Below are 117,659 nucleotides of genomic sequence, written 5' to 3'. Positions count from 1 at the left end.
TGACTGCAGCTCTTCCTTGGCATGTAAAGGTGTGACTTCCCGCACACAACGTTATTATCCATTTTTCCCCAGGTGTCAGCACGACTATGATTCACTGAAATCTTCATGTAATAAGCAACTTATGTGGGAATCGGAAAGACACTTGCAAGGAGTAATGGGAAAGGAGCAACAATAAAAAAAAAATGGTTCTTTGGCTCCACAGAGGAACCCTTTTTAGTTCTTTATGGAACCCTTTCACATGCAAAGTGTGATAACTCCCAGCTCTCAGAACCAGTTTGCCTGACAAAGAACCTTCAACCTTCAAAACTACATAGGGTTCTTCTTTGGAATCAGGGTTCCTTTTGGAGCCATGTTATTCTGAGAGCGTATTTTAGTCTTACTACAACCATTACACGGTTGCTACACTACATGACCACATGTTCCCACACACCTGCTTGGTGTTCTGTTCCTCATGTACCTTGTTATTGACATTATTCTGTGTTTTTTGGTTGGAAATATATTCTCTATACTGCCATCTGGTGGTGATCAGCCATTCAGTATAAATCTTGTGGCACTATTTTTGTATTCATATATTTTGGTGGGAAGTTTTGAACGCCTTTGAATGAAGAATACAGTGGTCAATACAAGAACACAAGATTCCAGTGAAAGTTGATTTGATTAGTTTTTTTTTTTTTTTTCCAAGCATTTCAATTCCATGGTTCTCAGAAAAAGTTGGGGATCATCTATAAATATTTTTTACACAAACAGGGCTAAGCATATTCACATACACTCAGTGAACACTTCATTAGGTCGACCTGTACACTAGCTTGTTAATGCAATTATTTAATCAGCCATTCATGTGGCAGCAACTAAACACATAAAAGCATGTAGATGTGGTTAAGAGTTTTTAAAAAAAATATATATAGTGGAATGATTGTTGGTGCCAGACAGGGTGGATTGAGTATCTCAGAAACTGCTGATCTCCTGGGATTTCCATGCACAACAGTCTCTAGAGTTTGCAGGGAATGGTGCGAAAACATCCAGTGAGCAGCAGTTCTGTAGGCAAAAACACATTGCTAATGAGAAAGGTCAGAGGAGAAGAGCCAGACTGGTCAAAGCTGACAGGAAGGTGAGAGTAATGCAAATAACCACACATTACAACAATGGTATGCAGAAGAGCATCTCTGTACACATAACGTGTATACAGAGCGTATACATGGATAGACTACAGCAGCAGAAGTGAAAGTGACCTATAAGTGAAAAGAAAAAAGGATAATATATACCTAATAAAATGCTCAGTGAGTGTATCTTGAGGCTCATAAATAAAATAGGTACATGGTTGATTCACAGAGGAATGTGTGTGTGTGTGTGTGTGTGTGTGTGTGTGTGTGTGTGTGTGTGTGTGTGTTGGAAGCAACGGATTTGCATTTCAACACAGAAATTTCAAAACACTGTTTGTCTTTTCTTATCTCTTAAGAATGTACAGTGTTGTGTAACGTAAGAGCACTCATATAATATGGATAATTATCTTTGTGCAACCGGGACTGTGTCTGGTAGACATTTTGGAGCCCATTCCTGAAAGGCAACTAGCAATCATAGCTCTCAGCAGGGTGTCCAGTACATGTTCTGAAATGGACCCCAGACAGGTTAGCATTACTGACACCGGTACTGTCAGACACAACAGTGTGTGTGCGGCAGACAGACAGACAGACCATTACATTTAGTGCTTTTCTAGACACTCAAAACACTTTACAGTGATGAAGGGAGAACTCGCCTCAACCACCACCAATGTGTAGCACTCGCATGGGTGATGCACAGCTGCTATTTTATGCCAGAATTCTCACCGCACATCAGCAGAGGTGGAGAGGGAGAGAACAATGTTTTGGCTAATTGCATCAGGGGATGATTAGGTGGCAGGTTGAAAAAGCCAGGGTTGGAAATGTAGCCAGGACATTGTGGAACCCCCTACTCTTTGCAAAGAGTGTCATGGGATCTTTAATGACCACAGTGAAGTTTCTCTCTACCTTTGCAGAAATTAGGGTCAGTTAAAACAAAAGGAGCCCATCATGTTCTGGAACATGCGTAATTACTGCTTAATGTTAGCAGCATTCCTTAGAAGCTTTTCTCCAGGGACAATATACCAAAAGTGAATAAGTGCATGAAGTATGTCAAAACCATGTCTCAGAAGCCCTGTTGATGCTGAGATAGACCAGTTTAGTCCGAGCAGTAAATTACAAACCAGGCACCTGTTCCACTAAGCAGGATTACTGAGGTTACTGAGTTAGCCGGATACCTGCACTGAGTAAAACCCAGAACTCTTCCCAATCTGGAACATGGACTGAAGTAAAAACAGCTGTTCCGTATTTCACATGAGATATCCGCCCTCCTTGTTCTTCCTTGTCCTCTTCCTCTCCTCTCATTCAGTAGTTCTTACTTCCAATTCTCAAAAAAATGTTTGTCCTTCCCCCATAGTGGGGGATGAGTGGAGGAAAGGAATTTGCAACAACATCAGCCATTATTATGTGTTAAAGCTCTAGTGTGGGTGCGTTCAATTAATATGAAGTGAAGTTCATCATTTTAGTCAACACAAGAGATTTACTTTATGGAAATACTGCTTTAAAATTAGATTGTGTTATAATGAGACTGAAATCTGTCAAAAAAAAGTTAAATGAGCTTATAGCTTTGAAGAAAAAAAGAAACGACATAAATGTAGTTTTGTAAATTGGATTCATAAAACCGGCTCTAGTGTGTAAACAATCGAGAAAAACTGTTAAAAAAAACATACAAAAAAACAATTCATACCTTTGCCGTTAAAACGTCATACTGTCATACTTAATCATACTGTATATTATCATAAACTGGTTTCTGTTGTCTGAACCTGAAACAATGCAAACATTTATCACTCAAGCCAAGGGGCTAAAGTGCAGTGTAAGATGATATCTTGAGGCGATAACCACTATTTAATGCTTAACGTTAGATCATGTACCTAACAGACAAATTACATTAAAATTAAACTACCACCTCTAAAAATAGATGAAGGTACACGGTTACAATTTTAATAGTATGATTTTCTAGTGGGAGGTTTTGCTATGGATACACATGGCAATTTTCCTCTTCAACAACAGACTTCCTGAGGCACACAGTTCAGAATAGCTAGCCTTGCAGGCTAACTAGTGTACAAGAGACGTGGGAATGGTGCTGTTTTGTTAGCCTACACTGCTTAAATTACAGAAAGAAAATAGGCTTTCGTCCAAATACGTTACAGCGACAGAAGCAATACAAAATACGCCAGTAGTGAGAATATACTCTTTTTTATTGTTACCCAGTCATGAAATAGGTAGGTATCGAAATAGGTGAGCTAGTTAACATTAGCTCAGGTTGCTAAAGTGGTTAGCAGGAACTGTCAGCCTTTGAGGCGTAAACAGAAACCCGTGACAGGAAGAGCCTGTAATATCTGCTCTGTCTTGCTGCTGTTTGAGCTTCGATCGACCCTCCCAGCTGAACCCCGTGATCAACAAAATAGCACAACAGAGTGGAGGAAAAATGGCGAGCGGGGAGGAGGTTGGACACCGCTCTGTTTCCTCCTCTTCGGTGGGCTTGGAGTCGCTGTTCCCAGCCGAGGAAGGCGAAGAGGCTGGCGTGGAAGGGAGCCCGGAGCTAGTACAACTGCGGGAGCGACTTCAGGGTTGGCTGTCCCAATACGAGCCTGTAATGTTGTGGGTGCAGCGGCTGTTGGTATGGGAGAGGCCGCTGCACAGCATCTTCGTTGCTTTCACTCTGAACACCGTCTTCTGGTAAATTGTCAATATTTATAACCTGAATTGGAATGACAGGCTAATGAACAAAGCACAAAGCACTAGCTAATGTATTCGTTATTACACACAGGGCAACTATCTAGTAGATGATCGGTCAGGGAAAATACAGCATTAAAAGCTAACGTTAGCTAAGCCTCCTAGCGAGCTAGGTATTGGAAGAAATGGTAGCGTTAGCTAGCTTGTTAACTAGGATTAGCTCTACTGTGAAACGCGTTTCACTGTTTTGACATTTCATCGTTTTTATTCTAGGCTTCTCTCGTCCACGTCACTGCGACCTGTTTTTCTCCTGAGTATGGCTCTTCTTGGACTCGTGCTACTGGACAGGTGGAAGCATAAGTTGCCCAGTCTCTCAGGTGGGCGTGATACAGCACTGCCTGCACCAATACCATCTGCATCCAGTACACATTAGGGACTTAACGTTGGTTCGTTTTATTGCCTGTGGTCATATTAACAACAACTTAATGCTCGGTGAGTTGAAAATGTAAGAAGATGTAAGAAGGTCGCTTCCTTAATACTATCGGGGGAGGACTTTTCCGTAATGCTTTAAGTATCCTACACTTCGCCGTTTTACATAAACCTTCTCCAAAACCGAATGGATCAGAACAGAGCTCCAACAGCCATGTTCTTGGAAATGTTCTCCTATGCTTAAAAACACCTGAAACCTAATTATGAATATTTCTCTCTCTCCCTCTCTATTTCATTGTTCTTTGTGTCTGGAATCGCAGTCCAGTTCCCAGAGGCGTCCATGAATCGAAGGTAAAATTCCTGTAGAATTTCTCTGGAATGCATCTGGAGCTGTAAATGGAAGGATGCATATTAAAGTAGTGTTTTGGGCACCGCTTTTCGTAAATTATATAACAAGTATAGTGCCGAATTTGGGTAGACATGCTAATGGTGAACTGTTATGGAAATTATTATGAGAACTGTACAAAGATTAAATTGGGCAATGCCACTAAAAATGAATGCAAACTACATTTTCTCGTTTTTGGCCCAGCACTTGCTCTTATGAGTGAGAATTTGTGTTTGATTTGCCTTCTGTTTTGCATTAGATGACATTTTTTCTGTCTGTCTGTACGTGTAACCCAGGGAGAGTGTGACGGTACAACCCAGGCTCCTCAGTGTGCCTGAACTCAGCCATCACGTGGCGGAGAGTTACCTCACCTGCTGCCTGTACATCCAGGAGGCGTTGCAGTACAAGCGCCTAAACCACGGCAAGGTGAATCCAGAAAATGTGCTTTACTGTCCTACATTGCCTTCATTCTTTGAAGAGTAGGGTTGAATGTTCTAAATTTTACATTCTTAGTCAGTGTTCTAGAACGCCCATTGCTTTCAATTACCAGCAGTGATTGTTGCATCAGCATTAGAATGTTCAGTTCAGAACATTCTAATCACATATTTGTGATTAGAACATTCAGTTAAGAACATTCTAGTCACATATTTGTGATCTTGCACCTCAAAGGGTTATCGATGTTAACATAAGAGTTTTACCTTTGGCTGTAGACTAAAGAACCACATTTTTGCCCATTAATGTGAAATATGGAAGGCTCGCTAATGTGCATGGCTGGAGCCTACCTTGTTTTCATGTTTGTTTTTTAACGGAAGGAATTCAGAATATTTTGTAGCCGGACATGTTTTGCGTCAGGGCTACCCAACCCTGTTCCTGCAGTTTTCCTGTCCTGTAGGCTTCCATTTAAACTGTATTGTGGCACACCTGATTCCACTAATTAGCAGGTAAACAAGATAACTTGCTGTTGAATGAAGTGTGCTTTGTTAGGGTTGGAGTGAAAACCGACAGGGAGGTAGATCTCCAGGAACAGGGTTGGTCACTCATACTGTCCTCCTCGTCTCTCCTAGTTCTGTGTGTTGGTGTGTGCTGGTTGCCTGGTTCTGGCTGGTGTGGGGCATTACATACCTGGAGTCATGATTTCCTACATTATCTGTAAGTGCATATGCATGGTCATCTGTACCATTTCATAAATGTGTAGTTTGTGAAATTGGAATAAGTTAGACCTGAAAGTCTCTTTAGTCAGTCTTATTTATGATTTTACAGTGGAATACTGTACACAGGACTATGGAGGCTGAAGTATGGAATAGAGTTTAGAAAGGAGGTAATGCTAATGCACACTTTAGCAATGCTAACGCTCGCTTTATTATGTATTTACAAATGGATGTGTACAAGTGGATAATGGCAAAATATGTCATGCATATCAATACATAATCTTTGATAGGGTCTGATAAGGAAATTGGCAATGCTATAAGGAATACTGCCTCCAGTTGTAAGGTATTTTGGCTGGGTACACACCTGTAGTCAGAGCGCAGTGCGGTGTAAGCAGTCCTCTCCCCCCAGTGCTGAGCGTGCTGCTTTGGCCTCTGGTGGTGTACCATGAGCTCATCCAGAAGATGTACACGGGGCTGGAGCCCATCCTGATGAAGCTGGACTACAGCATGAAGGGAGACACTCAGCCCCACAAGAAGAGTGAGTGCAGCTCTCTCCAGCTCTGCTCTGGAGCCAGGGCTATGTTACAGTGCATGCAACCTGAGCAGTGTTGGAGTAATGCAGGGATTAGTTAGTGTATGCGTGCAACCTGTGCAGTGTAGGAGTAATGCAGGGATTAGTTACAGTATTAATGTTACATTGTATGCTTGCTTTGCAGTGTATGAGTAATGTAGGGATTGGCTACAGTATTAATCTTACAATGCATGCATCTCCTGGGTGTGTGTGTAGAGGTAAATTAAGAATAATATGTCTCCTGTGTGTGTGTGTGTGTATGGTTGTTTGTGTGTGTGTGTGTGTGTGTGTGTATGGTTGTTTGTGTGTGTGTGCGTGTGTGTGTGTGTGTATGGTTGTTTGTTTGTGTGTGTGCGTGTGCGTGCAGAGGTGAAGAAGGAGTCAGAGGACGGGGACGAGCCGCTGGTGGAGACGGAGAGTGAGAGTGAAGAGGAGCTGTCCTGCTTTGCTCCCACGGTCAGTGTGCCTCCCTCGTGGCTGCGGCTCACTGGGTTCAGATGGCGGCCCTGTACGCATGTTTTTGTGCTTGTGTGAGCGTGAGTCTGAGATGTGAGTCTGAGATGCGTCCCTGCTCCGTCATCAGCCCACAGTGACCTGGGGTCTGCAGCGGCCAGCCGCAGCTCGCTTCTCCCTGCCTGGGTCCGGTGGGCTCCAGTCAGCCAAGTGTACCTGAATTCTTCTAATATTAGCGTGCTCCAGGAACCCACCTTCTGATTACTTGCAGTCAGCGCTCAATTTGGCCAGGGTTACTTGATTTACCAAAAATAAAATTATGACGAACATGCCATTCAGCCTGTCAATGCTCGCCTTTTCCAACCACGAAGGTGTACCTACTGCTTAGTTTGCCTAAAAGCAAAATGGTATCCAGCACCTTTGAATGTTAGGATAGCATGCTCCAGCAACCCTCCTGCCAGTTACTTACTGTCGGCTCGATTGGCCAGGGTTATTTGAATTACTGTTACGTTGGCATGCCCCAGCTACCCACCTGCTCGTTGTGAGTTGTGGCCACTGAGCAATGCAGCTGGCCTTCGTTGGGTGCTAGCTCTCCTGTAGCACAGGGGCTTGTAGAGAACGAGCTCAGGCTTTATCATTCTAAGCCTGCACTGTGGCACAAGAGCACAGCCCAGGTTCTGTCTGAAGGGAAGAAAATGTAAGAAAAAAAAAAGGTGGGGAGCTAAATTCTTAGACAAAAAGTTATTTATTGGAAAATAAAACTCTATTTGATTAACATTCCATTGTGTGGCATGTGACAACACTCCGAATTCAATTCAGTTTTTGTTGTATAGCATTGTTCATGGAAGACTGCCACTAAGACACTTTACAGAGTAACAGAAGGGGGGGGCAAACACCTGGCCTGAACCCCCAATTAGCACTGGAGACACTCTCCCCAGTGGGAGAAAACCCCTCAAGCAGTGGTACAGGGGAAGACATCTTGCGAGGAACCGAACTACCGAGGGGGGGGCCCATCCTCCACTGGCTCACATATTTCGCAAAATGTCCGCTGGGGTTTCGGAGAGCAGAGTGTACCGAGTTGAACTGCAGTCACGTTACTGATTGATGTGACCCCTTCAGTGATACCCTTGGCATTCTTCAGAGACCACGAGACGTGTTGCCACGGTAGCAGAGGGCGTTGGGTCATTGAGCATACCACTGGGTTGTTGATGGTTGTGAGCAGACCTGGGTAAAATGCATCATTATTTTGGATTCATATAGTTTTCTGTGCTTGAATGATCTGGCCTGGTGCAATTGAGCCAACCGTGAGGACCGGAAGGTTTGGTTTGCGCTTTCTGAGAGTATTTCATTGCTTCCAACACACCAGACAAGCTCAGTAAAGCGGAGAAAAGGCATGTGAATCCAAAGCGAGACATATTTGACCCAGGTCTGGTTGTAAGACGGCGTGTTTCGGGGAGGGAGCCGTCGGTCGGCTGATGACGGCGTCTTGCTTCCCGCTGGGCAGGTGGATGTCAGGACCACAGCCCTGGCCATGGCTATCACAGACTCTGAGCTCTCCGACGAAGAGGCCTCCATCCTGGAGAGCGGAGGGTTCTCTGTGTCCAGGGCCACCACGCCACAGCTCACCGACCTCTCTGAAGGTACGGCAGGTTTCCCTCGACCCTTTCAGCCCCAACAGTGCTATATGGCACTCCAGCGTAACTACTGTAAAATCCCAACCACCTTATACCTTTTCAGCCAATCAAAATGGCTGCTATAGTATTGTTTTGAACCCTATAAATTTTCTCAGCTGAAGCCAAAATCCCTTGGGATTTGGGTGGCGCTGCTTCATATTGGGCTGGGCAGTAAAAGGGTTAAGAAGCAGCATAATGATTATGCCTCTGTTGCGCATGCATCTCCAAAAGTCCTAACCATATACTGTGACCATTTTATTAGGTGGACCTGTACACCAGCTTGTTAATGCTTCTTAGCTTCTTAATTTTTAACAAAACAAAAAACATTCCAAGAACCCTTCAAACCCTGCTCTTCAAAGGGTTAAAGAGATACAGTCTTATGTTCCAGTTCTATTTCCAATACCCCATCACTCCTTTCATTCTCAGTCAGAAGGACCTCACAGGTCACAGGACCTCAATCCCACCCTTCCACCCTTGTCTAATGGCCAGTTCTTCTCTGTGTGGGGCTAAAGGTTAAAGTTTATCTCCCTGTGATCCTGCAGACCTGGATGTGCTGAGCGTGCATAGTGAGCATGAGGAGACCTTCTCCAGTGACCTGCCCGAGTTCCCCTCTGTGGAGGAGTTCTCCATCGAGCAGAACCTGCTGGCCTTCCCCCTGCAGTCAGGCTCCCCAGACCAGGGGGCTGCGGGGGACCCCCTCCCAGGGCAGGAGGCCCAGAGCCCCGCCAGCCTCCTGATCCAGCACCTGGCCTCCCCCCTGCACTTCGTCAACACGCACTTCAACGGGCACGGCCGGCCGGCGGGGGGGACGGGGAGCGGGGCGGGGCCCGGGGGCCCGCGGGGGGGCGTGAGCCCCTCCCTGGAGGCCCTGAGCGAGGAGATGGTGAGTACGGCCATCTCCAGCGTGGTGCAGAGCACCCTGTCCGCCCTGCTGCGCTCCAGCGAGGCCAGCGAGGGCCCGGCCATCGCCGAGTTCATCCCGGACGAGACCCCTCCGGCCCCGGAGGCCGACCCCGAGGACCCCGCCGAGAGGGCCGACCCGCCCCAGGACACGCCCACCGACACGCCCACGCCCACGCCCGCGGAGGAGGAGGAGGACTTTGAGCTGCTGGACCAGAGTGAACTGGAGCTGATGGACAGGGAGCTCGGTCTATGCCCTGAGGCACAGGAGACTGACGCAGCCCCGCCCACACAGACAGCCCCTCCCACCCAGCACACCGAGGAGTCCTAGCTTCCTCACTGCGTGTAGTTTCATTTATTTATAGTAATATATCTACACACACATATATGTAATATATATACACACACACACACACACACACACACACATACAGGCATGGCTCTACTCTTTCTCCTGCCCTAGGCAAGATTGTATACTATGGTTGGGGATGGAGGTGGGTATGGGTGGGTGCTGGAACCATTTGCCCCCCTCAAACAGATGGCGGCTTAGGCTATCACCTATGCCTACAACCAGTCCTACACACACACACACACACACACACACACACACACACACACACACACACACACACGCATACACGCACATACACACCAACAATTTACCAACATACTCACTTGACGTGTTTTTTTTTGTTTTTTTTTGACAAGTTTTAAGTTGACTACTACATGTTTTTTGTGGTGGGGGTGGGGAAAGAAAGTAAGGCCATTGATGTAATAGCCACATTTTCACAGTTGACTTTGAACTCGAGACTTGATGACGGCTTATGTTGGACGAGATCTAATCGTACATGTACAGTTGAAGGGTTTCAGTCCTATCCGAACTAGGTCATAGTTTGGGGCGTACCAAAGTAGGATAATTACTGATGCTCAAATGAAGACGGCCATTTTGTTATGACAACAACACTGATGGTATTATATATTTTTTAACATGCCTTTAGTTTGACATTTTTGACACAAATTTAAATTAATATTCAAGTTTCTATGTATAAAATAGTTCAGTATTTATCATATAGCCTGTTGAGCGTGTATATAGTGTACAGTTGCAGAGTTTTTGGGGTGCTAAGCTGACTAGATTTTGAGTAGTAGAAGTGTAGGAAGACAGACTCCTGTTTTGAGACGCCCCACATCTCTGGGGACGTTCAGCCTGGTCCACTGAAACCAATTGCTTAACCGGTGGGATCATGAGTTAGCTGACTGACTTTTAAAGGTAGGAATGGCACTACTTGTGAATGCCCTGGATGTTTTGGGATTAATGTAATGGGCTCGTGAAAACTGACAGAAATCAGCAGGTCCCAAATTTGCACGTTTGACATTTTATGCATACTTCGGATTTTCCCTTATCAGATGGCACACAACGGACTTTCTCATTGCATTTATGCATACTGGTCCTCTGGGGAAAAGCCAATGGGTTCTGTTAAACTGAAACCAAGAGCGGTTCTGTTATGACTGTCTCATGTATACAGAATAACCTGATATGGGTAAATATTTATGGATAAATATCTGACTCTAAGGTATTCCTAAGCTTAAAGCGCTATTGGCTATTTTCTGCGTATCTAGTCTGAAGATCAGTGTAGATTGTGTACAGAAATAAATTGTGATCGTTCAGCAGAGGAAATTGAAAAAAGTGAATCGGAAGCCAAACTGCCTCTTTTCCCTCTTCATCCTGTTTTTCTGTTACTGGAGTAAAAAATACAAATAAATAAGGGAACAATAAAATAGTTTGCAGTGGTTTCAACATGAAAAATGAAAGGTTATTCTTTCTTTTAAAAAAATAACTGATAAAGCAGTCAGTCTGCCGTCTGATGCTAATTCATTTCCCCTTTTGGTTGTGGTTGATGCCAACCTGTTTCAGGTGCATAAAGGGCCAGTTTAGCAGATGAAGTTCACGCCTAGTCCAAGACTAAATTATCTATACCAGAATTAGGCTTAATCTGTCTATGAAATCTGCCAATAATGTGAATAATTAGCACGAGTAATAATTGTAACATATTCCTCTGAGCCAGGGGTCGGGAGTGTACTGTATGCAGGAGAACCCTTTGCTAGTCCTCCCGGGTGTTTTAAGTGAAGCACCGGTGGTGCATGCGGGTGTGAAACGCTTTTTCACTGTCAGAGCTGTACTCTACTGCTGGGTGGCCTGACCAGGTGTTGGAACCACATTTTGGAATGGGTGATTCATTGGTTCAATGACTTGTGCGTAAAAAACATCTCTTACTTGTACAGTGCTATGCAGTTCTATACCTTCGGTAGTTTAACCAAGTCGTTGCTTTTACCCGGTCATCCAGGACGAGGTTTGGACTCCTGTTGTGATGTCTGTTTCTGGTTTCTAGACCATAGCTGCACATGTTCTCTGTAAAGTAGACCCATATGGTTAATGCACCCAGGTGCTTACTGTCCTGTTTGGCCTTCTGAAACGTCCCTCAAATGACAGCGCAGACCAGGCGTATACTGGAAAACAGCTTTATTAATCACACCGAACGAAGCGCACTGCGTCCTGAAATGTGCATGGTTAGCAACTATAATCATTTGGTTTGGAAAAAAAATAAAAAATGCTTGCTTACATCCTGTCTGCAACTCGAAGAAGCCATTTTAAACTATCTTAAAATGGTCATAGTTGCTATAATATCTTCCAAAAGTACTAACGTGGAATGAGGTGTCTCGGTCATATTGGTTTGTATTAATCTTAAAGAACGGATTTGGTTTTCCCTAACAATGTAATCTCATTAAGTATACAATGTGTCTAAAGGTTAGATTTAATAAGTTATTTAACGTCCTTTTGATACTTATGTATTGTAGAAATGTGCTTGTTTGCTTTTCTGCTTCTTAATATATAAAAAGCACTTGAACCAGATTTTCACTGAATGGAAAATGAGTATCTGTGATAAATATGTATTTTCTAATCTGTTTTGCCTGTCTGAGAATAATGAATATGCCTTCCTATCCATGAGGTTCTTCACATGAAATGCCCACTGGTTGCGTGGGTACAGATACAGTTAAAAGTGTAGTGTTAATTCAACTCTGAGTCTAATTAGGAGCATATGCACTCTATAGGAGTCGATCTAACACTGAACTGTGGGGGTAGACCTGGGTCAAATACAGTCGTTGTTTTGGATTCAAATACTGTTCTATGCTTTATTGAGCTTAATGTAAGCTGGTGTATTGGAACCTATGAAATGCTCTCAAAAGTGCAAACCCTTCTGGTCCTCTAGGTCGGCTCAATTGCACCAGGCAAGATCAATCGAGCACAGAAATGTATTTGAATCCAAAACAATTGCGTATTTGAGACAGACCTGGTGTGCTTCCACAGTGCCGTTCATAAGTATTTGGACACTTTTTTTTGTTGTTTTCCCTCCGTACTCAAGCAAACAAACTGTGGGGGTGGGCCATGGGTATGTATAAACATGCCATTTCTACACTGTTCCCCCAATATGGATGTAGAACTCCTCAAATATAGGCTAAACGTCTGCACTTTCATAGTCATAGTCATAGTCATTAAACTCATGTTCTGGAGTACAGAGTGGGGGGAAAAAAGTGCCACTGTCCACATACTCATGGTCTGTGAGCGTCTGTGCAGCTAGGGTGCTATTGGAGCCTCTCAGATTTCTGAGACGGCATCGCAACCACTCCTCCTGAAACGTGTTGTGGCCGCACCCGATTGTGGCTGCCCACTTTGGGAGTTCTAGTCCACCTAATTCTGCGCCGGCCCACCTGTACGAATACTTCTGGCTACGCTGCGCAGGTGTCCCACTAGAGCAGGGATCATCTCACCTGATCCTCGAATCCAAATCCGGCCCTGGTCTTCATTTCTCCAGGGTAATTAACTGAACAACTTGTGCTACTGATTGGGCCAGACTGTGTGGAAAAGCAGCAGTTCTCAGCCCTGGAGGGAGGACTGATCTGATGATCCCTTCACTAGACTTTAAAAAGGGGGGAATTCCTCAAAGTGTTTCTCAGCTGAGAACTCATTCCAGAGCCTGTGCTTCTCCATAGAGAGAGGGTGAACTGGTGCCTGCAGTCACAGCTTTCCATCATTCGACTGCATCCAAGACCTCAGTCCGCCCCCTCTGCATAGTAACCTCTCTCACGGTCTTTTCCGGAACCGCACCATCTTGTAGACACAAGGCCGTGCGAGCGGTTTATGCTGATTCTGCTTCACGAGTCATCGTTCTTTTCTACAGAGCCATTTATGAACAGGAGCACATTCATCGCCGTACAATGGGCGGTTTTCACTGGGAGTGCGGGAGACCAGGGGGGAAAAACGAACAAATGAGCTGCACTGGGAAAGATTGGAAAGTCATTCCCCCATCACTGATGAGGCAATCAACTCAACAAACGGGCTGTAGCCTAGAGAATAAGGTACATGACTGGGGCCTGGACGGTTGGCGGTTCAAGCCCCGGTGTAGCCACGATAAGATCCGCACAGCTGTTGGGCCCTTGAGCAAGGCCCTTACGTCTGCATCTTCCAGGGAACATTGTGTAAACAGAACTAACCTTTGAGAGTTTGGACCCTGTGGCTTTTATATACATTGTTCTGTTAACAACGCAAATATGGTAGGGATTAAGTAGCAATTGATGTCTGACATGTAAGATATGGCCACATATGTATGTTAAAATCCTTTCACGAAAGAAACATGAGATAACATGGCACCTTCACCTAATCGATAGTAATATTTCCACAGATATACTCTTGTAGGGATTACAACTTCCACATTCCCACAGGAAAATTCCGCAACGTCCACCACGAATGACGTCTAACTTGGTTCAGCCAATCCCGTAATGACGGGAGCAATAAACGGCCCCGTATAAGAGCAAGACACGTTCTTGGGATCTCTCTTCTGCTTCTTCTCTTCGACGCACCCTTTTTGGCCATTAGCCAGTGTTTAGTTTAGTCTAACTGTTTTTGTGAATCTGTGTTTCAATATTTACCATCCTACCATTGTAATGTGTTTGGTTAGCTACATATATATGTACGTGAATTGATTCGCCGTCTTTTGCGCATATAGAGTAAAACTACGCGAGTAGTCCCTTCTCACAGCTAACTCTAACTCATTACCACACCCAGAACTCTAGCTTACCAAAGCTAGCTACTCCCACTTTTACCTTTCCTTTGTTCAAGCGACACGCGCGACACACACACCCTAACATCCATCTATCCATCCATCCATGCATTATCTGAACCCGCTTATCCTGATCAGGGTCGTATGCTGGAGCCTATCCCAGCATACATTGGGCGAAAGGCAGGAATACACCCTGGACAGGTCGCCAGTCCATCGCAGGGCACACACACCATTCACTCACACACTCATACCTACGGGAAATTTAGACTCTCCAATCAGCCTAACCTGCATGTCTTTGGACTGTGGGAGGAAACCGGAGTACCCTGAGGAAACCCACGCAGACACTTATAGTGCTTTACTCGTCATAATTAGACGATGCGAAAATAGCATGCTTCTCATAAACCTAGTTCAACACAGATTGATATACGATTTACAATCAACTCTGACATTCTTACAGATATACTCTTGAATCAAGTTGTGTCTAAGTGTTTCATCAACTGCAGAATATTGGCCCATTTACATTCTGTCAGAGTAAATTCTCATGAACTAAACTTGGCAACAATGTGTAATGAACAGAACATTTTTATTACTACATCTTCAGAAATGATGGTGTTTCAAAGTTAACCATTTAAATAAAGCAGCTCCAGGAATGCAATGCAAGACTACTTAGTTTAAACAATTTCACCGCTGGGTTTACTGCAACACTTTATATTACTGCCATCTAGTGTTGTCCATGAAGTACTGCACCCAAAAATTGTAAAGCGGCAAAATCTTGGGGATGTGTCATCAAACATGCCACAGAAATGAATAAATCACATATCAGTTATTTGTGCTGCCCCTACTAGTTTGTGGTATAAGAACCATCATGTGTGCAACTTTTTTCCCCTCAGTATTCTTGATCACTCCGCTCTCCCACAATGTCTGAAATAAATGAAATGGTTTGTGCAGTTTGTGATTTTTTTTTGTTTTGTTGTTGTCCCAAACACATTTAATTATATGTGCTTTACAAGCCTTTTGAAAGTGCATAATACACTGCACATTTGGTATTTAGTTACTTTGCACAATCTACAGTGAGGAAAAAAAAGAAAAGAAAAATTCAAAAGTTCATTTTAACAAGCGATTTTAACGAACTAATTAGGTTTATATTTAGCCTAATATTTAGACTTAAAATCCTATTTATATTGTATCCTTAAAAAAAGAAAGATGACAAGATTCCCAATGAGGTGACTGTGTGCCAATGGTTTAAGACGATTTCATGACTTACCAATGGGGTAAGACAATTTCACTTGTCAAGCATAAAGTAATTTAAAGCAAATCTACTTGAGAGAAAGAAATACGATTTGAAGTCTCATTACAAAACAAACACTTAAGACTTGCAGCAATACACTGCACAATGTTTGTCTTAACAAGTGTTTGTCTTGTTAAGCCTGAAGACTCCTCCTTTCTTTAAAGAAGAAAATATTTGCTTGTTTTAAGTTACTGTTTGCTTGATGAGTAAAATTGTCTTACCCCATTGGCAAATCTTGAAATGAGTCAAGCTACCTTGCTTCACTGGCAATATTTTTGTTGTATTTAAGGAAAAAAAAGTAATAGAAGCAAGACATTAATTGTAAGTGTGTTAAAATTGGTGGTCTGCTTCTGTGCTGTGATATATTCGGATTGGACGCTAGCTCTTTCCGTCTGCTTTTCCTCTGCAAAACACTCTCCCTGCCGCTGCTCACCAAGTGTAAATCTTTCAGACTGCCTGTTTACCCGAGGTGTGTTTGTTCACTCAGATCCTGTTCCACCACACAGCTAGCAAACAAACTCACATGGCAAATATGGAAGCACTCGAGCAGTTTATTTTGCATGAGAATCTATAAACTTATTGTGCTCAATTTGAGCAGTTTTCCATCTGCCTCTTTTAATATACTAAATGACAGGTTTATCCTAAATTTCATTATTTGTTTTAGTAATGTTAGCTATGATAGCCAGACATTCATGAACTGTTATGTTCATGTAATCTTGTACTCAGAGAACGGACCAATTAAATGTACACTCAGTGAGCACTTTGTTAGGTATTTATTAGACTTATTGGTCTTCTGCTGCTGTAGCCTATCCACTTAGAGGTTTTTGACGCATTGATGCTCTTCTGCATACCACTGTTGTAATGTGTGGTTATTTGTGTTACTGCTACCTTCCTGTCAGCCTTGACCAGTCTGGCCATTCTCCTCTGACCTCTCATTAACAACACGTTTCTGCTTGCAGAACTGCTGCTCACTGGATGTTTTCCCACCATTGTTGTGCGTGAAAATCCCAGGAGTTCAACAGTTTACGAGCTCCTCAAACCACCCTGTCTGGCACCAACAATCATTCCACGGTCAAAGTCATTTAGATCACATTTATTCCCCATTCTGACATTTGGTCTGAAAAACAGCTGAACCTCTTGACCATGTCTGCATGCTTTTATGCATTTAGTTGCTGCCACATGTTTGGCTGATTAAATATTTGCATTAACAAGCTAGTGTACTTAATAAAGTGATCACTGAGTGTAGTATAATGTCAAAATAATTGTTATTACACTGTCAATAATAATGATGAATACAGTTTACTTGGTCATTGTTTACATAGTGAGGAAAGTGAACGTTGGTTTTGCGTAGCCACAGGTTCTTGTGAAGAAAAAACAGGTATTCTTGAAGCTCAGATAACAAATGACTCAAATGATAACCCTTGCTGTATGTTTTAGTGTTTTATATCTTCAAGGATTATTTGGAAGCAATGCCCTGAAAGCAAACAATAGTTAAATGGTGATAAAGCAGAATTGCCCCCATTAAAATGACGTGAATATATTTTTGAGTCAATTTTATGTGCATTTCCTTTCTGAAAGTGTACAAGGTCTTTGTCCCATGTACACTTTGTCCCTTGGATGTGAAGTGCTTTCCCTGTATTTCACTCTGTAATAGCACAGTTTTCCTGTTCAGAGAGCCTACAGCAGGTCAGGGTAATTCCTTTGTACTGAGAGCTTACAGCAGGTCAGGGTAATTCATTTGTATTGCATTCTTTGCTGCCATAGGAGACATGGTTTCACTTTGAATGTGTCTGAGGGTCTGCTAAACCGAAAAAAGTACAATCAAAATACAAAATCTAAAAAAGGATTTTATTTGAAAGCAAAACATCTTGTCTGAGTACTGCTACTTCTAGCTGAAACTATCGCAAACATTTTCTTTATTGGACTTTTCATTGGACCAATTATATGAAACCTAGATTGACCGCAGTAGAGTAATGCAATCATAATTGAGCTGTTTTACATTTTAGATTTCCTCCAATATGTGAAATTGTGCTCGTATATGTGGAATGTATGCTGCTATGAAATATTTGAAAATATGTATTTAAAATTTTTTTTTATTTATTTATTTTTTACTTGTGCATTCTTCTCATGGACTACTTGACCAATGCTTGTTAAACCCAGTGCTTGCAGTTTTCCTTGAACAAGCACAAAATATACTGTATTAACTATTTCTGTAAACAAACCTGTAATTACATATGAAATATAATCATGTAAATTCAGAACATATCATATTGTATATCATCAGTACTTAATAAGTATGTCACTATGTATCGATTATCCCAAATTGAAAAGTAAAAATGGAAAGTGGAGGAACAAGCTGTCTCATTGGATGTGGGACTCATTCCTTCTCCCTCTCTCTCCCATTGGATCCCATTAGAATTAGCTTATTGCCTGTGGGCTATAGGCCCCTTGCTAAGGTAGAAAATTAGGCTGCAATACTCTTTTTTAAACATCACCCTGCCGAACAGCTGGTGGTCTTGACAAAACATACAAAACACACATTTTTAACATTATAGTAATATAATTTAAGAAAGTTATAGAACTACACTAACTGCTTTTTTAAGAGCCTGCTATGACCTACAACGCACACGCATTTGCTATGGACTTTAAATCAGTAGTAACTGAAAGCCTCACCCTGTAAGTATTTGTGATTTAATTTTCTTAAATGTGTCACTTAGATCAGAATGAAATTCAGTTGTTTGAGTGCTTTTAAGTAGCTGCATTATGAAAGAATATTGTACAGTAAAGGTCAGCGTAAATGTTTTTATTGTAGTTCTTTCATAGCAAAAGAAATTGCGGAAATTGAGAAGCGAAAGCAGGATTTTAATTACTCAAGAACATTGGCTGTCTTAATGCTTATCTGAGATGTGTACTATTTGGTCCTATGTTACGCTGATATAATTCAAGGGAAGATGTGAAATTAAATTGTGGTAAATTGGTTCTGATAAAGTCTGGTTCACTCCTATGATGGTCAAAAAAAAGGGCAGTTGGCTCGAATGCCCTCAAGGCCATAGTTACAGGCTCAAACATGAAAACGAAATGAAAACTACCTGTAATGCATGTGACCGTCATTCAATTTTGAAAAAGAAAATTCTCAGTTCACGAATATCCTGGCTTACGAAGAGGGTCATTTAAAATTTTAATTTGTCATTACAAAAAAATCAAGGCTTTTTTTTTACATTTACTGCATACATTTTTTCACATTATTATTTTGTCTTAATTAACAAAAGAGGAAATTATAATCATTGTTGAAAATATATTTTATGCAGCAGATGAGTCTAGAAACTGTTGCCATTCATTCGTAAAAATGAAATTTCATAAAACGGTCATAATCAGAATGATGTGAATAACCGTATGATTGTTTAGTGAGCCTGTTCATTAGAGCAGCTGTATAGAAGCCAGGGTTTGTTTCATGCTCCATGTGCAAGTGTGTTAAACAGCCAGTCCACTGGATTTCCTTAGACACTAACTCAATATTTTAGGACCACTAAATTAAATTGAATTGAAATACATCCGTTCTTTGTGGTGTCAGTACCATCTACTACACAATATTTGCTCTGATATTTGAAGCAGCAAGTCAGAATGGACTTGTTAGACAACATTTCATCTTGGAAAGTTTTTCAGCTGTTATGGCATGTGACCAGTCACATCATACCATGACTGTTTGCTCAGCAAATGCCTTTATCCTGAACCAACAGTGCAACCAAATGTCTGAGAGTTCAAACCTTTATCCTGAACCAACACTGCTATGAAATGAGTGTTAGAACCATCTGCAAAATCTAGGCTTTATTTCAGTCAGTATGATAACTGCTCTTTCCTCAGAAAAACTTGACATTCTGTTTTTATTTCATATCTGATGTGAGAAATGAGAAATGACATGAATGATGATGAAAAGAATATTGCTTCCCAGAATGAGACCTGACATTTCATGGCTAGTCACATATGCAGTGGACAATCTCCAAAGACACTCAGCTGAGGTTGAGGTTGAGCTGGTTCTCTGGTTTCGGTAGTCCTGAGGATCAGCTGTGTACACATTGTCTGGTTTGTTCAGAATATTGTGCATGTGCAGTCTCACAAAGCCACCACAAGTTACTGTAAATACGAAACAGGAAATCAAAGAATGAGTGGTAGTTTTGTTTGCCACTTGGCTTGAAGGACGATTAGGGAGGTGTTGTGAGGGAGGGCGGGGAGTGGAGTTACTTGAGGAGACTCCGGGTCATATCGATCACAAGGTGCCTGGGTTTCTGGACTGCAGTAGTGCTCTGTGGATCTCCGTGGTCAGCCACTCGCGGTAGAAAAGGCAGGAAGGTCAGGCGTGTCGAATGCATCAGGACTTTGATTAGGAACACCTGGGCATTTTTCACAACCACGATGGATCAGCCTAGTCCATCACATCACCGGTAAGAGGGAGCTTGCACAACACCAGCCTCTTCTGACTATTCATCCAGTTAGAGCAGTCTGTGAATGATCAGCATTGTCCTGACTAATTCTCATGTTTCGTTCTTTAATGTACTGTGTGAGTGTGTGTGTGTGTGTGTTTGTGTGGTTGGGGGGGAGTATAACTGTACCATAATTAGGGACTATATCATAAAATACACACGTATAGTACAGTATACACTGCAATAATCTGCAATAATCTATGTCATGTACATTTTATAGAAAGGGGATGTTTAAGCGGAAAAAGAAGAAGAAGGATGCTAAGGATGTTCTACTCTATGCAAATAAAGGTGCCCTGGGTAAGGCCTTAAAAGCAAACATGCGTGCTTTTTGCAGTACCACAGTGTTGACACTTGGCTTATATTGCCCTGTACAGAGATTTATGCTGCTAATCTAACTTGAATGTGAACCCTGATCATTGTGTATTGTCTATAATATATGTTCTTGGATAGCGTGATATGTTTTGCCAAGGATAAGCTGTGTATCTCTATTAGATGGGGGCAGCCTGTAGCCTAGTGGTTAAGGCACATGACTGAGACCCAGAAGATCTGCACAGCTGTTGGGCCCTTGAGCAAGGGCCTTAACCCCACATTGCCCCAGGGGGGGATTGTCCCCAGTTTAGTCTGTTGGACTGAACGTGGCTTTGGATAAAAGCGTCAGCTGAATAACTGTAATGTAATGTCATTCTGTAAAGATGGCAGTGAAGCAGACAGCGACGCTCCCACTGTGTCAGAGGCCCCTGAAGAGGCCATTCAGAGCGTCCCTCCCGAACCAGAGATCCCTGTTCTTAAAAGGTACCCCACCTACCCATCGATTCTGCTCTTTCCATCTGAGCTAAGCTCCAAGAGCAGAGGTTCATAGTTACTGCAGACCTGGGTCAAATACATAATTGTTCTGGATTAATATACTTTTCTGTGCTCGATTTATCTTGTCTGGGGCAATTGAGCCAACCAAGAGGGCCAGAAAGTGGGGATTGCACTTTTTTAAGAGTATTTCACAGCTTCCAATACACTAGACAAGCTCAATAAAGCATAGAAAAGCAAAACAATTATGTATTTGACCCAGTGTTATTGTCAGGCTGGAATTATACCAGACATGGAGAGTTGGCATTGTGGAAGTGGTGTGGAGCCCATGCTAGTGGATTGTAGCTGTTACACAAGCCATGGTCAGGTATAGAGTGCATGCTACATGTAGCATAGTCGACTGGCACACTTTGCTTTCTGGTGCCTAACAAAGAGGCTGCCAGGTACTGTATTTTGGACCCTTAAGCAAGGTTCTTATCCTGAAGTTCTTAGACATCCAGCTTTTTAAATGGATATTTAAAAATGTAAGCTGTCTATATTGTCTGCAATACAAATCTATAACAATCAATGATAAATGATAGTGTTGCCCCTGCACTCAGTTTGCCTCATCCTCACAGGTCAAAGCCAACGGCCAAGATTGTGAACAGTGAAAGCAGGCCACAGAGTTTTCAGGTGGGGCTGCGTGATGTCACGGGAGATTTTGGCTAGCATTGGGCAAACATATCCAAGCTGAATTCATGAAATGTCAATAACTCTTCTGCTATCCTACCTCCCTTCCCCTAGATCACCATCAACATCACCGAGGCCAAGCAACTGGTGGGGGAGAACATCGATCCCTGCGTGGTGATCGAAATCGGCGACGAGAAGAAACAGACCACAGTCAAAGAAGCGACCAATGCCCCATTCTACAATGAGGTTGCCCTTTTCTGAATCTTAGTTCTGGGGACAGAACCATTTGTTTTTGTCGTTTCAGTGTTCCATGTGTCTAACCTGCTGTTTTGTGTCTTTAAACAGTACTTTGTGTTTGATTTCTTCGGACCCACAGAGACATTTTTTGACAAAGTCATCAAACTCTCTGTAAGTAAATTTGAGGATCAGGAATCACCGCGGGATTCCATGAGCAAGAATTGGAGAAGAGTCAAGGCTTTTGTGGTTTGTGATTGTCTGGAGCCTGTTTCGATTATTTTCACACTTTCTCCTCTCCATTTTACCTAGTGCAACCCAGAAGCAACCCATTTCTTTTTTCTTAGTTGTCAAAGCCACTCTTGCTTGCACTGATACAAATGGTTAAAACATGTGCTATCTTTTAAAATATATTTTCTCCAAAATCAGTTGACTTCATCCCATCATGAAATTACAGTAGGTCTTACTATTACAATGATCTTCATTCCTGGTCCTGGCAGGCCAAATGGTCTGCTGGTTTTTGTTTTCAACTTAATATCAGCAAGCAATTCAGACCCAAGAAACCAGCTGAGGTGCGTTAACTGTATAATCAACTGCTTTCATTGATCAATTAAGTGCTGAGTAACAATGAAAGCCAGCACACCCTGTGGCTCTCCAGGACCAGGAGTGAAGGGGCTTCTTATGTTGATTTATTTCACCATGTTCACATGCAATGATGCAATAATCGAGAGAGCATTTTCTGCTTTTCCATTCTTGCTGCACAGATTACTGTCATACATGATTATGTCTGCTTGCTTTATTTGAATGAATTTGCTTTTGAAACTCAAATTAATTTATGCCTAATTTTCTCATGATTTGGTCATTTGTAATCAAAATGGATTGATGTTGTCCAGACCTGGGTCAAATAAATATTTGTTTTGGATTCAAATACTCTTCTACGCTTTACTGAGATTGTCTGGTGTATTGGAACCTGTGACATACTCTCAAAAAGTGCAAACTCTGACCTCTGGCCCTATTTGCAGGTAAACTCAGTCCAGCAAAGTATTTGAATGCAGAACTATTTGACCCAGGTCTGTTGTAGTCCAATCAGCTTGTTGTGAAACGATTCTGCGGAATGCATGAATGCAATGCTGTTGCAGTATTAAAGATGAGCTGAAACAGAAGATAGAGCAGCGCTAGCTTCCACGATATGACGTATACACAAGTGAAATGGATCTTTTGCGGGAGTTTTTGAAGGGTGGGGAGTCAATTTGACTGATGTCAAATGAGGAGGGGGGCGTCCAATGAGGATGCGCACCACTGTGAGTAAAGGATTTTGATTGGAGGAGAACAGAACATTTGATTAACACTCGTTAATGATTAGTACACTAGTACCTACACAATGAAAAATCTTGTAAAATATTTGGATGGACAAAAAAACTTTGGTGTGAAAATATACCAGTATTACAATTTTATTATTGTTTTGGAATATATACTTTAAGATGTTTTCGAATGGTTATGAAGAATTGACCAAATTGGGGAAAACGTGAATTTTGATTTCAGCTTATCTTTAACACAATTAAGAAAGAATAACTCATAAGCTGATGGGTAATCCATATGAAACATTGGCCTTTTTAGTCATGAAAAACCATAATAAAAACAGGTTCAGGACAATTGCAAGTTATAAAGTCTTGATGGTATTATTTCACTCATTTGAGGGCAGAAAACATTAAGCTTATTTATTCCTGCCCCGCATCAGGTGATGCACTCCAAAATCATGCGTGGATTTTGTGTGGGCTCCTTTAAGCTGGATGTGGGGACAGTCTACAGGCAGCCAGGTGAGTGTTGCCACAACTAGGCCTGGGTCAAATACGTAATTGTTTTGGATTCAAATGCTTTTCTGTGCTTGATTGATCTTGCCTGAGGCAGTTGAGCCCACCAAGAGGACCAGAAAGCGGGGTTTAACCTTCTTGAGACTAAGGCTCTAATACACCAGACAAGCTCACCCTGCTGAAAAAAAACAGCTCAAGCTATGTTTCGAAACAGTTGCTAGCTGGTAATTTCAAGCTGGTCATAGCAGAATTTACACCAGGGCAGTAAAGCAGGCGGCCTTTATCGTAATGGTTAAGGTAAATGACTGGGACACGCAAGGTTGGGGGTTCTAATCCCGGTGTATCCACAATAAGATCCGCACAGCTGTTGGGCCCTTGAGCAAGACCCTTAACCCTGCATTGCTCCAGGGGAGGATTGTCTCCTGCTTAGTCTAATCAACTGTACGTCGCTCTGGATAAGAGCGTCTGCCAAATGCCAGTAATGTAATAATGTAATGTAAAGTGCAGAAATGTAAATCCAAAACAATTACATATTTGAGCCAGGTCTGCACACTACCCTCACCCCCCATGTTGCTGTTTACATCCCCTGTCATCCCTCTCTGATTCCAGGCCATCAGTTCACCAACAAGTGGGCCGTGCTGACCGACCCCATGGCCATCCACGCAGGGGTCAAAGGTTACCTGAAGTGTGACATCAGCGTGGCTGGGAAGGGTGATGCGACTCAGCCTTCACAGAAAAGCAGCAATGCAGAGGAGCAGATCGACAAGTGAGGACGTCCCAACTGTCCGTTTGTCCCACAATTAAATCAGCTTCATTTCACCCAAACTAAGCATGCTACCACTTGAATTGAGATAGATAAATTGATGTAAATTGCCTTCCACCTTAAACAGTCTGCATTAGCTCAGCACTATGACATTTGATTCAGCTAATTATGAAACATTTAAGACCTTGATAAGTACAATCCTGTGTCTTAGTGCTGGACTAAAACACGAACCTGCGCACACACCGGCCCTTTTCTGATGAGATTGGACACCCCAGATTTAGGTGAATATATTGACCTTCTCTGCCCCTCTGGATGTTATGTTAAGATGATTGGGTCTCTTCTCTTGCCCCAGAAACCTGCTCCTACCCCAGGGCTTCCCTTCCGAGCGCCCGTGGGCTCGCTTCTACGTGAAGGTGTTCAGGGCCGAGGGACTTCCTCGGAACAACTCGGGCATCATGGCCAACGTCACCAAGGCCTTCATCGGGGACAACAAGGACCTCATCGATCCCTACGTCGTGGTGTCCTTCTTCAGCCAGATGGTAAAATATCCGTGATGCTTTTTTACTTTCCTGGGCTGAGACTCCTGGAGATGGATATTTCCTTGACTCCTCAAATTTAGCAAAATCTCAGCTGTGAAGATTGATCTCCCACTTACTGTATATAAGTGCTTTTCAGAAGATTTGTCATCTAACTGACATAATGAATGATTATGCCAATTAAGTAGTGTGAAAATAACTATTTCTAAAAATGTGTTTAGCTTCCGTTTCCTTTCAAATATTATGGGCCAGTTTCACATATGCAGATTAAGCCTAGTCCTAGACTAAATTTAAATTTGAATGGAGAATTTAGTCCAGGACTGAGCTGAATCTGCATCTGTGAAACAGGCCCTATGTGTACCTTTTGATTCAGGAGTAATATGTAAAATATCTTCATCTCAGTCATTCTCTACCCTCCCTCTCTGTACAGGGCCGGACTTCAACCCAGAAGGGCACTGCAGACCCCGTGTGGAACGAGCAGATCGTGTTTAAAGAGATGTTCCCCCCCCTCTGTCAGCGCGTGAAGATCCAGGTGTGGGACGAGGGCAGCATGAACGACGTGGCCATCGGGACGCACTTCATTGACCTGCGCAGGATCGCCAACGAGCAGGACGGAGATAAAGGTGACCCTTAGGGTGTAGTGTACCTGTACAGGACCTAAACAGGACACGTCTCCTTAGATATAGTGCTGAGCAAAATTCCAGCTTTTCCTTCATTATCACAAATTCATGCTGTCAGTTGTCAGTAATTCATGTTGACAACTACATTAGTCAATCCCAATTCATATTAAAAAAACAAAACAAATGAACAAAACAAAACAAAAAAATTAATGTATTTGTCAATGGTTAACTAATTATATGTTTATCCAATGATTTAAATGGTATACATATTTTAATGCAACTAACACATTAGTCATTAAATACATGAACTAATGAAACATGTACTTAATGCTTCATGAATGCATTTGTACATCATTAATTCATGATTAACAGCCACATTAGTCGATGGCAGTTCATGGACCTTACTGTAAAGTTGACCCTGTTTTTCTTATCCTCCAGGTTTCCTCCCCACTTTTGGGCCAGCTTGGATCAACCTGTACGGCTCCACCAGGAACTTCAGCCTGGTGGACGACAGCCAGGAGCTGAATGAGGGGGTGGGCGAGGGTGTTTCCTATCGGGGAAGGGTCTTCCTGGAGGTGTCTGTGGAAATCCTGTCGGGGGCTGGGGCGGCGGAATCCAAGATGTCCCGCCCGAAAGCCGCCGTTAAAGACAAAGGGGGAAAAGGAGGAGGCAAAGACCCCAAATCCTGTCCGCCTGCAGGAGGCGGGGGAGGGGGAGGAGGTGGGGAGGAGGAGAAAGGGAGTGCTTTGGGTGCGGAGGTGATGTCAGTGGAGGACCCTCCTCAGGTGAGAGGGGGAAAGGGATATTAGCAGAATGTACAGCGTAAAACTGTCTTTAGCAGTTTTAACTATCTGAAAAGTGTTTTATTCTTGTAATGACAAGAATATATTCTCTCAAGTAGAATATATTAGCTTGTTTTAAGTTACCGTTTGCTTCACAAGTGAAATTTTCTTACCCCATTTGCAGGTCTTGAGATGAGGCAGACTGTCTCTCCCCATTTTGTGTGTTAATTGCATACTTAACGTTCCACTCTCATAATTTCTGCAATTATTCTGTTACAGGACCATTATCCTCTACTGGCCTGGTTCTGTCAGACACATCTGTTCTCTCTCTTTTGCTCTTGCTCTGCCTTTCTCTTGAGCTCATTCTATTTTCCAGTTTGAATGGTCATGTCAGTGATTCTGTCATGAGCACTCACTGTTCTAATGAAGAGCCATTAGCCTTGAAACGTTGCTTGTGCTGTTAAATGTTAATGTTAATGTAATGTAATAAATTAATGTTTATACTGCATGGGAGCATATGCAGAATGCACACTCTTTTGTTCTACTAAAGTAACTTACTGAGATTTTGTGTGTGTATTTTCGGTTTCATTCTCACTGTTCTCTCATAATACACCCTCCAGATCAGTCCTGATGACAAGGAGAGCTTCTTGCTGTTCGGTGCTTTATTTGAGGCAACAATGATTGACAGGAAGATTGGTGACAAGCCCATCAGTTTTGAGTTCACTATTGGTAACTATGTTGATCTTGCATTACATTACAGTTATTTAGCTGATGCTTTTATCCAAAGCGACTTACAGTTGATTAGACTAAGCAGGGGCCAATCCCCCCCTGGAGCAATGCAGGGTCAAGGGCCTTGTTCATGGGCCCAGCAGCTGTGTAGCTATTAACCTGGCTACACCGGGGCTTGAACCACCAACCTTCCGGGTCCTAGTTATGTACCATAGCCACTAGGCTACGGGCTACCCCCATGTTCTTACCTGTCTTTTGCTAATCCCTCTATGGATTTTCCAGTGCCAGTAAATAAGCTTTCACTGAATTGAATAAAATATGATGTCTAACAGAGTTTAATAATGTTATGATTGACTTTTTGTGTTGCTGTCTTACTGTCCAGGGAACTTCGGAAACTTCATTGATGGCTCCGCCCAAGTCGGCACGAGTAAGAGAAAGGTGGAGAGGGTATCTGACACTCAGGAACTTGACAGCACTCCCTTAGTGGACTGCCAAGAGACGGATCCAAACAAGTCCACCACCCCTCCTACAAGGCCTCAGCTCATGGATGGAAATAGGTGTTTACCATCCCTTATTCCACTTTGCTGTATGTTTAAGGCATTGAAATTTATTTTGAATGGAATTGAAGTTGAAATTCTATCAGTTAGTGGCTGTGGTCCATGTCTGCAGGAACTACCTGTACCTGCCCATTCAGAACCGGAAAACATGCGTCCAAGTGTACAGCCGCTGGGAAGACCGGACCTTCCGTTTGTACTACTCTAACATGTTGGAGAACATCGCATTGATGCTGGTGCATTACCCTGATAACATAATAATAATACTAATAATATTACTACTACTACTACTACCACCACTACTCATACTACTACTACTACTACTACTATTAATAATAATAGTAATAATATTGTTATTTAGCTGATGCTTTTATCCAAAGCGACTTTCAGTTGATTAGACTAAGCAGGGGCGGATCTTATCATGGCTACACAGGGGGTTTTAACCACCTTCCAGGTCCCTGTCATGTACCTTAATTACTAGGGTACAGGCTGCACCCATACATCATAAGCTTGATATTACTGAATGACTATGCAGTTGCGTAGCGGTATAATCAATGTGATGTAATGTCATCTTTGACCAATCCAGAAAGAGGGACTGTCTAAAGCTGGTGAGCTGAACAAGGTCTCAGATCCCCAGGCGGAGACCTTACTCTTCAAGGTGTTTCGGGAGTTTGGGTCAAACAGCAGGTATCCCGTGTCCAGTTTATTACACTCCACTCCTCTATATAGTTGTCAGACCTGGGTCAATTACGTAATTGGTTTGGATTCAAATACTTTTCTGTGCTCGGTTAATCGTGCCTGGTGCAACCAGGAGCCAACCAAGAGGACCAGAAATTCACGTTTGCAGAATATTCCAATACACCAGAGAAGCTCAGTAAAGCTTAGAAAAGTGTTTGAAACCAAAACAATGTATATAATTGTTGCAGGTCTGATATATAGTACTGTACATGGACAGCCAAATTCAGATGGATGCATGTAAAATATCTGATAAAAGACAAAGCGTTTGCATGGGTTTGTTTGTCCCTGTAGGAAGTTCATTGCGTTTGCAGAGAAGAAGGTGAAGGGGGACCGTCTGACCATCCTGGACAAAAAGCGTTTGATACTGTGCAGAGATGAGCTGGTACAAGCATAACACTGTCTCTCTGGCCTGGGGTTGGGGATCATCAAATCGCTTTTTTGTATGCTTAAAAAAAAGGGACGAAATTGATGTGCTAATAAATGAGCACCTCATACCCTTGTATCCCACGGTTCAGATTATAAATACGTATGCCTGCGATCTCCATCTTGGCTGTTAACAGCGCTGTCCCTTTCTCAGGAGAGCATGGTGAGCGAGGTGACATCGTTCAGTCAGAAGAGGAAGACAATGAGTGTGAAAGCCATGCTTCAAGAGGCCTTGAAACTCGCTAAGCGTTTGAAGTTCCTGGTGGAGGAGGTGTGTGTGTGTGTGTGCATGGGTGCACATGCATGCGTGTGCCACACTAATTTGTGTACGCTGTATTTGTATGCATGTGTGTGCACTTGTCTCTGTAAATGTGTGCCATTGTTTCAGGATACACTCAATGCACTCAGTTCAGCCTTTCTACATGATGTATGTCCAGAATACACAAATGTGCAGATATTTTGCACCATAGTGATCAGAGGTGGAAAGTCCAGGGGTCAGAAAATAAAGGTCCTGGCATGTATTTCTTCCACGCATGAACTAAGCCAGCTGATTTCATTAATTAGTTCCACTTCCTGGCTGTAGACTTGTGCTAATTAGCAAATCCAGGGGATTGGAGTGGACTGGGGTGGACTCTAACTTTCTGAACCTCTGATCGTGATTATATACATCTAATGTATGCCTCTCTGTGCATGTGACCCTCCCCTGCCCACAGCCCCAACACACTATACCGGACGTGTTGGTGTGGATGCTTAGCAACAACAAACGCGTGGCGTACGCCCGCATCGCCGCCCGCCACTTACTGTACTCCTCCAGCCCGTACGACAAGGGCCGAGACTGTGGCAAGATCAAGACCCTGTTTCTCAAGGTACCGACGGGACGCCAAACCCAGGACAGTAGTGTGCATCAGAATACCTGTAGCATGGAATTATAAATAGGTTAATGTGTGATATGTGTCGATCTTTTGTCATCGTGGGTCATTCACATATTTCTATTTATTTATTTCACTTTTTATTCCTAGAGCAGTTCTTTTTTTACATCTTTACTTTTCCCCAAATTTGTAATGTCTAATCATATCTTTTAGGCCTGTCTCATTGCTCATAATTTCTGAAGAGTGCAGTGCAAACTCTCACCCGTGTGCTTTGAAATGGATGGCAGCCAGCTGCCACTTCTTTGCACTTTGCAGCCCACTGGTGCTGCAGTTGTTCCACTGGAGAGCCAGGAATATATACTGTAGGCTACATGATCTGCCACAGACAGGGGAGGACATACCCTGTCAACAAAAAATATTTCCCTGAGTGACGCTATGCCCAACTGACCATCACCCTATAAGTCTGGTCAGCACTGACACTGTCCTCATTTGATTCCTAGACACATCACTGCAGCAAGAACCACTGCCCACCAGGGGAACCAAACTTTACTTAAATTTAATCAGGACTTTCTTTCTATTCTATATTGATCAAATTCATCCAGTCTCAGTGGCTCCTATAGGTCAGTGTTAAGGGCGGCAGCAGTGAAATTCTGCTGAGGCTAGATTCGCTGTGACACACAGTGAATATGTGAATGAGTTTGAAGGTATACCAAAGTATAAAGATAACATAAGATACTGACGTAGACAGGCCATTCAGCCCAGCAATGTTCACCTTTTCCTACCACTAAAGTGTACCCAATTCTTGTAGTATCTAGCTATATAGTATCTAGCACCATATTAAGCCTGGCCTTGAAAACCCATTTCTGCCAGTGTTTTTGCCTCCACTACATGTCCTGCCAAGCTATTCCACACAGTGACCACTGATGTGTTACTGTCTCTCGTCCCCAGCCCCCAGGCAAGCGTCTGACTGGCTGGACGGTGCAGGCCAAGCTGGACGTGTACCTGTGGTTGGGGAGCTGCCAAAACTCCACCCACATCCTGGAGAACCTCCCACTCGGATTTGAGCGCTTTGGCCCGTCCACTGACAGTCAGTCAGGGCCCTTTGAACAGCATGCCACCCCCCCACCAGACCAGCTGATCTACCAAGGTCTGTACCTGTGATCTCAGCTGCTCTACCACAGTCTGTATCTGTGATCTCAGCTGCTCTATCAGGGTCTGTATCTGTGATCTCAGTTGCCAGAAGTAGTCTTAATTACTTTGGGCATATTCTCTGAATCTGCTCTGAACATTAACTGATCAAAAAAAGATCTGTGTTCTCACTGTGTGTCCCCTGGTTATGGGTATGCACTTTGCACTTCGTTGTACGTCACTCTGGATAAGACCGTCTGCCAATTAATGTAATGTAATGTGTATATCAATTCATTCATGTTAACAACAACATTAAAGGATCTTATCCAGCTCTTTGCCTATGTTGCATGCACCTTGGCAAAACTGAGGGAAAGTGCCTAAACGGTATTTGTTCTTCTCTTGCCAGCCCAGCACCAGTTCCAGCTACGGGCCCACATGTACCAGGCCCGCAGTCTCATTGCAGCTGACAGCAGTGGCCTCTCAGACCCTTTCGCTAAGGTCACCTTCATGTCACACAGCCAGACCACAGCGGTGAGGCTTGGAGCTCTGCATAAAGGGAGGACCTGGACAAAGAGAAATAGGACCATAGTTTTTTTGTTTGTTGTTGAACTGCAGGGCATTGTATACTGCATAATAACTGTCCTAAACCCTTTGTGTTTCAGATCATTAACCAGACACTAACCCCGACCTGGAATCAGATGCTGCTGTTCAACAAAGTGATGCTCTACGGTGAGCTGAAGGACCTCAAAGAGGAACCTCCCCGCATTGTCATCGAGGTGTACGATGATGATACCCTGGTGAGGAAGACCCTGACATAGCAATATATCACTGATACAGTATATCACTGTGTGACAGCATGGACTGTTACAGTGATGCGGCGGTTTCCACGTACTGGGTTCATCATTAAACCCAGAATGTAACTCATCAAACCGATTGAAGCTCAGGAACTTAATGGTGCTGGTTGAATCCAGGCCTATGACACTATGGATGTAACTGAGTGCATGGTTAGCACCGTCTCCATGGCTCACTCCCCACAGGGAAAAGCAGAATACCTGGGCTCCACCGTGGCAGTGCCAGAGGTCAAGCTGTCCGATGAGCCTTACTCCCCTCCTCTGCTTCAGTACAGCCCCCTCTTCTGCGGCAATCAGTCGGGAGGGGACCTCCTGGCGGCCTTCGAGCTCATCCAGGTACGAAGCGGAGATGGTGGACGTGAGAGGGGAGGGAGGCTTTCAGGGACTGGATGTGTGCTTTTAGTTTATGAAAGCTGAGCACAGGCAGAGTGTTATCTTCACCATCGCCACCTGGCCACTGCAGACCTTGGTCAAATATGTAATTATTTTGGATTCAAATACTTTTATATGCTTCGGTGTATTGGAACCTATGAACTCCCCCTTCTGCACCTTCTGCTTGGCTCAATTGCACCGGGCAAGATCAATCGAGCACAGACATGTATTTGAATCCAAAACTAATTCTGTCAATACTGCATATATCTGGGAGGTCTCTGAGGCTGAAAGGGGATATGCTGATAAGTGACTGAATGCACTGCTGCTCTGCCGACCTGTCGTAGGTCCCAGAGACTGGTGTCGAATTCCTGCCTGCATTTGATGAGCCTGATGGCCTGATCTACCCTGTTCCTGCCAATATCCGGCCTGCACTCAGCAAGTACAGAATAGAGGTGAAACACAACTCTTTTTCAAAACGTGCCTGAAGGGATTAGCCCTGAGAGCTGTCAGGGATCCAGGGGCATTTTCCCCCTTGAGAGAAAATTCAAATACTTTTAAATGGACTAGATCACGATCCGACTTTTGTGCTAAGTATAGAACATCACATGCTAGGCAACAGAGGCCAGCAAAACAAAAGGTTGCTGAGCACGGCAAAGTAACAACCAGAATTTCAAAGACATCTAACGGTTTTGGGTATTGAATAAAAATAGGGTCTAAAGCCCCAGTTGCTTTTCTGATACATGATATGTGTTGTCTCGGTGTCGCTATGCAATAGGTCTGTGCTATGCTAGTGTTGCTCTGAAACAGGTCTGACTGTTGGACAGGTGCTGTTCTGGGGCCTTCGGGAGCTGAAGAAGGTGCAGCTGCTCTCGGTGGACAGGCCACAGGTGTTCATAGAGTGTGCTGGGAAAGGGGTGCGCTCCTCGGTCATACAGAGCTACAAGAGCAACCCCAACTTCACCGTCCTGGTGGATGCCTTGGATGTGGTAACAGACCTGTCTCTGTAGACTGTCTTTTGTAATAAATTACTAAATTATGTCGGATTCAAATACTTTTCTATGCTTCATCAAGCTTGTCTGGTGTATTGGAACCTCTGAAATACTCTCACGAAGTGCAAATCTTCCGGTCCTCTTGATTGGCTCAATTGCACCAGGCAAGATCAATCGGGCACAGAAGAGTATTTGAATCGTATTTGACCCAGGTCTGGTTTAGTACATTGCTGAGTGTGTTTGTGATTTTTCACCCCTACCCATGACATGAATAGGAACTGCCAGAGAACGAGAACCTGCACCCTCCCCTTAGTATCAGTGTTGTGGACTGGCGAGCCTTCGGGCGGAGTACACTGGTAGGCAACCATGTGATCAACTGCCTCAAGCACCTCAAGTACGTTCCTCCGCCTCGACCTCCAGCTGCACCACCCCGCCCGGCCACACAGGGTAAAGTTCACATCAGGATTTCAAATTAAAAGCTTTTCATCCTTCAGCCCAGGGTTCTGCAGCCCTAGTCGTGGAGAGCCAGAATGTCTGTTTGTTTATGTTTTTAGCTTAAAATCAGCCTCCGATTCAGATGTCTAAATCCAGGTTGAAATGAATTAGCTATGTAACCAACAGTGTTAATTTCTTCAATTTGGTGCCGATTTACAAAAATCAGCACAGAATGAGGCTGTCCAGGACTAGGGCTACAGAGCCCTGCTCTGGACACTGATAAGTACTGTTGTCATTGTCAATGGCTCTTCAGCATTTGCTCTTTAGCATTTTTGGGTTGTCTGTGATTTCAGGTGTGGTCCAGCCTGCATTGCAAAGCAGCTCCATAGAGGTTTCTGAGGCTATCTATGTCAACATTGAGCAGGAGGCAGTCGCCAGACCTGCAGCCCGGATCGAGCGTGAAACACAGAGGAAAAAGGTACAACACCTCTGGGAAATTCAAACAAACCATAAGAACTTCCATCGTCAGTTAATTTCAATTTTATTCTTGCGCTCTGAAACTGAGAAAATAAAACTGGAACAGCATGGCAGCAAAAGCAATTAAAGTCAGTCAGAGTTGATGTATCTGAACCAAGTTCAGCAAAGAAAGAGACACATTACATTTAAAATAAGTGGCCTGGTCATATACAACATGACAATGACTGCCTCAAAAAGATCATCTGTAACCTAACACTGCTCTCACTGCACACTCTGCTTGCTCATAGCTGCAGTTCAAAGTGCTGACATATTTGGTGTTGACTTGGCTCCTGTGAGGAAAAAAGGCTGGGTCACATGACTATCCATTTTCATCAGGGGCCCAAGGCGACCACACGGAGGTCCACCAAGAGGAAGAAGCGCACAATCGTAGACGAGTCTGTCGAGAACGTCATTGACTGGTGGTCGAAGTACTACGCTTCTGTCGACAAGATCCGGCAGGCAAGAACCGTAGTCAAACAGTTATGCAAGGTTTGCCCATTACCTTGATCAACTTCAACACTGTGCTTTTCTGTGTATCAAATAGGTCAAACAAAAAGATGCCCATGAATTCCCTCACATATATGACAACGGTAAGCATGCACGGCTTTTTCATCACTTCTGAAGCCATAATTCTTGTTAGCTCAAACCACGCTTTCAGGAGCAGAGTTATCTAAGGCAGCCCCCATTGGCACACGGCTTACTGCAAGAGCGATCACCGCCATGCTTTCATTCCATGTGCCGGCTTCTGACTGCACACGCACCGTTGTGTATTGCAGCATCTCCGCTTCAGCGCTTGCTCTCCGAAGGATTAAGTTGCCTTGGTAAGGTTTGCTTGAGCTCGTCAACTGCATGCTCGTCAACTGCATCGTCAAAAAACATTCACTTTGACGGTCGGCTTCATTGAATGTCTGGTATAAAAAAAGGGAGGGAGAACTCAATATGAGGCCTTAATAGGACACAAGCAGACCTGCTGACCGAGCATGCTTGCGCCGTGGTGACTGTAACCTATGGATTGGATTCAGGGTGAGATGTGAGATGGTGATTTGGTTGCATGTGTAATACGGCAACATCTGTCCCTCTTCTGGTTGTGTGATTGGAAAAACAGAGATTCATATGGGAAAGTTATCCCATGTCTTTGACTTTGGGTTTCCGCTGTGGGTATTTCGCACTTGGTTTCAGATCCAGTGAGGATCATGGGATATATGGCCATAACAATAGCAGTGCATGGAAATGAAAAGTTAAAATGTAAAGAAATGGTTCTATGTAGCAGTAGTAGTGTGTGTGTGCATGTGTGTGTGTACATTTGTCTGGCTGAGTGTGTGTGTGTGTGTGTGTGTGTGTGCGCTTGACATATCAGATTATTAGTCTATCATGTTTCCAGTGGGTGGACAGCAAGACCAGAATACCTTGGCAACCAGAGATGGCAACAAGAAGAAAAAATTTCCTGTCTTAAAGACTGCAGTGGTCCATCCCAAACTGGCTACCCTCCAGGTAGAGGACAGACATCAGTTCCATTTCTAATAGTCCTCTTAGCTTTATCTCACTCACTTTAGCTCATGAAGGTGTGCCAATCATGCTTTGTGATAAGAACCATACTGTTGTCCCATAAATTCCCTACAGCTGTATGATAAGGAGTTGGAGGCTGAGTTTGGGCCCTTTGACGACTGGGTCAATACCTTTGAACTGTACCGGGGTAAAGCCAATGAGGACGAGAGCTCCAGTCATGAGAGGGTTGTTGGGAAATTCAAGGTTAGTGCAAGACTCTTCTGTGACAAAGTAAATATTTCCCTGCTGAAGATTCCAGCTTAAACCAGCCGAAACTGGTCAAGCTGGTGTAAAAAAGCTGACACTTTTAGCTGGTCAACCAGCTGTAGCAATAGTAGTTGGCTAGCCTAAATAGGAAGCTAGTCCACCAGCTGACCACCAGCTTTCTCTACCAGCAATCTTTGACAAGCCAAAAACCAGCTATGACCATCTAGAAACAGTTTAAACCATTTTATTAAACCGGCTTAGAATCTCAGCTGGTCTTAGCTGGAATTTTCAGAAATAAAAATGGTTCATCACAGAAACAGTTTTTTGTTTCACCAGGGCCGATTCTGCCTCTATAAGGTGAATGAGGCTGACGACTATGAGGAAGGTCCTAGTGCTGGCCAGTTTAAGATCAACCAGGGAATCCCACCCAACTCCCCTATCAAGGTTCTGGTACGGGTTTACATTGTTTCGGTGAGTGCGTACCTCCTTTGAACAGTACAAGTTAGAATGGTGCACCCTTTTGTTACTGAAAATATAAATCAGGGATCAGCAACTCGAGGGCCAAGAACTACACAGGAGAAATGGACAGAGTTCATGATCTCTGCTGTAAATAGACACATCTGGTTTACTGGAATTCTCTCAGGCCACCAACCTCCACCCAGCTGATGCAGATGGGAAATCTGATCCCTACATCGTCTTAAAAGTGGGAAAAACAGACATCAAGGACAGAGATAACTACATTCCAAAACAGCTCAACCCAGTCTTTGGCAGGTAAAAAAATGCTTTCAACTATTTGAAGAATACAATACTGATATAATATTAAAAAACCTATGACTTTGCCTTCATATTTGGATTGGTTTATTTCCCCACTCTAAGGTCCTTTGAGTTCCAAGCTACGTTCCCTAAAGAGTCTTTGTTGACTGTCTTGATCTATGATCATGATACGATTGGGTCTGATGACTTGATCGGGGAAACCCGGATAGACCTAGAGAACCGGTTCTACAGCCGCCATCGGGCTACCTGTGGGCTACCCACTGAATACGCCATGTAAGTGAGAATCCACAACCCTTCTTGTGTTTGGTCCAGTTCTCTTAAGTTCTCCTCAGTGGAAGATCCACTCTTTGTCCTTTCTCACTCCTTCTTTGCTCACTTCCCTGCTGAAAAAAAAAAACAGCTCAAGCTGCAGCTGCAGGTTTTTAAACAGCTGGTAGCTGGTTAACCAGTTCAGACCAGCTCAAGCTATGTTATGAAACAGCAGTAGTGGGTCAACCATCTACCAGCTCAGACAAGCTACCAGCACTAGCTGGTTGACCAGCTCATGCCCAACTAGACCAGCTTATGACGAGGCATAACTGGATTATACAGCAGGGTTGTTCTTCTTTTGCTCTTGTTTTGTCTTTGGAGCAACTCACACAGTATTTCTGTTTTCAGTGAGGGCTACAATGCCTGGAGAGACTCCCTCAAGCCCTCACAACTGCTAACAAACCTGTGCAAGGACCACCATTTGGATGGGCCCCACTTCCAGCCTGGCAAAATCTCCATTGGGGATAAGGTCTTCACTGGGAAAACTGTGTTTGTGGATGAGGGTACAAAGATTTCCTCAAAATAATACTGTGCATCTGATCTGTATATTTTTTGTCTCTGCTTTCAAAGACAGTTGTATGTGAATCATAAACATTTTATCATTTGGACTAAATTCTGGGGATATAAATATGTGTCATATACAAGCTATATACACTCACCGAGCACTTTATTAGGAATGTTTTAGACTTCTACTACTGTGGCCTATCCACTTAAGATATTTAAGTGGTGTGTGTTCAGAGATGTTCTTCTGCATGCATGTGGTTATTTGCATTACTGTCACCTTCCTGTCACCTTCCCTTCTCCTCAGACCTCTTTCACCAACAACATGTTTCTGCTTGCAGAACTACTGCTCACTGGATGTTTTTTGTTTTTCACACCATTCTCTGCAAACTCTAGAGACCGTTTTTCATGAAAATCCCAGGAGAACAGCAGTTTCTGAGTTACACAAACCTGGCACCAACGATTCTCATCATACCTAAGTGGATAGGCTACAGCAGTAGAAGTCTAAAAAATAAGTCTAATAAATACCTAATGAAGTGCTCAGTGAGTGTTTATAGAACTTCTTTCATTCATGCCTTTCAGTATATACACTCAGTGACCACCCTGAATAGGGATGAAATGTGGTCTAAGTGACATTGACTGTGCAATGATTGTTGGTCAAAGGTGAAAGTAATACAAATAGCCACACATTACAACAGTGGTATGCAGAAGAGCATCTCTGAACACACAACGCGTGAAATCTCTAAGTGGATAGGCCACAGCAGCAGAAGACCAATAAGTCTAAAAAATAAGGCTAATAAACAGTGCTCACTGAGTGTATAGTAGATAACGCCAAATACTTTGCTATTCATTGCTTCATATAACCCTGCGGAATTCAACACAATTGTAATGTTTACCTTGGTATTGATAGCGTAATTGTTGACAGTGAATTTAACATTGACGGAATTCTACGGAAATGTGTGTATTCATTGACATCATGTGCTACTCCAAGTGAGGCATCTTAACTCCATGGTTAAACCCAGGCTGAAGTCTTACTGAAGTCACAGTATCCTGAATTGTTCAAAATGGCAGCCTCTACTTCACCAGATATATTATTTTCCCATGCAGAGCAGACAGTAGAATCCTACGAACATCTCGCACTAAAGATTCTGCACCGCTGGAACGAGTTCCCAGGTATCGGGTGTAAGCTGGTTCCTGAACACATTGAAACCCGAACCTTGTACCACAAGGAGAGGCCAGGGATGGACCAGGTGATCAGTGGTGTTTGGTTGTTTGGCCCCAGTGATGACTCCTGTGAACCTGTTTACGGACCATGACAATTCCTCATGTATATGTTACAATTTCTTAGGGCCAGTTGCAGATGTGGGTGGATATGTTTTCTATGGACATGCCCCATCCAGGTCCGTCAGTTGACATCTCCCCACGGAAACCTAAAGGGTGAGGCCCTTCCTCGTCCGTATGCACCACCAGGGTCGTGGCTAGGGATTCTGGACCCCCATCCAATTTGAATTTTTGTGATGTGCCTCACCCGCCTCCAAGCTGCGGGCCCCAGATATCATCACCACCTTTCACCCCACTAGCAACAACCATGTCCACCACACAGAAACAGAAACAGAAAAATAAATAAATAAATAAATAAATAAACTCTATTCATATTACCTTCAGGTTGATTCAGTTAGTAATAATCTTTCTGTTCATGGTGTAAAGGTACGAGCTCAGGATCATCATTTGGAACACAGAAGACGTCATACTGGAGGATAGCAACTTCCTCACAGGGCAGCAGTCCAGTGATATTTACGTTAAAGGGTGAGCTTACCGTCTGGACCCAAACGTGTTATCCAGTACCGTACATCGTGACATCATACTCCTCAATGCACCTTGCCAGTAACACAAACAGGAACTGCAATGTAGGTAACAAGGAGTTCTGGACTATGACCACTGCAGCTTACTGTACCATCTCTGTTCCCTTAGAAATGGGTGAAGAGGAAAGTTAATTGCCTAAATACTTAAAAAAAATTGTTAATGACAGACATTAGAGGAGAATGGCCAGACTGGTCAAAGCTGACAGGAAGGTGAAAGCAATGCAAATAAACACACATTACAACAGTGGTATGCAGAAGAGTCTCTGAACAAACAACGCATCATAACTCTAAGTGGATAGGTTACAGCAGTAGACTCAAGTGGTAAGAGCAGTCAACTGGCAGTCGGAGGGTTGCCGGTTCAATCCCGCATTGGGTGTGTCCAAGAGTCCGTGAGCAAGACACCTAAACCCCAAATGCTTCTCATGAGCTGGTTGGTGCCTTGCATGGAAGCCAATTGCCAGTGGTGTGCGATTGAGTGTACGAATGGGTGCATGAGAAGCATCAGTTGTAAATGGTAATGGTTCAGTGCTTTTGATAAAGGTGCTATATAAATGCCAACCATTTACGGCCCACCCCTCTTTTTGGGTTTCCTCTCCTCATAGGTGGCTGAAGGGCCTTGAGGACGACGGCCAGGAGACAGACGTTCACTACAACTCTCTGACCGGAGAGGGCAACTTCAACTGGCGCTTCGTCTTCCCCTTCAACTACCTGCCCGCGGAGAAGGTGGTGGTGGTCAGCAAGCGAGAGCACATTTTCTCACTGGACAAGACTGAGCAGAAGCTGCCGGCAGTGCTGGTGATGCAGGTGTGGGACTTTGAGCGGCTGTCCTCCGACGACTTTTTGGGTAAGACCTCCCCCCCCCCCCGTCACTGTTCCTGTTCAACGGGCCATAACCTGCACTGTTTCTGCATGAAGTACTCTGCATAGCTGCTGCTCAACAGGACCCCTTCCAGGGGGAGATGGCACTTAATAAGGAGCTCACTGCACTGATCTTTTCCAGGAAATGTGAGGCATTTTTAGGGTCTTTCTAGGCTCAGAATAGGGCAGAGGCAGTACTTTAATCGTGATCGCTTGATCAAATTGGCCACATCTTCTTAGGAATATGAATTTAAAGGCCAGTAATGATGAGATGATGACTGGACTGACTTTATACCTTCCTCGCAAAATCCGTTATTCTACAGATCATATTTGCAAAGCTGAACGCATGAAACTATGTCATTTAAGAAACTTCTATGGAAATATTGGATGTGCTTGGGTGCAAAAGAAAACTAGGTTTACCTGTTGCAATGCAGCACCATGAAGGGCCACCACGAGAGCAATATCTAATCACGCTCTCCTTGCAAAACCCTGCTCCCGACAAGTGTGTGTGTCTGTGTGACAATGTGAATGGGTGAATGAGAGGCATTCATTGTAATGTACTGATAAAAAGCACTATAAAAGTACTATATGAATGCAGTCCATATGGAGTCCAGGAGCTGGTGGTTTCAGAGTCGTGTGCACTGTCCTCAGGCACGTTGGAGCTGGATCTGCATGGCTTCCCACACGGGGCCAAGTCGGCCAAGGCCTGCAAGCTGGACATGCTGGGTGGCTTTGCCGAGAAGATCTCCATCTTCCAGCAGAAACGCTCCCGAGGGTGGTGGCCCTTCGTCAAGTCTGGGGAGCTCACGGTGAGGCCTCAATCTTCTCCTCCATCTTCTCCTCCTCTTGCCTCGCGGTCTTCATATTTGACCCCAGTGCTGCACTCGTTCAGGGAAAAGTGGAGGCGGAGTTCCATCTGGTGGCGGCGGAAGAGGCGGAGAAGAACCCGGTGGGGCGTGCCCGAAAAGAACCAGAGCCCCTGGAGAAACCCAAGTACGTCCTGCGACCTGGAGACAGCGTCGCCAAGTCCGCTTCTTTTTTTCGCCTCATTTTTTAAAAAAGCTGGCTGCTTATTTTGAAGCGGAAGAAGCAACCCCATTTAACCCCCACATTCATTTCACAATTTTGACATCTTGTAAATGTAGCTATTCGCAGCCCTCCCACCCATCGGTTTCTCAATCGCTCTTCTGCTTGTTTTGGGCTCGTCTCTGATGAAAAAGACACTACTCTCTACTGTAGAGTAGACGGCGCATCCTCACTGCAGCTCAGACCAAGCCAAATATTTAACACCCTGTTCCCCAGAACAGAAGGCCATAAACCATTACCAAAACCATTGCTTCAGAAATCATTTCAGTTTCATGTCCTCATTTAAAAAGGACAAGGGCTGAACTGGTGTTTTTCTTTTCCTCAGTAGCTTTTCATTTTCACATATCTGGTATTTTCAGAAATGTTGTGCCTCACCCAAAACATCTGCATTGTATGATCTCTCTCTCTCTCCAGCCGACCAGACACGTCTTTCTCCTGGTTCATGAACCCTTTCAAGTGCTTCATCCATCTGATCTGGAAGAACTACAAGAAGTACATCATCATCGCCCTGGTTCTCCTCATCACTGCCCTGTTCATCGCCCTGCTCCTGTACACTCTGCCAGGGGCCATCTCTCAAAAGATCGTCAATGGCTAACAGAAAATATACATACACACACACACACACAGGCACAGACAGATGGTGCACACACACACACACACACACACATCAGGCACAGACAGATGGTGCACACACACACACACACAGGCACACACAGATGGTGCGCACACACACACACACACACACACACACACACACACACACACACATCAGGCACAGACAGATGGTGCACACACACACACACACACACAGACACACACAGATGGTGTGCACACACACACACACACACATCAGGCCCAGACAGCTGGCACACACACACAGGGACGGACATGGACAGACACACACACAGACAGACGGACAGCGCTTGACAGGCGCACACACACACAAACACACACAGACAGACAGACAGACACCCACACACACAGACACAGACACAGACACAGACAAACACGCAGACAAAGGTGCACATACACAGGCACAGGGACAGACGCAAACACGTACGTACGGACGGAAGCACGCACACACACACACACACACACACACACGGACAGACAAACACACAGACAGAAACAGATTGACAGGCGCAGACGCACACTGGTGACTTAAGTCCAGTGGCTTATCAAACACAAGGGAGAGCCTTGATCCTTGCACTGCACTCATAAAAGATCATAAGAGAACTAAAGCTGACAGCGGATACACCTGCAACCATTTTAAACAAACTGAAATGTGTACATCCATTTGGATTTTTTATTTATTTCACCACCCATACATATTCTGCAATACTAAGAGTGTGTCCCTGTGTGTATCTAATGGTAGCTGCAGTTTCTATCACTTAAGCCATAATAACAGAACAAAACATCTTTGAAATATTATCTGACATTATACGAGTTGTAAATTATGAGGTGAGAGTTGTAAATATACCATGTCATTCCTGAATTAGACATATTGTAAGCTTTGGAGACACCATGGGACCATGTCCATCATGCTGATCTCTTTTCTGGTACATGATTTTGTTATTCTTATAGGCAACCTCAAAGGCATAGACTGTGTGAGAACTAAATCAGACAAAATCTAATAACATGACTGCATTAATCTGTCAACCTGTTATGTTATGTAAGTAACATGAAAATGCAAATTATATTTTGACTGAACAAGGATTATGTTAAAACATAATATGACCATACACTCCTTGTGTATGGAGAGGCCTACTATGAGACATTTGAACATCTGAATACTTTGTAAATGTTGGCTCTTACATACAAAATTATAAAATTGTAATCCAAACAACATTACAGTCTGAGGTCTTTCACTGATGTGCATCAAACAGCAGGAAACGAACGACCAAACCATTTCACTCAAGTATTAACATCTCTGCATCCGTCTATTAGCTAGGCAACAATGACACGCCACAGTTACGAGTTGCACCAGTTTATCATACCTAAAAGTCCCCACATTTCTACAGACATGAAGACAGGTACTGTTTAAGATCGAACACCTTCTCCATAATTCAAAGACAGGTCAATGATTACATAAAAATACATACAGAAGCTGATAAGTAATAAATTATCAAAAACATTTAAATATGGCAATATACATAAACAAGTATTCTCTGTATTGCTCCTCTTCTCCCATAGTTTTTCTGTTACGACTGCAATTTTGACTTCAGCCAGATGCATAGTGGAAAGTTTCAGCTATATTGTACTATGTGTCCTTAAGTTGTACAACTTCCTGCTGCATTTTCAGGAACTATTAAGCAAAAAAAAGAAAAAGAAAAAAAAAAAGAAAAAGAAAATCCTGTTGCTAGTAGAAACCTGGAATCCACAGCCCTGAAGCCACATTATTGGTCGAGCTCAGGGTCAGCTCCCAGAATGCCCTGTCGGGAGTACGATGTCATAGTGGGTTACCTGGGTTACCAAAGCTATGTGTCGTGCCTGAGGTCGGGCAGCAGGGGGTTTGAGCTGAAGGGCAGAGAGAACAGCGAGCTGCTCTCGCACTGCGGGCCGCTGAACAGCAGGGCGCCGGGCTGGGCGGCCGCGGCGTACTGCGGGTGGCAGTGCAGTTTGTCGGCGTGCTGCGCGGAGGCGGGCGGGTAGCTGAACTGCGCGGGCGGCGACGTCACCAGGCCGGCCTGCAGCTTGCGCTTGGCGCGCCAGCGCGCGACGCGGATGCGGTTCTTCTCCCGCCGCTCCCGCTCCAGGGCGGCCAGCAGCGGCTGCGGCAGGCTCTTCTCCCGCTCGCGCCGCCTGTTCTGGCTCCGCCGCTTCAGCTCGGCCTTGCGGTGCTTGTGGTCCTCGAACAGGCTCTGCTCCCGCATGCGGTGCCTCCACCGCGCCTGCCTCTGGCCCGCAGTCTGCTGCCTGTGGGAGTCTGGATCTGGGAGCCACAACACAACCTCCGTTACTGAAATAAACCTATCCAACAAAAACACTGCAACAAGTTACTTTACATTACAGCTATTTATCCGAAGCAACTTACAGTTGATTAGACGAAAGCAGGGGACAATCACCCCAGGAGCAATGTGGGGTTAAGGGCCTTGCTCAAAGGCCCAACAGCTGCACCTGATCTTATCATGGCAACACCACAGCTTGAACCACCAACCTTCTGGGTCCCAGTCATGTACCTTAGCAACTATTCTACAGGCAAAGTTTTCTAGTTTCATCTAGTTTCAGCACCTTATGTGAGCTTTACCAAGAGCAGGCTGTCTTAGTGATTGTGTCTTTAAAGCTCATTGATATGAATGAACCTGTGTTCTGATTGGCTGGCATGCTGCTATGCTGTCTGAATGCTGTCTTTGCCGAGCACATGATTTCCCCAGCTACCACGTGCTGAAGACCAACATATGCAAATGAGCGTGTTCTTGTGATGTCATAACTTCACAGAATTCCAAAGGCCTCATTTAAATGCAAATTTTCTTCAAAGTGTTTTATAGCACTGGCAACTCCTTTACAATCCACATAGCAAGGGGAGTGTCATTTTCCACAATATGGGACCTTTTGTTTTCATCCTGGCAATGTGAAAAATTCATGCATTTAATCAGTGGATGACTGGTCATTATCAAGATCAGTCCTCGGTCAAATATGTAATTGTTTTAGATTCAAATTGTCTATGGTTTACTGAGCTAGTCTGGTGTATTGGAATATATTAATTACATTCAAGAAGTGCAAACCCAGCCTCACCTCTTGATTGGCTCAATTGCACCAGACAGGATCACATGAGCAGAGAAAAGTATTTCAATACAAAACTATTACTATTACGTATTTCATAAGAAGCAGCGCAGAGTGTGTGTGGTCCCAGGGGATGCTGTCTGGCAGGGGTCCTCAAATCTGGCCCATAATCCAAATCTGGCCCTGGTTTTTTCTTTCCTCCCAGGTAACTAACTGAACAGTGAGTGCTGCCAATTGGTCACACTGTCCTTACATTACATTACATTACAGGCATTTAGCAGACCCTCTTATCCAGAGCAACGTACAACAAAGTGTGATGAGGACATGGTGGAAAAGCAGCAGTACTCAGCCCTGGGGGACCGTGGTTAGAGGACCGTGGTTGGGGGACCGCGGGTTTGAGGACCAGGGGGTGTACGGGGTGCTGGGGCCACATACTCACACATGAAGGAGGTGACTGCGGCGCGCTCGGCCCCCAGGGGCCGGCTCCGCTCCAGCGGAGGGCTTCGCTGCCCCAGGCCCAGGCTGGGACAGGGGGCGTTCAGCGAGGGGGCGTTCAGCGAGTAGGGCTCCAGCTCGTCCGGCTCCTCCTTGATGCAGATGATTTCGATCTCCGCCTCCTCCTCCTTGGCCCGCACTGGCGCATCCCAGCCCGCCGAACCGCTGGGGTCCGTGACCGTCTCCAGGGGAGACTGGGGGGCCGAATCCAGAATCTCTGCGTGCTCGCCCTGCGAGGCGGACGGGGGTCCAGAAACCCAAACGGACTCGGAAGTGTCCTCGTCCTCCTCCTCCTCCTCCTCCCTCTCCACCGCACTCTCCACCTCAGGGCAGACCCTGCGCTCCGCTGGGAGAGAGAGACAAGATTGACATTTCCACTGCTGTAAAGAAGGACTTATACCATTACATTACAGTCCTTTGGCTGATGCTTTCATAGCTCAAGGGCCTCAACAGCTGCTACTGTGGCTTGATCGCCAACCCTCCAGGTCAAGTCAAGCACCTTAGCCACTAGGCTACACCTATAGGCTGCCCCATACATACCAACATGTCCCAAAACATGTTGGGGGCGGCCTGTAGCATAGTGGTTAAGGTAAATGACTGGGACACGCAAGGTTGGTGGTTCTAATCCCGGTGTAGCCATAATAAGACCCGCACAGCCGTTGGGCCCTTGAGCAAGGCCCTTAACCCTGCATTGCTCCAGGAGAGGATTGTCTCCTGCTTAGTCTAATCAACTGTACGTCACTCTGGACAAGAGTGCCTGCCAAATGCCAATAATGTAATGTAATGTAAAAACATACCAGTAACAATGTGTTTTATTGTATGTTAATGTGCCTTGGGCTGTTGTGACAATTCAAATTCCCTCTGGGGATCAATAAAGTTATCTATCTTACAAATATTACAGTCAGCATTTTTAGAGTGTGCTGTGGCAGTCTGCCAAACCTTTCATATGTGCCAACTCAGATGATTCTCTGGAGACGCAGGGAACTGTATTATCAAACGAGTCTTCTCTCCCTGGCATTGAGGCCGACTCCTGGGCGAGTTCGAGGGGACCTGGTGACTTGTCAGACAATCTGTCAGAGGATGATGCAGCTTGGGCTAAAACGTCAGAAGTATAGACACTTGGACTCTGTGTCAAAGGCTTTTTCGCTTTCTCGCTCATGATCAAAGTGCGCTTCATACCACGAAATTGCTGCGTCGGCCCCTGCCCGGCAGGAATACGGTGAGTCCTGTTCAATTCATTCTCCTTTTGCGCATTCCTTTGATTAATGAGGACCTGTCGCTCATCTTTGGCAATCACTGCGCTCAAGTACTTTCTCATTGTCTTCATCTGACACTGCGATATTTCCAGCATTTTTTTGATACTCTCGTTCTCCTTTTCTTTAGCAGTCATTTCTTTGCTGTACTCCTCGAGTTTGCAGCCCACTACTTTGACCATCTCCCCCAAAACCGTTTCCACCGCTGCAGTCACTGCTTGCTCAATAACACTTCCCATCTGGTTCCGCAGCAGTGACACTGACAAACTGACGTCCATGTTGAATTGAATGACAACTAACTGACTTTCAGCAGACTTCTAGTTGCACGGGTGTGTTCCTGCCGGCTAACGGTATGTTGCTTAATCAAATAAATAGCTAGCTAGCTAGCAGCTAGCTCGTTATCTAACGAAAACGTAAACTAATCTAAAATCGGGGTTATCAGTCGCGCTTCGAGGATTAAACATTAGTTAACTACTCAAAACTACATATAAACTATTGAGATTAGTTCCCTTATTGACGTATCATCGATAAATATGATGAATTCGGCTTCTTGTACCTCCAAAAGTTGTTCTGCGGATGTGTAACGGAAGCAAAATAGACAAACATCTCCCAGCAGACAAAGAGGACAGCCCTGGAGTTGCGCAATATCCGGATCACGTGTCCAAACCGTAATGGCTGCGTCCTGCTCGCATGTGAAAGGAAACACTTGCAGCGTCACTTAATCAAGGTTAGTGAAATCGCTAGCTTACTTGGTAATTCATTAAATCAACGGTTCTAAGTGTCCTTATCAGTATATGCGATGTCTCAGCAATTACTTAAAATCTGGCGTTGCTTTCTCTTATAGTTAGCGTTTACGTTAGTTAGGCCTAGTACTAACTGGATAGATTGCGTGTGAATTATTAGCTTTATTATCGCAGCCACAAACAAGTGGATTCATGTCCAGACTGCAGAATCAATTATTGTACTGTGTAGGGATACTCGTAAACTATGATGTTTCAAACACAATGCACTTGTTAATGTAGGTATTTCTGTAAGATAGAAATAATTGGAGCTCATGTTAGGGACTATTCTGTATCCATTTTGTGTTAGATCGCTGGGCCGTTTTACTTGGCTGTGTATTTATTTACAACAGCGTACAATAGCTCGATTATATTGTGTGTGTGTCTACAATCTTTTTGTCTATTGTTTCTATTTGCTAAACCATATTCTTTCCTCTTTGTTTAGAATACAGGATGACAGCCTATAAATTAGGGCATGATCTGCTCAGAGGCACAGCACTACTGCGCAGTGGCGGATTGCTCTGGCAAGGCTGTAGTTTCCCAGGACTTGGGGGCACTGTTTCAGCACACAGTGGGCAGCGATATGCAGGACACTCTTGTCTTTCGAGCACGGCACAGAAGCGGCGGCCATCGGTCAGCTATCACGTGTACGCTGTCAGATTTCACTCTCAGGAGGGGACTAGCTGGCAGGGTCTGAGTGATTCTGGAGGACAGCATCATAGCCCAGAAAACCCTACCAATGCTATGGACTTGCCCAAGGAGAGCATGTCCCAGACTCTCTTCAACGAGCGGCTGAAGGAGTGCTCTTCTCCCACCGACGTGCTGGACCTGGTCGGCCAGTACAAGATGAAGCTGAGTCAGGTGAGCAGCAGCCTGATGTGCATCTGGAAGAGCATGAAGAAGATGTCTGAGGAGCAGGCTCGGTACGAGCGGAAGCTGATGTTAAACCACCCGACCTTCAAGCTGCTGTGCTCCTACGCTCTGCGCAACGCCACCGCGATGAGGCGCAGCGACCTGGGCTTCTGCCTCTTTGCCGCGGTGAAGCTCGGTTTGCCGCAGAAGAGCCGCCTGGTGCAGACGCTCCTGCGTGCCATACAGGTGAGCGACCGAGGAGGCTCCTCTCCTCTCCCAGGGACTGCGTTTACACTAACACTCCAATCTCACCCCAGTTATTACAATACTCCGATTGTAATCGGGGTAAGATCGGCGTATTACTTTCCCGAGTTTACACTGATCTCACACAGGCTGGGTTTACACTAATTCTCCAATCTCACGCCACTTATTACAGTACTCTGAGTATTGCCATAATCGGGGTAAGATTGGAGTGTTACAGTCACACTGACTGTGTTTACATGCACAGCAATACTTGGATCGTACCTCGATTAGAGCCATACGTTGATTAGTGAAATGGTCTGTGAGTCCGGTCATAGATAATTGGCTGATTAACTGATTATAAAAAGATTACCTTTTTTGGTGCATGTAGACATCTTGCTCTGATTTTGTTTTGGCATTCTGAAACTGCAGAAGTCAACAAGCATGGCTGCCATGCACACAGTTTCCGTTGGGCATGTGGTGATTATGGAAAGAACCACGTAAATGCAGCTATTGGATTAATTGCATCACTTCTATCCATGTGTATGCAATAATCGAAATACTGGCAGAAACTGATTTCTCCAAATATTGGTGTACATGTAATCGTAGCCACTGAATGCTTCGCGTCTGTATCCTGGTCTTTTTCTTTGTGTATAATTTCATAGGAAACACACGCCTATATCATAACATAAGGACAGGAACAGGCCATTCAGACCTGGTTTTTTCATATTTCCTTCATTGTGATTTCCTGTGAAGTTCTCAGCCACTAATGCAGAAGATTTCAAAATTGGGTCATTCCTGTATGAGAAGGCTTCAGCTTAAATCCTGAAGTGCGTACTGTGGTGACGCACATGGTAAATGGTTTTAAGTGTGTACTGTGGTCACGTAAATGGTAAATGGTTGGAATTTTACAATTGATGCTTCTCATTCACCAATTCTCACACACACACACACACACACACACACACACACACACACACACACACACACACTCACACTCCATTCAAGGCACCAACCAGCTCCTCAGGAACAATTGGGGGTTAGGTGTCTCAGGGACACTTCAACCACTGCTCTTACCTCCTGAGCCAATGTCACCCCTAACATGTAATGCTCATGCAGTAAGACACTGTGTCTCTGTACTTGTCCTCCACAGGAAACGCTGGATGAGTTTGACGATAAGGCCCTGTCGGTGCTGGCTACTAGCCTGGGGGACATGGACAGCAGTGAGAACGTGAATGCGCTCAGGAAAGGCATTGGGTGAGGAACAGAGTCATAGCAACTTTGTAAAACATAGACACAATGCTAACGAGTACATCGGTTGCTGTAGCATGTGATGTGATTCACCGGGGTATCAAAGGCTAGTCCTGGAGGGCCCAAGTCTCTGCTGGTATTTGTGGTTTCCTTTCAGTCAGCACCCAATTAAGGCCTTGAGAGCAAGGTGTGTGGACTCTTTAGCCGATCAATGACTTAAATGAATCATTTGTGCGGGCACGCACCAAAAACCACCTGAACTTGACACACCTAGTATACTGTACTGTGCAAAAGTCTTAGGCACCTGTAAAACATGATTCTTTCAAAAATAATGAAAGCTCATTTCATTGTTTTCTCCAACATGCTTGTTTCAAACATGTTGGAGAACTTGCCACAGCTCTTCTGCAGACTTTGGTTGGCTCCTTGCTTCTGATCTCAAACAGCCTTGATCAAGTTTTTATGTAAAAAATAATCAATTGCTTACAGTAATATGTTACTTTTTAAAATTAAATACCAAAATGTCTCTGTAAAATTAAATCTTTTGGAAATCTAAAATGTGTTCTTTTATACTAACACACACAAAAAAATAAACATATACAGTTGGAGCAATAATGTTTTGATCCCTTGCTGATTTTGTAGATTTGCCCACTTACAAAGAATGGAACTGTGTAGAATTTTAATCATAGGTACATTTTAACATTGAGAGACAGAATATCACAAAATAATCCACAATAACAACATCATATCAATTTTATTAATTTATTATCGTATTTTTGCATGAAATAAGTATTTGACTCATTACCCAAAACACCTGTGTCAACTCGTTACATCGTTATGTAGCTGTATAAAAGACACCTGTTCACACAATCAATCAGATTCCAACGTTTCCACCATGGCCAAGACAAAGGAGCTGTCTAAGGACATCAGGGACAAAATTGTAGACCTGCACAAGGCTGGGATGGGCTACAAGAAAATAAGCAAGCAGCTTGGTGAGAAGTTAACAACTGTTGGAGCAATTATTCGAAAATGGAAGAAACAAAGTCACCGCCAATCTCCCTCGGTCTGGGGCTCCACGCAAGATCTCGCCTCGTGGGATATCAATGATCATGAGAAGGGTCAGGGATCAGCCCAGTACTACACAGGAGGAGCTTGTTAATGACCTGAAGGCAGTTGGGACCACAGTCACGAAGATAACCATCAGTAACACACTATACCGTGAAGGATTAAAATCCTGCTGCGCACGCAAGGTTCCTCTGCTGAAGAAGGGACATGTACAGGCCCGTCTGAAGTTTGCCAAAGAACACCTGGATGATCCAGAGGAGGCTTGGGAGAAGGTGATGTGGTCAGATGAGATCAAAATAGAGCTATTTGGCATCAACTCGACTCGCCGTGTTTGGAGGAAGAGAAATGCTGAGTACAACCCCAAGAACACCGCCCCCACTGTGAAGCATGGAGGTGGAAACCTTATGCTTTGGGGGTGTTTCTCAGCTAAGGGGACACGACGACTTCACCGTATCGAGGGGAGGATGAATGGGGCCATGTACCAGGAAATTTTGGGGCGACTACCTCCTTCCCTCAGTGAGAGCACTGAAAATGGGTTGTGGATGGGTCTTCCAACATGACAATGACCCAAAACATACGGCCAAGTCAACAAAGGAGTGGCTCAAAAAGAAGCATATTAAGGTCCTGGAGTGACCTAGCCAGTCTCCAGACCTAAATCCCATCGTAAATCTGTGGAGGGAGCTGAAGCTTTGAGTTGCCAAGCGACAGCCTCGGAACCTTAAGGATTTGGAGAGGATCTGCAAAGAAGAGTGGACCAAAATCCCTCCCAAGATCTGTGCAAACCTGGTGAAAAACTACAACAAACGTCTGACCTCTGTGCTTGCCAACAAAGGTTTCTCCACCAAGTATTAAGTCCTATTGTTCTATGGATCAAATACTTATTTGATGATATAAAATTTATATGATGTTGTTATTGTGGATTATTTTGTGATATTCTGTCTCTCAACGTTAAAATGATTTTCAACGTACCTATGATTAAAATTCTACACAGTCCCATTCTTTGTAAGTGGGCAAACCTACAAAATCAGCAAGGGATCATATAATTATTGCTCCCACTGTATAATAAAGTCTAGGGTGCCTAAGACTTCTGCACATTACAGTACAAAAATTACAAGCTCAGTGCTATAGGTGTGCTAACAGAAGTTTTATTATATTGGGGCAGCCTAGTGCTCCTGGGGGATTGGCCCCTGTTTAGACTAATCAACTGACTTTACTGTAAAGTCGCTTTGGATAAAAAGTGTTATGTATATGTAATTCTGTCAGTACATTTGTACTGGTTTTAGGTAGGTTGTGTGGATTTCACAGGCGGCTATGTTGTGCTGTGTTTCCGCAGGCTGATGATGGAGCACAGGGTTTCGGGGATGAAGAGTGTGGTGTCGCTACAGAAGCTGATGCGCTGCATTGGGAAGGACGCCCCCCAGGGGCTGAAGCTGCAGCTGGAGGTGAGGTCCCGTTCTTCACTCTATGGTGACGCTCTGCCTCTTCTTACACTGTGCTCTGCCAACACTCTCCATGGCGTCTCCTTCAGGAAAGGGCTTTATCCATGGTGGATCAGTTCACCCTACCCAACACCCAGTATATGGTCATCACACTGGCTGCCATGGACTTCTCCTCTAAGCCCCTGTTGGAAGTCTGCTGCAGGAAACTTGCAGGTGAGATGTGGTGTCTTGCCGTTATTTTAACTGCGACAGTACACCATTTCCCCCATCGCTTCACCTCTCTATGAATCCAATGTCAGCACTTTGTTCATTTGGTGGCAGGGGTAGCCTAATGGTTGGTTGCTTGAATTGGAAAAAGGAGGAACTGCTGTTGATCTCTCTCCTCTCTCCTTGTGCAGAGAACGTCCACGTAATTCCCACCGATAGAATCCTGAATGTCCTGCGTGCCTGTTGGGTCCTGCGTTACAGCAACTTGCACTTTTTCTCCACTGTTGCCGAGCACCTGACCTCCACCTTTGACATGTGGAACAACAAACAGGTGACTCCAACCAAAGTCCTTTCACCAGTTTGCCCTTCCCTGCCAATAATTGATTGCATTTAATATGAAATATTTTGTCTTGAAAACGGTAGTTCTTAAGCGGTAGAGTCTTTAATCGGTGGACTCATGTAATTTGCCCAGATCAAGAGCTGTTTTAATGCACACTCATGAATGGAATAATATGTACAGTATGTTTATGTGATAGTCTCAAATGGGCTTCTACTAGTCTTAATTCCCATAAATTTTGGCTTGGTATTCATTGAAGGACCTTTCCCTTCAAAGATGAAGCTGAATTGTAAGCAGTACAAACATGACAAACAAAATAAATAGGCAAGCATTTGCTCCAGTGCAGTGCAATACAGATAATTGCATTTTATTGTTGACACGTTACGGTGTGAGATCACGAATATGTGAGTAGAATGTTAGTTAGAATGAGTTCTAGAACACTGACTTAGAATGTTAAAATAAAAACAGAAAACCTCCTCTTCAAACTTTGATCTGATCCAGACCATTTCCCATCTTCTCTCATAGTTGATCATCTTCCTGTTAATATTCATGGATCTTGGATTCCGTCCGGTGTCCCTTTTAGACATGTTCTTTGGGCGAGTGATGCAAGACCCAAACTCTCTGTCCCTGAAGGATGTGCTCGGCATTCTGAAAGTCTGTTCCCAGCTAAACCACTTTCCTGAAAATCAGAAACAAGAGTAAGTTATTCTCTCAGACTTCGATCACTTGACCACATGTGTACAAAATTCTCCCATGTCTCATTTGTTTGTGCCAACGTGGTCTTGAACAGTTTCTCAACTGGTGTATCTTCACACGAGGTCAGGTCTGCCAGGTGCAAAGTACTGGTGTACTTTGCAGTTCATATTGACATGAGTACGTTGCTCACTTTTGGCGCACCATGAGATTCTGTACAAAGTGGACAGTGCCACGGAAGGAAAAAGGTTGGGGAATGCTCCTCTTGAAGGAATTAAAGAGTAGATCAAGTGGGATGTGTGTTTTCTTTCTTTTCCCCAACAGGTTCCTGGACAGCATCGTCAGTGTCTTGGAATCCTACCTTCCCACGATGTCTCCCAGTGAACTGCTGAGCGGCGTCTTCTCCCTGTGCCTTCTGGGACAGTTCCCTCTCGCACCGCTCGAAAGGTTACTCCGCAAAGAGACTCTGGATGAAGTTAAAGGTCAGGAATGTAGATCCCTCCCCAGCGCTGCCGTACCGTCTCCGAATCTGCATGCCCTCCCCGGTGTCGTGTGCTTACTGACCCTCCCTCATTCCAGGGAGTACGAGGGACCGCCGAATGCTGCATCTCGTGAACCTGTGTCTGCGGCTGGACCGTCCGTCTTTGCCTGAGGGCCTCGCTGTGCCCCCTGGCGGTGATGGCACGCTCCTCATCGACCGGACGGTCACTCAGGATTGGAAAACGCTAATACAGAAGATAGCAGAAGATGCTGTATTACAAGAGGGTGTGGTCCTGGAAGAAGCCTACTTTATAGGTAATTATACCAATGACTTAGGAGCGTATCCTCATCGACAGTATTCCATGTCTTTGTTTATCTCTCTGATAATATTTTCAAATGTGGGCATCTTATAAATGTTTAATAAACCGTAAATAAAGCTGTTATTATAAAGGGGGGGGCTTCTAGAGCCAGTTCCACCCACAGTTAAAGTGAATAACTGTATCAGTTTAATTTTGGGTGGCACTGGCACTAGGCAGCCTATAGCATAGTGGTTAAGGGTACAATAGGTAATTTCGGACAAACCAGCTCAAATCACAACACTGTTTATCCCACCCCTCCTGTGAACGTGCTGATGTCGAAACGCCATTGGCCATGGCAATTGGAACCAATTTTCAACCAATGAGCTGAAACTATTGTACGGCTGTACGATGTTCTCGTACAGGGTGCCCGGCATATTTGGAAACTAGGATTTAACAACTATAAACACAGGCAGAGGGTGAGTGTCAGTGAGCCTTTTTCAACGATAGGAAGGGATTTACAATGGCCTTGTAACGATGATTTAACACAAAAATTGTACCTATAAGGTATGTGACTGGGACCCGGAAGGTTGGTGGTTCAAGCCCCATGTAGCCATGATAAGATCTGCACAGCTGTTGGGCTGTTGTGATGTCATGAATGCAAGAGCAGTGTGGCTCTGTTTGTTTCAGACTGTTTGATTACACTGCCCCTGCAAAGGACCGATCTGAGCACACTGTCTGAAGGAGAAGGCCTGAGCTCACCATCTGAAGGAGAAGGTCTGAGCTCACCATCTGCAGGAGAAGGCCTGTGCTCACCATCTGCAGGAGAAGGTCTCTCTCCAGAGTCCTGTCAGAGGTAAGCTCACCTCTTCACCAAGGTCCTGAAATGCATGTTTTGTCATGTTACATAAGGTTTGCAGTGCCTAATCATGCCACCATTTTATAGCTGGTTTCCTCCTAAGAGTTCTTTCCATTTGGGGAGTTTTTTCTTGGCACTGTTTAATTTTTTTCTTCTTCATACTGGGAAAGAACTGAATTGAATTTAAATGTACATTTCAAGGGGAAAGTGGCAAACCTTAACATCTGATGCTCTGCTTGGTGTGGTTGAGAGTGTGATTGTATATGAGGATCAGACCTGGGACAAATATGTAACTGTTTGGGATTCAAATACTTTTCTATGCTTGTCTGATTTATTAGAACTCATTAAAAATACTCTCAAAAAGGTATTTGAATCCAAAATGATTACATATTTGACCTAGGTCGAATGAGGGTGTACACTATTGGAAATAAAGGCACGAAGAGCCAGCAATATATAATTAATTCTTCTTGGAAAAAGGTACTCGTCTGAACCCGAAGAGAACGTTACTGTACTTTCAGAGTGTATGTTGGCCGGGATAAGCCGAGGTCAGGGTGTGATGGAAGCGCTCCTGTTGCCATTGGACACTGACGTGTGTCCCGTGCCCCCTCCCTCTCTTCTGCTCCAGGCTGGCGGTGCTGTCCGCCCCGCCGTCGCAGTTCTGCCTCGGGACATCCCACCCCCGGGGCATGCTGGTCCTGATCACGCGGCACCTGAGGGCCCTGGGCTACGGCCTTGTCCTGGCGAGTGACCCGTTTGTAACATTACATTACAGGTCTTTAGCTGATGCCCTTATCCGAAGCCACTTACTCTTTTGACCTCGCTCGGATTTTTGGGGTTTCAGGCCTGCTTTCTGCCCAATTTTCCTTTCCAATGTTTCCCTGTAAAAGGGTCTTTGTGACTGTTCTGTGCAAAAACCACTTTACAAAATAAATGTAATTTAATGTTCTTTGAGACTGTTAGTCGCACTGGATAAGAAGATCTGAGTGATTGTATGTATGTAATGCATGTGATGCGACGCATACTGTAATGTAATCAGACCTGGGTCAAATACATAGTTGTTTTGTATTCAAATACTTTTCTGTGCTCGATTGATCTTGCCTGGTGCTGTCGGGCCAACCAAGAGGACCAGAAGGCAGGGTTTTCACTTTTTGAGCGTATTTCAAAGGCTCCAATAAACCGGACCAGCTCAGAAAAACACAGAAAACCCTTTGAATCCAAAACATTTACAGATTTGACCCAGGTCTGACTGCGATTTGATGTGGTGTGATATAAGGTAATGTATCAGCTTCTAGTCATGGTGGTAGTGTGTAGGGTTGTATATTGCTCATTCCCCTGTGATGTGATGTGATATAAGGTAATGTATCAGCTTCTAGTCGTGGTGGTAGTGTGTAGGGTTGTATATTGCTCATTCTCCTGTGCTCTAATGTGATGTGATATAAGGTAATGCATCAGCTTCTAGTCGTGATGGTAGTGTGTAGGGTTGCATATTGCTCATTCTCCTGTGCTGTGACGTGTTGCTCCAGGTACCTCAGGAGGAGTTTGCCTCTCTGTCGGAGCCGGAGATGGTGGAGAGGCTGAGAACGCGGATCTTCCCAGTGAAGGGAGCTGCTGCGGTGTAAGTGCCGCTCAGGAGGCCAGACGTGCAGGGAGCCGCAGGCCCGACCAGGTCTCGCAGCGCTGTACGCTGCGCTCAGCCGGGGGACGTCGCCCAGCGTTAACTTCACAGACATTCCCCTCCGTGGTGGCTATAGGGCCCTTTACAACCGTCTCCCAAGAGTGTAGTTCAGTGCCAGCCGTCCTGCTGAATTATATCATACGGCTCGCATCAGTGCTGTCATTTTGTTTATTTGCCACTTTACACAATACACTTTCTTTTATACTACTGTAAAAGGCCACATCTATGCACACACACACCCACACCCACACACGTGCCACACACACACACACACACACACACACACACACACACGTGCCACACACACACACACACACACACACGTGCCACACACGTGCCACACACACACACACACACACACGTACGTGCGCGCGCGCACACACAGACACTTGCATGCACAGTAACCACTGAGAAGCCAACTATCCAATTACTTTTTGTCTCCTAAAATTGAGGGACTCCATATGAATAGGGATGTAATCCCTAAATAGATCACTCGATATGGATGTAAGGAGACTTAAATAAAGATGATGAATTTTAACCTCATTTTTATTGTCCGAGTGCTTACTGACTGCATCGTACACACACACACACACACACACACAAATGCCATTTAAAAAAGAAAACTTACTAGATCTTCGGGTTCATACAATGTCATGCAATGTTTTTCTCAAGTTTGATTCACTCACAGAAGACTGGGCAACTGGGGATCCCCGATGCAGGACTGAGACAATGAGAACAATGAAATAACAAAAAGCATATGTGCTGTTTGGGAGTCGATTTCATTAAACATGTAAATTCATTGAACATAAAATACATTTTCGACATTGGCACCTTCAAACAACTACCAAAGGAAGATTCATTACCCATTATTCTTGTTTTCTGCTTCTTAAATGATAGTTTCAGGTCTATTGCTTGTATATGGTTACGGTAATTATACTAATTATAGGTAGACAGATTAAAAGTAGTTTTCACAAACTTATAAATAAAAACCTCATAAATATTTTATGAATCGGCGTAGTTAGGCAAGTGCTTAGCAGGGCCACGACTGAAGACCAGGAGAAGACGCAGGACTGTGGTAGTTGGCTTGAAGCTCATATATCCCGGACAGAAAGTAGTGTGTTCTTCTTTTATGCTGATGATGGAGGCTACATGACGAATATCAGGTGAGGTCTGTATGGAAGAAGTGTGTGGGTCGCTGTCTGGAAAACAAAGCCTTCTCATGAATAGGAGGTCTAACCTCCGCTAAACTGCACAAAAGAAATGTGCCTATGCAGTCTTAGTCATACAATTCACATTGAATTCAGAATAGTATTTGACGCCATTCACCATAATTTGACTGTGATCCAGTAATAATTTTGTCAACGAGCACTTTATTAGGTATTTATTAGACTTACTGTGACCTTCCTGTCAGCTTTGACCAGTGTGGTCATTCCCCTCTGATGTCTCTCATTAACAAGGCGTTTCTGCCTGCAGAACTGCTAGTCACTGGATTTCTTTTAGTTTTTTTGCACCATTCTTTGCAAACTCTAGAGACTAGTGTGCATGAAAATCCCAGGAGATCTGCAATTTCTGAGATACTCAACTCACCCTGTCTGTCACCAACAATCATTCCAAGGTCAAAGTCACTTGGATCACATTTTTCCCCATTCTGATGGTTGATGTGAACGTTAACTGAAGCTCCTGACCCATATGTACATGATTGTATGCATTGCAGTGCTGCCACACAATTGGCTGATTAGATAATTGCCTGAATAAGTAGGTGTTATAAAGTAAAAATGTTCATAATAAAATGCTAGATGAGTATATATTCAGTGCCACCAAACAAGGACATTTGACAATTTTCATTACCCATAATTCTTAATTTCTCATTTTCAAATACCATATTCTTGTTTTCTGCTTCTTAAATTATAGTTTCAGGTCTATTGCTTGCATATGGTTACGGTAATTATGCTAATTATTCACTAATTATAGGTACAAGGCCTCTCCATGCCATGCAATCAGATGTTGGATGTGCCTCAATATTCACAGATTAAAAGTAGTTTTTACAAACTTAAAATAAATAAAAACCTCATAAATATTTTATGAATCGGCGTAGTTAGGCAAGTGCTTAGCAGGGCCACGACTGAAGACCAGGAGAAGACGCAGGACTGTGGTAGTTGGCTTGAAGCTCATATATCCGGGACAGAAAGTAGTGTGTTCTTCTTTTATGCTGATGATGGAGGCTGCATGACGAATATCAGGTGAGGTCTGTATGGAAGAAGTGTGTGGGTCGCTGTCTGGAAAACAAAGCCTTCTCATGAATAGAAGGTCCAACCTCCGCTAAACTGCACAAAATAAATGTGCCTATGCAGTCTTACAGTCATAAAATTTACATTGAATTCAGGATAGTATTTGGCGCCATTCACCATAATTCGACTGTGATCCAGTAATAATTTACAGTCAATGAGCACTTTATTAGGTATTTATTAGACTTACTGTCATCTTCCTGTCAGCTTTGGTGGTCATTCCCCTCTGATGTCTCTCATTAACAAGGCGTTTCTGCCTGCAGAACTGCTACTCACTGGATTTCTTTTAGTTTTTTTGCACCATTCTTTGCAAACTCTAGAGACTAGTGTGCATGAAAATTCCAGGAGATCTGCAATTTCTGAGATACTCAACTCACCCTGTCTGCCACCACCAATCATTCCAAGGTCAAAGTCACTTGGATCACATTTTTCCCCATTCTGATGGTTGATGTGAACGTTAACTGAAGCTCCTGACCCATATGTACATGATTGTATGCATTGCAGTGCTGCCACACAATTGGCTGATTAGATAATTGCCTGAATAAGTAGGTGTTATAAAGTAAGAATGTTCATAATAAAATGCTAGATGAGTATATATTCAGTGCCACCAAACAAGGACAATTTGACAATTTGTAATGGGTGAAAATGACACAGCACTTTTTGCTTATTGTAACCATTTGGTTGCTTGACAGTTTGTGAGGGCTGGACAATTTTTGATTGACAGCTTAATGATGTTAAAGATGAGCCAACTGGGGCTGAATGGCTTGTTGGAACATAACTTGTGAATGTTCCTTGTTTACAGTTACAATGGGTTGGATAAGTGACAGTCATAAACTTGACTGCATTCGGCATGTCCTTGGCTGTCCACCCCACTTCCTGTTTTCTTCTCGAGCAAATCAAGGGGAGCTCAGGAACCACAGAACTGATAATCACCATTTCAGCAAAAGATGCAGGCCATGGAATGCCATGGTTACATCACATCCTGTTTTCAGCTTTAAGTTTGATCTCTTCAGAGACAAAAAAAATAAAATAAAATCTGTTTAGATTTTTGTCTAAAGGCTAACTAAAGAAGAGTGGATAATCTGTTTTGATAATGAAATTATCTTTCTAAAAAATTTTCATGCAACATTTTATACACACTCTGTTTCAGTTTTGCAGAGCAGGTAAAACTGAATGGCATCCATCCATTTCTTGCCAGAAGTTGGTCTGAACACTGTGGCCACTGTGCATGCAGCCAATCAGCTGATCAACTAATGTTTTTGATAAAACACTTTACAATAAGTTTCATGAATTGCCATGAGCTAACGTAGTTGTTATTTGTGAACTAATTATGTACAGATGCATTAATTAAGCATGAAATTGTTAACTTTTCATTAGTTAATGTATTTGGTAACTACTAACTAATATATTAGCTGCATTAATATTTATACATTCACAAACCATAGGATAAACTTCATAATTAGTTAATCATTGCCATTGCATTAAGTTATATAATATTTTTAATATTTCTATATTCACACCCAGATCAAAGGCCTGGGTCTCACTGCCTTGATCGTCATAAAGATACATTGCTTGATATTAATGTGCCATTCAGTGTTTCTTTTATTTTTATACACGAACTGTTGAAACGGTATAAAGATCTTGTCAAACAGTAAGCATGAGATATACGATGACAAACAAAACATTTCTCCTTTTGCTACTCTTGACTGCGGCGTGGGTGTCACACTGCCATCTAGTGGAAGTTAGTGATCACTGTGATGGATCATATAAACATACCAGTTGGCAACTCCAGAACATCATAAGAAAATGCTACATGGTCACAGAAGACCCATATCATGGAAATATCACATTAAATTATTAAGAAAATATGTTTTTATATACTGACAATATGACAGCAAAAATATGTTAAATAATATAAGTCATATAATATCATGCTATTTGAATGTGAAAATACATTCCATAATATTACATTGTATACATATCAGCACATATTCCACCCATCCTATTTGAAAAACCTATACTGTACATATACAGTAGGCAACTCAGAAACCTCACATTGTAAAGTATGGTAAAAAAATAATACAATAATTAACATATAATGTTAAAAAATGGTAGTTACACAATTATAAAATCTTTTCTATATTTTATATAACGACCAGTAACGTATCAAATTCTTGGTTTACAGGAAGTTTTCATAGCCAAATCTGCAATCCACTCTTTTTGGCATCACTGGTACCATGTGTGGGTACATCCTCTTCCTCTGACTCATAATGAAGAACTGTGGGAAACAAAGTGTTATATGAAACATTTTTTTAGGAGAAACACCTGCAAACGTGGAAGCCAGACTATGCATTTTACATTGGAGTTTCATACAGATGACGTAGATGGGGAATTATATGTCAATAGATTATGGCATTATTATCATTATTGTATTATAGTATATCATAATATTATTACTAGAATTATACAGTACCTCTATATACATATTGCCTTTCGAATAATGTAGTCTATTACCATCACATTGTGTTGAAATGTACAAAGTACTAGGCATGCAAAGGAAAATTATCTGGCTTCATGTAAATTAGAACGAGACTCACCTTATAGGTGGAAATGACGATGATGATGATGATGAGGAAGAAGGAAGCCAACGCCGCGATGGGCAGGATGAATCGCGTGCTGTCATACTCCCCCTGCGTCTGGGCTTCCGTGTTTGGGCAGTCCGTTCTCTCTGTGGGGTTAGAGAAAAGATAAATACACGGATACATAGGGCAGTGTGCTTGCTTCCATTACACTAACGGCTTGGCATTTTCAGGGAAGAAATTAGGTTCTATTGCCGGCACGATCGCATTAATTTCGTGACGTCGGTCTGTTGTGCGACTGGGCGGCAGGGGCCACCCCTTGTTTGCATGAAGAGCGTTCCCTGGTAACCACAACCTGACGCCTACGCCGTCATTTCAAAACTGCTGCTTGGAAAAATGTAATCAGTTATACTTTACCAAAATAGTTTGCATGTTGATGTGAAAAGAAATAAAACTGGGCTATCTATTCTGTATCTTTGATCTGACTACATTGGCAGGACACCAACCCTAATGCTCCTGACGAGCTGATTGGTGCCTTGCATGGCAGCCAATCGCCGTTGGTGTGTGAGTGTGTGTATGAATGGGTGAATGATTTACTATGATGCTCACATTACTCTGAAACAGGTAAAACTATGTAGGGCCATAGTCTTTAAATCACTCCCTAAAAGGTGGACAGGCTGCCTTCCCCTGCACTTCTTGCTTCATTCAAATGGGTAGAAAGCAGATTGCCCACCTGCTGTCCAATAACAGACACAGAAATCAGTCTTACCCGGGATGTAGATGATGGTGCCATTCCCAAATTTGCGGAGGTAAGGGGGTGGGTAGAGGACCTCCACCCTGCAGCGGTATAGGTCAGTGTCTTCTCCCTTCAGACCAGAGACGGTGAGATCCACTCCGCCAGGGCTGATCTCCCCCCTGCACTGAACGGGGCCGTCTGTCTGTATGTGGGGCTGGCTGGTGTTGAAGGTGAAGAAGCACACCTGGTCCTCGCCGTACTTGCCGCGGTAGAGCACCAGACGCATCTCCTCAGGGGAGCCCCCTACACGGTAAGAACAGCGCAGCCTCGCCTCCCCGTCTGCAGCCACCACCCGGTACGGCTGCTGCACCCGCAACGCTGCAGAGAGAGAGAGAGAGAGAGAGCATGAGTGTGAGAGTGTGGCACTGGGACACACGATGGGCTTTGTGTCGTTGGGGTTTTTCAGTTTCCATTTTCTGCATTTAAAAAAAAAAATGTTTTATAACATTTGTTCCCTGTTCACCCCGTTCACATGGCTGGGACCAAACTGTCATATCTCAGAAAATACTTTTTAATCGATTGCGTCTGCAAATTATTGACCTCTACAATTCAGATACACCCTGTGGTTCAGTGTGCGTACAAGCAGCCTTGAACCTCCAGCCATGAGAAATACAGCAGAGTCAGATAAATCATAATTATTCTCCTATCCTCAGTAAAAAAGACTCATTATGTAACGACATGCCACACAGGCGTTCACTTCTCCACATTTCCCATGGAAGCTGCATATGAAGGACTCTACACGTTGTCATAGTGATAAATATACCCCAAATTGCATCACTAGAAATAACAAATAATAATGATATTTAGTTAAAGCCTTTATGGAATTCCATGCTGTCTAATTCCCAACCTTAAAAACATCTGTGTATAATTCCCATCTTATGCTTTTCAGGAATGCTGTTGGTACATTACGGTGCATGTAGTTGAGGAGTATTGTACTCACCTTTCCCCGTTTGGGTGCTAAGACTGACGAGGGTGATTAGTACCAGAATCATTGTGCTTAGATGTTCCTCTCACTTTTCACTTAAGCCTCTTATATTGTGCAGTGTTTTGGAAAGCTGAACGACGTCAGCAGTGGTTTGGGTGCCAGTAATGAACTTCAACCTGCTATGACAGGCAGTAGTTTTTTTTTTTTTACCACATGGAAAATGCAAAACAGCCGAATTAAAATCTCTCTCAGGCAGAGCTGCAGAGCTGTTATCAGTGGAACTTTCAACTAAAATGCAGATTCTGAGGTTTTTGTTTGAAGTCATTTCAGTGGTATTTTTAAAATGTCTTTCCTTTGTTCTGATTACATTTACCTATCATCATCATTATTATTATGAAACATATTTCCTTTTTTCTCTCTGATTGTCATTATTTTTTATTTTCTTTAGATGTATTATTAGGACCCTTTTGTTTATATGAAGTATTGGATTGAAGTAGGAGGCTGCTTATGGCAGGTCCTTCTTCATTCAGTGATGAATTCATTCCAATACATTTCTAATCTGCTTAATTCCTGTTTTTTAATGTTTCATATCCATTCATTATGGTGCTAATGTATGTCAGGGAACTAATTCCTGATTCATCATTGGGCCATAGGGAACTTCTGAAGGCCAGGCCAAAGTGATGTAGAGATAAGAAACAGAGAGATGGGGGGCGGGGGGGTCTCTCAATGGGGGTGGGCTAGCAGACCTCATGCTGGCATCCTACTTTAAGATCCCAAACTTTGTAACAGACCTGGCTTTTTACTTTTTGGTTTGAATTAGAAGCTAGCATCTAGGTCCTGTACCTTGGCCTGGCTTTCTATATTTCATCCTTGGACTTTTTGGAATGTTTGGCTGTCTTTAGGTTTCATTTTGAGAGGAAACAAGCTGGGGTTTGGAATGGTCTTCTATTCATTTCCTTTGTGACTGTTGTCTGTGTCTTTAGCCTTCATAATATTACGGAAGATGACCCACGTCCGTAGATTAGACGTGCATATCTTTTGTGACTAAATAAATCTTTCACCTGGTGGCAATTCATTTTGATAAAGGTTGATCCAGAAGGTTGCTCTGCCTATCACTTCATTTATCATTTATATCTTTGATAATACTCACTAAATAAAAATATTTTGGCAGTTGTTGGCAGTTAAAACTGCTGGATTCATAAATTGCTGTTGTAAATACATTTTACTTAATCCTCACTTCCCAGACAATTAACAAGTCATGATGTGATTTTTTCCAGTATTAACATCATATGGAGAAATCCTTCTATCCATCCAAAAATCCCAGCATGCATTGGGTGAGAGGCAGGAAAACACCATAAACAGGTTGCCAATCCATCACAGGACTGTCCTGACTGGTTTAAATCTAACATGTTTTAAAACAAGGTAATGCCTGGAGAGGATTTATTATTTTATGAAAATGAAGAAAAGGTTTTCAAGAGAATGTGCTGTAATTTAAAATTATATTATACACTTGTGTGTGTATAAACTGCAGGGAACCTAATTCTGTCTGAATAAAAGTCTTGAGAATTAATTGGCTTTAATGGAAATCGAGCAGTCACAGATTAAGGGCAGTATTGCTCAACATTTCAAAGCATTAGTACTCAGATGTTCAAGTGTATAAACAGTAAGTTATTTCCACTACAATTACGCAATATTTTAGAATTGTGATCCTATTACAGGTAAAATAATTGGTTGAATCATGTATGCAGGATGACAGAATTGGCATTTATTGGTTGTAATGATGGTTGAATGCTCAATAGATCTTAGAAGAAATATGCCATGTTGTTACATTATGTAAAATGGTTCATGCATATTCTTTACATTATGGTTGTAATGTTTTATTACTTATTTGTCTGATTACTTGTTCATGTGTGTGAATGAAGCCAGTATCTCATTTTAATTGGATGTGGCAATCAGAATTTTATGCAAAACCTACATGGATAATGCATGAGGCATGGTGGGAGTTTAATGGGACTGATTGGACTGCTTGGTTTAATTGGAGGTAAGCATGTGGACCATTAAATAACTCAAAATAAATTAATCATATCTAATAAAAGAGGACAAGAGAACAGGAAGTCGAAATATCAACAACATTTACTTTATCTTCCTTTTTTTTGGGTAAAGAATGACTTTACCCTAAGTCATACTGTTTCGCATCCTGCACATTTCTGAAATTTTAATGACAATTTTCTTCTAATTTCAGCAAGCAGAAAGAGCTGTCGAGTTACCAGAAACTGCTGAAAAACTTGCTGTGCAATCTTCTGCAAAAAAAAAACTAGCAAGTAGAGAACATACATGGGGTAGGAAGTAACACAGTTGGACTATGATTCATTTCTGGATCGCTGAAGCTCAGAACTGCTGACACTATGTTCGTTTCCTCCGTGTGGTCAGGAAATGAGTTACAGGCCATATCTGAAATAACAAAACATAACATCGTAGAAAGTCCGTTTTGTGAATATTTGAACGTTTATCTGCCCTTTTTGTACACTAACTCCCTGCATTCTCTCTGAAAATCCAAATGAAGTGTGTTGCTTTTAACTGAACAGACACTTTATTAGCAGTGCTTTGTAACTGTTTTGATTTCCCTCCATGGTGTCAAGGAACTTCACACAGATGTCTTTTGTGGTGTGTGTCTTTGTACCTGTCAGTCTCACGGGTACCTGGCTGTGCACGGCCATGCTGCATGAACAGCAGAGACACCCAGTGCTATTCTGTGGCAAGCAGAAAACTGTCACTAGCAGCACCGCATGTTCATCTGTTCATGGGCAGCCAGGGGCCTCTTTCGTTTGCAGTTAGCATTGAGTTGCTAATGCTTGCACAAAGCTGTAGCCGTTTTGAAAAGTAAGTAAGATTTGTCAGTTAGTTTTACGTTTAAAGAAAAAAGCAAAACAAATGAGTCCACAATTGTATAATACAGACATCTCTCAAAACATCTAACCCCATTTTCAACAGAAGGACCATAGAGAGTTTAAGTCAATTCAAATTGTTACATGATTACTTTTCAGATGGAAATGTGAAAGCACCATGGATCCAAGATGAGTGGACCTCTGGGTTTTCTTCAGGGCAGTCTTTTGAGCTGCTGTAAGTCTGCCACTGCTGTGGTTGGATCATCATCAATGGTTCATAAAGTATGTTTTAAACCATATTGTTATGCTGCACCTGTTCATAATGTGAAAGGCTCCTCACTGCGTAGCTCCTGTCTTGATTTCAATTTATTTAACCTACAATATCTGTATTTCTGATAATACATGACTGGCACTGGTGCTAATACTGTAATTGCATGTTATTCGACTTGATGCAAACATACAGTAAATTAAAAATGTTATACCTGGTATGTCCATAGCCTAAATGTATATGACATAAATGATGGACAGAATTAATATTATTCATTGCATATCTTGAAATCTGAAAGAAAACAAATCTGTATATTTGGCAATATTTCGTGTTTTGGGAGGAAAAAGCAAACCACTTTGCAGCGATAACGACGCCGCTGACAATCCCTCCCTTACCGTAAGCAGCCCTTGCCGCACAACTGAAAGCCACGCCAAGGAGAGAAACGCTTGCAGCATGCAGTGCAAAAGAGCACCGTCAGCCTTGAGCCGTTACTGCTACTGTATGACCGTGCAGTTTTAGCAATGACGTCTGGGCAGACATTTTCGGAGAAGCTCCATCAGAACATAACAGAAACTTGCTAGAGTTTATGATTCTTGTTTTCCCCAAATATTGGATGTAAGTGTGGTTATTTCTAACAACCCTGATGAAGACAATATTTTCGGTGACTAAATAAACGAAGCTATTTTTTCCACGCGCACTTATTTTTCTGATGTCACTGATTGGCTTGGTTGCTTGAACGTAACCCTGCCCACTACATTACATTATATTACATTACATTAATGGCATTTGGCAGGTGCTCTTGTCCAGAGCAACGTACAGTTGATTAGACTAAGCCGGGGACAGTCCTCCCCTGGAGCAATGCAGGGTTAAGGGCCTTGCTCAAGGGCCCAACGGCTGTGCAGATCTTATTGCGGCTACACCGGGGATGATATACATTTGCCATCATTCTCTGAGCTTTGTAAAGCCACATATCTCCATCCTAACTCAAAGCTGAATCACCTCCACCTACACCAGAATGATATTCACCAGACCACAGCAATTCACCAGTACCCAGTGATTCTACAGTACCCAGTGATTCACCAGTACCTGGCAATTCACCATTACTCAAGTGATTCAACAGTAATCATTGATTCACCAGGACTTGATGATTCCCCAGTACTCAGGCGGCCTGTTGCGTAGTGGTTAAGGTACATGACTGGGACCCGCAAGGTTAGTGGTTCGATCCCCGCTGTAGCCACAATAAGATCTGCACAGCCGTTGGGCCCTTGAGCAGGGCCTTCAACCCTGCATTGCTCCAGGTGAGGATTGTCTCCTGTGTAGTCTAATCAACTGTATAAATAAGAGTGTCTGCCGAATGCTATTAATGTTATGTAATACTCAGCAATTTGATTCAGAAATACTTAGTGATTTACCAGGACTTGGTAGGTCCCCAACCTTAATTAAGATGCTTCTGATGACCATCTTGATTTATCTATCTTTTTTTTTCCTTAAAAACTATTCTAATAAATGTTTTTGAAGATAGATTTATCTATATAACAATACAAAGTTTCAAGTGGTAAATAAATACAACTAATTCAAGGAATACCATTAGGGATACGTATCACTGGGTGGCTGATGTACGTGAAATGAAAATTGTGACTACAATGCATTAAAATGTATATGGTAAGTATTTTATTATATGGAACAAATTTCAATATCTTATCAGTTCAGCATTCATTCAAGAATTCAGATATGAGTAAATGTGTGGTTTTACGTATTCTTGTATCCCTGGCTCAATTGTCAGGTTGCACAATTCATGTCACATTCATTTCCAGAGAAAAAAACATTTTCAAAAGAACTGGTTCGATGACCGTATAAGGTTTGAACAGCTCAGTCAGAAGGCATGAGCGTGTTGATTATGTTAACTTTGAGACTTTGAGCTCGGCACTGACGGGGCACAGGGACAGGGTGTAGTCACATCTCCTGTGCCTGTGGTTGTCGCCTGACGTTGATCAAGGCGCGCATAACCTTTGCATTTTGGGTACGACCACAAATTTTCTTTCGCTTTTGTGTTTTTCTTTGGGTGAAGCGGAATTTCCATAGTTTCTACCATTGTGCAGCGGTAGAATTCACAAGAGCTGCTCAAATTACAATTACTTTGGATGGTTTGACTTCTTATTATATGTCATTTGGCTGATGCTTTTATCCAAAGCGATATACAGTCGATTACATGGGAGCAATGCAGGGATAAGGGCCTTACTCAAGGGCCCAACGGCTGTATGGATCTTATTGTGGCTATCAAACCAGTGTCCCAGTCATTTACCTTAACCACTATACTACAGGCAGCTGCTGGTCTGGTCACACCAAACATCCAGGATAAGAAAAATAATTACATTCTTAAAAAATGAAAAAAGATGATGATTTTCAGACACCCAAATCCCCATAAATCCCCAAATAAACATGCAATTCAATCTTCAATTCAATTCAATTTGAATGCGAACAACTGAAATATAATAAAGACTTTGGGTATGTACTGTAGATCTGTGTCATCATCAGTCTCAGTATAATCAATCATGTTCTGAACAATTCCAATGGAAGGTTACTTTATATTGCAAATTACATTACATTACATTACATTATTGGCATTTGGCAGGCGCTCTTATCCAGAGCGACGTACAACAAAGTGCATACCCATAACCAGGGATAAGTTCGCTGAAACACCCTAGAGGGAAGTACAATTTCAACTGCTACCTGTACAACAAAGATAAGGACGAGGGCCATTTTTTTTTTTTTTTTTTGAGAACAAAGAAACAAAGAAACAGAGCAAAAGTGACCAAAGTTAACTATCCAAACACTGCTTACCTAGCCAACTAAAAATACCGATACACAAAGCAAGTCACAGAGACAACAATTCAAGTTCACAGGGAGGTAGGGAGGGATTGGGAGAGGTGCTGCTTGAAGAGGTGTGTCTTCAGCTTGCGCTTGAAGGTTGGGAGAGATTCTACAGTTCTGACCTCAACGGGGAGTTCGTTCCACCACCGTGGAGCCAGAACAGACAGTAGTCGTGAGCGTGAGGTGGAGGTTCGGAGAGGGGGAGGTGCCAAGCGGCCTGTGGAGGCTGAACGAAGAGGTCTGGCAGGGGTGTAGGGTCTGATGATTTTTTGAAGATAAGCTGGGGAAGACCCTTTAACTGCTTGGAAGGCTAGCACCAATGTTTTGAATTTGATGCGAGCCATGACAGGCAGCCAGTGGAGGGAAGTAAGCAGGGGGGTGACGTGTGAGTATTTGGGAAGGTTGAAGGCCAGACGAGCTGCTGCATTCTGGATGAGTTGGAGGGGTCCAGGAGCTGGGTCGAGTAGGGGGTGAGAAAGGGGCGGATTCTCCGTATGTTGTATAGGAAGAACCTGCAAGACCGGGTCACCGCCACAATGTTCTCGGAGAGGGACAGTCTGCTGTCCATCACCACGCCGAGGTTCCTTGCACTGGGTGACGGCATGAGTGTGGTATCCCCGAGGAAAATGGAGAGATCCAGATGGGGAGAGGTTTTAGCAGGGATGAATATCATTTCAGTCTTGCCTGGGTTGAGCTTTAGATGGTGGTTGTCCATCCAGCTCTGGATGTCCCTCAGGCAAGCAGAGATACGGGCTGAAACCTGGGTATCAGACGGCGGGAACGAGACGAAGAGTTGGGTATCGTCCGCATAGCAGTGGTAGGATAGCCCATGTGCAGTGATCACAGGGCCAAGGGAGCGAGTGTAGAGAGAAAAAAGAAGTGGGCCAAGGACTGAGCCCTGGGGAACTCCTGTGGCGAGGGGCCGAGGTGTCGATACCGAACCAGCCCAGGCAACCTGGAAGGAGCGACCAGAGAGGTAGGACTCAATCCAATCCAGGGCTGTGCTACAGATGCTCGTTGCTGACAGGGCAGACAGGAGGATGGAGTGATCCACAGTGTCGAAGGCAGCAGAGAGATCGAGAAGAATGAGGACAGAGGAGAGGGAGGCTGCTCGTGCGGCATGGAGTGACTCACTGACGGAGAGGAGCGCAGTCTCTGTCGAGTGGCCCGATCTGAAGCCAGACTGATGGGGGTCTAGCAGCATATTTTAACATTGCTAATGTTAAAATATGTTTCAAAAATACTTCCTTTACAATTTAGTCAAAATGATAAAAGCTGAAAGAGAATTAAGAAGTGTAAAAGTAAAGTATGACAAAGTTAAATTATGGTGTGTAAACAATATATACACTCAGTGATCACTTTATTAGTTAGACCTGTACACCAGCGTGTTAATGCAAATATTTAATCAGTCAATCACGTGGCAGCAACTAAATGCATAAAATAATGCAGATGTGGCCAAGAGGTTCAGCTGTTTTTCAGACCAAATGTCAGAATGGGGAATAAATGTGATCTAAATGACTTTGACCATGGAATGATTGTTGGTGCCAGACAGGGTGGTTTGAGGAGCTCATAAACTGTTTATTTCCTGGGATTTTCACACAGAACAGTCTCTAGAGTTAGCAGAGAATGGTGTGAAGAACTAAAAACATCCAGTGAGCGGCAGTTCTGCGGGTAGAAACACGTTGTTAATGAGACAGGTCAGAGGAGAAGGGCCAGACTGGTCGAAGAAAGGTGACAGTAACGCAAATAACCTCACATTATAACAGTGGTATGTAGAAGAGCATCTCTGAACACACTCTTAAGCGGATAGGCTACAGCAGCAGAAGACCAATAAGTCTGAAAAATAAGTCCAATAAATACCTAATAAAGTGCTCAATATGTGTATATATAAAGCATTGAAATGACAGTTCAGCAATTTGTGCAGAATTACTAGAATGTGAATGAACAGCCTACATGCACTACAGCTAGCACAGGAGGAGGGCTGCTAGCACAGACTCTACAGCCAACACCTTCCGGCAGTGAAACCACAACCTGATTCTCGAGGGGTGACACCTAATATCGCTGCATAAGGGTCTCCCACTGGTCCTTCATTGTGTAACTGCGGTTTCCTGAAGCACAGTTTACACACTTTCCTTTCGATTGTATCACCTGTGGTTCGTTGGCTGTTGCTGTTGTTGTCGTTGAGTGAGTTTGCGTTTGTGTTCCTAACGGATTAGTGTGCAGATGTAACTTTATGTGAATACTTGCTGGGTCTTATATTACATACAGTAAGAGTGTAAATCTCACCATGTCCTCTTGTGTTTGAGAAGGCAACAAGGAAATCTGTGAGCCAGCCTTCACTTTGGAGTGAATTTCACCATGGTCAAAAGGGTTTATTTATTCATTTTTATTTCATCAACTGTTTTGTAAACACTGAGGGGGGGTTAAAAGAGAAAACAGGAAGAGGTTAGAAAAACACATGTGTGGTACAGCAAAATGGGGGGGGTGACAGAGGGGAATTGGATTACAGAAGACAGACAGATAGGCATTCCATTACTTACATGACTTTCATTCAGCTGTCACTTTTATCCAAAGAGGCTTGCAGTTGATTAGACTAAGCAGGGGCCAATCCCCCCTGGAGCAATGTGGCTTCATGGACCTTGCTCGAGGCCCAAGAGCTGCACTGGTCTTATTTTGGCTACCATTAGCCACAAGGCTACAGGCTGGACAAATGCAAATACAGATTTCCCATTGGCAGCATCTTGACAATCCTGTGTTGATGATCTCCATTCATTTATGTTTTAAAATGTATGTAAGCATTATATACTAGTGTTAAAGATATATTTGTACATGGTTATTATATATTCATAATAACGATATTAACAACAGTGCTACTGTATAAAAGGATGGACATAATTATATATATTCAGATACAGATATATCCAGTATCTAGTCTAGATAGGCTCCTCATTGGCCTCCACTGGCTTCCTATTGCCGCACGCATCCGATTCAAGGCCCAAGTGTTGGCATTTCAGGCTGCTAAGGGGACTGCCCCACCTTACATACAATCCTTGATCACTCCCTACTCCCCAGCTAGACCACTCCGGTCTGCCAGCTCTGGTCGCCTTATGGTTCCCTCTATACGAGCACCTGGTGGTCGAGCTGCACGATCACGCCTGTTTTCCGTTCTGGTTGCTCAGTGGTGGAATGACTTGCCTACCACTGTCAGGACAGCAGAATCCCTCCCCCTATTTAGACGCAGACTAAAAACACACCTTTTCAAACTCTACCTTAGTCCTCCCTCCTGATTTCCCCTGCCCCCCTTTCTGATATCCCTTATGGATGTGATGCTTTAACTTGTGGAAGAACCTATGCATTTGTAAGTCGCTTTGGATTAAAAGCGTCTGCCAAATGACAAAAATGTACATTTCTGGCGACACAAGAAATTGCGTGAAGACGCGTGAAATTGACTTTGCGTAGGGGGTTATGGGGTTATGTATGGAAATTGTGTCTGTATTGGACAACTCATTTATTTTAAAAAAGTATGTTCAAATAGTATATGAATTATTATAGTCACAGGGTTTCATCAGAAATGGACACAAAGAGCAGGCGTTACACGTCTAGTGGAATAGTTAGGACAGGATTTAAATATTTAAAAAAGGCTCCAGAGTAAGATGTCTCTTCCAAGGATAGTTGAATGGAAACTCATTTTGGATCAGGGTATACCGTAAAGTGTCAAAGTTTAGCTTTGAAATCCACCAGACGGGGGAGCTCTTCCTCTTTTTCTGGTTGAGGCGTGCCGTGTGGCGTAATGCAGGCAGCACTGGTGTCTGTTGGGAAACTGAGCACTTTCCTCCATTATGGCTCGATCAGGGGAGAGAGTGGGCTCCGACCAGCTCCTGGGTCTCAGGGCCTGGCTCACTGGCCATATAACTACACACAATATGAATTACTCTCTTACAGTTTGAAATTAATTGGCACTGACCTATTACAAAAAGGTAAAGAAACACACCAAAATATATCTTTTAAAGAACCTCTTTAATCAGTTTATAGTCAGCAATCACTATTTACATTTTAAAATGTGATATTGAGATCCATGTTAGATCAAAGAAGTTATAGCAAATAACGTTTTCACACACATGCATACTCACACACACACACACACACACACACACACACACACACACACATATTGCTACTGCTAAGTAGAAAACAATATAATTTGAATGTTAATTCAAATAGTAACAACAAATCACAGACTTAATGGTTAACAAACCAGACAGTCCTATAAATTCTAAGAAAATATTTTGTTCTGCTTCTACAAGTAATTAACTGACTACGCCATAAAATTCCTGTGTTTCAACCATTTATAGTCCCCCACATTATTCAGGGCTTTCATAAATGACTGCATAACAATGTGGTTGGTGGGGTACAGGACATTTCTATTAACACAAGCTTTCTGATGTCTAGCAATAAAATGTTGCATATTAGTGTAATCAACCCCACACAGGCTGGCCAAACAACAAAGCGTTAAAATGAAATGAAAGCATTCATCTCTCTTCAGAAACCATCTGATCTGTATCACCTGCTCTTTTACCCTATTCCCTATTCATTCCACCATTTTGTGTTTGTTTATTCGTTCGCTGTGCTGACCAAACCAGCAACAGTGCTTCGAATAACTTCCTCATTTAAATTAATTTGGCATCTTTTTATTTAAACAGAATCAAGAATATGATCAAATATTCCAACAATGAGTCCTTCGGAATTTGACTTTTTAATCAAATCCCTTTTCCTGGGAGTTCACCAAGTTAGTTCCAATAGCTTTCATTCTTAATTTTTGAGCTCAATTTCTTGAAGGTTCTAAAGCAAATATAAAAAAGAAACAATCTCCCTCAGTAGAGTCTAAGATAATGGCTGCCTATAATGCTGTTTATCTTTTTTTTTTTGGACAGAACATGATGTCAAACAACAGACTACAATATCCAGTGTTAGCGGCTGTGCATGCCTGATCCAGTGTAGTTGTCCATGCGGACAGCCATATCATAGGCAGTGTACCTACACTGCACCTTTAACCAGAGTCCTCAGTTCCCACAATGCTCTCCTCAGTACTTGCCATTCCTGACAGGATGTTGAATGCCCTGTTTTTTCCTTAATGCTCTGGGCTTCATGTTCATATAGTCATGCTGGAGGTTCTGTTTATTCGTCAGGTTGTGCTGGAACGCAAACACATCAGAGAACATTAACGTGGAATTTTTCATTTCTGGCATTGCCTGCACATTTTCTAGTCACGTCTAGAAAATTTTGCCTGCAGCAATAGTATATTTTCAGGAGTTGTTATGGCTGCTACAACAAAAAATGTTTTTCCGGTATAAATGTTGACATTGAACTGTAGCGTAGTGGTTAAGGTACACGACTGGGACACACAAGGTCAGCAGTTTGATTCCCCGTGTAGCCCAACGGCTGTGCAGATCTTATTGTGGCTACACCGGGGATCGAACCACTGACCTTGCGGGTCCCACTCATGTACCTTATAATTTATATAGGGTGACCTCAGGCCACCCTATATATATTATACTTTAATGAAGAAAAGGTGAGCATTTCTGGGCTGAGTGGCCAGTTCTAGTCATTAGGTTATGTTATGTCATGTTATGCTATGTAACAACAATAATAGAATTACGATTTTAAGTCAAAAGTAAGACTGTCTTGTTGAGACTGATGTTTTGGGTTTTGCAGTGCAGTTCAGCTGTTGCATTGCAGAGGCAGAGGAAGTGGTGAGAGTACAATATCAGTGAGGTTTCTCTGTCATCCTGTTCCCAAATTTACTGCCGTAATTCTGAATTTAAGGGAAAGTCACACACTCTTATAAAACTCCAAAACGTACAAATACACAGTAAAATAATTCAAATAATTCATAATTAATTTTTAATTCAAAGGAGATCAAAAGTAGTCTTTAAAAATGATATTTTTCTATGTGTGGGTTTGCAAATTGAGAATAATGGGGGTTTTCTTAATGGGCTGTGTAAAAACAATGCAACTTTCGAAGAGGGTTACACACTTGTAACTCCAGAAGTACATTTAAAATGTAAATATAAATTAATGTGCTACTGATTGACCTGACTGTTTTCACACCTGACTCCCAGGTAAAGGGAGGATGAAAAACTAACAGTTCTTGGCCCTCAAGGACTGAGTTGATGGCCCCTGTTTTAGATTATACATCTTGGTGGACTTACCCAGAATCCCACTGCGACACCAGTCATTATTATACTGTAAGCTGCCACCAACCCCAGTACTACCCATATCCACACCTGGGAGGCTTTCTCTGCTGGGCAACCCTTGACCTCTGGGGGCAGCTCTGCGAAATGGAAGTTAAGACAGTACGGTCGGTTTGCTTCATAAATCCAGAACATTATATGGTGAAAGGCTTTGAATAATATACAGTGCAGTCAGTATGTATTTGGACAGTTTCTGTTCTTTTCTGTTCTGTTGTCCAGCACATTGGATTTGAAGTGAAAAAGTAAATTGTGGTGAGTGGACGTGTAGGAATCACATCCCCTTTTTATACATAGTCACACCATTTTATGGAACAAAAAGGTTGGCTTCTCAGCTGCTACTGAAGAGGTGAATCGAATTGCTTCAATTGCTTTTGACCCCACCACCCTAGGCCACACCGTCCTTGCACAATTACAGAACAATGTTTCATTTTTTGGACGCCACCAAAGCCCCCCCCTCCGCCATACACACACACACGCACACACACACAAATAAATAAATACAACTCCCTGTTCACAGTACGAAGCTCTCATGGTCTATGCTGCAGTGTGAATAGGGAAATGGAGGAAAGAACGACGGGACCTGTAACTGGGTCAGATCAAGATAAGATTGTTTTATTGCCTTACAAACTGGCAAATACTGCATTCCCTGTGCAGATGTTTCATAGTATAATTCTGCACCTGTTTGAAAATACACCAACCCAAGTATCCATTTTTGAAATGCAGTATGTAGCCTATAATGTCAACAGAAGTAACCCCAAAAAATGTTCTGAGCTATTGAGCTATTCAGTGGCACAAAAATAGTTTTCTTCTTTAAATGATTGTCAATGGAGGCTTGGTTACATAAGTCCATAGGGGCCATGCAGTGTTTTCAGTCCCGTTATCTTGAGATTAGGACTTGTCTTGAGATCTCGACACAACAATGAAAGTAGTTTTCTTGTGACGGCCAGATAACCTTTGATGGACTGTGGGTAGTTGGGTTATAATGGATGAGCACATTTCCCTTCACCAGGGAATAGCTAAACTAGGAAACTAGGGACTGGCTTACAGGTAGAAACTTGGAAGTTGTCCATTATTGATGACCATGTGATTTCAACCTGAGTCAGTCCCTGCTCAAAGTGAAACTGAATGCGCTCATCCATTTTATGGCAACCACGTACACATTCCACAGGGACATGACTTTTGCTATGTGGAGATCACAATACAGGGTAATAAGTTGCGACTTCGAGATTCTCGAGGTCCTAATGGGACCACAAATATTGCATGGCCTCAACAGACATAATTTGTTAATCAACTTGTAATTTTTGTGGTAAATGGTCTGCATTGAGCACCTTTATCCAAAGTGCTGTACAATTGATGCTTCTCATTTACACACACACAAACACACACACCAACGGCGATTGGCTTCCATGCATCCGCCCTGGGAAGGAAGACCATCAGCCCTCGGAATAAAAATGTTCCTGGTTACCCAGGTCTACAGTCTTTTCTTTTCTCTAATTTTGCACTATAGCCATGTGTTTACTTGAATTGCTTTATTGCCTGTTTTCTTCACTTGTAAACACAGGGCACCCCTGAAAAATAGACTTTGGTCGAAGTGGGTTTGCCCAGTATAAGTAAAGGATAAAAGTTACCTTGGACAACGACCATGTTGCGCGTTCCTTCAGCTGCGATGTAGGGTGGGGGGTAACGCTGCTCGGCGTTGCAGATGTAGATCCCTGTGTCGTTCACGGCCAGCCGCGAGAGGATAAAGCGAGCACTTCTGTTTGGGTTCTGGGCCTGGAACTCCGGCACGGTGTGGTTCTGAGGCGTCCAGATGACGGAGCGGATCTCCTCCTTGTTCCTCCACAGCTGGTACTTGACCTCTTGACCTGTCATGTTGGGGCAGCTCACTGACGTACTGTCCCTGGAGGTAATGCGGTGAATGGGCATGTCTAAAGGCGGGGGGGGGGGGAGTTGGTGTGCGGAAAGTTGTTTAGAGCTGTGTTTTCACTCCAACCATAACAACGCACACCACAATCAACAGCTAGAGCAGGACTGCCCAACCCTGAGATCTACCGCCCTATAGGCTTTCGTTTCAGCCCTAACGAAGCACACCTCGTTCAACAGCTCGAGATCTCCTTGAGTTGCTAATTAGTAGAATCAAGTGTGCCAAATTAGGGTTGAAATGAAAACCCAAAAGACAGTAGATGTCCAGGAACAAAGTTGGGAACCACTGGTTGAGAGGAAAATGGAGACACCAACTTGGCAACACCCTATATTTCACTATGACGCCATTATTGCAAAGGCAGAATATATTCATATGTATTTTTTTTTTAAACTTTCAAAATAGAAGCTTTGTGAAACTGATCGACCTGGATGAGACAGATTGCCTCAGTTGACAAACTTTCTCAGTATTTTCTACCACACAAACTAAAGTGACACCTTTCCTGTGATGTGTGGTCACAGAGGAAAACAGCAAAACAGTGTTGCATCTCTCTCTCTCTCTCTCTCTCACTCTTAACCGGTTAAACTATTCAGTAGGTGTAGTAATCAACACACATTCAACCCCTTTCTACATTCCACATGAAATGATAAACCATTTCATAATGAGCCACAAACAAAATCAGTCATAACTGCCACAACCAAACACTGTGAGGTCACACATCCAACATGTGCAATATCATTTGTCATCCTCATCTAGAGAAGTTATTTCATGCTTAAATCATGAATTATTAATGTATGTAGTTGAATAAAACAAATTAAATTGCTCCCCCCCCCCCCCCCCCCGCCCTCGAGTTTCTGACTTCAGCCAGGCCTGCAAATGTTTTCAGCTTCAACTTCTGTTGATGGGACAGATTCGCTGTTACAGAAACTACATTCATGGCTCGGTATGCAAGCCAGGGACACGTAACTGAATGGAAAGAGTGTAGCCTACATGTGCAGGAGCTCCTTGCATCGCTTCCTCTTCATTATTCACTATACAGTATACTTGTGTGACATGTAGCCTCACAAATCACACAATTTAATGAGCAACTACTCATGCAGCCACAGAAAATAGACAAATTTGATCGCACAATGTAGTTTCTTAGACATTATGAAGTAACCTGAAGTAACCGTCTGAAGATATTTCAGCTCAGGTGAAACACCATTGTAGCCTAAACTCAATGGCAACATTCTGTAGCTGGACATTTTGTCACACGGCAAGCGTTAACGAGCAGACGGCATTTCGGGCAGGCTCACCTAAACAGTTGGTGCATATGCCGGTGCTGGCGTCCACCTGCAGTACGCGGGACAGAAAGATCGCGGCAATCCAGATGATGTTCATTATCTCTCCGCCGTGGCTGTGAAGTGAAACCAGACTTCGGCAGACTCTTCTTAAGCTCTGCTGAGGGGAGGAAGCGTGAGTTGCCACATGCTCGGTCAGGGTAACTACGGCTGAGAGCAGAGGAGTTGCGCAGAGTGGGAAACTCCGGGAAACGGGGTTCCCAGAATTCCCGCCCAAACAATTTCACGGTTCCCGAGACAGTTGATAAGGGGAAATCGGGACACATAGTTTATTACTTCACAAACTATTTACGGTGGTTAGAGGGCCCCATGTGTGGTGCTCTTTCCCTTTATGATCTTTATTATTTATTATTTTGGGGCCCCACAGACCCCATATGCAACACACATGCATAATCACATTGGTCTATACACATACACAAATATATATGTACATGCACAAACACATGAATGCACTCAAACAAAGATGAATACACAATACGACTGCTGTCTGTCCTGGCCCCATGGTGGTGGAATGACCTCCCGGTGGATGTCAAAACGGCAGAGTCTCTGACCTCTTTTAAGCGCAGACTGAAGACTCATCTCTTCAGGCTACACCTTTCCCTCCCTAACTCACTACCATGATTAGCCTTATATATGCCATAGACTGTAATGGCACTTATATAGTTGCATAGATATTGTTGTTTTTTTTGTATTAGCTATTGTATTGTTGTACTCGGGGTATTCTAGCTGCCAACTGTGGTATGCTAGTTTAGAAGATGTATTCTTCAAGGGTTCCGATTGTATCTGTATGGTTACACTAGGACTCGGAACTGTACTGTCCTCTCAGGTCCTGTTCGCACTTGTACTTGTGTTTGATCTGCACTTTTTGTACGTCGCTCTGGATAAGAGCATCTGCTAAATGCCTTGTAATGTAATGTAATAAGCTTCACATATACATGGACACCCATCCCACCAGAAGTCACAAGGCAAGTGCCCCAGCCCTCAAGTTCTGTAGTTCTGTAGAGGGCTGGCACATTAGACACAACCACAGTCTCCATATTCTCCTAAAATAACACAGTCACCGGATGTGTATGATGAAGCCTGCATTATGCAGCATAAAGCATATGAAGGCTATGAAGGAGCCCCCACCAACACCCCAAAATATCTCCTTTCCAGCCCCATTCCTCCCCTGAAAAACTGTTAACACTTACTGTTATCTTTGTGCGGAGCTTATGAAATCTCGCCTCAGGATCAAGCAGTGCGCGTGTTTCCTTTCCTTAATTTACCTTTCAGTACCATAGCCACCTTGCCTAGCCTGTCTGGGACTGAAAATCTTTAAGTGCAAGATGTGAACTGCAGTGAACGGCAGGATTCACAAGCATACCCACTGCGCCCAGCAACCTCCAGCGTATGCAAATGTTATGCCAGGACTGTAGGAGACTGTGACCTTTGTGAGTCACGGTGGATGATCTGAAATAATTCATCAGTCTTTCCACTCAGTGTTATCGCTGATGTTTTGTTTCTGAGCTGATCTTAAGCAGACTGCAGCTAAACCACTGGTGCTTCAACGTTTTAATATCGGGACCCAAATTACAAACGCTCTTCCGTGTCAGGTCCCAAATTCAAAATGGACCTTTCATGGACCCATAAAATACACATTCTAGCATAGCCAAGTGGTCTACGCACTCATTCCAAGTTTATGAAACGCTGAGCTAGACCGACATTTCAGTGGGGGAAAAAATGACAGGGGGCGAAGAGGCTGTAATCTGGACTGGGTTTATGATAGTTGCCTGGTTCAGCACCATTGTGAGAAGAAGTCTGTGTCTGAAAGGGAGGTTGGTTTCAGAGCACAGAGACAGGAAGTGACAGATACATTGTGGTTTTATTGTACGCTTTCACATTGTTCTCTTTCTCATGCACATATATTTCTGTTTTTATCCTTATCAGTGTCTGCTGTTATTTGCTCCAACCATGCACTACACCTCCAGATTTCACTTACTATTGTACATGCTCAGTTCAGGAAGTAAGCGCATTATTGAAATCTAGTGGCATAGTATGTGCCTGGAGCAAATGCCTGCTGACACTGTGGCCCCAAGGACCTGGAGCTGATTAGCTCAGGTGTAGGGGCCCGACTTCATCTCTCCAGATATCAGTCACAACTCTAAAGTTGCCAGTTGAACACCACACTACAAGGGCTCATTTTCACCAGTAGTCTCTGGGCAGGTTGATGGAAAAACAAAAACAAGTCATGACATAATTACACTTAAACAGCAACAAATAGGCATCATCAAGTCCCCAGCAAGCACATAGCAACACATTGAGCAGATAAAGACACAGAGCAACACATAGCACCACATACATCATAAGCATTAAGCATCGCACATAGCACACAAAACTTAGCAAAACATCGCATATATCATCTCGTAGATTATATTTAACAAACGTGGAACACTGACAACACCATCCCACCTAGCAAATACATCACAGACACCACAGTAGAAGCCTGGCCACATTTATGTTATTTTATTTGGGTTTGTGTAAGAACAGAAGAGACCCATTTCTACTCATCCCTATCTCAGAGGGTGACCCCAAATTAATATTCACAAATTTCTGTGACCCTAACACCCCACCCATATGCCTTGTGCCTACCAACAGCGTTTAGCAATATATTGCTTTATTATAGTTGGGTTGTTGAGAAGTTGCACATGTATCAGCCAGCCCTGGGTTAAATATGTAATTGTTTTGGATTCAAATACTTTTCTACACTTTACTGAGCTTACCTGATATATTAGAACCTATGAAATACAAAAAACAAGTGCCACAAAACTCACCTTCTGGTTGTCTTGATTGGATCAATTGCACCAGGCAAGATCAATTGAGCACAGACAAGTACTGTGTTGAATCCAAAACCTGTATTTGACCCAGGTCCGTTAATAGCCTACATTTACATAATTTACAAAGATAAAACCTTTTTGTTTTTAATTCACCAAACATTTTCAGGCAGCCCCACATGGGGTCCCAACCTCCATTTGGGAAATCATGGCAGAGTGGATATTGGGCATCTGACACAAGCGAGCCAGGGTGCCCTGCAAATTGGGTTTCACTCCTCTTTAAATATGCCCTTTCAAAACGGAAATAAAATAAAAGAACAGTAATAAGAATTACATTGATTTCTACGGCTACTGTAACAATGCACAATTCTGACGATACTTTTACTGATATTCATAGTCTTGCCTTCTCAGCTTTTTACATATTTTCCATCTCATTCTCATTCTCTTTTTTCTCTCAGAGGTTAACTGAGAATGGAGAGATGATCTGCCTCCTGTTTTTCATTTTCTTTTTATTTTTTTCCTAGAAGCTGTGGGTGTAGCAGAATACGCAAACGGAAATAAAACTCAGAAGAGAAAATGTGCTCTTGGCAACTTTCAGCTTCAAGGAGTTTCAAAGCGTATGACAGCCTTTCTTTATCTTCTAAATCGTGGCACAGACACCAACACAAGCACACACCCACACACACACACACATACACACACACACACACATGTGCATACACAGTCACACACCCAAACACATACACACACATATGCAAACATGCATGCATACACACTCAATGCCATGTCCCAGTCCCTTTGAGACAACAACTTGGCAACAATTTTCCTTTATAAAACTGGCCAACTAACAACACCCAGTTGTTAGTTGGCCAGACTTACTCTCTTTGTATCTCAGCTTAGGTGTTAGGTGTTGGTGGCCTGCAGCATCGTGGTTAAGGTAAATGACTGGGACACACAAGGTTAGTGGTTCTAATCCTGGTGTAGCCACAATAAGATCCGCACAGCCGTTGGGCCCTTGAGCAAGGCCCTTAACCCTGCATTACTCCAGGGGAGGATTGTCTCCTGCTTAGTCTAATCAACTGTATGTCGCTCTAGATAAGTGTGTCTGCCAAAAGACAATAATGTTATGTAATGCGTAGGTGATAAGGTTCCTCCTTTCATGATGAATCAGAACATATTCAAATTGGTAAATGCATTGGTAGGTAGTATTAGATAGCTGCAGGGGTTATTTTGGTACTATTTGGTACTATTTTGGTGCCTGCTTCAGGTTCTTTTTTTCAGGTTGTTTTGGGGTTGCTTGCTGTACAAGGCCAACAGACCTAGTACAAGTGATTGGAAATTCACAACTTGTTTTTGTAATGTAGGCCGACGTATCCTGTTTTTCTCACACTCTTCTCATTTGCAACCGTTATGTGAGCCACTGTTCGCAGTGTGAGCCATGTCCAGGTCCTCACATTTAATGTCAATAATCCACGCGCAATGATGATGAACTACATAATAATGCGATTTATGAGAACAAAATTAAATCTTGTATGCAAATCCAGATTTTCCTGATTTCATTTGCTCTTGCAGTTTGAAATCCAAATTAATATAACAACTTTTATCAATTACCTGAAAAAAATGTTAAACAAAGGTTAAAAAATGTAATTGATTTTTTAAAAGTGGTATTTCATAATGTATACCATAGGTTCATTTGAGAAGACTTGCGATGTAAGATTAGCACTGCATTTCCTTTTTCTTTTCTTTTTTTAAAACAAAATGTATGTTCAAGTATGTTCACAATTTTAAAATATTTTGCGTTATTGCATTTTTTGGTACGACCTTTATCATGACATCAGACAGTTCAATGAGTTCAAAGGAAAACTTAGATGAAAGGTAGAGAAATCTCAGATTCACAGACCACTGTGGTACCCCCCATCCCCACCCCACATCCCCCTTACAGAAACCACATTGTACAGTGTGCATTAGTGTTCTGCAGTGGGTTGGTAGCATTTTCTCCTGGATTAGTTAAGTCATTTGTTTGTTTGCTGTTTCTAATTCAATTTAGTTGTCATTATAGTGTTCTGCTATGTATTTGTTTGTTTGTTAGCGAATACAAGTGGTGTTTATTTAGATTACAGTGAAACTGGGTTAGGTGTTTGTTTCTCTCAGGTGAGCTAGGCTATTGAGTTAGGCTATTGTTTTTACTGGCTGGCAGGCCACAGCTTTGTTGTAGGAGGAGCCAATAGTTTGCACCCTGCTTAGGGTATAATTACTGGCACACCTGAACTCACTTCAGTGTGCATTAGTGTTCTGCAGTGGGTTGGTAGCATTTTCTGTATTCAGTGTCAGTGTTATTTAAGCAGTTGTGTAGCACACCAGCGGCAGCCTCAGCTACTTGCCTCGGCGTATGAAGTCGCAGGTGTACAAAGTCGAGGGTGTCTATCTACGGGTGTCCATCAAGGCTTTCTGAGAGTGTGATGTTTGATTTAGTTTTTGCTGCCTGCCCTCATTTCACTACGTAGTATTCCTCTTGTCCTCCCTAGTTCCCTCCATGTGTTTCCTTCCCATCCCTGTCCTCTCGCCTCTCCCCAGGTCCCAGTCAGGTAGGAGGTTCACCTCCCACCAACATGGGCAGAATATCTCAAACCTCATCTTCCCTACCAGATCCGCTGGTATTTTGATCTCTGTGTGGCTGGTGGCCTCCAGACCGCCGTCCAGAAAGCAGACTTCATATCTGCCTATGCCTCCCACCTCAACCTTGACTTTCTTGCTTTAACTGAAACGTGGCTCTCACCAGAGAACACGGCCACCCCGGCTGCCCTTTCCTCTGCCCTCTCTTTTTCCCACACACCCAGAACCTCTGGCAGAGGAGGTGGCACAGGTCTCCTAATCTCATCCTCATGGAGATCTAGTGTCTTCTCCTCATCCTTCGCCTTCTCCTCTTTTGAATGTCATGCGGTTTCTGTTACTTTGCCATGCAAACTGTTTATTATTGTTGTTTATCGCCCCCCGGGTCCTCTGGGGAGCTTCTTGGATGAGATGGACATACTCCTTAGCTCCTCACCAGTAAATGACACCCCCCTGATCCTCCTGGGTGACTTCAACCTCAACTCAGAGTCCACCCAGTCTACCTTTCTCTCCCTCCTTTCTTCTTTTGACCTTACCCTCACTCTTTCCCCTCCCACCCACAAAGCAGGCAACCTTCTTGACCTCATCTTCACAAAGAGCTGCACAACAACCAACCTCTCTGTAACACCACTCCATATATCTGACCACTCCTTCATCTCTTTTTCTCTTCCACTCTCCTCTAACACCCATCCATCAGCGGAACCTCGCCACCTGTCTTCCTCCACCCTCTCATCTACAATCCTCTCCTCCCTACCATCCGCGGAGTCTTTCTCTCGACTGTCTCCCGATGATGCTGCTACAACGCTCATGTCCTCCCTCTCATCTTCCTTTGACTCTCTGTGTCCCCTCACCACGAAACTAGCTCAGGCCTCCCCCCCCAGTCCTTGGCTTTCTGATGCTCTACGAGCTGTCCGAACCGAACTGCGGGCAGCGGAGAGAAAATGGAAAAGATTCTGTCTCCCCAGTGATATGGCTTCCTTCCATGCCCTTTTATCATCTTTCCATTCCTCTGTCTCTCTAGCTAAATCTTCCTTCTTTCACTCAAAAATTAACGCGGCCGCCTCTAATCCCCGCAAACTGTTTTCAACCTTCTCCTCTCTTCTGGCCCCTCCAGCTGGTCCAGAATGCTGCAGCCCGCCTGATCACCAGTCAGCCCAGGTCGGCTCATGTCACCCCGCTTCTCATTGGCCTCCACTGGCTTCCTATTGCCGCACGCATCCGTTTCAAGGCCCTAGTGTTGGCATTTCAGGCTGCTAAGGGGACTGCCCCACCTTACATACAATCCTTGATCACTCCCTACTCCCCAGCTAGACCACTCCGGTCTGCCAGCCCTGGTCGCTTTATGGTTCCCTCTCTACGTGCACCTGGCAGTCGAGCTGCACGTTCACGCCTGTTTTCCGTTCTGGTTCCTCAGTGGTGGAATGACTTGCCTACCACTGTCAGGACCGCAGAATCCCTCCCCATATTTCGACGCAGACTCAAAACACACCTTTTCAAACTCTACCTTTGTCCTCCCTCCTGATTTCCCCCGCCCCTCCTTTCTGATATCCCTATCCTTGTCTAACCCCCTTGTCTAAAAAAAATAAAATAAAATTGCACTTATGATGACGACTATGTTTAGAACAGCATTCCATGTGTATTTTCTTAGTTCTGGATGTGATGCTTTGACTTGTGGTAGAACCTATGCACTTGTAAGTCGCTTTGGATTAAAAGCGTCTGCCAAATGACAAAAATGTAAATGTAAATGTAAAATGTACAGCAGAAAGCACCTTTCCCCACTACCATAATGCGAGCACATATCCAGCCATGAAAAAAATCAGGTTGCATAAAAAGGCTTTCCCACTTTCCGTAGCTCCGTTTTCTGTCATTATTCGTTTCACCTGTTCATTGTTTCCTGATTCTGTGTTACCCAACTGTTAGTCATTACACCTTGTCTGAGACGGGTGTGTGAGTGTGTGGGGGGGGGGACCCAAAATCCACGACTCAGAAACAGAGGTGTAATAAAGTCCTGTGAGTGTAGTCAAAAAACAAGCAATGTTCATACACGTAAAATCCAGCCAAAATCAAAGTACAGTAACGAGGGAGAAGGCAGTCTTGTAATTGGTACACCATGCAAAGTCGCCAGGAAAGCTGCCAGCGGGGCAGAAGTACAGGTAGACGGTAGGCAGGCTCAGGGTCGATGACGGTACAAGTTAACGAGGTAATTAGTAATCGTTAGTAATAAACCTATCCTGCCCTAGTGTTAGTAAATTACTAAATGACATGCACAAGAAACGTAAGGTAACATGAACACATGGTTAGAATGTTAGTATTACCCAATACTGATCTAAAGTTAGTAGATCAGTAAGAAGGCAAGGGAAATTGAAACAATTTAGGGAAGTGTGAGTGACAGAAAGAGAGAGAGAGAAAGCAGGAATGCAAGGTTTGCAGAAAGACACAAAAAAGTGTCTGCTAAACAATGAACAGAACCACAGAACACTGTCTTCTGTTTGTCGGCAGATTGTAATGTGCATCCGCCATTCCTTCCAGCGGGTTTTCAGTCTTGGACTTAGACGAAAGGTTTAGCTGTGTACTGACCTGTTTCGTTTAACCAGACCGCCGTCTTCTGGACTACCTTTCTGTCTGTGTTGGAATTTGTTTTGAACTTTGTGTGGACTTCATTTATTGCCTTGAAAGGCAGTAAATGAAGTCCACACAAAGTCCAAACAAAGTCTGAAAACAGCGGTATATTCCCGCCTGCTTGTATCTGACCGTTGCCTGCCTGACCTGCTGTGATCTTAATAAAGCCAGATACCTCCCTGTTCACGATTGGTTCCTTTGTTCTGAGCCCTGACTCTTTAGCTGCAGTCCTATGTTAAACTGACATTGAGATGTAGCACACGGGTCCGTTTGAGGCAAGTTGTCTCAATGACTTTGGGGCAAGTTGTCACGTGTGTGTCACAATTAACTGTCGACAATTCTTTACTGGAATAAGATATGAAGGCGTAATGAACAGAAAATATGTGTCTGAGATTTCATTCTTTCATTTGGTATGGCATTTATTCCATTGTAATGTATTGCTCCCAAGGAATGTAAGAAAGAGTGAAAAGTGTGATAATACGCCCTGTGTGTTGGACCTGCAGACCTATTATAAACATACAAAAAAAGATATGATAGATACAGGTTTGCCCAAGCACATCACATGTATTCTTACTGACAATTTATTCATTTAATAACAGGATAATGAATCGAATCCAGAAAGCTGACTCTATAGGCTTAATAAACAGGAAAATTATTATTATTATTAATTATTTGTTTCTCAGAGCAATAGCACTTGTTTGGTAACATATACTAATAAAAATGAGAATGGAAATAAACTAATTCACATATATTGCTGAACATCTATTTTGAGAAGCAATATTTGAAGTCTTAAAGGCATTGAAAGGAAAATGAAATAATTAATAAATTAAAAGAACAATAGTTTTTCATTCTCAAGAGTTTGAATATATAGAGTAAACTGAATGTTCTTGTCCTACATAAGTGTGTGTGTGTGCGTGTGTGTGCGTGTAGATTTTGGGTGTGAAGGAACTACCAGTTTCTGCCACTGGGGGGCAAATTAGTTCTTGAGTAGATTTTCATAATCCCTGCCTGCCAGCTCTTTTTACGGCAGTTTAAAGCTGCTTCTTGCCTGCTCGTCTTCCTGACGTTGAGAATACTGAAATATAGCACCCGCCTGTGAGACTTTGATTAATGAGACATTACTGAGCCTAATGAAGTCTTAAGAAGATCTATACCACTTGCCTGCTTATCAGGGATAAACATTTCTTCTTTTTTAAAAATTTGATTTATATTTTCCTGTCCTTATTATAGCTTACGGCTGAGTGAGCCTGAGTGATACTTTATTCATTATGAATCAAAAAAAGCTTCATCATCACAAACTGAATGCTCTGGGAAAACAAATCTCTCTCTCTCTTTCTCACACATGCACACGCTCATATTACATTACATTACAGGCATTTAGCAGACACTCCTATCCAGAGCGATATACAACACAAAGTGCATGCACACACACACACACACACACACACACACACACACACACACACACACACACACGTACAGCATGTGAACACATACATTATGGGGTCATCATTGCAGCTTTCTGTGTCAGTTTGGTGGAAGCAGGCACATCTAACTGGTCACTCAGTCGGGTCCACATTCTGCCTGCAGAAAACAACACGCTCAGATGGTAAATGGAGGGCATTTATATAGCGCCTTTATCCAAAGTTCTGTACAATTGATGTTAGTTATTCACCCATCCACACACACTCACACACCAACAGCGATTGGCTGCCATGCAAGGCACCGACCAGCTCGTAAGGAGCATTTGGGGATTAGGTATCTTGCTCAGGGACACTTCGACATACCCAGGGCGGAATTGAACCGGCAACCCTCCGACTGCCAGACGACTGCTCTTACCGCCTGAGCCAATATCGCCCAGTATGCCCTTTATTACACTGGGACTCGAAGCTACATGACAACAAGAACTTTGAGACAGGGCTATTAGCTTTAGCATTAGCCAGCTTCAGAGCATGCTACACTATCGGATGCTTTCAATAATATGTGGAGTGTTTCCTTTACACAGCAGATGTATCAATAATAATTCAAACAGACATATTAATCATTAAATTATTGTTTGTTTAAGGTCTAACTGGATGGGTGGGTGGGAATGAAAGGCCACTTTGGCTACTGTAAGAAATTCTTGCTGTCCTCCCATACACATGGGTAATGTGTACAGACATACCAGGCCACATGTAGGGCTGTTAATAATAATCTGTTATTTAGCCGATGCTTCTATCTAAAGCGACTTAGAGTTGATTAGACTAAGCAGAGGACAATCCCCCCCCCGGAGAAATGCAGGGTCAGGTGCTTTGCTCAAGGGCTCAACACCTGTACAGAACATATTGCATATGCACCAGGGATTGGGCTTGGACACGTGTGCGTGTGCACACACACACACACACACACACACACACAAAAGCACACTTACTTGAAAGGTAGAAAAGCCTTTGAAGCTTTGTATTACGTCTGTAAATAGACTTTATGTAAGGAATCTGAGGCAGTGAGGACGCTGACCTATTGTCCAGTTTGTGTTTAGTATGAACATTATCCTTTTTTGATAATTTCCCAGTACAGATTTATGACTTTCCAAGTGACTGGGAAATAATTCCTGGGTTTTTCCCACACCAGCTCAAATTGATTTTTTCCCCCTAACTTTTCAACAGATCCATTGCGAAAAACACTATGTGACAGCTTGTTTATAAATGGCACTTTATGAAATAAAGAAGGATTGCTTGACAAAAGGAAAATGAACAGGTAATTCACATCAAAAGGGTCACTTTGCCTGTGGCTTGTGGTGTTTCATTACTAAAGACATATATGATATGGTTGGTTTGGGGCCCTACAGTACAGTCACAATAGCACCCACATTCCCATCCCCCATTGTTTCCACGCTATTATCATATTTCACCTCCCCTGCAACACCACACTATCCTAAACCCATCTAACACTGTGGTGTGACATTAGCCTGTCATAGTAAGGACGTTTGGAAAAGTATTTTAAAAACACATGTCTCTCATTTGATTGAGAACTGTACATTGTTTTCCATGTAGCCAGCCCTTTAATCATTACGTGTCGGGTTCGCTCGCACTAATCTTTCAGTTCAAAAACAGATGCTTATGCTGGTTTCTATGGTTACACGTACATCTGTATAAATGTGTGAGGTGAGCACGGAACCTTTACGATGCCTGTTTCTTGGTATATGTATGAAAGTCGTTTCAATAGACGATATAGCCGTTTCTTGATTTGATTTGATTTAGTGAAAGTAAAATGGTATGCTATAAAGTAATCGATGAAATTCAGCATAGTGACAAAAACATGCGTTCAAATACCAACTGTTTTTCTCCTATTGTATGGAATTCTATAGTGTCTTTGCTCAGCAGGCTTGAGAATTATCCCAATTATTCCCCGGCCAGCAGGGACAGTCGGCACCGTCATTTCTATTCTGCCAAGGAAGTTGATTAGTCGAGGCTGATTTCTGGGCAGGACAGGAAACAAGACGCGGATAGCGCACTCCAATCCCTGCTCCCAGTGTTAGTCAGAGTATGGAGCTGGGAACGTGAATCAATGTGTCACTCTGCAAATAGAGTTACTAAGCGAAATAAGTCAGCACAAGCCGTGAAAACGGTTCCCATTTAAGACTGACAAGTACACCCTAATCGAATTATCGTCGGGACAACTGGATTTGCGTTAACATTTTCTGTATTTCGAAAACACTGCTTGTGTTTTCTCTGGGAAAGAGAAGTGGGACGCCTTCCTAAAAATCGAGAACTCAAGGATTTCTCACAGTAAGTAAAATATAACGCCGCCAGTCTTTATGGAGTTGTTTAGTCTATATACATTGGGTATTGAGTAGTAATCTATGTAGTTGGAAAATGCCAAATGAAGTGCATTATGGCCATTTTCCCGAATGGATCTTGGTGGGTTCCTCACAATCTCTTCCCGGAGAAGAAAAGCTTGGAGAACAAGGCAAGAGTAAATGGGGAGGGGAATGGTGTTTCTTTATTTTAAAACGGCAAGGGAACGCATGTTTCCATAAAGCTATAGAGTCGTTTCTTTAAATGCTTGGACGCAAGACGTGCGTCTTAAGGGTGGCCTGTATTTAAAATAGTTGGTGAGCTCGTGAGACGCTGATGTGCACCTAATGCCGTGCGGTTCTCAGAATCTTTTCGTAGGATGTGAGGGTTTGTGCCGGTGAGACCAGCGCAGGAAAAAGCCGCGGATTTTTCCCGGCCTGTAGGGGGTCACCGCGGGGTAAAATTGGGAAAATTAAATACAAAACCTAAGTATTTTGGGCGTTATGCTTCTCTAAACCAAATTGTCCTGTTTTCATCCACTGTTGGTACGTGGTTCAATTGGCTACAGTAGGCTACGCTATCTGTTATAGCTCATTTGGAAAGTATGGGCGTGTTCACTCCTGCGTTTTAATCTTTTTTATGTATATGCTTCCGTAAGTCCGTCAGATAATATCATACAATTACAAACAGTAGCCATGAACTGTGGGTATCGCGAAAAACATTTGTAGACTGTTATCGTCTGGTCATTGTACTAAAAAATGAACAACGGTACGCTACTAGGTCTCCACCCTATTTAGCCTAGCTAAATATTAGCCCGGCGGCACCGGGCATGTGTCGCAAAATAATGGCAAGTCTTTAATCAAAATGGGCGTAAATGGGATTTTGTTATTATTTATTCTAATCTTAGTCTTTTCTTTTAAGTGTGGTTATATGTTAACTGCGAGTTTTAATTTATGTAATCTGTATCCAACACTTTTCCGTTTTTATTCCCGTTGTATTGTGACGTAGCGATGGCGCTGGATCTTTTCCCACCCTGAATCCAGTGTGACTCGTTAAAAATGGGATGACACAAGATCTTCGACTAATTCGCAATAAAACTACACATGTATCTAGAAGGGATCATAGGTCTAACAATGCACGGTCGCAAGCGGCTGTTAACTTGTTTGGATAGTCCACAGAGGAATCGCCTTTAAGACAAATTCATTTTCATGGACGAGAGGAATTACTGTGCCTGCACAATGCGCTTGATGTTTGGCTCGATGTCTACAGTTGGCTAATTAGAAAGCTCATCACCACGATGCATAGCAGTCCATACATACAGGGCCACCGCAACACGAAGTGCATTAGTCGAGAGAAGTTGTTTCCTTTGGGAACCCCAGCTGCATGTCGCGTGGAGGCTTAAGTGCAGCTGTCAGGCGAAATATTTTTGAAACGACAACGGTATCGCCATAATCGCAGAAGCCACTGGGAACTTTGTGACGTCAAGGTTTTTGTCCGTTATGGTGACTCGATTTAGCAACCTGCTCCACCACTTAAAAAAACAATTCCTTATTGTTTGAAAAACGAACTACTCGATCACTAATGGTGCACTGCACCCCAAGAGACAATGCACAGTGGCTGTTTTCTATAAAGTAAACAAAATTCGAGTTGCCATACTATCGTAGACCCTGTAGGCTATTTGATTTGTATTAACGCCTGTGTAGTGTGGGGGCAAATCCAAAGAAACCACATTTAGCAATTTTCCCTATTTTTCCTGACCTTAATGTATGCGGAGTCGATGTTAAACGTTGTATTTATACCAAATTAAAGTTTTAATGTTTTATTTAGTTTAGCACGAGGCTTAATATGCGTCTATGAAACTAGTGCTTAATTTGCTGTTTCTATAGGTTTTAGTCAAATCGAAGTTTTAAATAATATTGTTTGGGTGAGTGTCTGCAACAGTGACCACACACACACACCCGCGCACGCGCACGCGCACGCGTGTTATCATTATAATTGCGCAAAATGAAACTGCATGGGTGTACCAAGTGTGTTTCTGTGTAGTAGCACCAGTGTGAACATGCCTGAGTCCCTGTGCTGGGGTTTGCTGACTTTCTTTTATGTTTTTAGGAATTAAAAAGAGCACTGTGCTTGGGACAGTACAGTGAGGGAGAGCAAAGGGGAGAGAATTGCACGACCACTTCCCATTCCATATTTCTCTAATGCTCACATCCATCGCTGAGTCACAATCTGTTCAGTCAAAACCAGTTCAAGAAAAATCTGATTTTTCTGAGTTGAATCGACTGATACGGTAGCACCTTGAAGTCGTGGCTTAAGGGGAAAAGGTAATGACTTAGAGAAGTCTTGTCCCTGGATTATGAAGAGAACCGTGTTTGTGCTTTCTGCGCGGATGGCTGTGTTGATGGTCTTTTTGAGTGAAAATCGGGGCAGTCTTCCCTCCAGTGAGAGCTCAGTCCAGGAATCAGGGGTTTGGTCATTCGATCACTCCGTCTTTGGAGGCTCACCGTCACAAGATGGGACAGTAGATACTTCCCACAGTTTGCCATTTCTTCTCCGCAAATATGCCTGTTAATTAGACCAGCGTTTCCCAACCCTTTTCCGGCACGCATTCCAAATCGACAAAATCTCATGGCGCACCGCTCTCAATAACAAACGAGATTCTGATGATGTCAACAGTAGGCCATAATGCTCTCTCAGGGTTCTGATGTTTAAAGTGCATGTCGATGTTAATAACATTTACTTTGGCTTTTGTGAATGGGATTTGTTCATTTATGTTTTTTTGAATTAATCTAAACCTTTTTACTGCACACCTGACCTCGCCAGACAGCACTTGGTTTGGGAAGCGCTGAATTAGATCACCTTTTCTTCACAATGCGGTTTGGAGAAGGGAAACAGAGACGACTGTCTGGGCACCATATGGCTCTGACAATCCTCTTAGGTTTGAGAGCAAATATGTGCTTGATGTGCAGTATTTGCACTGGCTGACCGAAGACTCATTAAGGCTTGGGTGAAAGTTTCCCTGGTAATTGGTGGACACAGATGCACAGGGGGGAGCGGTGCATTCGTACATTGGTTCACGGCTGGTGCTACGTATTGGTTGAGGGCTGCTTACTGTAGGGGGAGGAGGGAGACTATTTCTAGTGACAGTGTTGCGAAGTGAGTTTGGGGAAGTTGAAGCCATTCATCGAACTTTACGGAAGCCGTCCCCCTCAGACCCATGCAAAAATGTCCGGTCAGCATTTGGCCACTCAGGAGGAGAATGCATGATGTGTGATGTGGACACAGTGGCTTGCGTGTCACTCCTTAGCCATTCACAAAGGGGAAATGGAAGTAGTGAATGTTCGAATGTCACTCAACACCGGAACACAGACCACAGGAAGAGCAAACTTTTTCTTTTTTTTATTGTCTATCAAAGTACTTTTCGTACTTAAATTTTTTTAAAGATATGCATCTACAACCTTTCACTCACTTGCCCCTGAATGTTGTATTTGTGTGTTTGAGGCCAGCTTAGTGTTACTTACTGAGTGTGGTTGTGTAATGAGTTGGGTGATGAGTTTGGGGTAAGAGGAGTAATCTTCTCAACGCTCCATCCTTCAGCTGTTTGTTTCACCATCTTCCTCTCTCTCTCTCTCTCTCTCTCTCTCTCTCTCTCTCTCTCTCTCTCTCTCTCTCTCTCTCTCTCTCTCTCTCTCTCTCGCTCTCTCGCTCTCGCTTCCTCTCCCACCTGGGGCAGCTGCCTGGTCTAGGTACAGGAGAGACTGCTTTTCCCTCAGGAAATTCCTTCTGACAGTCAGGCAGAAGAGATCAGGTGTGTTTTTGCAGCGTGTAGTTGCACTTGTGCTGAAAAGCGATCTCTTTTGCCCAGGTTTTACAGTTGGTTGATTTTGGGGCCGAATGTGGTTAAAGTGTCCCGTCATTGCGCTCGACACACGTCTGTCTTCAAGGCATGCGGCCGACTGGGACAGCTGAGGAGAAACGGACTTTGATCAAAGCAAAATCTGTTAAAATGGCTGACGACATGTGGCTGTTTTGGTCTTTGTAGTTGTTTCACAGTAAAATGGTGGATTGTGGGATTTGCTAATGAGGAACAGTAGATCAGGAGGTGGACACTGGTCTCCAGAGTATGCAGGTTTTCATTCCAAATGGTCACTACCCCGGCTGATTTTGCTAATTCTGTCTTCTCTGGTTGAAGGCGTGTTACTGTAGTTGGTGAAATCGGCAGCTCTAGTAAATAAACCTGCATACTCTTGGCCCTCCACAGCATAGGATTGGGCACCCGTGATCTTAGAGAAGGTGTTTGAGTGCTTCCGCCGGTCCATATAATGACTGCCAGACAGGAGGGGAATGTGTGAGCTGAAAATGTGTGTATGCAGTTTTTTTTCTATTGTGTAAGGACAGTGAGAGGCCATTGCTGAGGTGGACACAGAGCGATGGGGTCCACATTGTGGTAACTAACATTAGCCCGGCTACACTTGTGTCGCTTTTCCTGTTCGCGCAGGCCAGCTCGTGCTTGTTCCCTTGAACCAGTCTAGAGAGGCTTCCTCTGTTAAAATGCGGTATGATCTGTTATACAGATGTGTTACAGTGTTTGAAAATTGGCCTACGTGGTCCACAAACAAATCTTACTGGGTCATGCGTCCTGGTCCCAATTCCTGCATTTGTTTTTGTTTTAGCGTATAATTTCCTTCCCCTTTTGTGACTGGTATAAATCTCTATCCTTTTTTGGCTGAGTGATTGTATTGCTCTCAGTTTTTGTCAGTGATGCAAAACTGCTTTAATCGACTGTAATTAGCCCTGACTGGTAGTCGCAGCATAAAGAGGACAGGAGTGCTGGGACAGTGTCAGCTGTTCTCTGGGTGAGACCTGCTAGTCTAATCCTAACTGTATGGAATCAGGCTGTGATTAGAATGTTCTTAACTGAACACTCTTATGCTGATGTAACAATGCTGGTAATTGAAAGAAATTGAGTTCTAGAACATGGAACATGGAACTTTGAAAGAAAGATTCCAGAATAGGTCCTGCTCTCCAGTCCCCCTCTTGTCTTTGAAGCTGTGTCCTGGGGAAGGCTGGCTGCAGCCTGGGTGAGCTCCAGTTGTTGTTTTCCTTCTCGGCTGCAGATAGATGAACGGCCCTGTTTTATGTGCGCTTTGTTACTCCGGGGCACGTCCCGTCAAAGAGAGACCCTCGCCGCTCCTCTTGTGGTGCTCTTAAAACAGCGTGAGGTTGAAATCGGAGCTTGGCTGTTGTGCTGGACCCCCCTCTCTAGCGGGTCCTGGGGTGACAAGAGGCGGAGGGCGTCCAATGATGAGGCGGTCGCTCCCCATGCCGGGTTCCGATTGGGCACTGTCCGAAAAGCTCCATCATTAACCCTTTAAGGTGCAAGATCACAAATACATGGTTGGGATGTTCTTAACGGAACACTCTATTGCTGATGACACGGTCACTGCTGGTGACTGAAAGTTGTAGAACGCTGACTGAAAGGAACATTCCAGAAAAGGCTGTTCTACTGAGAGCTAATGGAGTTCCGCTTGTGTTGTGCCTGGCTGACCTCTCCTAGCAGCTGTGGCGGGGCTCCTCCTCGGCCCCCTCCCCTGAGGGCCCAAAATAGAGGCGACCGCGGCGACCTCCCACACAAACGCAGGGCACCCCGGGCCCCAAAAATTTGGGAGGATGCCTCGGGAGACAGACGACGCCAGTAAAAGATTATAAACTGCCGGATGACATAGATCTGTACTTCCTTCCCCCCTCCTGAAAAAAAAAAAAAAAAAGATTGTCCTGACAGATTTCATTAATTAATGCATGGGCATTTATAATAAATCATTGGAAACTGCATTTCTGCTTCAGTCCTGTGTTTCAGCTCTCAAAAACGTCTTCCAGAAATAAGGACAGGTCAGATGCTACTCGAAGATGATAAACTGCCAGACATGGATCTGTACTCCTCCCCCCTCTGTTAAAAGAACGCATAAATGAATACATACACAGACAACTACGTGAAGTTACACTGCATTTTTGCCTCAGTGCGACTGTATGTGCTACTGTATGTTTAATCTCTCAAAATGGAAGTCCTCCAAAAAGTCTTTTTTTTTTTTGAGAGGCTGGCGTGGAAGATTTGAAGATGGAATATGCTGCAGTGTGCTATAGCCCTGTATTTTATATGCTGCAGTGTGCTATAGCCCTGTGTTTTATATGCAGTCGTGTGCTATAGCCCTGTGTTTTATATGCAGTAGTGTGCTATAGCCCTGTGTTTTATATGCAGTAGTGTGCTATAGCCCTGTGTTTTATATGCAGTAGTGTGCTATAGCCCTGTGTTTTATATGCAGTAGTGTGCTATAGCCCTGTGTTTTATATGCAGTAGTGTGCTATAGGCCTGTGTTTTATATGCAGTAGTGTGCTATAGCCCTGTGTTTTATATGCAGTAGTGTGCTATAGCCCTGTGTTTTATATGCAGTAGTGTGCTATAGCCCTGTGTTTTATATGCAGTAGTGTGCTATAGCCCTGTGTTTTATATGCAGTAGTGTGCTATAGCCCTGTGTTTTATATGCAGTAGTGTGCTATAGCCCTGTGTTTTATATGCAGTAGTGTGCTATAGCCCTGTGTTTTATATGCAGTAGTGTGCTATAGCCCTGTGTTTTATATGCAGTAGTGTGCTATAGCCCTGTGTTTTATATGCAGTAGTGTGCTATAGCCCTGTGTTTTATAAGAGACTCTGTCCCTGGTGCAGTCCTGCTAAGCAGCTTATGCAGGAGTGAGTCTGTACCAGTGGGCTGCCAGGTGGCCCTTTCAGCAGTGTGTCCTCAGAGGTGCTGTTAGCTTTAGGCAGATGGTGGCTTCAGTCAATGGTGAGCTCTGTGTGCCAGCAGTGACGGGCGGTCTGGTCATGTGGTTCTCCCAAGTGAGAGGTGGAGGGCAGTGATGGGTGGAGTGCACGTGTGGCCAATCACTAATGGTGGAGGGCTGAAGCTATTCTCAGTGTTTGCTGATTCTTTCTCAATGGATATTAAAATAAATGTGGGTCTAGGGCAGGGGTCGCCAGCCCTGTTCCTGGAGATATGCCACCCTGAACGTTTTCTCTCCAACCCTAACAAAGCACACCTCATTCAACGGCTAGAGCGGGGCTGCCCAACCCTGTTCCTGGAGATCTACTGTCCTGAAGGTTTTCACTCCAATTTGGCACACCTCTACTAATTAGAAGCTCAATGAGATCTGAAGCTGTTGAATGAGGTCTGCTTTCTTAGGGTTGGAGTGAATATCGGACAGTAGATCTGCAGGAACAGGGTTGGTGGTCTAGGGCATACGGTCCTGAAAAGCCACAAGGTCTGCTGGTGTTGGTTCAGTTACTCTACACGGAATTTATTCCTTAAAGCAGTTTATTACACTCTTCACTCACCTCACCTGCTTTCCTGGATCTTGATTGGTTGCTGGATATTAAGGTGAACAGGAAACACAGAAGGAGCTTCCAGGAACGGGTGTAGGGTGTTGCTCATGTGATGTTTGTACAGCACGTAAGAAGGGCTCTGGCCAGTGCTGCTGTGGTAAACAGTGTAAAATCTACCTGTGAGCTGACTGCTGAGAGCCAAAGGACAAAGCTCACTGAGTCAGGTGGCCACCACACCCTCAGCCTTTTGTGGCAAGGGTGAGGCAATGCCTATATGTGTGTGTGTGTGTGTGTGTGTGTGTGTGCGTGTGTGTGTGTGTGTGTGTGTGTGTGTGTGTGTGTGTGTGTGTGTGTGTGTGTGTGTGTTGCCTGGCAATTATTGTGTTGGGCAAGAGCAGAAGATTTGAAGCACCCACCCATTCACTGTTATTTGGGAACCTTGGCAACTGCCAGCTGAAAACGTAAATGTGTAGTAACTGGCTCGGGGGTGTTCACTGATAGTGTAATTTAAGTTTGTAATCATGATGTGTGTCCTACCAAATTTAAAGTTAAAATGTTGAGCCCTTTAATGGTATAGGATCACAAATATGTGATGAGGATGTTCTTAACTGAAAACTGTAATGCTGATGTATCGATCACTACTGGTAATGGAATGCATTGGAGTTCTAAAATGCTTACTTAGAATGTTGAAAAAACATTCCAAAAAAACCTACTCAACTTCAAAGAGTTAACTGTGGACCATACCCCACCCCCGCCAACCCTCTGATGTTTTTGGGATAAATCCTTTTGTTTTGTTTTTTTGTACCCCCAGAAAGCAAAGGTCAGAGATCAGGGTTACGCATGGAGGAGAATTTGCCAATGAAATTCCAGTTGTAGTGTTTGCTGCATCTGCCAGGATTGCGGTAGGGGGTAGTGCTGGAGGAATTTTACCTCTTAGCTGGTGCTGCAGCGACGGGGAGTGCCAAACGGGAGCTCTCCTGTGTTTCGTCCGGCTACGTAAGAGTGCTTCTGAAGAGCTGAGTATGCCTACCTCTGTGGAGGACCATGGGAACGGTTCTGAAGACGTCAGAATCACAGCTGTTCTCTTGGGCTAATTAGGTGTGGATCTGAAAAACCATGGAGAAATTACTAGGAACATTCATGAAAAGCTCAGTGGTAGAAGTTCTGGAATGTTCATTAACCATGCCTACATGTGGCTTTATAGGTGGAGCAGGAGCTCGGAATAGCTCAATCAGAGCTGTTCTGTTGGGCTATATAGCCTAGTCAGCTTGTAGCCTACATGACTGGGATCTGGAAGTTTTTCAGTCAAGTCCCGGTGTCGCCTGCACGATAAGATGTGCACAGCTGTTGGGCCCCTGAGCAAGGCTCTTAACCCTGCATTACTCCGGGGGGGATTGTCCCCTGCTTAGTGAAATCAAGGGTATCAAGTCGCTATGGATAAAAGCGTCAGTTAAATAACAAATTAATCAAAGCTCAGCTCCGAGCAGCTCGCCAGGAGTAGTTCTGAAGAGTCCAGTGGTGGCGGTTCAGCTCGATTTGGCATTGCTGCTGAGCACGCTCTCCCAGCAGGACCACCCTGACCCTTCCTGGAGAAACGTGGTCCAGCTGGGATAGACATCATGCCCTGAGCCTCCCCCCTCTCCCTGGTTCTCAGAGGGCGCAGAGAGACCAGGAGGGCAAAGATGGAAAAACAGGGAAAGCGTTCCTGGGTCTGGTGGCCCATGACCGGTCCCTGACCCCATTGTATGCATTCCTCATCAGCCCGTGCTTCGTTAGTGAGGTTCTAAACCTGCCTCCGCTTTCTTAGTGTGGTTCTAAACCTGCCTCTGCTTTCTTAGTAAGTTTTTATACCTGCCTCTGCTTTGTTAGTGTGGTTCTAAACCTGCCTCTGCTTTGTTAGTGAGGTTCTAAATCTGCCTCAGGTTTGTTTGTGAGGTTCTGTATCTTCCCCAGGTTTGTTTGTGAGTTTTATTTAGTATTTTTTTTTTTTATGTGCTGGAACTTTGTGATTCCACTCTCGTACATAAGCCCAAAAGGAAAGGCAGGTTTTTAATGCGGTTTTGCATCAGCAATCACAGAACTGTAGACTTAGACTGGGAATAGTGAAGAAGATATAGAAATGAAATATTTGAACAACTTACATTTTAAGGTGGTGGAGGTGCTATTTGGCTGTCTGATTTTGGGAGTGGTTGTTGCCATAGGACACAACCTTGGAACCAGTCTTATCTCCTGATTTTCAAAATTAAATAGCAGAAATATTTTTGCACCTGTGATGGATTGCCGACCAGCACAGCAAACACTGAGGAGGCATTTACGGGAGGGATTTAGAGAGACATTGCCTCCTCCTAGGCCAGTCCACACACAAACCGGCTAGCAGTCAGTGTCAATGTCATGACGTATCAGTGACAGGGCTGACCTTGTCTTTATACGCCGGTCTTCTAGCTCAGTAAGTTGTAGCCCCTCTGTCACCACTATAAAGGAAAGATCCAAGGGCTCCTTGGGCCCTATGCTCCTCCCACACTTCAGGCTGTTCTGTCTGAGTCGCTCACCCATTTGTTCCGCCTCAGCGAGCACATCGGGCGAAACGCAGACGGCCCATTGTCCTTTCGGGCCCTCGGCACTCTGGGACGGCTAAAGCCAGCACTGGAGGGCTAGTGCTGTCGGCCTGTAAGAGATTGGCCAGCTCTCTGCGGAGGAAGTGCTTTGTTCTCTTGATGGTGTAATTAGGATCCTTGCTGGTCGGGAGATGACTGTCCTGCTATATTAAGCCCCATATTTGATTGTAGGGGGTTCCCAATCCCAGTACAGACACAAAATGAGCACTGGCCCCCCCCCCGCCCCCCTGATAAAATCTGCTGCGAGGCATTCAAATTGGGGGAGGGTGGGGGATCTGATTGTGGCTCACATTTTTACTAAACAATGCCGGCTCACAGTGATGAATTTCCCCAGCAGAATACTTTGTGATGATCAAGCAGTCATGACACATCCATTTTAACGTGGGCTGAGTCGCCAGAGGGGATTTGTGTTTTCCAGTGAATGGGTCTGGCGTTTTGCACACACTCCCTTTCTACACTAGCGATGATTGCACCTGAATTGATTTGGATGAGTGTTTATTTTCATCCAGGAAATGATGTGGCTCTGCAGGTGGTGTTGCCTAGAGGCTCAGTTGGCAGATCCAGAGCACCCCTGGGCACTTTCTCTGGGTTCATGGTGATGGGAATAGGGTGATCGCTCAATCGTTCATTACGCTGTTTGGCACCAAGAAATCCTTGACAAACACAGGTTGACATTGTGTTGTGTGATTTTTGAGCAACATGGGGTACAGTTTGTGTGGGGCATGAATATAGGCGTATCCTATAGCCTCGTGGCTAAGTTTCTTGACTGGGACTCACAAGGTTGGTGGTGCAAACCCCAGTGTAACCTCAAGATCCATGCAGCTGTTGGGCCCTTGAGTAAGGCCCTTGACCCTAGATTGCTCCAGGGGGATTGGCACCTGTTTAGTCTAATCTACTTTAAGTCGCTTTGGATAAAAGCATCAGCTAAATAACAAATTAAATTAAAATTAAATGAATTCGAAATGTTAATTCTGCATCCGATGCCATTTTGGTCATAGAGATGTTGACTGCAGGTATGATGGTAGCCTTAGTAGGATTTGAGTGAAATCACCTATTGCATCATACTGGATTAGCCAATGATTGTACTTTCAGCACACTTTTGGTATCGTTTCAGCAATTCTTTGGCAGCATTGTGTTATAGGTCAATGGTTGCTTTGGCTTGGATTGCTGCCACTATTTGGAGCCCCACCTGCACGATCATAGTTCAGAGTTTGTCAGAAGAAGCGGTTGCCTGTTGCTTAATTAGCAAAGCATATCCCATGAATTTTGGCAGGTTTATCTCCCTGTCAACCTAGTCAGGCTCGTAGTACCATGATATTATGAACTGGACTAGTGTAACTACACCCACTCTCCCTACCTAGAGATGCGAATTGCGTTCCTTTGGGCCAAAATCATGACAATACCAGGATGGATCTCAGACCTCCAGACCACCTGTGTAGAAGTCTCAAAGGGCTTTCAGTGGCAAATCCAGAAAGGCTGGGACTGATTCCTTTCTGCCAAAATAAACCCATAGTAGGCTGGCTCTGGGACTGGAATGTACAAACAGCAGGGCTACTTATAGCTCATTATGGGAGGCAAATTATCATTATCTACCCAAATTTCCAAGGGAAAAAAAGAAGATGTTACTGAACAATTACTGAGAGATCATCTGATGGAATGTGAAACCACATGGGCTGGGATATGGAGAGTGGTGTACGGTTGGAGCGCGCAGGAAGAGCGTTGTTGGACAAGGTCGCTTGCGGTGCCTTCCGCTCGCCGAGCGGTGGTGTGTGATGTGCACGCGGGCGGACTTTGTCCTCTTTATCAGCCCACCGTTTCCACAAGAGTCAACATCCCGGTCGAACTGCGAGAGAGAGAGGGGGGGAACGCACTCGAAATGGAGGGAGAGAGCAAAAAAAGGCAGACGCGGATTCCTGGGATTTCTCTCACCTGTCCGGACAGGAAGTATTGGCGGAGTGCATCTCGACTTTAATGCTATGGGTGTTTTCCTCTTGCTGTGTCTTTCCACCGATGAACCATGGTCTGAGGGTCTTCACAGGGCTCCTTATGAAGGGTCGTCACTGGGTTTTCTTAAGAGCCAGGGCTCAAAAAAGCACAAGCTCTTGAGTGACCCATGTTCTCCTAGGACTATGGCGGATAGCCTCCGTCAGGTTGATGAACAGCAACTGTTGCTGGGCGAGTATGATTATCGGGAGAGTCAAAGGCCATGTCTAAATCCCTGGCAAGCAATCACTTTAATCAAACGCACGTCAACCACTCTTCCGTCCTCTTCAGTTTGTGTGTAAGAAAGCTGAAGTCCAGTAGGAGTGAAGTGTGTGAGAGGTTTTCCGCTGCTCATCTGCACAGTATTTTTCCACTAAGGTGGTTCTGTGCTCCTTATTGAGTGTGAATGGGTGGCTGTAAGGAAGAGGTGGGGCAGCATCCATGGCTACTAGGCCTAAAATGGCAAGAAAGGGCCAATTTAAATACATCTGACGCACATAATGTGCGCATTTGGAAAATGTTTAACTCGTTCTTGGGTCTTCATTTCTTTCTGGTCCTGCAGAGCCAAGTATTTTCTTCTTTTTTTTTTTTTTGTACAATTCCTCATCTGGCTAACTGTGGGAGTAGCTTGTCTGCCTGGAAAATGGGAACCGGGCTACTAACCACACACACATTCCCTGTGAATCAATAAAGAAGAGGTGTTTATTTTCCCAGAAGAATATGAAAAAGAAATCCACATTTCTTTCAGAAATCCACAGTAGTTGTACAAAAATTGGACTATGTCAAGGAAAATAACATTCTCCTTTGCTACGTCTGTGGATAATTTCGTTACAGAAGCCATATGTGGCGCGATGCGTGCCAGCGCACCGTGGATATTGAAAGTTTATCTCTGTTTGCTTTCCTTTGCCTGAGGTGTTATGAGAAGCACGGAGACGGTGGCGTGTTTGGCGCAGGGAAGCACACACTGTCATTTTAAAGGTCATGGAGGGCCCCTCTGCACCTTGTTTTGTCTCCAAGCAAGGCCGCTTTCACTGGGGGCTCGTCTTCCGACAACCAAACGCTCTCCGCCCTTCACGGAGAAACTCCGAAGAGTTCAGAGGGCGCGCCTGACAGCCAGGCAGTCAGGCACCATGTTGGTGAGCAATATTTTTGCCCTCAACAGCACCCTGGGGGCAGAAGGGTAATCTCTTACTGTAATCTCATGCCAATAATGGATAGGAGAGCCTTGTATATCAAAAAGACAGCCCCGGCTTGCAGCGGATGTGGTTTTGTGGGTAGCGCGTTAGTCTGTTATGTAGGAGACCAGGGTTCAAGGTCCACCTGTTCATTTTTTTCACCCCCCACCATGTTGAAGGTGCCTCTCCCTAGTTTGGGCACGTTTTTGGAGTGCCTCTCGGGAACCCCGTCGCTCGCCCCAGCTGCCTGCCCTCTGACCGCTCCCCCGCGCGTCACAGCGTCTTAAAGGCCTCTACTGTGCTGCCGTCAGTGCGTCATTCATCCAGTATCACCTCTTTCCCCACCGTTGCTCTTGTTGATGGTTTCCAGTGTACTCAGGGCTGCGTAGCAGCATGCCTGGTTTTATACCACAGCTTTCCCCCGCAGCTCAAGTGTATTTTTCACTGATAAGACTCATCAGAATGGTCTCCTCCACCCCCCCCCCCCCCCCCCCGGTTTCTCTGTATTGCTCTTGATTAGCCGTTTGTTTGTACCACACATTCTGTCGCTATCTGTAGTGTTCTGTCGCGAGCGTTATCCAGCTAACACAAACTGTTCTCACAGTGTTACTGGAACGTCGTGTCACGGTTATGACATTGCGTTAACATTGAGAATGTTTTATGTTAACTGGGTTTATTCGCCTTCGTTACTTGCCTAATCAACAGTTGCATTCATTATTTTTCTTTTGTATTAAATAGCCCAAAAATAGGCATTTATAAAAGATGAAGAAATTTACAAAGCACACTTTTTCGGTTAGTTGATTTTTATATTAATTTTTCTGTCTTATTTTCATGGGATGTTTTTGAGTTGGCAGTTCTTTTCTTTCCCCTCTCAAGCACAAGTCAAGTTACTGTTCCTCAGGGAAATCATCAGCCTCCATTTTACGGAGCGCCATCCTGACCAAAACAAAAACATAATGGGGAGAAGTCAGGTTTTCAGGCAGGGGCATTGCAGCGCAGAGGTGTAATACACACCAGCAGACGTGCTCATCAGCAGCCAATCCCAGCTGCAGCAGCCCCAGAATCCTGCCTACGCAGCAAAACAGGAAAATATCACGGTTATCGTTTAGCTAGCACTTGCACAAAAATCATCACTGTGGCCCCTGGCTGTGCTTGTAACAACACTGCACACTCATCATGTTAGACTGCATGTTCTTGCATAACATAAATGCCCCGTATTGGATAATCACCAGGTATGAAATGCCAACCGTACTGTAATGCTACATTAGAGTTTTTGAGCCCTTTTTTTTTTTTTCCATATGGCTCGTCAAAGTTTTCCATACCATGTCTAAATGACTGTTTTTGTTATGGAGTTGGTGTGTAATGTTTAAGTGCGGGGTACCTGCGAGTTGCGATCAGTCCATGATTGTGACTCACAGATTCAGCATGTGCTGCTTCCCTGGGGCGAAGCCATATACACAGATTAAATTTCTACTCCATTTAACCCTTTGAGGTGTTAGATCGCAAATGTGCGATCAGAACGCTCTGCACTGAACATTCTAATGTTGAACAAGCACTGCTGGTCATCGAAGGCTATGGGGTTCTTAGAATTTTGAAAATGAAACATTCCAAAAGCCTGCTCTTCGTCAGTGTGTTAAGGAGCAGTGTGTTAAAGGTCTCTGGTGTTAAACCCGGCCCTGGGTCCCAGTGACTCAGCAGCCTGGTGTGAATGGAGCACAGATTCGCAGGTCTCTGGCCAGAAGCTGAAGGCTGTTGTCCCTGAGCGACAGAGGGTCCAGTCATTGGTGGTGGCTGGCCGTCAGCCCTCGAGAGAGAAGTGCCCCTTATCCCTGAATAATCCCCATGACACAGCTCTGTTTCACTCGCCAGCTCACACTGCACTTACTCACCTGCCAGATTTTCATCATTGTTTGAAATTTCCTTGAATACAAACCCCTGTACCAGACTGCAGAAGTTTGGGGATGGGGGGGTGGGGGCGTTCCAGGTTTTAAATGCCTGGTTTTGTTTTTCGCTTTGCGGGGGTGCTGTCTTAAGGGCTCTTGGTTTCACATGAAACTGTCGGTGTTGGCAGTGATCAGGACTCAAATCTCACATTTGAGCATCTCACTTTGCATGGACTGGAAACTACTCCAGACAGCACTGAGGAAATGTGGACATGATTATAGAAATATAACAACCTCAGATTATATGTGATAACCTGCACACCAAATCACTTATGGAACATTACGAGATCACGATTAGACGGATTAAACATGGGGACTGTTGATGTGACCTTTGGTGTTGTGTAAATGGTGTAGAGGGAAAGCCATCTGTGGAAGGGTGTAACCTTGGATGTGAGGTGCTGCCATAAACTCCCAGAATCCTCCTTGGCAGGCCCAAGGCAGGTCATTGGGAGGTCTGGGACGAGTCCTGATGAGCTGATCAGTTCCAGTCCGGAGTGCGCCGGTGGTTTAAAAAAAAAAAAAAAAAAAAAAACCTTTTTAATAATGCATAGTACAGGCCCTCATCATCCCTGTAGTGTAGGTGGCACTCTCGCTGCCTGCTGGTTCTTGTCCAGGTGATATTCCCAGACTTTCTCATATTTCTCACTGGGTGGTGTTTGTGTCTGCGTGCTCCGTGCTGGCTCACTCAGCCCTGTTTCAGGAGGCTGCGTTGTGATGAAATTGAAGTTCATAGGGACTGTGAGAGGCCGCAGCTGCCCTCTGGCCCTTGATATGGCCCTTGGTCGGGTCCCCGAGGTTGTAAATATGTCCCACGATATCACTTCCTGTTTCTTACTGACCCACTGAGGTCTCAAAGAATTAGTGTGAGTGTATGTGTAAATGGGTGTCTGAGTCTGTGTGTCTGAGTCCTCTTTCCCTGTAAATTCAACCTGGCTCCCCCCCCCCCTCACTCTGTCATGTTTAGACTAAGTGATGACGTGTCATGTGACTGGGGCCGATGTCACATGCCTCTGCCCCATTTTGATTACGGCGGTCTTTCGATTGCGTAATGGTGTTGCGTCCTCTTCAGAATATGTGCGCAGCAGTTGGTGGACACTCACTATGATTCGCGTTTCCTTTTGCCGGCTAATCGGAAATACACGCAACTTTTGTACGGAAACTGCTGACATGTAAGGCCTTTTCCTGGTGACACAGAACCTACTCATTGGGAAGTGTTTGTGTCAGCTTGCTACGTGTACATTTGTATGTTAGTTTTGAGTTGACCTGAAAGCGCTGTGTTGGTATGGATGTCCCAAGTCCCGTGTGTTCATATGTGGCTCTGTGTCCCGTGTTATACTGCTGGAGCCTGAGGTCCTGTCTCGGTCGAGTGCATGTGCGTGCGTGCGTGTGTGTGTGCGTGTGTGTGTCCGTCCCACCATTGCCTTATGTGAAAATCCTATTCCACAGTGGTCCAAGTCACTCCCTAGTTTTCAGTTTTCTATCCAACCCCTAATAGAACATCCCTGTCTGTGGCCATAATTTCTGAGTCCGTTTACAGGCCTGGTTAGATGAGAGTACACATACGTACAGCGAACATGTGCATTTCGTCAGGGCTGTGGAATTTATATGGTGCCCCGCTTGTAGTCGGTAAACCTGAAACGGGTCACGCTGCTCTACGACGGGAGTCTCCCTCCCCGTGTGTCGTAAAGATACGGGTGAGCGTTCAGACGACCCGATTGGCCCGGCAGGGGCCGACCGCTGTTCAAACATCCCACGGTTAGACGGACGGGTCGCTTTAACTCCTGCATAGCCGTGAGAAAATTCCTGCCCCTGCACGCTAATTCCCACCATGTGTGTGGAAGCTGACCCCTCAGACCCCCCGTGGTGTGTGTGTGTGTGTGTGTGTGTGTGTGTGTGTGTGTGTGTGTACATATGCGTGTGTGTGTGTGTGAACATAATAAACGAACTAATAAAGAGGCCAGGACAGGGGTTATGTGCGTGCGAAGGTGATAAGCCAGCTGTAATGGCCAGGATTAGTGTGTATATGTGTTTGTTTGTTTTTGTGTGAGAGGTTGTAGATGATCATCTGACTTTAGCGGGGCCAGGATTGGGTTATATGTGTGTGTGTGTTGAATTGATTAGCTAACTGTACTAGAGGGGTCCAGATTAAGGAAGGTTGTGTGTATATGGGTCTGTGGATGTAGGTGCTAATCATGCTTTGTAAACCTCCATGGGAACTCCTGCAGGTCATACTCTGTTCAGAATGTGCTGGGTCCTTTTCTCTGTGTACACCTGAAGGCACTTCCCTGATCAATAATAATGTCTTGAGCCACTGTGTTTCACTCGAGTCCTCCCATTGATTTCTGGGTCATTCTTAACTGCGTTTTGCGTCTGTAATGGTCATGGTTAGAGTGGCGGTTAAGATGACCTTTGCGGCTGAAATTAGAGGTTGGTCCGATCGATGCTATCTGGGCTGGCCTTTGTTTCTCTCTCCCGTGCGTTGTGTAATTAAGCCCGTTGCTGGTTCTGTTCGGTCAGGAGAGCTGGGTGGGATACCCGCAGCTGTCAGGGTCCTTCAGAGCCACACTAACGCCAGAACACGATCCTCAGCTGCCAAAGGGATTGAATCACGCTAACGTAATGACCGAAAGCTTTATGGGGGGAAAAAACAGAAATTTGAGAAAAGGACCGTTGGACATGTTTTGGGTTGGGAGAAGTCACGCCTCCTCGTCCAGCTGCACACGAGCAGCCTCTCTTCCTCTCTCTGTTCCCCTCTTCCTGTGCGTCCCCTGGAGTGCAGACGAGGCTTGTGTTTTAGTTTCTTAATCAGATACGGGATGCTGTTTGTCTGACGCGTCGCCTCCGTTTGTTTAGACTTGCAGCTCTGTGCGCAGACTAAGTGATGGTAACTACATGTCCCACAGCTATGCAGATAAGAGATCCCCCCACAATGCTCTGCTTCGTCTCTCTTTTTGTGTTCTTGTTTGGTCAACCGATTTTGCCTTATTTAAAGTAAGCGCTTTTTTCAACGGTGGAAGGCGAGCACAGGAAGTAGCCGTTTGTGTTGGCGAGGGCGAGGCCGCTTTTGAAAATGGTATGTGGTACGCCGCGTTGGTGCGCTCTCCGAGGTCAGGGCCTGTTCTGAGCACGTGTGACCTCACCCTGCACTCGGGGGTCTCGCGTTCAGGCTCGACTCGCACTTTTACGCCCAGCGAGTCGCCTAGGCTCTCGTCTGCATCCACAGGTGTTAACCGCTTGTCCATCTCCTTTATTTTTAGTAGCCATCACTCGTGTGCTAAACTAAGCGGAGTCCTTTTTTAGTGGGTTTTCTTCCTCTTGCTGTGACCGTTAGTCTGACGAGGAGAGTAACTGTCGAATTTGTTGCCGCTGCGTTGTTGTTGGACCTAATTACCAGATCGTCAAAACTTTGAAGTGATTGTATGACTTCTCAGGCCTGGTGGTGGGACCCATGAATAACTGTGACATTCTAGCTGTTGGACATCATCGTACTTGGCTCATCTGGTTCTATTTTTTGAGCAGCGCCGCCGCCCCTGGACAGCTGGGCCCCCGCTAGGATCTGAACCCGTAGCTCAGAGGGGGGTACGAGGCCTGCAGAACCTGGAACTAGCGCTCTTTGTGGCCTCTTCTTCTTCCTCCTCCTCCTCCTCTTCTCTGCTGACTCACCCCCAGCGGACCCCCCTGAGTGAGGCAACGCCTTTCCCACCCCTGAGACCCCTCCGGGCTTTCACATCCTCCAGAGGGGATAGCACATTTAATCCACAGCCCTGCCTCAGTGAGGCGTTCTGGAAAACGCCACTGATGTTCCTGGCCAGAAACAGGATGGGCCACTTTGACCCCTTGCGAGGTTCTCTGCCAGGTCAAATTGGATGCAAATACTTTTCTGTGCTCGATTTGATCTTGCTGGTCCAATTGAGCCAACCAACAGGACCGGGCTTGCACTTTTTGAGAGTATTTCATAGGTGCCTATACACCAGACAAACTCATTGAAGAGTAGAAAAGTATTTGAATGTAAAACAATGACGTATTTGACCCAGGTCTGGTTGTGTGAGGTGTGGTTTAGGAGCAGCTGCACGCACTCCTATATGTAAAGTGATGTGTGGGGCCCTTTGCATAACCACACCTCTTTCATCCCTGTCCTATAGTGCCCAGGTCACCATGTAAAGCAGCGTTTGCCATTAGCTGATGACAGTCAAGCTTTTTTTCTGTCAGATACGTTCACGTCCCTGGTGGACCAGAGTCTGGTTCTTGAGGTCAAAGCGGCTCAACCTCACTGTCACTGAAGCCCATCTCAATTGTCATAAATAAATCATTTGTTATTTGGCTGATGCTAAGCAGGAGTCAATGTGGGGTTAAGGGCACTTTGCCACTAGGCATATTAGCTATTTTCAGCCTATAGTCCTGCTGTAGTTGTAAACGTTTTATTCTTCTCTAAATCCTGCCAGATATTGGGCTTTTGACTCGGGGAGATATTGGGTTCTTCTTCTTTTGTAATGTCTGCCAGTGGCTAATAAAGTGAATGGGAGCTGTGCCGTCTGCTGCAGATCTTTGATTAGACTCCAGTCCTGGCGTGAAAGGGCCGTGAGGATACGCGACCTTGCCAGTGTGTGGAGGTTAGCCACCGGGTGCCGGGAGAAGAGGCAGGTGTCTGCTCCGTGACTGACAGGTGACAGGTGCGAGAGGGGCCGTGTGGCGGAAGGGTCGACCTCGTTTCGGGAGGTATGCGGCGTGGGGCGCTCTCTGCTCGTGACTGGAAGGCGCCGGCCCGGAGGAGGAATGCTCGTTTTCTCTGCCACGTTCTCTCGGCTTTGAGAGGCTTTTCTTAGCCGGGCCGCCCCGACCGCACGCGGAAGCCAGAGAACGCGCTGTTCCTGAACGTGGTTTTGGAAGAACGGGAACCCCGGGAGGTGCTGCGCTGGTCATTCTCTTCCCCCCTCACCCCTGCTCTTGCTGAAAGGACGGTGCCCCCTGCAAAAAACAGTTTTCACAAGCGTCTTAGTCTTACATTTAGACTTTAAATCTTATTTCTATCACTGTTTCACTCAATGAGACCAAAAAAAAATAATAATAACTGCCAATGAGGTGAGAGTTTGACTCATTTCAAAATTTACCAATGGAGTGAGAATTTCACTTGGCAAGCACACGGTAGCTTAAAGCAAGCTAATATTTTTTACTTGAGAAAGAAAAAAAGATTCTCAAGTCTTATTACAAGACAATTATTTTTTTTATCATTCAAAATAAATTAGCCAACCAAGAGGGCAGTTTTTGAGAACGTTTCATTGGTTCTAATACACCAGACAAGCTCTGTAAAGTGTAGAAAAGTATTTGAATCCAAAACAATTGCGTATTTGACCCAGATCTGATATATGGTCACTAGACTCATCTTTCCTGCTCCTTAGCAATTATGAAAATTAATTTAAATTATGACCCCAAGCATTGCTGGCTAGGCACTTATCTTCTCAGCTGCATCTCGCCCCATTTCCTGTCTTGGGCTGCCTCTCTTCCTGGTCAGACAGGAAGTGAGGTCATTCCCCTGGGGAGCATGGCCAATGCTGGCCAGGGAAGCCGATGAGGACGCAGCCCCTGCCTGATGGCAGGACGGTAAGCTAGAAGATAATACCCACACACTGCTGTTAAAGCTCACTGGTAATTATTACTCATTAAAAGTAATTCGTATTTGTATTACCTATTAGTACTCAACTCCACGTCCTGCGGGCCGCAGTGTCTGCAGGTATTTGCTCCTGCCGTGCACTACACCACCTGATTGGCTTCAGATAATAAGCCAATCAGGTGGTGTAGCACACGGTAGGAGCAAAATGTCTGCAGACACTGCGGCCCGCAGGACCCGGAGTTGAGTAGCACTGTGTTAAAGTAAGTCAGGACTTTAAGACAGGACAGACAGTGTTTTGACTTGGCAAACACTAATTAGCTTTAATAAGTAATAATTACCAGAAAGCTTTAACAGCAGTGTGCGGGTATGACCTTCTAACTTTGTGTTCTTACCTAGCACCTGTGGTAAATGCTTTGGATGTGCGCTTGCCGCTATTGTATTGTTCAACATGGCTGCTGGTCTCTCATGAGAAGGGAAAGTTATGGTGGTTTGAGTGCGTGCGTGTGTGCGTGCGTTCTGTGCCTTCTGTGATGTGGCATGAGGCCGTGTCCTGCCCTCAGTGATTTAGTATCCTAAGTTGCCTTCCCTATCTAACACAAAACATGCTAACAATCTCGCTGCAATCTAGTGGCAATGTTAGAGCATTAACAAAACATTCCAGTAAGAACATTTTGTGTTGGCTAGATGCAGTTGTGGCCACTGTGTGATAATGCGGACTGTAAAGGAGTTGAAGATGCTATTAAATCACTGTGAAAGTATCAAAACGCACCGTCCCCAAATCAATCCACACAATCCGTATGAAGAAAATGTGCATGTAAACTAGCCATTTGGAGTTCCGTGAAGTTATGACCTCACAATAATACGCTTGTTTGCTTCAGCGCGGCCCTCCTCACCCTCGCTAGACGGAACAAATCCAAGTGCTCGGCACAGTCTGTTCAGTTCTTTGGAGCTCGCCAGCTGATCAGAACAGTAGGTTCACTGATGTCAATGTCCCTTTAAGACGCGGTCACTAAAACAGCCTGTTCTTGGGGAGGTTCCTGAGAGGTGCTGGAGAATGGACATGTAAAACTGGATATAGATTGTTTTTGCTACTTAAAAGCACTTGCTATGGATATCATGTCCTAAAATAAAACACAGGAAAGGTGTACAATGGGCCTTTTAAAGTGTCCATTCTCATCCAAAACGGGCCAATGTGGTGCAGGCTTTTGTTTTAGGCCAGCACTACCGCACCTGTTTCAACCGCTGAATTAATCATGGTCTTCGGTCAAGTGTCCAGCCCTAGATGAGTCCCATGTGTTGGGCTACAAACCTGCTACCTCCCCCGCCCTTTACGGGTGAGATTCCCCCCCCCCCCCCCCCCCCGCTCTAAAGTAAGTACAGTTATAAAAAATACTGCCTGTACATATTGTCCTCTGCAGTAAAACTGGTCAGTGTGGCGTGGGCTCATCGAGGCAGTGTTGAAGGGCTTTTTGAAAGACTGGGAGCATTGGATTGCAGCAGTGTGTGCCAGGTCAACTAAATATTTTGATGAACTCGTAAACGATGGGACGTTGTGCTTCCTGGTGCCTGTCCTACTGAAACAGACCTGACAGTCGTGCTGGTTTTTCCTTTGAGAATGGACACACTGCAAAAACAAGGCCGTCTTAGCAAGCATTTTTAGTCAGATCTTTTATCACTCAATCAGAAAATATTACCTTGTTTTCAGTTACTGTTTGATTGACCGGTAAGATGTTCTTATCCCATTGACAAATCTTGGAAAGAGATGAGAATCTTGAAATGAGTCAAATCTGTCCTGCCCCATTGGAAAAAACATTTGTCTCATATTCAAATGTTTTTTCCTAAATAAGTACTAAAATAGTTGAGATTGATTTATTTATTTTGGCCAGTGCAGGGGTCCGTACTGAGTGGGCAGGGGGGCTGGGGGGGGGGGGTGTATACGGGTGACGTCGATAGCAATGTGTAGCGTGATGACCCGTATCCGTTGGGAAACGGGCCACAGACGCTGTGGTTTCCTGTGGAGCAGTGGGGCCCAGCCCTGGGGGGGGGGGGGGGTAATTGAGTCTGAAGCCCTCTGGCAAAGATGGTGCCTGCAAATGAAGGGATAATGGGTGGAGCTGAAGAGAAGAGGAGGAGGGAGAGAGGACAGGACAGAGGAGAGCGGATTGCTGGTGAGCAGTCAGCATAGGTGACTGTGACTGTCTGCGGGTGGGGGAAGGGCTCGTGAATGGGAAAAACTGCTTTGCTACGAGTGCAGAATTTTTTAGATTCTCCTTTGTGAAAGTACTACTTTTTTTATTTAGAAGCAGGTTGTTTTTGTGAATTATAAGGCCAAATCAAGTTCTAGAAATTCTATCCTCAAATCTGTTTATAAAAACACAGCGTTCACATATTTCATGGAGCGTGACGCTCGATTCCCAGGCTGCTGTTCACTGGGACGTTGACCCCGACACGAGCGATGTTTTTGGATATTCTGCTGCGGTTCGGATTCTCTGGACTCTGACACAGTTCCATTAACCTGTAGATTTTTGGAATGTTTGTTCTAAATCCGTGTTCTAGGAATTCAGTGCTTTCAGTTACCAGTAGTGCATATTTGTCACCTTAATAGGCTAAAAGTAGACACTGTTTCTCTAGGGAGGGGACTGGACATAGTTCACTGAACCGGCCCCGTTGCATGCTGGGAGAGGAGGTCTGAAGCGTGCTCTGCACGCACACCCCCCACCTGACACCTGGGCTGGTGATGTCATGGTTGTTTTTGTGTCTAAGTGCAGAAGCAGTGTTTTGAGCTCCAGGGCCAGGTGTGGATTCCCCCATCCACGCCTGAGGCAGCACAACGCAGTATCGACAGACGTGCAATAACCCTGGAATACGCACGTATCGCATCGGTCTGTAATGGGAGTCACTGTGTCCGACAGACGCGTAATAACCCTGGAATACGGACGTATCGCATTGGTCTGTAATGGGAGTCACTGTGTCCGACAGACGCGTAATAACCTTGGAATACGGACGTATCGCATTGGTCTGTAATGGGAGTCACTGTGTCCGATAGACGCGCAATAACCCTGGAATACGCACGTATCGCTCCATAATGGGAGTCACTGTGTCCGACAGACGCGTAATAACCCTGGAATACGCACGTATTGCATCGGTCTGTAATGGGAGTCACTGTGTCCGACAGACGCGTAATAACCCTGGAATACGGACGTATCGCATTGGTCTGTAATGGGAGTCACTGTGTCTGATAGACGCGCAATAACCCTGGAATACGCACGTATCGCTCCATAATGGGAGTCACTGTGTCCGACAGACGCGTAATAACCCTGGAATACGCACGTATCGCATCGGTCTGTAATGGGAGTCACTGTGTCCGACAGACGCGTAATAACCCTGGAATAAGCACGTATCGCTCCGTAATGGGAGTCACTGTGTCCGACAGACGTGTAATAACCTTGGAACACCCACACCCTTCTGCGAGGGCTCTCTGAAGAATTTGTAGCCTGGGGGAGGAACTGGAGACCTGCTGTAGCTCCACAAGGGGGAGGAGGAGGTGTGATATTACCTTGTGATGTTCCCTGACTCAGACGTGCTCTGCAAAAAACGGCTGTCTTAAGCGTTTTTAGCCGTGTAATAAGACTTAAGTTCTTCTTTTTTCTCTAGTGGAAAATATTAGCTTGTTTGAAGTTATTGTTTGCTTGAAAAGTGAAATTCTCACCTCATTGGCCGTTTGTTTTTTTTTGTCTCATTTAGCAGAAAAGATAAGATTAAGTCTAAATATAAGATGCTTGTTAAGACAGTTTTTTTTTAATTTTTTTTTTGCATGTGAAGCAAAATGAGATCTCCACTAAAAAAGGATAAAAAGAATCTTTAATGTTATATTACACTGAGATTGCACGCTGAAATGTACAGGTAAGAAAAATATATAAAATGTTCCATTGAGGTAGATCTACTGAAATATAGCAGTGCTGCTTCTCTGCACTTCACTATAAGGGTGTCATTCTAAATACAGACCTGCGGATAAATCAGGAACTGAACTGAGATGACAGTAATCCCATATTTCTGGTTTATTCCAACACTAAGATGTGTCCCATTTATACAAGTGAAACACTTCACAATAAAGTCCCAATAATTGGCATTAACTACTGTAATGTAGTTGTTAAAATGAATTATTGGTACAAATCCATGAATCAAGTATGAAATTAACTTTCCATTAGTTACTCGTTAATGAACACATCAATGTATTTGTGGCATGAATATTCATACATCAGTAAACCACAGGGTAAACGTATAATTAGTTAACCATTTACAAATACTGGAAATTAACTGTTTGTTTTGAATTGCCATTAACCAATGTAGCTGTTAACAGGAATTGTTGCTGTACAAATACATTAACCAAGCTGCTCAGTAGTTGGTTAGATAACAACTAGCCCGCATTAGCCAATTCATGTGACCTCATTGTAAAGTGTTCACCTTTGACCTTTGCTGAAGTGAATGGGGCTGGATGTGTGCGGAGCGAGGGCCAGGGCTTCTTTCCTCGCGTGACGTGTCACACCGAAAGGCTTGTCTAAAGATTGACCCAAAGGGCCAGTCACAGGGTCCGACTCCCACCACGTTCAGGAACGTCACGTGAACGGCGACGCAAAGACGTGCTTCCGGGGCCGTCGGCCGGCCTGCCTTCGGGCGAAAGGTCGGCGGATAATCCGTCGCAGTCCCGACGCGCTGTCCTGTCTGCTGGATCAATCGGATCCTTTACAAAGGCCGAGCAGATACAGAAGTCTTTCCTGTAAAGTAAGCGGATTGAATACATACGAGTCATGTGAGTGCCCTGGCCTCCTCTGCAGCCGGTGTGGGTTTTCCGTTCTCACAGTGCATTAGCCCCTCTCAGCCTTCAGTTACAGGCCCATAAATCAGGGTACAGTAACCGCATCAGAAGCCTGCCTCATGCGCTTGGGGGAGCTTTATGCGTTTCAGCTTTGGCTGCAGGTGCACACGGATGCCATTTTGAAAAGATCTCTTTCTCATTGTTCTCAGAGTTACATGGCTTTTAGCCTCGCTGATTATATCTCGTGCTGTGTAAGATGGCGGTATGAGGGGCGTGTGGCCATTCCCTGCTGGTTTGTCATGTGACACCAGGCATTAATCTTCGCTTTAAAAAAAATACATATTTATATAAATTTGGCACCCAATGTGAGGCTGGGCATCTCCAATTCCCACCCCAATTTGGAACGACCAATTGTCTGCAACCACAGCCGCGTTCATGCTGTGAACCCCTCTGTCGGTTCTCCTTCCAAACGTGCGGTGTCACCAGCTGCTTTTCACACCTCAGACTGCAGCTATGTTCACACAAGGTGGCGTCAGTCAGACCTCGGTCTGCTGCTTTGACATGCAGTCCATGGGCAGCCGATAGCCCAGTGGCACGTTGCCCTCTGGAGCTACTGGCCACAGTCAGCACTAGCATGGTTAGCGTGAGGCTAATCTTCACCTTTGCATGAGTGCTGAACAACTTCACAGCATCATCAACCTGGCTCTAAGTGCGCTAGTTCAATTCAATTATGTATCTGTCCTCTGTGTACATTATATGCACACAGGTTGAACACAAACACCATATAGGCTGTACACCTCAGTCCCTGTACAGTTGCTGAAATTGCGTGGTGCAGGACATGTCAATGTTCTGACTGAAATACATTTATTGAATAATACTAACTCTAATAGGCTGTACTAGATCTTTCTGACAAGCAGACTTGATGGTATGTAAATTCAGTTGTTCTAATTATATTTTCCTTGACTGCCTGAGTGGGTCTAACTTATGGTTCTGGAACTGGGGTCTTGCCCTCCCCCAAGGTATTCAACTCGATTGCTTTTAAATCAAATTTGGTCTACCGCTTGGCTGAGCACACAGTTATTAATGTATCCAAGATGATCACTGCTTTTTGAATTTTGAGAGTGAATGAAATACAAGCTGAACAAGTTGGGCCAAAACAAAATGGCGGCCTTTGAGAATGTTTTTTGAGTTTTCCCTCAAAAATTAATCATGTTGAACACTCTTATAGCCTGACAGCCAGTTCATGTTTTTAAAATGTACCCATGGTCTGGGCCTATCAAGTTGAAAAAAATATTCTCTCTTGAACTGTGACCTGGCTTACCTTTGGCAAATGTTCTTCACCGTTATGTTAAGCAATTTTGTGGTTACTGGGAAACAATTTTATTGATCTGGATTT

General features: G+C 44.1%; 7 protein-coding genes across 12 annotated transcripts in view; 4 read left to right on the top strand and 3 right to left on the bottom strand.

Moving 5' to 3' along the window:
- The first annotated feature begins 3,132 nt into the window (after positions 1-3,132).
- retreg2 (reticulophagy regulator family member 2) lies at positions 3,133-12,237 on the top strand. The gene is made up of 9 exons (XM_061233827.1): positions 3,133-3,773; positions 4,044-4,147; positions 4,520-4,550; positions 4,881-5,010; positions 5,649-5,733; positions 6,142-6,270; positions 6,671-6,759; positions 8,261-8,396; positions 8,972-12,237. Exons 1-9 carry the CDS (start codon positions 3,523-3,525, stop codon positions 9,658-9,660), a joined length of 1,644 nt encoding a protein of 547 aa, XP_061089811.1. The 5' UTR covers positions 3,133-3,522; the 3' UTR covers positions 9,661-12,237.
- A 7,784-nt stretch (positions 12,238-20,021) lies between these two features.
- On the top strand, positions 20,022-43,017 carry fer1l6 (fer-1 like family member 6). Its single transcript, XM_061233845.1, has 42 exons — positions 20,022-20,170; positions 20,430-20,506; positions 20,902-21,001; positions 21,628-21,682; positions 21,794-21,925; positions 22,025-22,087; positions 23,652-23,730; positions 24,334-24,490; positions 24,840-25,026; positions 25,454-25,646; positions 26,082-26,428; positions 27,046-27,154; positions 27,537-27,711; positions 27,824-27,944; positions 28,295-28,395; positions 28,738-28,828; positions 29,024-29,140; positions 29,583-29,735; positions 30,687-30,885; positions 31,273-31,397; positions 31,529-31,663; positions 31,904-32,053; positions 32,434-32,541; positions 32,914-33,075; positions 33,354-33,525; positions 33,867-33,991; positions 34,366-34,488; positions 34,574-34,619; positions 34,806-34,850; positions 35,411-35,520; positions 35,650-35,778; positions 36,118-36,252; positions 36,425-36,552; positions 36,658-36,828; positions 37,213-37,367; positions 38,473-38,615; positions 38,714-38,802; positions 39,073-39,171; positions 39,830-40,071; positions 40,737-40,894; positions 40,978-41,078; positions 41,586-43,017. Exons 1-42 carry the CDS (start codon positions 20,142-20,144, stop codon positions 41,764-41,766), a joined length of 5,517 nt encoding a protein of 1,838 aa, XP_061089829.1. The 5' UTR covers positions 20,022-20,141; the 3' UTR covers positions 41,767-43,017.
- si:ch211-67e16.4 (uncharacterized) lies at positions 42,451-47,307 on the bottom strand. Its single transcript, XM_061233848.1, has 3 exons — positions 46,329-47,307; positions 45,334-45,735; positions 42,451-44,103 (listed from the first exon to the last, which is right to left on the bottom strand). Exons 1-3 carry the CDS (start codon positions 46,918-46,920, stop codon positions 43,649-43,651), a joined length of 1,449 nt encoding a protein of 482 aa, XP_061089832.1. The 5' UTR covers positions 46,921-47,307; the 3' UTR covers positions 42,451-43,648.
- fastkd2 (FAST kinase domains 2) lies at positions 47,212-57,355 on the top strand. 2 transcript variants are annotated; one of them, XM_061233846.1, is made up of 12 exons: positions 47,212-47,369; positions 47,867-48,519; positions 49,667-49,770; positions 52,160-52,268; positions 52,355-52,478; positions 52,664-52,803; positions 53,335-53,507; positions 53,827-53,984; positions 54,082-54,297; positions 54,969-55,134; positions 55,763-55,877; positions 56,661-57,355. In XM_061233846.1, exons 2-12 carry the CDS (start codon positions 47,875-47,877, stop codon positions 56,754-56,756), a joined length of 2,046 nt encoding a protein of 681 aa, XP_061089830.1. In that variant the 5' UTR covers positions 47,212-47,369; positions 47,867-47,874; the 3' UTR covers positions 56,757-57,355. The 2 variants fall into 2 exon arrangements, with proteins under 2 accessions (XP_061089830.1, XP_061089831.1); XM_061233847.1 differs by lacking the exon at positions 47,212-47,369 and adding an exon at positions 47,380-47,394.
- A 3,320-nt stretch (positions 57,356-60,675) lies between these two features.
- Positions 60,676-63,539, bottom strand: cd28 (CD28 molecule). Its single transcript, XM_061236701.1, has 4 exons — positions 63,413-63,539; positions 62,446-62,790; positions 61,695-61,825; positions 60,676-61,375 (listed from the first exon to the last, which is right to left on the bottom strand). The coding sequence occupies exons 1-4, from the start codon at positions 63,462-63,464 to the stop codon at positions 61,277-61,279; spliced, it is 627 nt and encodes a 208-aa protein (XP_061092685.1). The 5' UTR covers positions 63,465-63,539; the 3' UTR covers positions 60,676-61,276.
- A 9,880-nt stretch (positions 63,540-73,419) lies between these two features.
- si:dkey-1h24.6 (T-cell-specific surface glycoprotein CD28) lies at positions 73,420-80,304 on the bottom strand. 2 transcript variants are annotated; one of them, XM_061235934.1, is made up of 5 exons: positions 80,124-80,304; positions 78,889-79,033; positions 77,301-77,600; positions 75,631-75,752; positions 73,420-74,613 (listed from the first exon to the last, which is right to left on the bottom strand). In XM_061235934.1, exons 2-5 carry the CDS (start codon positions 78,971-78,973, stop codon positions 74,503-74,505), a joined length of 618 nt encoding a protein of 205 aa, XP_061091918.1. In that variant the 5' UTR covers positions 78,974-79,033; positions 80,124-80,304; the 3' UTR covers positions 73,420-74,502. The 2 variants fall into 2 exon arrangements, with proteins under 2 accessions (XP_061091918.1, XP_061091919.1); XM_061235935.1 differs by having other exon boundaries at positions 78,889-79,030.
- A 10,151-nt stretch (positions 80,305-90,455) lies between these two features.
- Positions 90,456-117,659, top strand: part of raph1a (Ras association (RalGDS/AF-6) and pleckstrin homology domains 1a) — an 88,610-nt gene continuing 61,406 nt past the window's right edge. For all 4 annotated transcript variants that reach the window (XM_061234905.1, XM_061234904.1, XM_061234902.1 and 1 more), the window contains exon 1: positions 90,456-90,739. The gene's annotated coding sequence lies outside the window, so the exon portion shown is untranslated. The remainder of the gene's footprint in view (positions 90,740-117,659) is intronic.

Source organism: Conger conger, chromosome 3 (genome assembly GCF_963514075.1).
Source record: "Conger conger chromosome 3, fConCon1.1, whole genome shotgun sequence".
Taxonomy (NCBI): Eukaryota; Metazoa; Chordata; class Actinopteri; order Anguilliformes; family Congridae; genus Conger; species Conger conger.
Note: the sequence above shows the minus strand (reverse complement) of the source record. Positions and strands in the feature narration are given on the sequence as shown.

Bases quoted from the DNA above. Each gene is read 5' to 3' on its own strand.
- retreg2 (XM_061233827.1), top strand. From the start codon at position 3,523: ATGGCGAGCGGGGAGGAGGTTGGACACCGCTCTGTTTCCTCCTCTTCG. The intron at 4,148-4,519 runs GTGGGCGTGATA...CTGGAATCGCAG, and splicing joins TAAGTTGCCCAGTCTCTCAG to TCCAGTTCCCAGAGGCGTCC. The intron at 5,011-5,648 runs GTGAATCCAGAA...CGTCTCTCCTAG, and splicing joins AGCGCCTAAACCACGGCAAG to TTCTGTGTGTTGGTGTGTGC.
- fer1l6 (XM_061233845.1), top strand. From the start codon at position 20,142: ATGGATCAGCCTAGTCCATCACATCACCG. The intron at 35,779-36,117 runs GTTAGTGCAAGA...TTGTTTCACCAG, and splicing joins GGGTTGTTGGGAAATTCAAG to GGCCGATTCTGCCTCTATAA. The intron at 36,829-37,212 runs GTAAGTGAGAAT...TTCTGTTTTCAG, and splicing joins CTACCCACTGAATACGCCAT to TGAGGGCTACAATGCCTGGA.
- si:ch211-67e16.4 (XM_061233848.1), bottom strand. From the start codon at position 46,920: ATGGACGTCAGTTTGTCAGTGTCACTGCTGCGGAACCAGATGGGAAGT. The intron at 45,736-46,328 runs GTTTGGCAGACT...TCTCTCTCCCAG, and splicing joins TGAGTTGGCACATATGAAAG to CGGAGCGCAGGGTCTGCCCT. The intron at 44,104-45,333 runs GTGAGTATGTGG...TGTGGCTCCCAG, and splicing joins CGCAGTCACCTCCTTCATGT to ATCCAGACTCCCACAGGCAG.
- fastkd2 (XM_061233846.1), top strand. From the start codon at position 47,875: ATGACAGCCTATAAATTAGGGCATGATCTGCTCAGAGGCACAGCACTA. The intron at 48,520-49,666 runs GTGAGCGACCGA...TGTCCTCCACAG, and splicing joins CGCTCCTGCGTGCCATACAG to GAAACGCTGGATGAGTTTGA. The intron at 54,298-54,968 runs GTAATTATACCA...TGTTTGTTTCAG, and splicing joins GGAAGAAGCCTACTTTATAG to ACTGTTTGATTACACTGCCC.
- cd28 (XM_061236701.1), bottom strand. From the start codon at position 63,464: ATGATTCTGGTACTAATCACCCTCGTCAGTCTTAGCACCCAAACGGGG. The intron at 62,791-63,412 runs GTGAGTACAATA...CTCTCTCTGCAG, and splicing joins TAGCACCCAAACGGGGAAAG to CGTTGCGGGTGCAGCAGCCG. The intron at 61,826-62,445 runs GTAAGACTGATT...CTAACCCCACAG, and splicing joins CACCATCATCTACATCCCGG to AGAGAACGGACTGCCCAAAC.
- si:dkey-1h24.6 (XM_061235934.1), bottom strand. From the start codon at position 78,973: ATGAACATCATCTGGATTGCCGCGATCTTTCTGTCCCGCGTACTGCAG. The intron at 75,753-77,300 runs GTAACTTTTATC...TCCATTTCGCAG, and splicing joins CAACATGGTCGTTGTCCAAG to AGCTGCCCCCAGAGGTCAAG. The intron at 74,614-75,630 runs GTAAGTCCACCA...TTTGCGTTCCAG, and splicing joins GTGTCGCAGTGGGATTCTGG to CACAACCTGACGAATAAACA.